This window comes from Balaenoptera acutorostrata, chromosome 8, assembly GCF_949987535.1.
Source record: "Balaenoptera acutorostrata chromosome 8, mBalAcu1.1, whole genome shotgun sequence".
Taxonomy (NCBI): domain Eukaryota; kingdom Metazoa; phylum Chordata; class Mammalia; order Artiodactyla; family Balaenopteridae; genus Balaenoptera; species Balaenoptera acutorostrata.
The window spans coordinates 28,088,903-28,233,081 of record NC_080071.1 but is presented as its reverse complement, the minus strand read 5'-3'; positions in this window follow the sequence as shown (position 1 = coordinate 28,233,081).

Here is a 144,179-nt window from a genome sequence, read left to right as displayed (position 1 = left end):
ATGTGCCTAATCCTCCTCTGTGTCCCTGTAATACCTAATACATTCCCAAGGTCATAGCAGAAACTCATCAGGTATTTGTTGAGTTCAGTACCGCACTAGACAGTTAGGAAGACAGCATATTTTCTTACACTTCATCCTTGCACAGTTACATTATCAGGGACAAACCTCCAAGTCTTCAGCCTCTTACTGCTCAAACCAAAACATTGCTCCTTTATTTTAGATGGGTGGCTGATATCAGCAGGATCATAATCACAACCCTCTGAGCCAAACATCAGGAGGTTAATAGAAGCTGCTGTTGGAGAGAAAAACATCCTGTTGTTCTTTGTCTCCAAAATTTCCCAGCAGGCATAAGGATCTCCTACAAGATGAAGAGCTGGAAAGAAGGTCTCCACTTGCAAAACAATTATCTCATAACCATACTTTGTTACCCGCAGTGGTTTGATGAATGGGCTGATAGAAGAGAGTACTCCTAAGTATGGTTTTATTTGCTTGTCAGCTCTAAAAACACTATGTCCTCAATGATACCAATGACAGAAGAAAATAGTTCTACCCCCTGTGGCCATGAGCTTTTTCAGCTCTTACTTCAACTGTTAAATAAACCTTTTTGAGATAATGAACATTTTTCTAGGTTAGAGGTGTAGAAACAGCTAGTGCACTACTTATTCCATAGAACATTCAATGTGATAATGGAGTTTTTTCTATTAAAACAACAGCACCCATAAGTCATGGGGGTGTTAACGTACAACATAGAGAATACAGTCAATAATATTGTAATAACTTTGTATGATGACAGACGGTAATTAGACTTGTGACTATTTCAAAATGTATATAAATATTGAGTCACTATGATGTATACCTGAAACTAATGTAATATCGTATTATAATTATTATCGTCAATTATACTTCAATTTAAAAAAATACTACCAACTTTGCCAATTATTCTTAACTGGTGGGTTTTCCTGTTCTCACAAAGCAAACCTACACACCTTCACCTGAAAAACTCTAGAGTGTTTTGAGATTCTCCCATTTAGCTTTGCTAAAGATGCAAAATGAAAGACATGAAATTGGTTAATATCTGTGAGAGGGAGACAGATGATGGCCAAAAAAACACGAAGAGCAGAAAAGATAAAAGAGAAAAAAGTCATGGCTACCCATCATCATTCATGTTGTCCCATCCACAAAGCTCAGGGTTTCTTTATATCATTCTAATCCTTCTGAATCTGTTTACTCAACTTAAATCTTAGATTGTTTACTCAATAGGTTAGATGTTCCTTAAAAAAACAGCCTCAGTGGCCTTACTCTTTATAAACTCAAGGAGCTGCTCAGTTTGTGTTAGAGTTATCTAGTGTTTTGAGGTTCTAGGACCCTCTCCGTTTACTCTTAAACGTCGTATCCAAAACAACTGTCATCTGCTACACACATCCCGAACTCAAGCCAAATCAGACTGTATGTATGCCATTTTCCATCCTTGCTCTTCACGTGGACAAGTCATCCATCAGGGTTAGTGTTACTATCTAGGCTTTGCTGCCCTCTGCTGGCCTTCTAGGAACCAGCTACTTTTTAAACAGGAAAAATTGAGAGGTTAACTCACTTGTTAGATCTTGGATTCTAACTAAAAGAAAGACACAAATTTATACAGTCTGATATTAAAAATAAGCATTAAAAGCCAAAACTTAAAAACAAGGAAAAAAAAAAAACAAAACCAACAAAATTTTATTCTTCCTTTAGCATAAGTAGAATTCTGTAATCTGCGTTTAATAACTAAATTTATCTTGCTAAAACATGGTAGTTTGCAATAGCAAGAGTGAGGTGCAGTTCTGATACGTTTTGTATACTAATGTTTACTTGGCAATGCACATGTTTCTCAAACATTAAAACAAATATAAAAAGTTACTTCCTGTTCCTATATCTGCAAATTTTTATCCCCTCTTTCCTCACAGTGCTAAATTCTGGGAATAATAAAACAGGGTAGATATTGTATACTCATGACATTTTCCAAAATGTATTCACACATTACATTTATTTCTAAACATAACATTGCAGTAAAATTGCTATAATTAAGTTGTTTTTAATCCTTGTAGAACCCTATAGGATTTGGGCACACAACCAACAATTTTTTTATTTGATATTCCACATATAAACAAGGTAAAATACTTCCTATTTTATAGTTTTGTTATTGTCCAGAACATTCTTCCTAAAGTTTAAGAATCACAATTATGAAATATCACTAGATGAATTTCCCTATACTCCATGCTACTTAAGTGATTAGAATCGAACATATATTTCTACAACTCCTTTTTACATGAAGAATACACAATTTTATGGTAGAAAATCTAGCATTCTCTAAAAGGATTGATTTTTAGTCACCTTAATACACTGAACTGTTTGAGGTAAAAAAAGAGACTAAGTTATAAAATTCCTAACAGATTGAGTTATCAAATGAGGGAAAATTATTTCCATCATGTGCAGCTTACAAAAGGAATTTCTTTGAAAAGTCCAATAGTTTGGGACTGATACTACATGCACAGAAGCAGCTGTTTATGTGTTTTGTACATCAGCTTAGAAGTGTGATTATAAGTGAGAATGAGGTTCATGATCGCTTTCCCTAGGAGAGGCCAATATGGAAAGAAAACATCACTATTAGCATCACCACCATCGTTCTAATTACCATTTATTGAGCATATTCTATATGTCAAATAGAGGACTCAAATACTTTCCCTTTACAACTTCATTTAAGTCTCATAACAATATTACTGGGCAGTTATTATCACCTCCATTTTACAGATGAGAAATGTATGGCTCAGAAAATCTAGGCTCCTTGCCCCAAACCACACCTTAAGAGTCAGGGCAGGGCAGGGTTTCCAACCCAAAGCTGACTCTTGAGGTTCATGTGTTTCTCAATTAAGTGATAGCTCTATACATTACAAATGTCTTGTTTTTACCAATACAAAATATCAAATATTGAAAAGAAGTTTAATCATTAATACTTTAAAAAGACTCCTTTTTTCTTTGTGTGTGTGTATGTATGTGTCTAAATCTTGAAGAGTGAGCACATAAAAGGTCAAGTTTGATAATTAATCTTAATTGTACTATTCCTATGCACTTTACCAAATAGCTCTAATAAATATGAAAAGCCTTTTGTTGCTTTGGAAACAAAAAGCTGTCTGAGCAACAACCAGAGCCATCCTTCAGTTCAGCTGAGCCACTCAATTCGAAATATCTTTGATCCTTAAAGGCCACATTTTTGCAGTCATTAATTCTATGTAAAAAGAAGTCAGTCGTGAAGAGACTTCTCAAAAGCCTGAAATATGAATCCTCTTGCTAAAAAAAGGTCGCTATTTAGGATTTGTTTGAAAAATCTACTCTCTTTTGAAAAAAAGGTTTAAAACAAACTTAACCACACTATATACACACATTCAAATTAAGTTCTTGCATTTTTCTTCTGGATAAAGCAAGCACATAACATATAATAAGAAGCATCAGCTGGAGCCCAAATCTATAAAATCATACGTTCTCTGAGATTTCCTGAAAAAAAGGAATAACACTGTTCTTTATTGTTATGTCAAGGAAAAAAAAATTATAAAAAGTTTACTTGATGGGACCTGAACTTCTGCTGAGAATTTATTAAGTCTGAAAATGTGATTAAAAGCAAAGCGGGCTTTCCACTGCAGCTTGTCTAGGAAGGCATCTTCCAAGTGCGTGGGATGCCTTCTCTTTGCTCTGGTAAACACTATGAAGCATTGATCTACATTGTAGCTAATCAAGATGCTTTGCTTCACCTCCCTTTGTCAGCATACAAAAGTTTATGTCAGGAAAGCTGAGGTAATCAATCCTAAGGGGAAAAAATGGATCAGGAAGAGAATATCATGAATAAATACTTTATTGGACTATTTAAATTCACTGTTTTTAACATTGCCATATCTGCAAAGGCAACATTTCCCCCATCCTGCTTTACAGTAATTGATTTTTAATTACAAAACAACTATGATTAAATCAATTCATCATCCAAAATTGTGTTTTACTATCCATTCCATCACTGTTTAATCTACTAATTACCAGTTTCCCATGGACTTTAATTGACCAAAGTTTTTCTTTGTCCCCATTAACTTCAGCTCACCAAGGTTACCATCTGCTTATTATTCACTTAAAAAAATCATTTCTAAACCATGAATCATGTTGAGGGAGAAAATGATGGCTGAAATGTATCTTTTTGGAAGATACAAAGGGATGACAATAACCCTTACCTATAATGACAAAGTGTTGCTTCATAAAATATCAGACTTTGGATAGAAATAACCTCTAGCCTTATGCTAATAATGAATGCTAACTTTTATTTAGTGCTCACTGTAGTTTCTAACAGGCTCTCTGCTAAGCACTACACATGAATAGATACAATCCTCACAAGAATATTATGAAACAAGCACTACTAAGAGCAAAGTTATGAAAGATATTTTAAATCACCTTCTAATAAAAGACAATGCCAGGACTTGAGTCTAATATGGGTGACTCCAGAGTTGTTTAATCACTCTATTCCTCTACTGTAGACAATTATTACAAGATTCTCCCTTATAACTGCGTATTCTTAGTGGATGGATTAGTGTTTTGTCTAGAATAGGCTCTGTGTGTGTGTGTGTGTGTGTGTGTGTGTGTGTTTAAAGGATTTCTATAGTTCATCTTCATTACATATAAGACTCCACCATTTCTATAAAATCTTATTCATTTTTAAAGTGCATATTTTCTAATTTGCCAATTGACTTTAAAAACTGATTGCACTGACAGAATGATACGTACAAATTCATCTGTGAAGGACCATACTTTATTCAGGCCAGTTAGGTGGCAAACCATAGAAATCCAACTTAAACCTTTTGCAAAGCAAAGGAAACCATAAACAAGACCAAAAGACAACCCTCAGAATGGGAGAAAATATTTGCAAATGAAGCAACTGACAAAGGATTAATCTCCAAGATTTACAAGCAGCTCATGCAGCTCAATAACAAAAAAGCAAACAACCCAATCCAAAAATGGGCAGAAGACCTAAATAGACATTTCTCCAAAGAAGATATACAGATTGCCAACAAACACATGAAAGAATGCTCAACATCATTAATCATTAGAGAAATGCAAATCAAAACTACAATGAGATATCATTTCACATCGCTCAGAATGGCCATCATCAAAAAATCTAGAAACAATAAATGCTGGAGAGGGTGTGGAGAAAAGGGAACACTCTTGCACTGTTGGTGGGAATGTAAATTGATACAGCCACTATGGAGAACAGTATGGAGGTTCCTTAACAAACTAAAAATAGAACTACCATATGACCCAGCAATCCCACTACTGGGCATATACCCTGAGAAAACCATAATTCAAAAAGAGTCATGTACCAAAATGTTCATTGCAGCTCCATTTACAATAGCCAGGACATGGAAGCAACCTAAATTCCATCATCAGATGAATGGATAAAGAAGATGTGGCACATATATACAATGGAATATTACTCAGCCATAAAAAGAAACGAAATGGAGTTATTTGTAGTGAGGTGGATGGAGTTAGAATCTGTCATACAGAGTGAAGTAAGTCAGAAAGAGAAAAACAAATACAGTATGCTAACACATATATATGGACTCTAAGGGAAAAAAAAAAAGGTCATGAAGAACCTAGTGGCAAGACGAGAATAAAGACACAGACCTACTAGAGAATGGACTTGAGGATATGGGGAGGGGGAAGGGTAAGATGTGACAAAGTGAGAGAGAGGCATGGACATATATACACTACCAAACGTAAAATAGATAGCTAGTGGGAAGCAACCGCATAGCACAGGGAGATCAGCTCTGTGCTTTGTGACCACCTAGAGGGGTGGGATAGGGAGGGTGGGAGGGAGGGAGATGCAAGAGGGAAGAGATATGGGAACATATGTATATGTATAACTGATTCACTTTGTTATAAAGCAGAAACTAACACACCATTGTAAAGCAATTATACTCCAATAAAGATGTTAAAAAAAAAAACTATCACTATTTGTAGATAACATGATACTATACATAGAAAATCCTAATGACACCACCAGAAAAAAAAAAAGAAAGAAGGGGAATACATTGATGTACAAAACCAAACCGCAGGAATCACAGAGACAGAGTGGAAGACAACCAGAAATTTAAACTCTGTAAGTTTCCTCTCAACATCTGCCATCATTTCTCTAGTTTCTCTTGTCTGAGACTACCTTCTCGATGCAGTAGGATGGGCTGTTAGAACCTCTGAGACCCAAAGCTTACATCTTTGTTACCAGAGAAAAAGAAACTCTTCACCAACCGCACTAAGTTTAAAAATCCTGGGAGACACACCTCACTGGTCCAGTGTGGGCCCTCCCCAACCCAGGAGGACAGAGTGATAAGATCAGTTAGGTTTGAGTCATTGCCCACTGCCATTGCTCAGGAGGCAAACTGGATTCACAGGCACTGGACTTAAAATAAGAAATATGCTTAATTTGTTTTCAATTTTTAAAACATTATATAAATTTGCTATGGTCTTCATCATGCTATCATTTGTACTCAGACTTAAATGGTTTTTAACTGTCCTTGTGTCTCTATATTACTTCTTGAAGTGGCAAAGTCTTATATGGGAGCCTCTGATTGGCTAGCACAGGTCATATGTTTTCATGTTAGTATTGAAGGGAAGAGGGAAGATCTACCATTAGGAATTTCACAGTGGGATATGTGAACTATTGGCCAATAATTCTATATAATGATATATTGTCTTGAAATAGGGGTTTGCACGATGAAGGGTAAATAAATGAACAAATGTTAACTGCTTCATGTGATTAAGCATATTTCATTCATCACTAACCTTAGTTTTTCAGTATTTTCAACTTATTTTTTTGATATTAGGTTAAAAACATATGTACAATTAATTACAATTGATCTAATACATTCTGATGGCTGGCATAACAAGCAACCCTTACTGTGTGATCCTAGTATAACTGAATCTGTTTGGGTGAATTCCCTGTGTCAAACAATAACACACATTTACAATAGGGTAATTAGTAGTGACTGCTTTCACAGGCAAAAAGTTTTTTATCTTTTTCATGGAGAATTACAAAAAATAACTTGCAAGACTAGTGTTGTTACTCTTGAGCTCTGCAAAGAGATAGTGGCTACAAAAAGACATCTTAGTTGGAGTAGACAGAAGATTATAAAGAGACAGACGATTATAACGAGACCATTGTTTCAGGGTGCATGAGGAGAGGGGATTCAGAGCACCGCCTAAACGAGCCCCAGAGACGGGCGTGAGCTGTGGCTATCAGCGTGGACACCAGAGACGGGCATGAAATGCTAAGGCTGCTGCTGCAGCCACCAAGAAGCCTGTGTGCAAGCACAGGTCACTAACCACACCTCCCCTTCTGGAACCTGTGCAGCCCGCCACTGCCAGGGTCCCGTGATCCAGGGACAACTTCCCCGGGAGAACATGCGCGCGCCTCAGGCTGGTGCAATGTCACGCTGGCCTCTGCCGCCACAGGCTCACCCCACATTCCATACCCCTCCCTCCCCCCGGACTGAGTGAGCCAGAGCCCCAGAATCAGCTGCTTCTTTAACCCCATCCTGTCTGAGCGAAGAATAGACGCCCTCAGGCGACCTACATGCAGAGGAGGGTCCAAATCCAAAGCTGAACCCCGGGAGCTGTGCAAACAAAGAAGAGAAAGGGCAATTTCTCCCATCAGCCTCAGGAGCAGCGGATTAAATCTCCACAATCAACTTGATGTACTCTGCATCTGTGGAATACCCGAATAGACAACGAATCATGCCAAAATTGAGGTGGTGGACTTTGGGAGCAACTGTACACTTGGGTTTGCTTTCTGCACCTAATTTGTTTCTGGTTTTATATTTATCTTAGTTAGTAATTACAGTTTATTATCATTGGTAGATTTGTTTATTGATTTCGTTGCTCTCTTCTTTTTTATATATATAGATATATGTATATTTTTCCTTTTCCTCTTTTTGTGAGTGTGTATGTGTATGCTTCTTTGTGTGATTCTGTCTGTATAGCTCTGCTTTTACAATTTGTCCTAGGGTTCTGTCTGTCCTTTTATTTATTTTTTTTGGTACAGTTTTTAGCATTTGTTATCATTGGTGGATTTCTTTTTTGGTTTGGTTACACTCCTCTCTTTCTTTTTTTTCTTTTTTTTATTACTTTTTAATTTTTTTATTTTTAATAATTTTTTATTTTTATTTTAATAACTTTATTTTATTTTTTCTTTCTTTCTTTCTTTTTCTCTCCATTTTCTTCTAAGCCGTGTGGCTGACAGGGTCTTGGTGCTCTGGCCGGGTGTCAGGCCTGTGCCTCTGAGGTGGGAGAGCTGAGTTCAGGACATTGGTCTACCAGAGACCTCCCGGCTCCATGTAATATCAAATGGCGAAAGCTCTCCCAGAGATCTCATCTCAACGCTAAGACCCAGCTCCACGCAACGACCAGCAAGCTCCAGTGCTGGACACCCTATGCCAAACAACTAGCAAGACAGGAACACAACCCCACCCATTAGCAGAGAGGCTGCCTAAAATCTTAATAAGGTCACAGACACCCCACAACACACCACTGAATGTGTTGCTGCCCACCACAAAGACAAGATCCAGCCTCGTCCACCAGAACACAGGCACCAGTAGCCTCCACCAGGAAGCCTACAAAACCCCCTGAACCAACCTTACCCACTGGGGGCAGACACCAAAAACAACGGAAACTATGAACCTTCAGCCTGCAAAAAGGAGACCTGAAACACAGTAAGTTAAGCAAAATGAGAAGACAGAGAAACACACAGCAGTTGAAGGAGCAAGGTAAAAACACACTAGACCAAACAAATGCAGAGGAAATAGGCACTCTACCTGAAAAAGAATTCAGAGTAATGATAGTAAAGATGATCCAGAATCTTGGAAAAAGAATGGAGAAAATACAAGAAATGTTTAACAAGGACGTGGAAGAACTAAAGAGCAAAAAAACAATGATGAACAATACAATAAATAAAATTTAAAATTCTCTAGCAGGAAACAATAGCAGAATACCTGAGGCAGAAGATAAATGAGCTGGAAGATAAAATAGTGGAAATAACTACCTCAGGGAAGAATTAAAAAAAAGAATGAAAAGAATTGAGGACAGTCTCAGAGACTTCTGGGACAACATTAAATGCACCAACATTCGAATTATAGGGGTCCCAGAAGAAGAGAAAAAGAAAGGCTCTGAGAAAATATTTGAACAGACTATAGTTGAAAACTTCCCTAATATGGGAAAGGAAATAGTCAATCAAGTCCAGGAGGCGCAGAGTCCCATACAGGGTAAATCCAAGGTAAAACACGCCAAGCCACATACCAATCAAACTACCAAAAATTAAATACAAAGAAAAAATATTAAAAGCAACAAGAGAAAAAGAACAAATAACATACAAGGGAATCCCCATAAGGTTAACAGCTGATCTTTCAGCAGAAACTCTGCAAGCCAGAAGGGAGTGGCAGGACATATTTAAAGTGTTGAAAGGGAAAAACCTACAACCAAGATTACTCTACCCAGCAAGGATCTCATTCAGATTAGATGGAGAAATTAAAACCTTTACCTTAGACAAGCAAAAGCTAAGACAATTCAGGACCACAAAACCAGCTTTACAACAAATGCTAAAGGAACTTCTCTAGGCAGGAAACACAAGAGAAGGAAAAGACCTACAATAACAAACCCAAAACAATTAAGAAAATGGTAATAGGAATATACATATTGATAATTACCTTAGAAGTAAAAGGATTAAATGTTCCCACCAAAAGACATAGATTGGCTGAATGGATACAAAAACAAGACCCATATATATGCTGTCTACAAGAGACCCACTTCAGACCTAGGGACACATACAGACTGAAAGTGAGGGGATGGAAAAAGATACTCTATGCAAATGGAAATCAAAAGAAACCTGCAGTAGCAATACTCATATCAGACAAAATACACTTTAAAATAAAGACTATTACAAGAGACAAAGAAGGACACTACATAATGATCAAGGGATCAATCCAAGAAGAAGATATAACAGTTGTAAATATTTATGCACCCAACATAGGAGCACCTCAGTACATAAGGAAAATGTTAACAGCCATAAAAGGGGAAACTGACAGTAAAACAATCATAATAGGGGACTTTAACACCCCACTTTCACCAATGGACAGATCATCCAAAATGAAAATAAATAAGGAAACACAAGCTTTAAATGACACATTAAAAAAGATGGTCCTTATTGATATTTATAGAACATTCCATCCAAAAACAACAGAATACACTTTCTTCACAAGTGCTCATGGAACAGTCTCCAGGATAGATCATATCTTGGGTCACAAATCAAGCCTTGGTAAATTTAAGAAAATTGAAATAATATCAAGTATCTTTTCTGACCACAACGCTATGAGACTAGATATCAATTACAGGAAAAAATCTGTAAAAACTACAAACACATGGAGCCTAAACAATACGTTACTAAATAACCAAGAGGTCACTGAAGAAATCAAAGAAGAAATTTTAAAAATACATAGAAACAAATGACAATGAAAACACGACAACCCAAAACCTATGGGATGCAGCAAAAGCAGTTCTAAGAGGGAAGTTTATATCAATACAATCCTACCTTAAGAAACAAGAAAAATCTCAAATAAACAACCTAACCTTACACCTAAAGCAATTAGAGAAAGAAGAACAAAAAAAAACCCCCCAAAGTTAGCAGAAGAAAAGAAATCATAAAGATCAGATCAGAAATAAATGAAAAAGAAATGAAGGAAATGATAGCAAAGATCAATAAAACTAAAAACTGGTTCGTTGAGAAGATAAACAAAATTGATAAACATTAGCCAGACTCATCAAGAAAAAAAGGGGGAAGACTCAAATCAATAGAATTAGAAATGAAAAGGGAGAAGTAACAAATGACACTACAGAAATACAAAGGATCATGAGAGATAACTACAAGCAACTCTATGCCAATAAAATGGACAACCTGCAAGAAATGGACAAATTCTTAAAAAAGCACAACCTTCAGAGACTGAACCAGGAAGAAATAGAAAATATAAACAGACCAATCACAAGCACTGAAATTGAGACTGTGATTAAAAATCTTCCAACAAACTAAAGCCCAGGACCAGATGGCTTCACAGGCGAATTTTATCAAATATTTAGAGAATAGCTAACACCTATTCTTCTCAAACTTCTCTAAAATATAGCAGAAGGAGAAACACTCCCAAACTCATTCTACGAGGCCACCATCACCCAATACCAAAACCAGAAAAAGATGTCACAAAAAAAGAAAACTACAGGCCAATATCACTGATGATCATACATGCAAAAATCCTCAACAAAATACTAGCAAACAGAATCCAACAACACATTAAAAGGATCATACACCATGATCAAGTGGGGTTTATCCCAGGAATGCAAGGATTCTTCAATACATGCAAATCAATCAATGTGATACACCATATTAACAAATTGAAGGAGAAAAACCATATGATCATCTCAATAGATGCAGAAAAAACTTTTGACAAAATTCAACACCCATTTACGATAAAAACCCTCCAGAAAGTAGGCACAGAGCGAACCTACCTCAACATAATAAAGGCCATATGTGACAAACCTACAGCCAACATCGTTCCCAATGGTGAAAAACTGAAATCATTTCCACTAAGATCAGGAACAAGACAAGGTTATCCACTCTCACCACTATTATTCAACATAGTTTTGGAAGATTTAGCCACAGCAATCAGAGAAGAAAAAGAAATAAAATGAATCCAAACTGGAAAAGAAGAAGTAAAGCTGTCACTGTTTGCAGATGACATGATACTATACATAGAGAATTCTAGAGATGCTACCAGAAAACTACTAGAGCTAATCAATGAATTTGGTAAAGTAGCAGGATACCAAATTAATGCACAGAAATCTCTTGCATTCCTATACACTAATGATGAAAATTCCAAAAGAGAAATTAAGGAAACACTTCCATTTACCATTGCAACAAAACGAATAAAATACCTAGGAATAAACCTCCCTAAGGAGACAAAAGACCTGTATGCAGAAAACTATAAGGCACTGATGAAAGCAATTAAAGATGATACAAACCATGTTCTTGGATTGGAAGAATCAACATTGTGAAAATGACTCTATTACCCAAAGCAATCTACAGATTCAATGCAATCCCTATCAAACTACCAATGGCATTTCTCACAGAACTAGAACAAAAAATTTCACAATTTGTATGGAAACACAAAAGACCCCGAATAGCCAAAGCTATCTTGAGAAAGAAAAACGGAGCTGGAGGAATCAGGCTCCCTGACTTCAGACTATACTACAAAGCTACAGTAATCAAGACAGTGTGGTACTGGCACAAAAACAAATATAGATCAGTGGAACAGGATAGAAAGCTCAGAGATTAAACCCACGCACATATGGTCACCTTATGTTTGATAAAGGAGGCAAGAGTATACAACGGAGAAAAGACAGCCTCTTCAATAAGTGGTGCTGGGAAAACTGGACAGATACATGTAAAGGAATGAAATTAGAACACTCCCTAACACCATACACAAAAATAAACTCAAAATGGATTAAAGACCTAAATGTAAGGCCAGCTACCATCAAACTCTTAGAGGAAAATATAGGCAGAACACTCTATGACATAAATCACAGCAAGATCCTTTTTGACCCACCTCCTAGAGAAATGGAAATAAGAACACAAATAAACAAATGGGACCTAATGAAACTTAAAAGCTTTTGCACAGCAAAGGAAACTATAAACAAGATGAAAAGACAACCCTCAGGATGGGAGAAAATATTTGCAAATGAAGCAACTGACAAAGGATTAACCTCCAAAATTTACAAGCAGCTCATGCAGCTCAATATCAAAAAACAAGCAACCCAATCCAAAAATGGGCAGAAGATCTAAATACACATTTCTCCAGAGAAGATATACAGGTTGCCAACAAACACATGAAAGGATGCTCAACATCACTAATCGTTAGAGAAATGCAAATCAAAACTACAATGAGGTATCACCTCACACCAGTCAGAATGGCCATCATCAAAAAATCTACAAACAATAAATGCTGGCGAGGGTGTGGGGAAAAGGGACCTCTCTTGCACTGTTGGTGGGAATGTAAATTGATACAGCCACTATGGAGAACAGCATGGAGTTCCTTAAAAAACTCAAAATAGAACTACCATAGGACCCAACAAGCCCACTATGGGACATATACCCTGAGAAAACCATAATTCAAGATGTGTCATGTACCACAATGTTCATTGCAGCTCTATTTACAATAGCCAGGACATGGAAGCAACCTAAGTGTCCGTTGACAGATGAATGGATAAAGAAAATGTGGCTCATATATACAATGGAATATTATTCAGCCATAAAAAGAAACGAAATTCAGTTATTTGTAGTGAGGTGGATGGACCTAATGTCTGTCATACAGAGTGAAGTAAGACAGAAAGAGAAAAACAAATACCATATGCTAACACATATATATGGAATATTTTTTTAAAAAATGGTTCTGAGGAACCTCAGGGCAGAACAGTAATAAATATGCAGACATAGAGAATGGACTTGAGGACTCAGGGAGGAGGAAGGGTAAGCCAGGACGAAGCGAGAGAGTGGCATGGGCATATATACACTACCAAATATAAAATAGATAGCTAGTGGGAAGCAGCCACATAGCACAGGGAGATCAGCTCGGTGCTTTGTGACCACCTAGAGGGGTGGGATAGGGAGGGTGGGAGGGAGGGAGACACAAGAGGGAAGAGATATGGGGACATATGTATATGTATAACTGATTCACTTTGTTATAAAGCAGAAACTAACACACCATTGTAAAGCAGTTATACTCCAATAAAGATGTTAAAAAAAAAAAGGAAATATGTCAGATGGAAACATGTGTACTATGTACAACAGACATATATATTAACTTATTTTTATATATGAGCTATAATATATATAGGGATTTTATATACATGTGCTCTGATATATATATATATGAGAGATGAGAAATATATATCAGATTTTATAGCTTTATAATTATAACTTAAGACATAAACATATCTTAAATTCACATGTGTGACTGAGTATAAATTATATACAATATATACCTCTATATGTAATATACATTTTTAAAAATTCTTCTTCAGTGTTACTGTGACAAGCAATCTTGTCTCCCGTATACCAGAAAATCCAAGAAATAGGGACATAGGTTCACAAAAGGAATTCTCTGTCTTTCTTTTTATACTGAGGGTTGTTAAATATGCTACGAGAGAAAAGTGACTTTCTCCTGGGAAGGGAGCTAACTTCTAAACATGTGAAACTGTAATGTAAAGATTAGTATTATATGGTGATCCAAATTTATTCAAAATATTAATGAGACGATTTTTCAATTAACTCTAGTAATAATGACAATATTCTTGCTATTAAAGTTTCTAATACATTTGATTCATAAGATTGAATTTATAAGAAACGCATTTACATATGGCTTGCAGAAGAAAACTTACATCTATAATGTGGATCTATATAGCATAGTAATTCATTGGCTAAATAATATTTTAAATTTCTCTTCTTCTCTGACTTTAAGTTTCACATATATAGGTATTCTTAAGTGTCCTCATTCATTTCTTCATTCTTTTATTCCATCACTCATTCATTCAATACTGAGTATCTATTATATACCAATACATTAGGTAAAGGAGGAGGAGGAGGACGAGGAGGGAGGGGGATGGGAACAAAGACATAGAGGCACAAGGGGAAGAAGTAGACTGAAAAGACTTCCCATCCTCAAGGAGCTTGTAGCAATCCCTTAGTGCCTCTCTCCCCTTCTCTCTCTGTCCTGTGTTAGCTTTCTCCAATCTCACACCTTTGCTTTGTATGCAGATCATCCCTAAGACTATCTCCCCAGTCTCGAAGTTTCTCTGAGCTCTTGTCTACCTTTCTCAAGGCCTAAACCACTCCCACCGAATGGCCCCATCAACTTCTTAAATTTGCCCATGATAGAGCATCTTCATCTTTTCCTCCACTTCTATGTCTCCTCTGATCTCACTTGTATCATTAATTCTCTCATTTACCTAGGTTCTGAATCTAAGATTTGTCAATGATTTTTCACTTTTTCTTTCCTCTTATAATGAATAGTTGCCACACAGTAACTATTCTACTCCTACAATATTTCATATTAGTTTCTTCTTAACTTCCCCCACTTCCATTACCCTAAATTTAAACCCTCATTTCTCTTGCCTGGATTATTTGAACACCTTCATAACTGGTTTCTCACTTCTCTTGACCTTCACTTTGATCCAGTATACAACTTGCCAGATATTTTCCCCAAAACATTACTTTAATATTTTGGTAAATTTCATTACGTTGCCTCTAAAATCTCCAGTGCCCTAGCTTACAGGGACATGTGATGATTAACATTAGATAATGCACATAAAGTGCTTAGTGTGGTGCTTACCACATAGTAAATACTCCATTCTAATTAACTATTTTTATATGTCATTGCCTGCAAAAATAAGAAGTGTCAAATTATTCAACTCTCCATCCAGCCATTCTTTTAGAATATCTGTATTGCACAACAATTAAGAGCTCTGCACCAGACTGCCTAGATTCAAATCCTCTGGATTCCAAAATGTTACCCTTGAGTAAATTGCCTAAACTCTTTGTGCTTCCATATCTTTTTTTTTTTTTTACTATGTTTATTCTTTTTTTTAATGATATTTTATTTATTTATTTATTTGGCTGCGTTGGGTCTTCATTGCTGCGTGTGGGCTTTCTCTAGTTGCAGCGAGCAGGGGCTACTCTTCGTTGTGGTGCACGGGCTTCTCACTGCGGTGGCTTCTCTTGTTGCGAAGCATGGGCTCTAGGCACGTGGGCTTCAGTAGTTGTGGCTCGTGGGCTCTAGAGCACAGGCTCAGTAGTTGTGGCGCACTGGCTTAGTTGCTCTGCGGCATGTGGGATCTTTCCGGACCAGGGCTCGAACCCGTGTCCCCTGTATTGGCAGGCGGATTCTTAACCACTGCGCCACCAGTGTGCTTCCACATCTTGATCTACATAATTGTGATGACAATATTAGTGTCTCCTTTGGAGTGTTATTATAATGATTAAATAATTGATGCATACAAAGCAAGTATAGGACAAATATTAAATATTCAGTTAATGTTAGATATTATTCATAGCTATTCAAAGCCTCCCATGATCCTTCTCCAACTTATCCAACAAGCTTTATCTCTCACTCTTACTGTTCATAAACTCTGTTTCATCTTATCTGATTCAGTTTCTATTTTTTGTATATACCCTCTTCTGCTTTTCCACTGGTGTGTTCAAGCTCTTTCTTAGACTGTCTTTGGTCCTATCCCTTCTAAATGAATATTACTGAAAACCACACCTTCTCCATATTTATTATCTAAAATATCTTTCACATAGGAATTTAATAAGTACTTTAGAAAAATGCATCACTATTGTCAAACCCTCATGTATTTCAGTATGCCACTCTGTTTGTTCATGGTGCTTCTAAACACTTGAATCTTGAATTGATTTATAGGTGGGAATAATCAGATGCCAAGATGAATGTATAATCTATCACTTGCCCTCTTTGGAACAATTTATTTATCATTTGTTTATGAATAAATTATAGCATTTATTTATGAGTCAGGTAAATGATTATTCTGCTCATAAAAAAGACTCAGTCTGGGTTAATTTTTGCTTGAACTTTTCTTATAAGAATTTCAGTCTTCTCCTTGATTTATTAGACTCACCAAACCTGCTTTTCAAGTTGGGTGTGTCAATTTATAAGCAATAGAGGTGGTCTGTGTTTTGGTTTAGATTGGTTTGTGTGTGTGTGTTTCTTCCTTTTCTTTCTTTTGCAAAGTTATAGGGTGGATTTTTATGTAATTTCTTCAAATGTTCAAGGTGCTTGTGGTTAAAAACGAGAGAGAGACAGAAAGAGAGAGAAAGAGAGAGAGATCTCTTCTAGGTTCCCTATACCTAGTTATATTGTTTTCCTAGGGCTGCCATAACAAAGTATCACAAACAGGGTGGCTTAAGACAACACAAAAGCATTCCTTCACAGTTCTTGAGGATAGAAGCCTATAATCAACATGTCAGCAGAGCCATGCTTCCTCTGAAGCATGTAGGGAAAAATCTTTCCTTGCCTCTTAGCTTGTAGCGATGGCTGTCAACCTTTGGCATTCCTTGGTTTGCAGTTACCTCACCCTACTCTCTGCCTCTGTCATCACATGGCATTCGCCCTGCGTGTCTGTGTCTTCACATGGTATCTTCCTCTTCTTAAAAGAACACCAGGCATACTGGATTAGGACCCACACTAAAGACCTCAACCTGATTACATCTTTCAAAACCCTATTCCCAAGTAAGATCACATTTACAGGTAGTAGGGTTAGAAATTCAACGTATCTTTTGGGGTGGGGGGACACAATTCAAAGCATAACACATGAAGGGGTCCAGAACATGCCACTGTGGGATAAAAATTATTTTAAACTGAAGGGCATTTGAGTTCCTGAAATCCCTTGTCTGCCTAAAAGCAGAGCCTCCTAGAAGAACTCAGAAGGAACTCCTCATAAATCCCCTCCCAGGAAGCAATTCTAATCCTCTAATCCTCTCTAAGATGAGAAGGGGGCACCACACCCAAATAGACATTATCTCAAAACCATCATATCTCTCATCTATTCCCCTAAGGGCTTATTTATCTTTCCTAAAAGTCATTTGTTTTCCTGTAAGTGCCCTTCTCCCCATCCCTGTCACCTATTAAGATGATATATAAGCCCCATATTCTAACCACCACTTTGAATCACATTTCTTTATGAACTTCCATATATATGGATATGGTTAAATCTGTTTTCCCTTCCTAACCTGTCTTTTGTTAATTTAATTTGCAGGCCCCCTAAGATAGAACCCAAGAGGGAAGAGGAAAAGTTTTTCTATTGACATACTGGTAAACTCAATTTATGCTTAATGACGAGCTACCTGGAATTTTTCCTTGGTCTTATGACCTTGGAGTTGAAGGGTTACTAAGAGGTCCAATGTCTAAATAAAAACCTTTCAACACTGCTAGAAATGCCTTTTCCCTACTCACCTGCCCCTATCTTGCTCCAGGACATCTCTAAAGCTAAGAACACGGCAGTGTGGTAGTACCAACATCTATTCTACATAATGTTGAGATGAGTCTGGTAAAAAGTGGAGGTTATCTGGTAGTTCTGAAAAGATTAGACATTTCTGGTATGTACCAAGTGAACAGAACACTGCAGGAAACAGACGATAAATGTACTCCACAAAATCTGGGAATACTATACAGTCACTTAGCAGTAAAAGGGCTGTGCATGGTTAGTTCAGGCACACTGATTATCCTTGTACATGAATTAAACCTAATTTCTTTCATCTCTATCCTAAAATCTTTCCAAGGAAGTAAGAAAATTCTTTTTAGGTATTCAGATTCACCATTACTCCTTCAGAATAATCTAGCACCAGCTGGGATCCCAGAATAGCTCTTCAAAACTAATGACCACTTCTGGTAAGATTCCTTGGAAAAGCCTCAGGGTACTTAGAGGCAACAAATCTGTCTGCTGGTCTTTATATTAAGCTGGTAGGAGATGTAAAAGGAGGCGAAAAGAAGAAAGTCATGGTATGTCAGTGGCATACAGAGATCACTCCCAACCACTATTTTTTGTCATGTTACTAATATGGATTTAATCAATCTAAGAACATATCCCACTAAAACCATAACAGATCAGGTGCATTTGACCTCCAAAAATGAACATAGCTATAAATAAACATCAGTCCTTCTAGATTCTATTTTATTAAGATTTAGAAGCTTAAATTCAAACAAAGTCCATCTGGTTCAGTGTCATCTGTGAACTTAAAACCAAAGAAGGATGCATTCTAAGCATCCACCCAGTGATGAGATACACTGATTTCCACCAGAGACAGCCTGAGTGCATCCTCAGGTGGATGTTGTCATTGTATTTGAGACTATTTTTTGCATTCAGTGTGTCAGGAGCCTTGGCAGTATGGTGAAGAATAACTGTTTTCTATACATTTTATCATATTCTTTGTCTCAACAAATTCACCTTGACAATGTTCTCTACCTCTAACTTCCAATACAGAACACAGCCTCCTATAGAAGCAGTCAGTGAACTAATTATCCATTTGTGTTTAAATACTACATCACTATATGCCACAGAATGGGCATCAGGCAGGGCCACACTGCATTATTGTACTTCTCAGATTCTTTCCTCAGTGCTGGAAATATGTATCCTTAAGCTTGAAAAAAAGCAGATTTAGAGTATGGCACTTTGTAAAATCATAATAGAGAAAACAATTGGATCCCTGAATTTAATCTCAGTCTTCCTTGTTCCATTGTGTATCCTTGTTTAGAGCCACTTAATGTTGCTTCATTGATTTACCTTAAATAAATGCACTACTATTTTTCCTAGAAATTATCTGAAGTTGCATCTTCATTGAGATTCTCAAGTGAAATCTCTAGAACAAGAAATATTAAGTGAATTAATTTCATTCTTATGGTAGGGGAAATCATTATTGAGAGGAAAACACCTCAGAGCAAGAAAGCCTCTGATTTATTGAGTCAATTACTTATTGTTTCTGCTGGCTGCTTAACATGCATTGTTTTTCATAGCTCTTACTGCATGTCAAAGGATAGTTATGTTTTGCCTGCATTTGAAGGACAAGGAGATTGAGGCACACCGACATAGAAAAGTTCAATGTTTTGCCCAAACTTACACAAGTAAGAAATAGCAAAACTTGGGTTGAACCCAGGTATGTTAGACTTCAAACCTTGATTTTGCTATGATGCCTCATAAAGCAATGGTTCCCAAAGCTCCTTGGCTGTGAAAAAATCTTCAGATTTTCAGGTTTGACCCAAGTCATACACCCGCTGGATAAAAAATCCACAGTATGGAACTTGGAAATCTGCATTTTAAAAAATCTCCTGGTCAGTTTTAGGGTCCACTGTTTTGAAGGACATAAAAGATAGTGTGGTTATACACAACACTGTAATTATTTTACTATTAAATACTATCTGAATATTTAAAGAGTTATGGTTTTAAGGAAATTTGATTTCTATTACAAAACATTAATCTATATCAAGAAAGCAAAGATAGGTAACCTGATTTATGATGGTTGCTAAGGAAATGATTCCATATATATTACAAAATTAGCAGTCAGATGTTGATTGTTTTAGAGAGAAGGAATTGTTTTAGTCTCCTTTATACAACATAAGCAAATCAACAAATATCTTGATTAACTACTAGTGACAGTTATTGTGCTATTATATAATTCATGATCTATAAACCTGTGTTGAAGTCCATAAAATAAAAACTAAGTTTCCACTACTTGTTTGCAGCATAGTTCACTTCATGACTAACAGAACTCAGTAATTCAACTGCAAATGATGTATGAAAGTGGTCTCCTATACCTATACAATGTCTATGGAAACCACTAGTAGTAGTGGTTGATATATGTTATAATAGGACCCTCATTTAGAACCCAATCTTCCTCAAGTTATGACAGTCTCCCTAGGATGTAAAATAATCCATCATCTTCTATTGTCATGCCAAGTTAATAGAAACTTAGCAAGAGATAGCTCCTAATTTTTGCAATCCCATTAGGGTAAAATCTATATTAAATCTAATGACCTTTTGCTTTGAAGAATAAACAATTATTTATGTAGTTTCCCCTGATCTTTTGGATGTTACATAACAACTTAAAAAAAAAAAGTTTTGTGCCCTTGTCTCTTAAATAAAAGAGTATTCTTGTTAACTTGTTATAGATGCTTTAAGGAATCCTTATTTAAACTGATCATAAATTCATATCATTAAGCTATATCTTAACACCAACTGAATGAGAACCAGAAATCCCTACAAATTGTTGTTATATATATTTGTGGCATTTGTCTCTCCTTGATGATTTACTTTGTAAACTTTACCATCTCTATTTAGACATCACGTTTATATATTTTTTTCTGAATCATTTGACACCATGGCAATATGGAATGGTGGTAAAGAATGTGGCTTCATATTCAATATAGTTTTGGAAGTTCTAGCTATGGCAATCAGAGAAGAAAAAGAAATAAAAGGAATCCAAATTGGGAAAGAAGAAGTTAAAGTGTCACTGTTTGCAGATGACATGATACTATACATAGAAAATCCTAAAGATGCTACCAGAAAACCACTAGAGTTTATCAATGAATTTGGTAAAGTTGCAGGTTACAAAATTAATACACAGAAATCTGTTGCATTTTCTTACTAACAATGAAAGATCAGAAAGAGAAATTCAAGAAACAATCCTATTTACCATGGCATCAAAAAGAATAAAATACCTAGGAATAAACTTACCTAAGCAGACAAAAAACCTGTACTCTGAAAACTATAAGACAATGATGAAAGAAATAGAAGACAACACAAACAGATGGAAAGATATACCATGTTCTTAGATTGAAAGAATAAATATTGTCAAAAGGACTGAATCTGTGGATTACCCAAGGCAATCTACAGATTCAGTGCAATCCCTATCAAATTACTGATGGCATTTTCCAGACTATACTACAAAGCTATAGTCACCAAAACAGTATGGTACTGGCACAAAAATAGAAATATAGATCCACGGAACAGGACAGAAAGCCCAGAGATAAACCCACACACCTATGGTCAATTCATCTATGACAAAGGAGGCAAGACTATACAATGGTGGAAAGACAGTCTCTTCAATAAATGGTGCTGGGAAAACTGGACAGCTACATGTAAAAAAATGAAATTAGAACATTCTTTAACACAATACACAAAAATAAGCTCAAAATGGATTAAATACCTAAATGTGAGACTGGACACTATAAAACTATTAGAGGAAAACATAGGCAGAACACTCTCTGACATAAATCGCACCAATATCTTTTTTGATCCATCTCCCAGAGTAATGGAAATAAAAACAAAAATAAACAAATTAGACCACATTAAACTCAGAAGCTTTTGCACAGCAAAGGAAACCATAAACAAAATGAAAAGACAACCCACAGATTGGGAGAAAATATTTGCAAATGATGTGATCGACAAGGGATTAGTCTCCAAAATGTACAAATAGCTCATGCAGCTTAATATCATCAAAACAAACAACCAAATCAAAACATGGGTAGAAAACCTAAATAGACATTTCTCCAAAGAAGACATACAGATGGCCAAAAGGCACATGAAAAGATGTTCAACATTGCTAATTATTAGAGAAATGCAAATCAAAGCTACAATGAGATATCACCTCATACCAGTCAGAATGGCCATCATCAAAATATCCACAAACAACAAATGCTGGAGAGGGTGTGGAGAGAAGGGAACCCTCTTGCACTGTTGGTAGAAATGTAAATTGATACAGCCACTATGGAGAACATTATGGAGGTTCCTTAAAAAACTAAAAATAGAACTACCATATGACCCAGCAATCCCACTACTGGGCACACATCTGGAGAAAAACATGGTCTGAAAGGATACATGCACCCTGACGTTCACTGCAGCACTGTTTACAAGAGCCAAGACATGGAAGCAACCTAAATGTCCATCGACAGAGGAATGGATTAAGAAGATGTCGTACCTACATACAATGGAATATTACTCAGCCATTAAAAAAGAATGAAATAATGCCATTTGCAGCAACATGGATGGACCTAGAGATTGTCACACTGAGTGAAGTAAGTCACACAGAGAAAGAGAAATATCGTATGATACTGCTTATATGCGGAATCTAAAAAAAAATGATATGAATGCACTTATGTACAAAACAGAAACAGACTCACAGACTTTGAAAACAAACTTATGGCTACCAGCAGGGAAGGGTGGGGGAAGGGATAGTTAGGGAGTTTGGGATTGACATGTACACACTGCTGTATTTAAAATGGATAACCAACAAGGACTTACTGTATAACACAGGGAACTCTGCTCAATATTATGTAACAACCTAAATGGGAAAAGAATTTGAAAAAGAATAGATACATGTATATGCATAACTGAATCACTTTGCTGTAAACCTGAAAACTATCACAACGTTGTTAATCAACTATACTCCAATATAAAATAAAAAGTTAAAAAAAAAAAAGAATGTGGCTTCATAATTGAGGATTAAAATCTGAGCTATACTCTCTACAAATATTAGATAACTTGCTTAAATTACATACATTGATTTTCTCATATGTAAAATGGAAACACATAGTAACTATGTTAAAGGGTAGTTGTGAGTACTAAATTAGGAACACATGAAGTGTTTAGAATAGGGTCTGGCACATGGATAAGCCTTCAATAGTCAATAAAAATTGTCTATAAAAAGGTATAAACTTTCATTATAAACTTTGGGTTCTTTTCTAATTTAGAGCACATAAGAGAAGATTTAAGTTTACATTAGTTTAGCCATAAAAAAGAATAAAATTTTTCCATTTGCAACAACATGGATGAACTTGGAGGATATTATGCTAAGTGAAATAAGACAAAGAAAGACAAACACTGTATTAAATCACATATATGTGGAATCTAAAAAATAAAACAGACTAGTGAATATAACAAAACAAGAAACAGACACACATATAACAAACTAGCTTCTACCAGTGGGGAGAAGGAAGGGGCAAAGGGAAAAATAGGGGTAGGCAATTAAGAGGTACAAACTACTATGTATAAAATAAATAAGCTACAAGGATATACTGCATAACACAGGGAATATAGCCAGTATTTTATAATAACTCTAATAAAACATGTCTTTTTAAGATTGTGAATCACTATGGTGTACACCTGAAACATATAATATTGTACATAAACTATACCTCAATTTAAAAATTACATTAATTGACCTAAACCTAAAGGATTTTATTTATTTGTCTAGGACATAGCTTATTCTTTTGATTTTGAATTAAAAATGTTTCTGTTGCAAGGCTGTAGGGTATCCTTTCAATTTTTTTATTTTACAATTATTTATCCCCTTTTTATACTTCACTCAATCCCCAAACTGTTCCCACAAGTAGATCCCATATCAGAGAGAACTAAGTTTTTGGAAGGACATGGTAACAATTATAAACAACTGATGTTTATATAACATATAACAATGGACAAAATGTTTTCCCATAACTTTTCTTGCTTTTGATGCTTAGAGATCTTTATTTCCTTTGTTTTAAAAATGAGGAATCTAAAGTTAATAAAGATTAAGTGAAGGTGTTATTAAAATCTGTCTTTTTTGACTCTTATGATCTTACCTCTTCATTTTGCTTTTGGGGGGATCAATTAGCATTTTTACCAGCCAGGTGCCTTAGTTCATTTACAATTGCTCTTTTTCCCTTTAAAAATCAATACATAGAACTCCTGTTTCTAGTAATGGTGAATTAACATATAATAGACAACTGACCTGCTAAAAAAGAAAACTAAAAAAAGCTGAATAAAATTTTAAACTAAACAAACAAAATTGGTTTAAAAACATCAGAGAGCTACCAAGGCATCAAGGACCCAAGGACCCAAAATCCAAGGAAACAAAACATAGAGGTGAACACAATATTTGAGACATTGTTTCACCTATTCATAGCTGGTGGCTGAGTGGTTAAGAAGGGTGATGAAGGAGCTTAGAAGGTTACTAGAGTTTCTGGCAGTCTTACAATGCTGGGAGAGACAAAATTTGTAGTTCACAGCCACAAAAGAGGTGGGCCACTGGTAAACACAAAAGGTTTTCAGTTTGAACCCTAATGATTAAGAGTAAGGGTAAACTGGAAATAAACCTGTAGATTTGTCCTTATAAAGATTGAAACCTAGTTGTAAATCAGTAGAATCCCTGACTGAATTAGGAATCATCCGCTACTCCAACTCCCTGCCCAAAGCAGAAATGATCCTCTTTGTAGAAAGATGACACTTTTGAATCCGGATAATTACATCACTGTCATGTCTTAAGCTCTAGGAATTTTTTGTGATATAAGGTTACTGGGATTAATTTAAAGAAGACTTCAAAAACTGTCTTAATGCTTATTCTAGAAGTATTCATGTAGTATTATGAATACCCCTAGACGGAGCAAAAATATAGGTAGCTCTTTCAGAACAAATGAATAAAGTCAACTGTTGTTCGGATAGGCAAGGGTTTAGTGATTAGAGAAGATCCTGAGATACATGGGGATACCTGCTCTTCCATTTTGAAGTATTCTTATCGTCACAGCTTTCATAATAGGCCACATAAAGAGTCCCAAGGCAAGTATACCATCCCCAAAAGAAAGCTTAGAAAGCTTTCTAACAGTTGACCTTCTCATTGTCAAAGCTTCTTGATATGGAAGGTTTTCTTCTTAAGTTAATACTGAGTTAACCCAGATAAAATAATAGCAAGAAGCAGCCACCATCCCCAAGGACTGGAGGAGATAAAAGAAAAAGAGGTGAAGCTACAAGACATCAAAGGAGAATCCCACACAGCTAATCCCAAGAGTTCTAAGGAGCCAGAGCTTCTGAGCTGCTGCTGGTAACTCCGAGGAGACCCTGCAGAGCTGGATGAAGGAAGCTGGAGGCTAGAACAACTGTGGCCACAAAAATAATGTTGGTATCAACAGGACAACAGAAAAAAAAAAAGTATCTTTTCCCTTCCTCTCTCCTTCCAATATATCTCTAATTTTTCCGCTTCTTGAATCCAATAGAAAAGCAGCTGACAAGGGAGTGTGGATATTGCAGTTTGGAGAATCCCAGCCCTGGCATCAAAGAACAGAATACAGGTGAGTAGAACTGGAGCTGAGAAAAAAAAAAAAAAGATAACTAGTACACAAATCAATATAAATAAGGAGAGCTGGCTTTTTTCACAGTGTGTTTACCACATACAAAGAAACACACAGAAACCAAGTTCACCTGCATGGACTGTACGTGGTTCTAGCTTCTGGCATAGTCCTCTCTGGTTGCTGGCTCAGTAAACCAGTAGGTAAACTTATTTGAATTAATCTAACAGCTTATGATCAAAGAATGGAGGCAAAGAGCATGGACACCCAAGGAGTATATCCGTGTCATATTTGAATTGATCCTTTATTATTGAAAATAAGTACAAGAAAAAAAATGAGGTAAATAAAACATAACCAAACAAGGAGATGAACATAGCATACAAGAAATGGAAGAATAATAATTTGGAGAAAAATATTTACTACAGGGGGAAAATACTCCAGCAGAATCTGCTGTGTCCTTCGAAAAATTTTAAATGAATGGTAATGAAAAAAATCAGAAGTCATAGAGGAGTTAACAGATTAACTGAAAATATAACTCTTTGAGAGGCATTTGAAATGCTTCCAGGGCTAGTAGAGTAAGAATAAACTGCAAACTTCATCTTTTTATGTGACAGTAAACTTTCAACAGGTTACCAAAACCCTTGTTACAATAGGTATCTCTTTTTTGTTGTTTGTTTTTTAAAAAATTAATTATTTATTTAATAGATCTTTATTGGAGTAAAATTGCTTCACAATACCATGTTAATTTCTGTTGCACAACAAAGCAAATCAGCCATACGCATACACATGTCCCCATATCCCCTCCGTCTTGAGCCTCCCTCCCATCCTCTCTATCCCACCCCTCTAGGTCATCGCAAAGCACCGAGCCCATCTCCCTGTGCTATGCTGCTGCTTCCCACCAGCCAACTATGTTACATTCGGTAGTGTATATATGTCGATGCTACTCTCACTTTGCCCCAGCTTCACCCTCCCACCCCATGTCATCAAGTCCATTCTCTATGTCTACCTCTTTATTCCTGCCCTGCAACTAGGTTCATCAGTATAATTTTTTTTTTTTAGATTGCATATATATGTGTTAGCATACGGCATTTGTTTTTCTCTTTATGATTTACTTCACTCTGTATGCCAGACTCTAGGTCCATCCACCTCACCACAAATAACTCAATTTCATTTCTTTTTATGGCTGAGTAATATTCCATTGTATATATGTGCCACATCTTCTTTATCCATTCATCTGTCAATGGATGCTTAGGTTGCTTCCATGTCCTGGCTATTGTAAATAGAGCTGCAATGAACATTGTGGTACATGACTCTTTTTGAATTATGGTTTTCTCAGGGTATATGCCTAGCAGTGGGATTGTTGGGTGTTTTTAAGGAACCTCCATACTGTTTTCCATAGTGGTTGTATCAATTTACATTCCCACCAACAGTGTAGGAGGGTTCCCTTTTCACCACACCCTTTCCAGCATTTATTGTTTCTAGTTTTTTTGATAATGGCCATTCTGACTGGCGTGAGGCGATACCTCATTGTAGTTTTGATTTACATTTCTCTAATAATTAGTGATGTAGAGCATCTTTTCATGTGCTTCCTGGCCATCTGTATATCTTCCTTGGTGAAATGTCTATTTAGGTTTTTTGCCCATTCCTTAATTGGATTGTTTGTTTTTTTGATATTGAGCTCCATGAGCTCTTTGTATATTTTGGAGATTAATCCTTTGTCTGTTGTTTCATTTGCAAATATTTTCTCCCCTTCTGAGGGTTGTCTTTTTGTCTTCTTTATGGTTTCCTTTGCTGTTCAAAAGCTTTTAAGTTTAATTAAGCCCCATTTGTTTATTTTTGTTTTTATTTCCATTACTCTAGGAGGTGGGTCAAAAAAGATCTTGCTATGGTTTATGTCAGAGAGTGTTTTTCCTACGTTTTCCTATAAAAGTTTTATAGTGTCTGGCCTTACATTTAAGTCTTTAATCCATTTTGAGTTTCTTTTTGTGTATGGTGTTAGGGAGTGTTCTAATTTCATTCTTTTACATGTAGCTGTCTAGTTTTCCCAGCACCACTTCTTGAAGAGGCTGTCTTCTCCACTGTATGTTCTTGCCTCCTTTATCATAAATTAGGTGACCATATATGCGTGGGTTTACCTCTGGGCATTCTATCTTGTACCATTGATCTATATTTCTGTTTTTGTGCCAGTACCATACTATCTTGATTACTGTAGCTTTGTGGTAAAGTTTGAAGTCTGGAAGCCTGGTTCCTCCAGCTCCGTTTTTCTTTCTCAAGATTGCTTTGGCTATTCGGGGTCTTTTGTGTTTCCATACAAATTGTAAGATTTTTTGTTCTAATTCTGTGAAGAATACCATTGGTAGTTTGATAGGGATTGCATTGAATCTGTAGATTGCTTTGGGTAGTATACTTATATTCACAATATTGGTTCTTCCAATCCAGGAACATGGTATATTTCTCCATCTGTTTATGTCATCTTTGATTTCTTTCATCAGTGTTTTATAGTTTTCTGAGTACAAGTTTTTCACCTCCTTAGGCAGGTTTATTCCTAGGTATTTTATTCTTTTTGTTGCAATGGTAAATGGGAGTGTTTCTTTAATTTCTCTTTCTGATTTTTCGTTGTGGGTGTATAGGAATGCCAGAGATTTCTGTGCATTAATTTGGTATTCTGCAACCTTACCAAATTTATTCATTAGTTCTAGTAGTTTTCTGGTGGCATCTTTAGGATTTTCTATGTATAGTATCATGTCATTGGCAAATAGTGACAGTTTTACTTCTTCTTTTCCAATTTGTGTTCCTTTTATTTCTTTTACTTCTCTGATTGTTATGGCTAGGACTTCCAAAATTATGTTGAATAAGAGTGGTGACAGTGGACATCCTTGTCTTGCTCCTGATCCTAGTGGAAATGCTTGCAGTTTTTCACCGTTGAGTATGATGCTCACTGTGGGTTTGTCATATATGGCCTTTATTATGTGGAGGTAGGTTCCCTCTATTCCCATTTTCTGGAGAGTTTTTTTATCATAAATGGGTGTTGAATTTTGTCAAAAGCTTTTTCTGCATCTATTGAGATGACCATATGGTTTTCATTCCTTAATTTGTTAATGTGGTGTATCACATTGATTGATTTGCATTTATTGATGAATCCTTGTGTCCCTGGGATAAATCCCACTTGATCATGGTGTATGATCCTTTTAATGTGCTGCTGGATTCTGTTTGCTAGTATTTTGTTCAGGATTTTTGCATCTATGTTCATCAGTCATATTGGTCTATAATTTTCTTTTTTTGTGACATCTTTTTCTGGCTTTGGTATCAGGGTAATGGTGGTTTTCTAGAATGAATTTGGGAGTGTTTCTCCCTCTGCAATTTTTTGGAAGAGTTTGAGAAGGATCAATGTTAGCTCTTCTCTAAATGTTTGACAGAATTCACCTGTGAAGCCATCTGGTCCTGGACTTTTTGTTTGTTGGATGATTTTTAACTATGGTTTCAGTGTCATTACTTGTGATAGGTCTGTTTATATATTCTAATTCTTCCTGGTTCAGTCTTGGAAAATTGTACCTTTCCCAGAATTTGTCCATTTATTCGTGGTTGTCCATTTTATTGGCATATAGTTGTTTGTAGTAGTCTTTTATAATCCTTTGTATTTCTGCAGTGTCAGTTCTGATTTTTCCTTTTTCATTTCTAATTTTATTGATTTGCATCCTCTCCCTTTTTTTCTTGATGAGTCTGGCTAAGGGTTTATCAATTTTGTTTATCTTCTCAAAGAACCAGCTTTCAGTTTTATTTATCTTTGCTATTGTTTTCTTTGTTTCTATTTCATTTATTTCTGCTCTGATCTTTATGATTTCTTTCCTTCTACTGACTTTGGGATTTCTTTGTTCTTCTTTCTCTAGTTGTTTTAAGTGTAGGGTTAGATTGTTTATTTGAGATTTTTCTTGTTTCTTGAGGTGAGATTGAATTGCTATAAACTTCCCTCTTAGAACTGCTTTTGCTGCATCCCATAGGTTTTGGGTCATCGTGTTTTAGTTGTCATTTGTTTCTATGTATTTTTTTATTTCTTTTCTGATTTCTTCAGTGATCTCTTGGTTATTTAGTAGCGTACTGTTTAGCCTCCATATATTTGTGTATTTTACAGTTTTTTTCCTGTAATTGATTTCCAATCTCATAGCGTTGTGGTCAGAAAAGATGCTTGATACGATTTTGATTTTCTTAAATGTACCAAGGCTTGATTTGTGACCCAAGATGTGATCTATCCTGGAGGGTGTTCCATGTGCACTTTTTGAGAAGAAAGTGTATTCTGCCACTTTTGGGTGGAATGTTCTATAAATATCAATTAGATCTATCTAGTCTATTGTGCCACTTAAAGCTTGTGTTTCCTTATTTATTTTCATTTTGGATGATCTGTCCATTGGTGTAAGTGGGCTGTTAAAGTCACCTACTATTATTCTGTTACTGTCGATTTCTCCTTTCATGGTTCTTAGCATTTGCCTTACGTATTGAGTTGCTCCTATGTTGGGTGCACAAACATTTATAATTGTTATTTCTTCTTCTTGGATTGATCCTTTGATCATTATGTAGTGTCCCTCCTTATCTCTTGTAACAGTCTTTATTTAAAAGTTTATCTGATACAAGTATTGCTACTCCAGCTTTCTTTTGATTTCCATTTGCATGGAATATCTTTTTCCATCCCTTCACTTTCAGTCTGTATGTGTCCCTAGGTCTGAAGTGGGTCTCTTGTAGACAGCATATAAATGGGTCTTGTTTTTGTATCCATTCAGCCAGTCTGTGTCTTTTGGTTGGGGCATTTGTCCATTTACATTCAAGGTTATTATCGATATGTATGTTCCTATTACCATTTTCTTAATTGTTTTGGGTTTGTTTTTTTGGGTCTTTTTCTTCTCTTGTGTTTCCCCCTTAGAGAAGTTTCTTTAGGATTTATTGTAAAGCTGGTTTGGTGGTGCTGAATTCTCTAAGCTTTTGTTTGTCTGAAAAGCTTTTGACTTCTCCATAGAATCTGAATGAGATCCTTGCTGGGTAGAGTAATCTTGGTTGCTCTTTCATCACTTTAAGTATATCCTGCCACTACCTTCTGACCTGCAGAGTTTCCGCTGAAAAATCAGCTGATAATCTTATGGGGATTCCTTTGTATGTTAATTTTTGTTTTTCCCTTGCTGCTCTTAATATTTTTTCTTTGAATTTAATTTGTGTTAGTTTGATTAATATGTGTCTTTCTGTGCTTTTCCTAGGGTTTATCCTGTATGGGACTCTCTATTCTTCCTGGACTTGGGTGACTATTTCCTTTCCCATGTTAGGGAAGTTTTCCACTATAATCTCTTCAAATATTTTCTTAGATCCTTTCTTTTTCTCTTCTTCTTCTGGGACCCCTATAATTCGAATGTTGGTGCGTTTAGTGTTGTCCCAGAGGTCTCTGATATTTTCTTCAATTCTTTTCATTCTTTTTTCTTTATTATGCTCCTCAGCACTTACTTCCACCATTTTGCCTTCCAGCTCAGTTATTCATTCTTCTGCCTCAGTTATTGTTATTGATTCCTTCGTGTGTATTTTTTTTTCAGTTAAACAGAGATGAACAACACAATGTTCTTTAGTTTTTCTAGATCTTTGTTAAAAATTTCTTGTATTTTCTCAATCTGTGCTTCCATTCTATTTCTGAGATTCTGGATCATCTTTACTATCATTACTCTGAATTCTTTTTCAGGTAGGGTGCCTATTTCCTCTTCATTTATTTGGTCTTGTAGGTTTTTACCTCGCTCCTTCACCTGCGACATATTTTTTTGCTGTCTCATTTTTTTTTTTTTTAAGAGTGGGATTGTGTTCCTGTTTTATTGGTTGTTTGGCCTGAGGCTTCCAACACTGGAGTTTGTAGGCTATTGGGTAGAGCTGCGTCTTGGTGCTGAGATGAGGAACTCTGTGAGACCTCACTCCGATGAATATTCCCTGAGGTCTGAGGTATAGATGAATCAACAACCAGAAGGTACATCAGTACCACAATAGTAAAAAAGAGAAGGAACAAAAGGAAAAAAAAAAGGGGGGGTAGGGAATGGAAAGGCCTTGGCTGTGGAAGTGGGGTCTAAGCAAGGGTGAGGTTTAGGTGGTGGGCGGGGCCAATGCTCAGGACCCACAGGGCTGGAAAAGGCCCTGGGGCTGTGGGGGGTGAGGCTTAGGCTCAAGGAACAGAAGGGCCCCACACGTGCCCCCCACCCCAGTCTCAGAGGGCAGGGGACCTCACTTGGGAGCCTATCAGTCTTCCTGGGCTCGAGTGGGTGTGGCAAATGCCCTGCTCTCCTGTCCTGCTTCTCCTGCAGGGCCCCTCCTCCCTGCCTCCCCTGATCTCCCCAGCCTCCCTCATATGCCCCCAAGGACCCACGCATCCTGGATGGGGCTTGGAGGGCAGGGGATCAGCCTGGGAGCTCAGCAGGTTCCCTGGGCCTGAATGGGCAGGGCAATCGCTCTCTGCTCCTCTCCCAGGCCTCCTGGAGAGCCTCTCCTGCCTGCTGCTCCTGTTCTCCCCTCAGCCGCCTTCCTATGCCCCCAAGAACCCATGTGACCTGGAGGGGGCTTTGGAGAGCAAGGGATCGGCCTGGGAGTTCAGCAGGCTCCCCAGCCCGAGTGGGCCAGGCAATCACCCTCTGCTCCTCTCCTGCTCTTCCAAGAGAGTCCCTCCCACCTGCCTCTCCTGATCTCCCTGGCCTCAGGGGTGCTGATCTTGTCTGGCCTCTACTCCTCCTCCCCTCTTTGTCCCCCTACTTCCTACCAGTTCACTTTGGGGTTCCTCCTGTCTCCTTGGGGGTTAGAGTCCCCCACTAGTGGCTGGCAGGCGCCCTAATTGTGGGGAGATGCTAACTCCGTGTCTTCACAATAGGTATCTCTTTACACAGAAAACAAAAGAGAACCATATTCTAGAAATTATCTAATTTACTCCAAACTACTGGGCTACAAGTCATTTTTTTAGCACAACGATTTGTTAAGAGTATCTTTTATTGTTTTTGTTCAATTTAAAATTTAGATAAAGAATAAGTCTGTATTCTTAAAAAGAAGTAGTTTGAGGAAAAAAGAAGCAAATATTAGGTAATAATAAAATTAGCTAATGTTTACTGAGAGACAGTTCTAAACCTTCATATGTGTTAACTCATTTAACTCTGACAACAACAGTGCGTTGTAGGTGCTACCGATATTCTCATTTTACAGATAGTGAAACTGAGGCACACAAATTACTTAAGCAATGAGCATACTCATTTATATCACATTTCAAGTAAGGAGCCGAGTCAAGATTTGAACCAAAGCAATCTGATCCTGGAAAGACAGGCACTAGCCAATAGGGATATCAATTTGAGTTTTCCAGACTCTAACTGTATTGTTAAAATTCATTTCTCTATTGTCCTTCCTTTTTTCATCTAATAATCCAATAATTGTCCATGCTATACATACAGTCAAATATATATAGATCCTCATTTTATGTCTATGTACCATAAATACATGTTTTTGACTATATATGTTTTTGACTCATTGACTCGAAAGAAAAAATTCAAAATCTTCTATTTGTATTGATAGAAAAGTGTTTATCTAACAATTCCAATCATGGCAAGTATGCCATAATCAATGAGAAGCAATTAGAAAAGCACAATCCAAAGGCATCCCAGCCTTCAGAACATCAATAGACCCCTCTCCTGTGGAGCTATTTAATGTTGATTTTTCAAATTAGATGGAACACAAAAATAGAGTGATAGTTCAGGTTATTTTTTTAATGACAGGATACATTTTTATTTTCTAAGAAACCATTTCTAGAGACTGAGTATTCCTTATCATTAAAAACATAGCTCGGTGTTGACACAGAAACTTAAATTCAGAGCAGATCAAAACATGTTCTAAATAGGCCCTTACCATACATTATTAATGGATAAGACAAAGAAAGTTGACATATTTCCATCACTTGGCAAGCCTGGCACAAGCAGACTATCAGTAAATACTGGCAAACAAATAGACAAGTAAAGCTGACAACTATTTTTGACTTTTTCATACTCTCTTAAACATTTTTCAGAAATAAAATTACGACAGTCAGAAAAGATTGAAATATATGACTTCCTTTTGACATTTATGAGAGTAAGAATTCCTCTTCGTTAAAAATAAAAATTAGCCAGAAAACTCAAGTGCTAAATAATAAATGAAATAATAATAGAAATAATTTTTAAAAATCACAGAGTGGCATATAGGTTAAAAAAGGAAAAAGTACTTACTTTCTAGAATTATTTTGTATTCTAGGTATCTAAGTAAAAAGCTTAAAAATATATACATTTTTAGTATAGTATAGTATATAAAAAGCTTAAAAATATATACATTTTTAGTATAGCAGAAAGGACCAGAGTTGGCATCTCAGTCAAAGATGAAAACTACATGAAATTGTTTTAGAAAACAAATTCAGGAAAGTGGGACCAAAAGGAGAAGCTTCCTCTTATCACACAGCATTTAGCCTCAGGGAATCCAGGAAGTTAAAGTGCCCTTCTAGAACATGAAGAGACTCAGGAGCTGTTCTGACTGACAGGGTACAAACGTCAGGAGAGTGGAGATGTGGAGGCAATTCAGTCAAGAGTTTGAGGAAGAAACACACCGTAGATAAATGTTTGGGTCTATAGAAAAATGAAACAGAGAGAACATGCATTCGATCTGTGCACCCTCTACTCCCCCACTTCCTTAGTGGGAATCTCAGAAAATACGATCAGTTGTTAGACTAGATGAGAATAAAGGGAAGACACACACACACACAGGGCAACTGGAGGCAATAAGGGAGACAAAAAGTATTTAGTACTCCCAACTATCAAAATTTACTGAGAAAGGCATACAAAACCTAGATTTTCAGAGTGGAAGAGGATGCTGCAGTTCATTTTGTTCAGCTCCTTCGTTTACAGGTGAGGTACAACAGGCTCAGGGTTTACATGACTAGTTCACGTTCATGCAGTAATTTTAGAGAGGAAAACAAGAAATAAATGCAGGTTTTAACTACTATTCTTGTATTAATATTTTTCTTTTTAAAAATCAATCTTGGATTTACCACTGTATTCATAAGGGTTCTCCAGAGAAAGAGTTCTCTCTCTCTCTCTCTCTCTCTCTCTCTATATATATATATATATATATTGCCTATATATATATATAGAGAGAGAGAGAGAGAGAGAGAGGAAGGTAGGAAGGAAGGGAGAAAACAGCAGAGAGAAAGAAAGAGGCGCTTTATTATAGGAACTGGCTCACGCAATTATGGAAGCCAAGAAGTCATACAATCTGCTGTCTGTAAACTGGAGAACCAGGAGAACCAGTGGTTAATTCAGCTCTCATCTAAAGACCTGAGAACCAGGGGTGCCAATGGTGTTAAGTTCAAGTCCAAGACCTGAGACTTGGGGCCGATGGTATAAGTCTGGTCTGAATCAGAGGCCTGATAAGCAGGAGCGCATGTCCGAGGACAGGGGAAGATGTGCGTCTAAACTCAAGCAGAGAAAGAGAATTTGTACTTCCTCTGCCTTTTTGTTTTTTTCAAGTCCCCAGCAGATTGAATGATGGCCACCCACATTGGTGAAAGCAATCTCCTTTACTCAGTCTACCAGTTTAGATGATAATCTCTTCCTGAGACACCCTCCCAGACACACCTAGAAACAACATTTCTATCCAGGCATTCCTTAGCATATTCAAGTTGACACAAGTCATTAACCATCACAACCACCAAATTCTCCTTTTAATTTATAATATGCAAATAACTAAACCATCTGTCCCACCTGTTCTAGAACTTTCTCTCATAACACATCCATTCATTAAAATGACTGAATCATAATGTGAACAGTTCAAATATTCCGGGAAATGTAAATAAAACACAACAAAAAAGTGGGCTATTCAAAGTAGCTTTGAGTGTAGTTTCCTGTACATTCCCTTCCAAAACGAAAAGATGAATTTAAATCGTCTTCATTATAAAATACTTTTGTGGGAGGAACATCCACTCACATTATAGAAAAGCAGCCATGACATAAAATCACTGGACACACTCATAGTCCAAAATGAGTTATAAGAATTGTGGGGACATAGAAGGAAAGGGTACATAAAAATAGAGAAGTCATCAAAAGATTCAGGGGAGCTTTCTGGAGAAGAATCATGTTTCACCTAGGAGAGAGCCTATCAGAATCTTCAGAGTGGATTGTAAAAAGGGACTGGCTAATTCAGCTTGAAAAAGTTCTCTAAGTGAATCCAGTGTGCCCAAATTGGACGGCAGCCACTGTTGGGGTGGAGGACTATCTTCTTGACTTTGACAGACATTCAAAGTTCACATTGCATCAAACTACACAAAGGCCCGTAGAGAAGGGATCTAAAGTGTCAGATACCATGTTAGACCCTCTACATCATTAATTCATTTAACCTCCTTTTATCCACTTCTCACCAAAAACTCAGAAATATTAAGCAAACCTCATTTAGACAAGTCACTCATTTGCTCTACCTTAAATGCCTTCCACGGTAGTATAGCTTAAGAATATTTCATTTTTGTTGTCATGAAAGATGAGAATGACATCTTCCTTAAAATGTATTTTCACAAGTTGCTTACTACAGTTAAACCAGTAATTAGTGAAATACAAGTGTACATTTCTCTAACATCACATCACAGACACAGAAGTCCTATATAATTCCTTAAAAGTGACGGACTAGCCCCCAAAGTGTCCTGATAGCTATAATTCAAGAAACTCCAATGACACAAATTGTATAAAACCCATAAGTTACTCATAGTAATAGTCCTGTGGTACTGCTGACAGAGCTTTCACACAGAGGAACAGCCTCTGTGTGTGGTTTCAAAACTCTTTTACATGCTTTATTAAAGTTAGTAAGAGGGGGAAAAAAAGACAAAGCACAGCACGAAAGAGTTCTGTACCACTGCAACTCAGCCAGGGTTAATTAGAATGCTCTCCCTTGGTCCTCTGAGGCGTCAGGTTGTGACAAACTGAATGCATCCCAAGCAACAAGCACCAAATATTAATATGCCCTTTGCACAGGGCTTAGTTTTAAATGAAGCAACCACAATCAGGTGTTTGCTGCAAATCACCCACCTATAAATGTTATCAACATTGCAACCTGCTTGACACATCTTGTCATTGTGCTTACAACCTAAAGAAAATAAAACATAAAATGAAAACATTTTCTTGTCAGAGTCAGGCTACAGTCATGAATTTTATTCTTCACCATTGAGGGTTTTTGTTTTGTTTTGTTTTTGTTTGTGCAGATTATTTTCCACAGGAGGTTGTCAGTAGCTGACTCTCCACAGGCTTTATTGACATGTAGAGAACAAGAGCATTTTAAACCAGAGTTATTTCAATAGCTATAAACAATTTAAAAGACACTATAAAGATGTGATGGCATTATTGGAATCAAAATACTCAATAGAGTACACAAAAGGAAATGGAATCCTTAGCAGCTTGATGTTCCTAAAGAGAATTACCCATTCTTTTGGAAAAGGATTTCCAAAAGTGAACAGATAGTTCTGTAAGGAGTGTTTCTAAGAGACTTGCTATGCAGGAGGCAGATCAAATAGTTTAAAATACAGAAAGACACCATTTAAATTCTGGGATCAAGAGTAACCTTAAATATTTATAAGAACATTTTGTATCATTCATTATTTAATGGATAAATGTGTGTCAAACCTCTTCTTTAACAGCCTTTAAATTTAAAAAATAAAACTACTTTATCGAGACAAAGTCTCACCTGAATAATGAAATGTTGAACTATTCAGGCAACTCTCCATCACTGCCTTAGATGTCATTCTGCAGGTAGTGGGCAAATACAGAATAATGGAAGAAAAGCCCAGCAGGTGGAGTAGAGAATTGGAGAGGACGGTTGCAGACTGCTGTCCAAGCAGCAGTGGGGGACACACAGCAGACATCTAGGAAGAGAAGCAAAACCCAGGGGAAAGGACTTGGGAAACAAAACAGCAGAAGTTAAGGCAGCTGAGTGGGGAACTCCAAGGGGATGCAGACACAGAGGAGAGTGCGGGTTCGTTGGTGGTGTTTTTTTAACTGATCATCTGTGGCTGAGGGCCCTGTCCAAAATTTTATATATACATATGTATGTATGTGTGTATGTATGTATACACCTTTTTCCTTTTTTGTAGCGAGAAGTGAGGCAGAAAATCACCTTGGAATCACTGAAAACAGTCCCTCTGGAAGGGGTTGTGCGGGCCCCTTGAAATAACTCAGGAAGGACAAATCATGTGCAACCACACCAGCTTCTGAGAAGAGCGGGTGTACAGTAAGGTACAATCATTTCCTCAGAAGTTATCCAAGGCCTAGAAACCCTTGAAGGAGGAAGGAGGACAGCGATTCTGGGTGTGTAAAATGGCTTATTAGAGAACCAGTCCTTGTTTCTGGTCAGGCTCGGCTGGTCCTTCGGAGGCTTTCTATGGGAACCGACACTGAGCAATGCAGTTTTGGGAGAGCAAGGCTGGTGCAGGCCTAGTCACTTTTAACACCGAGGACATGAAATCACCCTGCCCCACAGGACAATGGGGCCTGTGCCCTTCTGAACCAGGGTGTGTGGGGCTGTTACTGCCAAACTGGACCAGCATTATCTCTCAGACCTTAGTCTGACATGATGCAATAAAAATAGAATAAAAAAGAAATACCAGTGTATTGCAAGATACAGTGTAAGAATTGTTTCTTGAAACTTCTGTATTATTTCATACACACACACACACACACACACACACACACACACACACACACCCTGTGCATGGATCATCAAAAAGTATGAAAAATGCTGCTCTGCTTTTTATACCAAAAAGTGGAATTGCTGGGTCATACGGGGTGGTTGTGTTTGAATATTGTATTCTAAAATGATGAATTAGACAAATGTTTTAAAGAGATAGGTTAACTTCTCAGAATAATTCTCTCATTTCTGACACATTAATTCTGTGGCTGACAACGAACTTGTAATAAGTGCTAATAATGCGTTCTTAATATTTTAATAATGCTAAGAGAGTGGCCCACTATTATATGATAATTCCACAGGACATATAATGCTGGACAATCAAATCACACATATACAATGTAAGCTTTAGAAGGAAGATACTAAGATATAAAAACATATGTAATAATTCTAAACTAAAAATAGAGAAGTCCTACCAACATACACAGGAAGCCAAATCTGAAGAGGGGTGAAGATGTGACTCACTCTCAAATAAGTAACCAGGTCCCAGGTCTCAACAAAGAATCTATTTGTTGATAATCCAGATACTGTAACTTGCATGGGCCTGAGACAATGTTTTTTCCTTTTTGGTCTGAAAAGATTATTCCAACACGTGAAATATATTAGAAAATTCCTGCTCTGAAGCCATAAGACAATATCAAAATAAGTATTTCCATAACCCTAAAGAAAGTATAAATAAAGACCAAGTATAGAAATAGTAAGTACTAAACATGTTACCAAGATTTCAAATAGATCAAGTATGAGTACATTAATGTTTGGTAATCATTGTATTTATGTATGTTTTGCCTGCTGTTTAAAAGGTTTGAAACATTGAATGGATCAGTTTTAAACAAGCAGTAATTAGTTTTAGTAGTTCAAAGTAATTTAAATGATTAAATGATTCCATGTTTAAACGATTAAGAAAATTTTCAAAATTTTATGAAATAAAGATGTTTTATAAATTGAGTGTTAAGCTATATACACACAGATGCAGTACATCATCAATGTACAGTCCCTTATGTTAAAGAGAAAATTAAGAAATACTACCAGTTTATATTTTTACATCTAATTTAATGTTTTTCAAATTAAAAAAGGAATGTAGGGCTTCCCTGGTGGCGCAGTGGTTAAGAATCCGCCTGCCAATGCAGGGGACACAGGTTCGAGTCCTGGTCTGGGAAGATCCCACCTGCTGCGGAGCAACTAAGCCTGTGCACCACAACTACTGAGCCTGTGCTCTAGAGTCCACAAGCCACAACTACTGAGCCCGTGTGCCACAACTACTGAAGCCCGCGTGCCTAGAGGCCATGCTCCGCAACAAAGAGAAGCCACCGCAATGAGAAGCCTGCGCACTGCAACGAAGAGTAGTCCCTGCTCTCCGCAACTAGAGAAAGCCCGCATGCAGGAACGAAGACACAGTGTAGCCAAAAATAAAAAATAAATAAATAAAATAAAAAGGAATGTATGCATTAAGTCAAGTGAAAAAAATCAGAGTTGGGTTGACCAAGAGTTTATCAGCTCATCCCAAACCACCCACCAAATCCTACTTGCCCTGGATAATCTATGAGCAGCTTGGTACATGCATTTTCACAACCTCTTCCTTGCTTATCCAAACACATAACTAAATATACACCCCTGCACAGGTTTGTTTTCAGAATTGACTCATACTATATACTAAATACCTTGATCTGTAATTTGTCTTTTCATGTTTCATTTTAAATAGCTATTTCCATGTATCAGTAGATATATACCAAGCATTCATTTAAAACATAAGCTTTCCTGGTTACACTCGTGTGGGCACGCACATGAACTTTTATTTAAGTGGAATGATGCCATCATGGTACTTCTTTTTTAGGTTGGAGGTATTTTTTCCTGTTTTTTGTTTGTTTGTTTTTGCTTTTTCCACTGCTCTCTTCCCTTGATTCCAATTACTCTTCTCTACCTTCCATCCACCCCATGGTGACACATATTAATAGCCTGATATAGATCATAAAATGACATGATGCTTTGAAAGTGCTAGAGAGAGGTGGAATTGCAATGAGGTACAAGGTATTATAAAAACATACTGCGATTATTAATAGATTTTAATTATAACAATTTATTAAAAATGTATAATAGATCTTATAAATTAAAGCTATGGAATTTGTTAAAATAATCTGAACTATAAAATAGTAATTAAAAATATATTCCCTATATTATTTTTTAAAAATCAGGCCTGTAAAAACCACCTGAGTAAAAGTGTTTTCTAAGCTTGAGATGCAAAAACTTAAACTGCTATTAGAGAGATGCCAAACTGCACCTGTTTCCAGAGGGAGAAAGGCAGTTTACTTTCAGTTCTTAGCTTAGCAGGCACAGAGAGAGAATACCAGGATTTGTGCCTCTGGCCGCTCAAGTTTGGAAATCTGACCTCAGTTTGGAAGCTAAGTTTTTGAAACTACTAGCACATCACCTCATTTTAAAGCCACATGGGGCCTAAGAGATCCTCTAGTTCAACTGTTTTTTTTTTAAGATGGGGAAATTAAGGTCCAGAGAGGTTAAAACAGCTTGCCTAAGGTTTCATAGCTAATTAAAAGCAATGCTGGGGCTCAGATTGAGGTCTCTGCTTTCAGCGCACAAATTTTTGTTTTTTCTACATTTTCTTTATAACACTGAGTCAAAATCTCAGTGACAATGAAAAACATTTAAGAATCTGCCCACAATTCTGTAGTCCCTTAGGAGTGAAGATTTCCTTCAGGCCTGTGGTTGATAATGACAGAAGCCTTTGGAGATGTCATGAATACCAGCTAGCTCCACTACTGGGAGAGCAGGTGATGGCTGCTGTGTCAGCTCCTGGTAATCTAGATCCTTGAATGGTGAGTCAATGACAGCCCCCAATCCTGCACCCCACTATTCCTGAAAGTTTGTAAAAGTTACTACATTAAATTTTTTTAGCTTCAAATGTAAGTTCATCACACTCCTTTGAGTTTCTGAAGTCAACATATGGAGAGTCAGCATGTAGTCAGCACATAGAAACCTGTGCATGCAAACGTACACATAAACATACACAGAAAGATGCCAGTTTTTTATACATTAATTTCACTTTTTATACTTCGATCCATTGCAGAATGGTCTATACCAAAATTAGTAGCATGAATTTTTTTTCTATTTCAAAAAATAAAGATATAAGAGTTTTAGCCAACTATATGATTAGAGAGAACAATTCCCAAACAAGAATGTCCTCACTTCTGTCACCAATTACAAGTATTCATCCTTACAGGGAAAGGATACAGATTAAAATCAGCAAAGGGAAAAAATATGTAGGGCAGAGCTCAGTACCAAATGTGGAGCTTCTGCTGTCCTCTCCTCATGGAGTCATGGACATGTTTCCTTCCTGGCACAGATGTGTGACAATACTCACAGCATATTGCCAACCAGGGAAGCTCACCTAAGCTTCAGTGATCAGAGGTTCATTATGTAGGCCTGACTGATTGCCCATTTGGTTAATCTCAGTCTGCAGATCCTCTGGAGGTCTACTGACACTGTGTGACCCAAAGTCTCCACTCTAAATCACACTGTTGGTCTTTCTGATGTAGCCAATCTCCACCTTATGACTCCAGGGCCCCAAGGCAAACAAAGACACTCCCATCAGGCATGACATCCCAAGGGCTTAGAGATTACCTTCCAGAAGCCCAGGGCAGAGGCCAGACCTCTTTTCTGGGCAAGGTTTAACTCTTTGTTGCACAGAACTTCTTCTGTTGATGATCCTCTAAGGAAAAGCTAATTTCAGAACTCTCAATGCCTTGCCCATCAGAGGCAGTTTCTGTTTATTTGTATGATTACAGACTAAAATTTGTGTAGAAAAACTTAAGGGGAAAAACACCTTTCTTTGTCCTTCAAAAGAGAAAGGATTTTTATGTTGATGTGATATGGCCCTATTAGACAATTTGATTCCCATAATCCCACTCAGAGATGTCAAAGAAAGAAGACATTCTGATGCGAAAGCTGAGGGGGTCACTATGTAAAAGACTAAAACAAAAACTGGAAATGTCCAAGTTTCACAAATACTGTTATTTATAATAAGTAAAAGTACAAGTACATTTTGGAAATAATAAAAGTTGAAAATGTCTGTTTTCTAGAGAGTAAGGAGGGATGAAGAACAAACAGTGACTGGAAGATTGATATTTTTCTCTCCTGCAGCCAAAATAGCTAATACTGATCTGTAGACAAAGGAGACAACAGCATGTTGCCTAAGATCGTAGCCATATCCTTATCTCTATGTTGTCTCTGGAACAGTAGTGCACATTAGAACAAATATTACATTTTTAAGAAAATATAACAATGCTATTTTCTTTGGTCCATAGATGGATATACATAAAAGAAAAAAACATTACTGGAACTATTTTCTCTTTTGTGTAAATTTTCATCGAGGACTTTGTAATAACATAGTCAACAGAATTTGATATGCCCTTGGATGTGAGGAAACACAAGAATTAGAAAGGTAACACCAAATAGAAAAGAAAAATTGTTATTATGCAAAATATTTGAACAGTGACAATTTCTCTAATATATTTTTCAAATGATTATTACATTGTTCTCCAAGGAGATTCAGAGAACTTGTTCAGAAAATGTCCTCCAAATGTATCCCTAAAGCTATAAAAAAGATGCCAAAATTACATGCAGCTCACCCAGCAATATGACATTTTAATTAAGAATACATTTTTAGAACTTGGAAGAAAAATACATAATGTCACAGCGCACTTGAAGAAGGCTAGCTACCTATATAATACCATAGATCCAGCACACAGCAATAGAAAATTTTGTTTCTTAATGACTATGTGTTAGAGAGAGCTGATCTGATTCAGTTCTAAGAATAATTCTCAAAATAAATGAGAAGCATAGATTATTTTTTAATTTAATTTTGAATACTAATGGTATCTTAGTCATATTAAAGGATCAAAGTGTCAGCGAAGTGTTTTGCTTTCAATTAAATCTTTAGGGTCTGTCCCTCACTTAGGACTGACAGATAAAAAGCACAATGTACAGTTTTCTTTGTTGCATTCTGTTTTTTTAACCAGAATGTTAATCCACTAAAGGGAGTAGGAAAAAGGAGAAGGAGAAAGCAAAGTGGCTTTATCAGCTGATAGTGAGGCTTGTCTATCTCCAAGATAGACACAAACCCACCCAATGCAGGCCCAAACCCACATTTCTCTTCAAGTATACTGGACTCTTTGACCAGATTTCCATTAATTCTTATGTATCCCCAGACCTACTTAATTTCTTATTTCCCAGCTTTGACCTAACAGCTCATTTTTTTCTGAAATATTCAACTCTCTTGCTCAACCAAAAATTATATAGAATGGAAAGATGTGTTGCTGTTTTTGTTGTTCTTAAGACTTAAACTTTAAGTCTCTGTAGTAAGAATCTTCCTGTTCGCATATTCACTCCTTATTTGAGGACAGGCAGGGTCATTTAGAGCACAGAGCATAGGATTCAGATTCAAATCCCCGTCCAATATTTATTGTTTTAATCCTGAAAATTAATGTAAATTCTCAGAGTCTCCATGTTCTCCTTTCTAAAGTAAGGATACTAATAACTTCCTTGCAAACTCACAGTGAGGATTAAACAAAACAACATACACCTCCTATTTGTTATAATGTTCTTATACTAGAATGAAAGGCACAGCTTAAGGTATAACAACCTGGAAGAAAATCTGTTCTGTTTCTTGAGTAAGATGCTTTCTAGATTCAGACATAATTCCAGTGGATACTGGATCAGGAGACAAATATGAATGGTCAATACTTGCCTGCCCTCAGAATTGCCCTTTCCCTTTGTCCACTAAGCCTTTGATACAAACTACTATTCATGGTTCCTGCTTTCCACAGACTACATTTTTTTTCTGAACTCTCTCCTCAGAGCTCTACAGAGATCCTATTCAAGCTACATCACCTCAGCCCTGCTCTGCTATGTCTGAATTTGAGTACTGGAAAGTGTTCTTTCCTTTGGAAGCACAGTGGCCTCCTGTAAATAGGCCTCTAGTTTTCCTGCCTCGTCAGTTTATCAGGTGTATCTTGACATGTCAAAATCTCTAAAACACAACCTAAGTTTTATATTACTGTCATTTGTCTTAAACGCCTTTCTCAACGATGTGATCAGTGTCAGAACTGTTTTCTCACTTTATTTTTATCTCCAACTTTATCTAATAAACTTCTTTGCCTAATACAGGTTCTTCATAACCGTTCTTAGAAAAACAAAGTGGTAATCAACCTCTAACACTTGAACACGCCTTCAGCTTACTCTTATTTAGCACGTCCCAGACCCTTGCTATCTCATGTTTTAGATCCATGGCTCCTAATCTGAATTTTGTCTCTCATTTGAGTCCCAATAGTTCATATTACTCTTACACAAAGGCACCCTAGGAGCTTAATCTCAGATTTGAGGGACTTGGTCAATATCATTGACTGATAAGATGAAGGCAACCTGGAGTGCCATAGAGCCCACAAAGGTAGAATTACCTGAGACAAACTAGGAATTCCTTTGAGGAGGGTGTTAGTGCAAGTCACCATTCAGGGGCAGTGGTACTACATGACCCAGGAAGGTTCCAACACCAATGACTCCTTCCCTGGAGCCAACAGATACTTCCTAGAGAAGGAGATTTCTGGAGGACCTCAACCCACTCACAGCATCTAGAAGTCCTGCTGCACCTGTGACTCTGGAGTCTGAACTCCTGCTCTTGATTCTTTAATCAATGTTATCACCAGTGATATGATGTAGATATAATTCATATGGTTAATATATAGAGTTTTCTTTTTAAAAGCAGAATACTTAGAAGTTAAGCCTATTTCCAACACAAAAGTCAATCTCTCTTAGAAGCTGCCTTTGAAGAAACTGCTCCTCTCTGCCATTCATATCCCTCTGCAATGAGACACTCTCTTTTACCTTTACCCACAGCTTCTTCACTTGATCAATCCCAGTTTGATTCTACCTCCTACAAGTCAATAACCATAGGCATATCCTTCTATTACCTTTGATTTCCAAATAATTATTGCTATAAGGCAAAGACTATAAGGAACTTACAATTCAAATTGATTCTTTCCTTCTTTTTCTGTTCTACTTAGGGTGAGGAGAAAAAAATATACAAAAGGTATTAAATACAAATGTTTATTAGTATTATTTTCCATTTAAAATTATATTTGTGCTCCAATCAAATTATGATTAAAGCAACAGAGGAAGAATTACTTTCACTTTTACTTTAAAACCAAGGCAAACAGATCTTTTCATTATGAAATGCAGTATTGACAATGCTTGTTAAAATGAAATCAGCTGCCTTTGAATTTTATGAATAATATGAATATCTCTAATCAAAATAAACTGTAAGTTTAAGAATCTTCATAAAATAGTGTTTAATAGTAATTAAATTTAAATTAGATATATAAAAGATATAAGGATAATTTATAGATTAACTTTGGATCTCAAAATATAAATATGCTCTATGTTAAAAATTCAGGTTATTAAATACTTGAATTTTAAGTTTTCAAATTACTATTTGGATCCAAACACATTTACTTGTCACGGTAAACACCATCAAGCCAAAATTTAACATCCTTTCATGATTAAAAATTCTCAACAAAGTGGACATAGAAGGAACATACCTCAACATAATAAAGGTCATATACAACAAACCAACAGCTAACGTCATGCTTAACACTGAAAGGGTGAAAGCTTTTCCTTTAAGATCATAAACAAGACAAGGGTGACCAGTCTCACCACTTCCATTCAATATAGTACTGGAAGCCCTAGCCAGAGCAATTAGGCATGAAATAAAAGGCATCCAAATTGGAAAGGAAGAAGTAAAATTGTCTCTGTTAGCAGATGGCATGATCTTATATAGAGAAAATTCTAAAGACTCCACCAAAAAATGGTTAAAACTAATCAATGAATTTAATAAAGTTGCAGGATACAGAATCAACATACAGATTTCAGTTGCATTTCTATACACTAACAATGAACCATGTGAAAAAAAGTTTGAAAAAATTCCTTTACAATAGTATCAAAAACAATAACATTCTTAGGAATAAATTTAACCAAGGTGGTAAAAGATCTCAATACTGAAAACTGTAAGACACTACGGAAAGAAATTAAAGAAGACACAAATAAATGGAAAGATATCCCATGTTCAGATTGAAAGACTTAATATTGTTAAAATGTACCTATTACTCAATGCAATCTAAAGATGCAATGCAATTCCTATCAAAATTCCAATGGCATTTTTTCACAGAATTAGAACAAACAATCCTAAAATTTGTATGGTACCACAGAAGACCCTGAACAGCCAAAACAATCTTGGGAAAGAGCGAAGTAGATGGCATCACACGTCCTGATTACAAACTATGTTACAAAGTTATATTAATCAAAACAGTATGGTACTAACATAAAGATAGATACACAGACCAATGGAACAGAATCAAGAGCCCAGAAATAAACCCACACATGTATGGTCAACTAATATTTGACAATTGTGGCTAAAAGAAAAAGAATGTCAGCCATAAATTTTTATTCCATTAAAACTATACTTAAAAAATAAAAGAAAGGCTTCCCTGGTGGCGCAGTGGTTGAGAATCTGCCTGCTAATGCAGGGGACACGGGTTCGAGCCCTGGTCTGGGAAGATCCCACATGCCACGGAGTAGCTGGGCCCGTGAGCCACAATTGCTGAGCCTGCGCGTCTGGAGCCTGTGCCCCGCAACGGGAGGGGCCGCGATAGAGAAAGGCCCGCGCACCGCGATGAAGAGCGGTCCCCGCACCGCGATGAAGAGTGGCCCCCGCTTGCCGCAACTGGAGAAAGCCCTCGCACGAACCGAAGACCCAACACAGCCAAAGATAAATAAATAAATAAATAAATAAAAATAATAAAATAAATAAATAAATAAATAAATAAATAAATAAAAGAAATAAAGACATTCCTGGATTTAAAAAACAAAACAAAACCTAGAAAATCTGATGGTAGCAGAACTGTCTTACAAGAAATTCTAAAGGAAGTTCTTCAGGCTAAAATGAAAGGACACTAGACAGTAACTAGAATCTACACAAAGAATAAAGAACATCAGTAAAGTTAACTCCACAAATAAATATAAAAGACAATACATATGCATTTTGTTTATAATCCATTTCTTCCTTTGTCTGATTTAAAATACAAGTGAATAAAGCAATAATTTAAAAATTTGTGTTGAAGGGCTTGTAATGTTTAAAGATGTAATTTGTATGACAATAATAGCCCAAAGAAGAAGAGAGAGAATGGAGCTAAGTTTCTGTATCATTTAGAAATTGAGTTGGTATAAATTCAAATTAGATTATCTTGAGTTAAGATGTTAATTTTAATCCCCAGGGCAACCACACAGAAAACTGAAATAAATATACAGAGAGAGAGAAATGAAAAGAAACATGGGAATTAAATGGTAGATTATAAAATAACTATATGAAACACAAAAAAAGCAATAATGGAATAAAAAGGGAAAAAAGATAAAAACATTCAGAAAATAAGGATCAAATTGGTAGACATAAAATCTACATCATTAGTAATTACATTAAGAATAAATAGATTTTTTTAAAAAATCTCCAATCAAAAGAAGAGATTGGCAGAATGAATAAAAACATGATCCAAATATATGTTGCATATATATGTATATATATGATGCAAACAGTTATATATATACACATATATCTCATGCAAACAATAAAAAAAGAAATAGTGACTATTTAAATATCAAACAAAATGAACTTTAAGACAAAAATTTTTATTAAGGACAAAAAAGAACATTTTATAATGATAATAGGATCAATAAATCAGGAAGATATAACAGATAAAAACGTATGTACCTAACAACAAAACACCAAAATACATGAAGCCAAAACTGAAAAAACTGAAAATTGATAATTAAAAATAATAGCTGGAGTTGTCAATAGTCCACTTTCAATAATAAGTAGAACAATTAGAGAGATCAAGAATAGAAGAGTCAAACAACACTATAAACTAGACCAAACAGACATATGTAGAATATTTTGATCAACAATGGCAAAATGCACATTTTTCACATGTGCATATGGAATATTCCCCAGGATATACCATATGTTAGGCTATAAAAGAAGTTTCAATAAATTTAAAGTAATTTAAATCACAAATTATTTTGTTCAACCACTATGGAATTAAACTAGAAATTAAATACTGATATGGGCTAAGAAGTTCACAAATATGATAAAATTAACAAAGCATTTGAAAATAACATATCAGTTAGAGAATATATTACAATGTTAATTAGAAAATGCTTTGAGATGAGTGAAAACAAACCAAAATATCAAACTTATGGTAGACACATACGGTAGACAGCTATACCAAGAGTGAAAGTAAAACTCATAGTTTTAAATGCTTATATTAAAAGAGAATGATCTCAAAGCAATTACCTAACTTTCTACCTTAAGAAATTAGAAAAGAGCAGACTAAATCCAAAGCAAGCAGAAGGAAGGAAATAAAGTTTAGGGTGGAAATAAATGAAATATAGACTAAAACGAGAATGGTAGAAAATATTTTCAAATCATATATCTGATGAAGACATATATTCTGAATATATAATGAAACTCTGCAAATCTATAGTGAAGAGACAATAACTAAATCTTAAAATGGAGCAAATAATTTCAGTAAATATTTCTCCACAGATGATATACAAATGATCAGTAACTACATGAAAAGATGCTCAGAATCATTAGTTGTCGTTAGAGAAATGCAAATCAAAACCACAATGACACACCATCCCCTTCTACCAAGATGTCTAAAATAAAAATGTCAGACAGTAACAAATATTGGTGAGAATGTGTAGAAATGTGAACCTTCATTCTTTGCCAGTAGAAATATAAAATAGTACAGCCACTTTGGAAAACATTTTAGCACTTTCTCAAAATATTAAAGTAACCATATGATCCAGCAATTACACTCCGAGGTATATATCCAAAGGAAACTAAAGCATATGTCTGCACAAAAAGTTATACACAAATGATCATAACAGCATTATTCATAATGGTCAAAAAGAAGAAAAAAACAAATGTTCAACTGATGAGTGCATAAATAAAATGTAATATATACATATCATTTGATAATAAAAAGAAGTGAAATACTGATATATACTACGATAAAGATGAACCTTGAAAATATATTAAGTCTGAGAAACAGTCACAAAAAGTACCACATGTTGTATGAATCTATTTATATGAAATGTCCAGAATAGAAAATCCTTAGATATGGAAAGTAGATTAGTGGTTTCCAGGTACTGGGGAGAGAGGGAAATGTGAAGTGACAGGCAGGCGGAAAATGAGTGATTTATTTGGGAGGGTGCTGAAAATGTTCTAAAATTAGGTAATTGAAATGATGCAGAACTCTGTGAATATATCAAATAACCCACTGAATTTCATACTTTTAAAGGGTGAATTTTAAGGTATGTGAATTACCTCAATAAAGTTATTCTAAAAGGTAAATTGACAAATAGAATACAGAAGTATATATGAAAGGACAATATCTTTTGACCAAGTAGATTTTATCCTAGGGTTATCATCTTTGCAAGTCCAGAACCTCAATTTTATCGGTATACTCAGGTCTGACGGAGTTTTTACTTTAACACCCTTGAGATACATTCACAAAAGAGAATACATAAAACCATAGCATTAATTTATTATCTAAGGCCAGGGAGAAATCCATTCCTAAGTATTTACCCAAGAAACATGAAAATTTACATTAACACAAAAACTTGATTGTGAATGTCCACAGCAACTTTGCCTATAATCACCTATAGGTGATTTGCCTATAAAAACTAGAAACCTCCCAAATATCCTTCAGTAAATGAACACATATACAGAAAATAGTACGCCCCCATATGAGATACTACTCAACAATAAAAAGAAACAAACTGCTAATACACATTACAAAATGAATGAACCTGAAACACACTATGATGTAAAAGTAGTTATTAGACCCTAAAAGCAATATACTGTATGTTTTCATTTACATGGCATTCTGGAAAAGGCAAAGTTAAGGGAAAGGAAACTGGCCACCAGTAGCTAGGGGTGGGGGCAGTGAGTACAACAGAGTAAAAGTGAAATATTTGGAGCTATATAACTGTTTTTTATCTTGATTGTGGTGATGGTTATATACTTGTATGTGTCAAAATTCAGAGAACTTTACATTAAAAGGGATGAATTTTACTATGTGTAAACTATACAAAAATCAATAAATGGATTAGATATATAGATACAGAGAGAGAGAGAGAAAGAGAGAGGGTAAGATAGATTGGATGGATGGAAGATGGATGGATTGGTGAACCGATGAATGGACAGATAAAAGAGTTTTCCAGGCTTGTTCCCTTTTTCCATGTATCCTATATCAATATATATCTTGTTGTTATTTGTAAAAGACACTAACAAGTGCAATCAATATATCCCTATGTCCCTATATTCCTAATTGCATTCATCTCCTATCAAAAGACAAGTATCTCTGAGGAGAGCAGCACTGCACCTATACTTCTCAAGAGTAGATACCATTAGGGAGAATGGAAAGAATTTAAGAGTATGGTACCTGAGGGGGCTGCGTGGTATCACCTTCAATAAATAGAGGAAGCTATAGAGCAAAGACATACATGGATGCATTGTGACCCTCTATGAAAACTTGCTTTTTCTAACATAAGTACCTATATGATGCTCTACCCTGGGGATTGGAGAGAAGGAGCTGAGGTATTACTATTTATCTTCTCTATGCCGGACTTCTTTTTGTGGATATCATTTATGCCTCTCCTCATTCATATTTTTAGAACATCCTTCCTAATCAATAATTTGTAGCCACAACCTAAAATTAATACCAACTGCCTGTCTTATCTTCAGATGCGGGCTAGCACAAGGTATTTATCTGTCTCATTCTCCAACTCCACGTACCAAAAATAATCTCCATACCTGAAAGGAACAAAAGGAATGTATAAGGCCTAATAACTAATAAGGAAAGGAATGTCATTTCCAGGAAGCTCTGCAAAGCAGTGGAAAGTAAAATAAAATTTAAATAAAGATAACTTCAAAATAACAACATTCTTTTAAAGAGTCACTTGGAGGAGACTGTAGGATGAAGGCTCATTTATCATCCCCATATTCATTAGCTTATGAAATATTATGGTATTAAAAAGGCCCACTGTCTCTCATAGATATAAAGCCAGAAATCAATTTTTGAATCATGAGAAGTAATGGTAAGTACTAGCAATGAGGCACTTTGCAAGTCTTTAAGCTTCTTTTTACCCATTTTTAATGGCAAGGGGAAAGAAGGGTATTTTGGATCAAAATAACATTTTTATTTAGAGTGATTTAGAATGAGATTTCCAATCTATAGTGTCTAGGAATGCTTTTAGTCTTTAGGTAGGAAGAGTTTTCTTTTAAGCAGATGAGCTGGTCTTAAGCAAAATGTGAAAGCTGAAAGTAGTTATTTTTGCCCTGATCCAAAGTATGTACACCTTTTAAGATTACTTCCTTGAGAAGGGCTACAGTATGAAACTTAGTCAAAATCAAATAGAACAATTTTCCCAAGGAATAAAAACTTTCTAGTCAATTTGGTTTTCAAAAAGTAGTAATTTTGGTATAACATTTCCAAATATATCTTTTGTAACTTTTACATATCTTTATAATACAATTTTCAATTTAAGTTCTTTTTCTTTCATTCTTTATATTTCTGAATCATTTTTAGGCTTTTTTTTTTTTAACCATTCCTATATTATGAAGAGTAGGAAAAGCACTGTATACAAAAGTAATGATGCAATAAAGTACTTATTGGGTTTAAGTGAAAAAAGCCTGTTACAAATCACTAATTCAGAGATTAAAATATTAAATTTCCCCAATTTTTATTGTGGTAAAATGCTGTAAGATAAAATTTACCACCTAGACCATTTTTAAGTATACAATTCAGTACTATTAAATACATTCATAAGGTTGTGCAACCATCACTACCACCCATCTCCATAACTCTTTTCATCTTGCAAAACAAAGTCTATATGCTAAGCAGTAACTCCCATTCTACTCTGCCCCTAGTCCCTGGAAATCACCATTCTACTTTTGGTCTCTATGATTTTGACTACTCTACGTACCTCATTTAAGTGGGGTCATACATTATTTTTCTTTTTGTGACTCATTTATTTCACTTAGCATAATGTCCTCAAGTTTCATCCAATGCTGCAACATATGTTAGAATTTCCTTCCTTTTTAAGGCTAAATAATATACCATTGTACGTATATACCACATTTTGCTTAACCATTCATTGATGGACACTTAGATTGCTTCCACATTTTAGCTATTGCAGATAATGTTGCTATGAACATGAATATACAAATATCTCTTTGAGATTCTGTTTTCAGTTATTTTGGATACATACCCAGAAGTGGAATCGCTGGATCATATTCCATTTTTACTTTCTTGAGGAACCACCATACTTTTTTCCTCAGCAGCTGTGCCATTTTACATTCCTACCAACAGTGCACAAGGTTTCCAATTTCTCCACATCCTCGCCAGCACGTATTTTCTCTTTCTTTGATAGTAGCCATCTTAATGGATATAATTGGTATCTCCTTGTACTGTTGATTTGAATTTTCCTAATGGTTAGTGATGTTAAGCATTTTTTCATGTCCTTGTTGGCCATTTGTATACCTTCTTTGGAGAAAGTCCATTCAAGTCCATTGGCCATTTTTGAGTAGGGCTATTTGTTTTATTATTATTGAGATTTAGGTATTCTCTATATAATTCTGCATATTAATCCCTTATCAGATATATGATTTGCAAATATTTTCTCCCATTCTGTGGGTTGTCTTTTATTCTATCGATATTGCCTTTTGATGCACAATTTTTAATTTTCATGAAGTCCAATTTGTCTATTTTTTCCTTTGTTTCCTGTGCCTTTGGTATCATATCCAAGAAATTACTGCCAAATTCAATGCTGTTAAATTTTTGCCCTATGTTTTCTTCTGAGTTTTATAATTTTAGGTCTTACATTTAGGTCTTTGATTCATTTTGAGTCAATTTTTGTATATGGTGTTAGGTAAAGATCCAAATTCATTCCTTTGCTTTTGGATATTCAGTTTTCCCAGGACCATTTGTTGAAAAGACTGCCCTTTTCACATTGAATAGTCTTGGCAACTGTGTCAAAAATTGTTTGACCAAATATGCAAGATTTTATTTCTGGGCTCTCTATTCTATTCCATTGGTCTATATGCCCATTTTCATGCCAGTACCACACTGCTTTGATCACCATAGCTTTGTATTAAGTTCTGAAATCAGGAAGTGTGAGTCCTCCAGCTTTGTTTTTCTTTTTAAACTGTTTTGGCCAGTAGGATTCTTTTTTTTTTTTTTTTTTTCCACACACACACACTGTATTTTATTTTTACAAGATATAAATAGACTGACACCAAGCATTGTACATGGATGACCACAACAAAAGCAACAATGATTGCAATTACCAAACATGAAACACAGTTATACTATGTCATAATATTGACATTCAGTCCAGTAATCCTCCACTGTAACAGCTCCTTTACTTTGCAGTGAAAATTGATTTGTATATTCTTTTCCTCTGAGTCCTTGTGGGATTTTTTTTTTTTTAATTCAGACAGAAAGTCACAAAAATTATACTCATCCTCATCAGTTCACTCAGTCCCATGTAATTAATTTCTTTTTTTTTTCATCTTGATCTTTTGTTAGCACTTTTATGAGTTCATCAGTTTTTCATTAGAGTTCTGAAAATGCTTATTCATTCAGTTCAGCAGTACAGTCAGTTACCAGAAACCTGTACTTGTCAGAGTCTTTTCCATGAATTTCTTGAAGATGAAACCCTTTTATAGGAACATATTTGCAAAATCATCAGAGTACACCCAGAACTGTCTGTAAATGACAAAAGACTTAAAAATGACCATGGTTAAAGATTTGATGAAAGTTCATAATAATGCAGTTGACAAGAAAATTAGTTATTTCTGAGATATACATTTTAAAGTAATAACTAGGATTATTACTTATAACATTATACCAGAACATATAAGATTTTTAGACGTTTCCTGTAATGTCTGAAACATTTATATTAACATATTTCCATACATATTTCCATACAAATACAAATATAAGATTTTTAGAAATTTCATGTAATGTCTGAAACATTTATATTAACATATTTCCATACATATTTCCATACAAATACAAATATAAGATTTTTAGAAATTTCATGTAATGTCTGAAACATTTATATTAACATATTTCCATACATATTTCCATACAAATACAAATATAAGATTTTTAGAAATTTCATGTAATGTCTGAAACATTTATATTAACATATTTCCATACATATTTCCATACAAATACAAATATAAGATTTTTAGAAATTTCATGTAATGTCTGAAACATTTATATTAACATATTTCCATACATATTTCCATACAAATACAAATATAAGATTTTTAGAAATTTCATGTAATGTCTGAAACATTTATATTAACATATTTCCATACAAATACAAATATAAGATTTTTAGAAATTTCATGTAATGTCTGAAACATTTATATTAACATATTTCCATACAAATAACCCAATGAAAGTTTAGTATTAGTTGTTTTGTTTGTTTTTTTATACTGCAGGTTCTTATTAGGCATCAGTTTTATACACATCAGTGTATACATGTCAATCCCAATCGCCCAATTCAGCACACCACCATCCCCACCTCATCGCAGTTTTCCCCCCTTGGTGTCCATATGTCCATTCTCTACATCTGTGTCTCAACTTCTGCCCTGCAATCTGGCTCATCTGTACCATTTTTCTAGGCTCCACATACATGCATTAATATACGATATTTGTTTTTCTCTTTCTGACTTACTTCACTCTGTATGACAGTCTCTAGATCCATCCACTTCTCAACAAATGGCTCAATTTCGTTCCTATTTATGGCTGAGTAATATTCCATTGTATATATGTACCACAACTTCTTTATCCATTCGTCTGTTGATGGGCATTTAGGTTGCTTCCATGACCTGGCTATTGTAAATAGTGCTGCAATGAACATTCGGGTGCACGTGTCTTTTTGAATTACGGTTTTCTCTGGGTATATGCCCAGTAGTGGGATTGCTGGGTCATATGGTAATTCTATTTTTAGTTTTTTAAGGAACCTCCATATTGTTCTCCATAGTGGCTGTATCAATTTACATTTCCACCAACAGTGCAAGAGGGTTCCCTTTTCTCCACACCCTCTCCAGCATTTGTTGTTTGTAGATTTTCTGATGATGCCCATTCTAACAGGAGTGAGGTGATACCTCATTGTAGTTTTGATTTGCATTTCTCTAATAATTAGTGATGTTGAGCATCTTTTCATGTGCTTCGTGGCCGTCTGTATGTCTTCTTTGGAGAAATGTCTATTTAGGTCTTCTGCCCATTTTTGGATTGGGGTGTTTGTTTCTTTGATATTGAGCTGAATGAGCTGTTTATATATTTTGGAGATTAATCCTTTGTCCGTTGATTCATTTGCAAATATTTTCTCCCATTCTGAGGGTTGTCTTTTCGTCTTGTTTATGGTTTCCTTTGCTGTGCAAAAGCTTTTAAGTTTCATTAGGTCCCACTTGTTTATTTCTGTTTTTATTTCCATTACTCTAGGAGGTGGATCGAAAAAGATCTTGCTGTGATTTATGTCAAAGAGTGTTCTTCCTATGTTTTCCTCTAAGAGTTTTATAGTGTCCAGTCTTACATTTAGGTCTCTAATCCATTTTGAGTTTATTTTTGTGTATGGTGTTAGGGAGTATTCTAATTTCATTCTTTTACATGTGGCTGTCCAGTTTTCCCAGCACCACTTATTGAAGAGACTGTCTTTTCTCCATTGTATATCTTTGCCTCCTTTGTCATAGATTAGTTGACCATAGGTGCGTGGGTTAATCTCTGGGCTTTCTATCTTGTTCCATTGATCTATGTTTCTGTTTTGGTGCCAGTACCATATTGTCTTGATGACTGTAGCTTTGTAGTATAGTCTGAAGTCAGGGAGTCTGATTCCTCCAGCTCCATTTTTTTGCCTCAAGACTGCTTTGGCTATTCGGGGTCTTTTGTGTCTCCATACAAATTTTAAGATGATTTGTTCTAGCTCCGTAAAAAATGCCATTGGTAATTTGATAGGGATTGCATTGAATCTGTAGATTGCTTTGGGTAGTATACTCATTTTCACAATGTTGATTCTTCCAATCCAAGAACATGGTATATCTCTCCATCTGTTGGTATCATCTTTAATTTCTTTCATCAGTGTCTTATAGTTTTCTGCATACAGGTCTTTTGTCTCCCTAGGTAGGTTTATTCCTAGATATTTTATTCTTTTTGTTGCAATGGTAAATGGGAGTGTTTCCATAATTTCTCTTTCAGATTTTTCATCATTAGTGTATAGGAATGCAAGAGATTTCTGTGCATTCATTTTGTATCCTGCAACGTTACCATATTCATTAATTAGCTCTAGCAGTTTTCTGGTGGCAGTTTTAGGATTCTCTATGTATAGTATCATGTCATCCGCAAACAGTGACAGTTTTACTTCTTCTTTTCCAATTTGTATTCCTTTTATTTCTTTTTCTTCTCTGATTGCCGTGGCTAGGACTTCCAGAACTATGTTGAATAATAGTGGTGAGAGTGGACATCCTTGTCTCGTTCCTGATCTTAGAGGAAATGCTTTCAGTTTTTCACCATTGAGAATGATGTTTGCTGTGGGTTTGTCATATATGGCCTTTATTATGTTGAGGTAGGTTCCCTCTATGCCCACTTTCTGGAGAGTTTTTATCAGAAATGGGTGTTGAATTTTGTCAAAAGCTTTTTCTGCATCTATTGAGATGATCATATGGTTTTTCTTCTTCAATTTGTTAATATGGTGTATCACATTGATTGATTTGCGTATATTGAAGAATCCTTGCATCCCTGGGATAAATCCCACTTGATCGTGGTGTATGATCCTTTTAATGTGTTGTTGGATTCTGTTTGCTAGTATTTTGTTGAGGATTTTTGCATCTATATTCATCAGTGATATTGGTCTGTAATTTTCTTTTTTTGTAGTGTCTTTGTCTGGTTTGGTATCAGGGTGATGGTGGCCTCATAGAATGAGTTTGGGAGAGTTCCTTCCTCTGCAATTTTTTGGAAGAGTTTGAGAAGGATGGGTGTTAGCTCTTCTCTAAATGTTTGATAGAATTCACCTGTGAAGCCATCTGGTCCTGGACTTTTGTTTGTTGGAAGATTTTTAATCACAGTTTCAATTTCATTACTTGTGATTGGTCTGTTGATATTTTCTGTTTCTTCCTGATTCAGTCTTGGAAGGTTATACCTTTCTAAGAATTTGTCCATTTCTTCCAGGTTGTCCATTTTATTGGCATAAAGTTGCTTGTAGTAGTCTCTTAGGATGTTTTGTATTTCTGTGGTGTCTGTTGTAACTTCTCCTTTTTCATTTCTGATTTTATTGATTTCAGTCCTCTCCCTCTTTTTCTTGATGAGTCTGGCTAATGGCTTATCAATTTTGTTTATCTTCTCAAAGAACCAACTTTTAGTTTTATTGATCTTTGCTATTGTTTTCTTTGTTTCTATTTCATTTATTTCTGCTCTGATCTTTATGATTTCTTTCCTTCTGCTAACTTTGGGTTTTGTTTGTTCTTCTTTCTCTAGTTTCTTTAGGTGTAAGGTTAGATTGTTTACTTGAGATTTTTCTTGTTTCTTTAGGTAGGCTTGTATAGCTATAAACTTCCCTCTTAGAACCGCTTTTGCTGCATCCCATAGGTTTTGGGTCGTCGTGTTTTCATTGTCATTTGTCTCTAGGTATTTTTTTATTTCCTGTTTGATTTCTTCAGTGATCTCTTGGTTATTTAGTAACGTATTGTTTAGCCTCCATGTGTTTGTCTTTTTTACGTTTTTTTCCCTGTAATTCATTTCTAATCTCATAGCGTTGTGGTCAGAAAAGATGCTTGATATGATTTCAATTTTCTTAAATTTACTGAGGCTTGATTTGTGACCCAAGATGTGATCTATCCTGGAGAATGTTCCGTGTGCACTTGAGAAGAACGTGTAATCTGCCGTTTTTGGATGGAATGTCCTATATATATCAATTAAATCTATCTGGTCTATTGTGTCATTTAAAGCTTCTGTTTCCTTATTTATTTTCATTTTGGATGATCTGTCCATTGGCGTAAGTGAGGTGTTAAAGTCCCCCACTATTATTGTGTTACTGTCGATTTCCTCTTTTATAGCTGTTAGCAGTTGCCTTATGTATTGAGGTGCTCCTATGTTGGGTGCATATATATTTATAATTGTTATATCTTCTTCTTGGATTGATCCCTGGATCATTATGTAGTGTCCTTCCTTGTCTCTTGTAACATTCTTTATTTTAAAGTCTATTTTATCTGATATGAGTATAGCTACTCCAGCTTTCTTTTGATTTCCATTTGCATGGAATATCTTTTTCCATCCCCTCACTTTCAGTCTGTATGTGTCCCTAGGTCTGAAGTGGGTCTCTTGTAGACAGCATATATATGGGTCTTGTTTTTGTATCCATTCAGCCAGTCTATGTCTTTTGGTTGGGGCCTTTAATCCATTCACGTTTAAGGTAATTATCGATATGTATGTTCCTATGACCATTTTCTTAATTGTTTTGGGTTTGTTTTTGTAGGTCCTTTTCTTCTCTTGTGTTTCCCACTTAGAGAAGTTCCTTTAGCATTTGTTGTAGAGCTGGTTTGGTGGTGCTGAATTCTCTTAGCTTTTGCTTGTCTGTAAAGCTTTTGATTTCTCCATCAAATCTAAATGAGATCCTTGCTGGGTAGAGTAATCTTGGTTGTAGGTTCTTCCCTTTCATCACTTTAAGTATATCATGCCACTCCCTTCTGGCTTGCAGAGTTTCTGCTGAGAAATCAGCTGTTAACCTTATGGGGGTTCCCTTGTATGTTATTTGTCGTTTTTCCCTTGCTGCTTTCAGTAATTTTTCTTTGTCTTTAATTTTTGCCACTTTGATTACTATGTGTCTCGGCGTGTTTCTCCTTGGGTTTATTCTGTATGGGACTCTCTGCGCTTCCTGGACTTGGGTGGCTATTTCCTTTCCCATGTTAGGGAAGTTTTCGACTATAATCTCTTCAAATATTTTCTCTGGTCCTTTCTCTCTCTCTTCTCCTTCTGGGACCCCTATAATGCGAATGTTGTTGCGTTTAATGTTGTCCCAGAGGTCTCTTAGGCTGTCTTCATTTCTTTTCATTCTTTTTTCTTTAGTCTGTTCCGCAGCAGTGAATTCCACCATTCTGTCTTCCAGGTCACTTATCCGTTCTTCTGCCTCAGTTATTCTGCTATTGATTCCTTCTAGTGTAGTTTTCATTTCAGTTATTGTATTGGTCATCTCTGTTTGTTTGTTCTTTAATTCTTCTAGGTCTTTGTTAATCATTTCTTGCATCTTCTCAATCTTTGCCTCCATTCTTATTCCGAGGTCCTGGATCATCTTCACTATCATTATTCTGAATTCTTTTTCTGGAAGGTTGCCTATCTCCACTTCATTTAGTTGTTTTTCTGGGGTTTTTTCTTGTTCCTTCATCTGGTACATAGCCCTCTGCCTTTTCATCTTCTCTGTCTTTCTGTAACTGTGGTTTTTGGTCCACAGGCTGCAGGATTGTAGTTTTTCTTGCTTCTGTTGTCTGCCCTCTGGTGGTTGAGGCTAAGAGGGTTGATGGGAGGCTCTGGTGGTGGGTAGAGCTGACTGTTGCTGTGGCGGTCAGAGCTCAGTAAAACCTTAATCCACTTGACTGTTGATGGGTGGGGCTGGGTTCCCTCCCTGTTGGTTGTTTTGCCTGAGGCAACCCAACACTGGAGCCTACCCGTGCTCTTTGGTGGGATTAATGGCAGACTCTGGGAGGGCTCACGCCAAGGAGAACTTCCCAGGACCTCTGCTGCCAGTGTCCTTATCCCCACGGTGAAACAGAGCCACCACTTGTCTCTGCAGGAGACCCCCCAACACCAGCAGGTACGTCTGGTTCAGTCTCCCCCAGGGTCACTGCTCCTTCCCCTGGGTCCCGATGCACACATTACTTTGTGTGTGCCCTCCAAGAGTGGGGTCTCTGTTTCCCCCAGTCCTGTCACAGTCCTGCAATCAATTCCCACTAGACTTCAAAGTCTGATTCTCTAGGAATTCCTCCTCCCGTTGCCGGACCCCCAGGTTGGGAAGCCTGACGTGGGGCTCAGAACCTTCACTCCAGTGGGTGGACTTCTGTGGTATAAGTGTTCGCCAGTCTGTGAGTCACCCACCCAGCAGTTATGGGATTTGATTTTACTCTGATTGCGCCCCTCCTACCGTCTCACTGTGGCTTCTCCTCTGTCCTTGGACGTGGGGTATCCTCCTTGGTGAAGTCCAGGGTCTTCCTGTCAATGATTGTCCAGCAGCCAGTTGTGATTCTGGTGCTCTCGCAAGAGGGAGTGAGAGCACGTCCTTCTACTCCGCCATCTTGGTTAATCTCCAGTAGGATTCTCTTGAGATTCCTTATGTATTTTGAGATTTTTTTTCTATTTCTGGAAATATTAGTATGATAGAGACTGCATTAAATCTGTAGATCCCCTTGGGTAGTTTGAATATCTTAACAATATTAAGTCTTCCAATATATGAACATGGATGTATTTCCATTTATTAATGTCTTTAAATTCATTCAGCAATGTTTTATAGTTTTAAAGTAGTGTACATGTCTTTCATCTCCTTGGTTAAGTTAATCCCTTAGTATTTTATTCTTTTTGATGCTATTGTAAATGGAATTGTTTTCATAATTTCCTTTTCAGATTTGTCATTGTTACTGTATAGAAATTCAGCTAATTTATGTGTGTTGAGTTTGTATCTTGCTACTTTGATAAATTAATTTATTAATTCTAACAGATTTTTTGTGCATTCTTTAGGGTTTTCTACATATAAAATCCTATCATCTGTGAACAGAGGTAATTTTATTTCTTCCTTTCCAATTTAGATGCACTTATTTTTCTTGCCTAATTGATCTGGCAAAAACTTTAAGTACTATGTTTAATAGAAGTATTGAAAGCAAGTATCCTTGCATTTACAGTAGTTTTGTGATGGAGACTTTAGAGTTTTCTATATATAGTATCATGTCACCTGCAAATAGTGACAGTTACTTCTACACTTCCAATTTATATGTCTTTTATTTCTTTTTCTTGTCTGATTTCTGTGGCTAGGACATCCAATACTATGTTAAATAGAAGTGGCAAAAGCGGGCATCCTTGTCTTATTCCTGATTTTAGGGGAAAAGCTTTCAGCTTTTCGTCATTGATTATGTTAGCTGTGGGTTTGTCTAAAACGGCCTTTATTATGTTGATATGTTCCTCTATACCCATTTTGATCAGAGTTTTTATCATAAATGGGTATTGAATTTTGTCAAATGTTTTTTCTGTGTCTATTGAGATGATCATGTGATTTTTATCTTTCCTTTTGTTAATGTGGTGTGTTACACTGATTAATTTGTGGATACTGAACCATACTTGCATCCCTGAAATTAATCCCACTGAATCATGGTGTATGATCCTTCTTATACATTGTTAAATTTAGTTTGCTAACATTTTGTTGAGAATTTTTGCATCTATATTCATCAGAAATATTGGCCTGTAATTTTAGCTTTTTGTAATGTCTTTGTCTGGGTTTGGTATCAGGGTAATGGTGGCTTCATAGAATGAATTTGGGAGTGTTCCCTCCTCATCAGTTTTTTGGAATAGTTTGAGAAGGAAAGGTATTGGCTCTTCTTTATATATTTGATAGAATACCCCTGTGAAGCTGCCTGGTCCTGGACTTTTATTTGTTGTGAGTTTTTATTTATTACTGATTCAATTTCACTACTAGTAACTCATCTGCTCAGATTATCCATCTCTTCCTTATCCAGTTTTGGAAGATTGTTTCTTCCAAAGGAATTCATTCATTTCTTCTAGATTGTCCACTTTGTTGGCTTATAACTGTTCATAGTACTCTTATGATTTTTTGTATCTCTGTTATATCAGCTGTAATTTCTGCTCTCTCATTTCTTATTTTGTTTATTTGGGCCCTCTCTCCTTCTCGATGAGCCTGGCTAAAGGCTCATCAATTTATCTTTTCAAAACACCAGATCTTGGTTTCTGTGATCTTTTCTATTGTTTTTTGGTCTCTATTTTATTTATTTCCACTATGATTTTTACTTCCTTCCTTCTACTGACTTGGGGCTTTGTATGCTCTTCTTTTGCTAATTCCTTTACACGGTAGGTTAGGTTATTTATTTGACATTTCTTTTAATTGAGTTGGCCTGTATCACTATAAACTCTGTCTTAGAATTGCCTTTGCTATGTCTTAAATTTTGGAAAGTTGTGTTTTCATCTTCGTTTATCTCAGGGTATTTTCTGATTTTCTCTTTAACATCTTCATTAACCCATTGTTTTTGTAGTAACAGTGTTTAGTCTCCATGTATTTGTTGGGGGTTTTTATTTATTTATTGAACTATAGTTGATTTACAATATTGTGTTAGTTTCAGGTGTACAGCAAAATGATTCAGAGATATGTACTTTTTCAGATTCTTTTCCATTATAGGTTATTACAAGATATTGAATACAGCTTCCTGTGCTATATATTAAGTCCTTGTTGTTTATCCACATGTTTGTGCTTTTCCCATTTTTTTCCTGTAATTGACTTCTAGTTTTATACTATTGTGGTTGGAAAAGATGCTTGATATAATTTCTATCTTCTTAAATTTGATGAGGCATGTTTTGTGGCCTAGCATGTGATCTATCCTGGAGAACGTTCCATGTGCACTTGAAAAGAATGTGTATTCTGTTGTTTTGGGATGGAATGTCCTGTAGATATCTATTAAATCCAGTTGGTCTAATGTGTCATTTAGTGCCACTGTTCTCATTAATTTTCTGACTGGCTGATATGTCCACTGATGTAAATGGGGTGTTAAAGTTCCCTACTATTATTGTATTATTATCAATTTTTCCCTTTATGTCTATTAATATTTGCTTTATATATTTAGGTGCTCCTACATTAGGTCCATGTATGTTAACAAATGTTATACTGTCTTCTTGTATTGATCCTTTTAACATTATATAATGCCCTTCTTAGTCTTTTTGTTATAGACTTTGTTTTAAAATCTACATCGTCTGATATGAGTATTGCTACCCCAGCTTTCTTGTCATTTCCCTTTGCATTGAGTATCTTTTTCCATCCTCTTACTTTCAGTCTGTGTGGCTTCAGCTCTGAAGTGAGTCTCTTGTAGGCAGCATATGGATGGGTCTTATTTCAGTCCAATCAGCCACCCTATGTCTTTTGACTGGAGCATTTAATCCATTCACTTTTCAAGTAATTATTAAATAAGAATGTACTTAGTGCCATTTTATTACTTGTTTTCTGGTCGTTTTGTAGTTCTTTGTTGTTCTTTTCTTCAGTCTCTTCCTTTGTGGTTTGATTATTTTCTTTAGTGTTATGCCTTTTTTCCTTTATCTCTCTTTGTGTATCTATTGGAGTTTTTTGATTTGTGGTTACGATGGAGTTCATATATGTTCACCTATACCTGTATCTACTTGTTTTAAACTGATAGTCCTTTATGTTCAAACAGATTTTAAAAGATCTACAGTTTTTACTCCTCTCACGTTTTGTGTTTGTCATTTTTTACATCTTCATGTCTATCCTGTACCTATTTGTTGTAGCTATAGTTGACTTTACAAATTTTGTCTTTTAATCTTTGTTCTAGCTTATTTAAATGGCCGATCCACACCTTTTACTACATATATATCTTTACTAGTGGGATTTATCCTTTCCTATAAATTCTTACTTCTTGTTGTAGCCTTTTCTTTTCCACTTAACAAAAACCCTTTAACACTTCTTGTAAGGCCAGTTTAGTATTAATGAACTCTTAGTTTTTGCTTGTCTGAGAAGTTCTTTATCTCTTCTTCAATTCCGAGTGATAACCTTGCTGGGTAGAGCATTCTAGGCTATGGATTTTTCCCTTTCAGTAATTTAAATATATCATGCCACTCCCTTCTGTCCTGCAAAGTTTCTGCAGAAAAATAAGCTGATAGACTTATAAGGGTTCCATTGTATGTGAGTCTTTGTTTTTGTCTTGCTGCCTTTAAAATTCTCTATGTTAACTTTAACCATTTTAATTATGATATGTCTTGGTGTGGGTCTCTTTGGGGTCATCTTGTTTGGCACTCTGTTTCCTGTACATAGAAATCTGTTTCCTTCAACTTCAGGAAGTTTTCAGCCATAATTTTATCAAATACATTTAAGCCTTTTTTTCTCTTCTTCTGAGACTCCCTATTATGTGAATGTTAGTACACTTGATGTTGTTTTAGAGGTCCCTTAAACTATCCTCATTTTTTTTTTTTAATTTTGGATTTTTTTTGCTTTCTTTGTTTTTGTTTTTGCTGTTCTGATTGGGTGATTTCCATTATTCTATCTTCCTTATCACTCACGCATTCTTCTGTATCACCTAGTCTGCTGGTATTTCCTTCTAGTATGTTTCTCTTTTCAGTTATTTTATTCTTCAGCTCTAACTGGCTCCTCTTCATATTTTTCTAATTTCTTGTTAAAATTCTCACTGTGTTTATATTTTTTCCCAAGTTCAGTTAGCATTCTTATTACTAATGCTTTGAACTCTTTATCTGGTAAATAATTTATCTGTTTCATAAGGGGGGTTTCCAGGGGTATTTTTCTTTTTCTTTTGTTTGAAACATATACCTCTGTCTTCTCATTCTGTTTACCTTTCTGTCTCTATGATGTTGGGTGAAACAGTTACCTATCTCGGTCTTGATGGGCGTGTCCCTGTGTGGGAACATCCCTATGCAGTCTGCATGTGCCCAGTGGCTTTGATGGGAGAGCTGGGTCAGAAGTGAGCATGGGTCACATCTCCTGAGGTGTTCTGGCAGCTACCACCTTGGTGGGAGGTAAGGCTGGGGATGAAGGGGCGAAAGCCCGAGCCAGGTGTGAGCCAAGGTTCTCCTGTGCTCATTGCAGTCGCTGCCCTATAAGGGTCAGGACCCAATGTGGTAGAGCAGAAGCCCTGAAGTTTGGGTCAGAGCTGGTTTTATTCTCTCTAATATGTGCACTCCCCCAGCAATGGTACCTCCACCTTAGTGGAGAACAGTGCCAGATCAAGAGGGGCTAGAGCTGACACCTGGTGTGGGCTGGGGTGCATGCTAGGACAGTCCCAGCAAACCAGTCAGAAGTCCAGGCAGTTTCCAATCTGCTGCCTCCATGCACACACTGGCAGTTACCACCCTTGCCCATTCAAGGCCGGGTCTGAACCAGTTCTGCTTCCTCCAAGTGCACGCAGCACTACCACTACCTCTGCCCCAGTGGAAAGCAGCACTGGTGCAAAAGGGGCAGGAGCAGGTGCTCAGTGCAGGCCAGGGTGCATGCTGGGATGGTTCTGGCAAGCTGGTCAGAGTCCCAGGCAGTTTCAATCTGCTCTCTCCATATATGTGCACTGGTAATGGTTGCCTTTGCCCTCTAGGTGTAGGCTGGCTCCATCCCCTGCAAGTGCACACTATCCTTGGCAACAGCAGATTTCTCCTTAGTAGAGAACAGTGCCAGGGCAAGAAGGGCTGGAGCAGCCTGGGGTGCACACTGGGGCACTCGTGGGAAACCAGCCACAGCCCTGGGCAGTTTCAATCTGCTTCCTCCACCTTGTTCCCAGGAATAAACAATGGTGTGTACTCGCTGTTCATGAGTAGAGTCTCAGTTTCTTACAACCCTCCAGTAAGTTCCACTGGTTTTCAAACCAGCTATGGAGACCTGTCTTCTCAGTGTCAGACCCCAGAGCTCAGGTGCCCAGTATGTGTCCCGAACCCCTGACTCCCCAGGGAGGATCCCTAAGCCTGTGATATCCCCTTCGTCTTCTGTGTCCCTTGCTAGGGCACAGGTCCTGGCCTGATTGTTTCTCCTCCCTTCCCACCCAACTCCATGTGGGTCTTTATAGCCTTGGTTGTAGAAGAGCCTTTCTGCCAGTCTCCAGGTTTTCAGCATTCACGGGGCGGGGGTGGGGGGGGGTAAGCTCAATGTCCTCCTACCCTGCCATCTTGATCTCCCTATTCCCAGATCTAGTTTGAGCCTGTACATTTCCCTGAGCATGTATGGTTGCTGTCTGATTTTCCTCATGTATGCAGTTGCTTTTTAATGCCCTAGTCTTTAATGTCTAGCTCCCAAAGGTGGAAAAAAGAGAAAAATCAACGTGGGGAGAAAAAAATGTTGGCCCTTTAATTACCCTGGAAATCACTTCAGCCTGAGTGGGAGGGGCTCACAACAATGGCAGGAGATGTAATATCAATTGCCATCACCCTATTTGCACCTCTGTGATCAGAAGCAGGACTCAGAGATCAGAGTACAGATCCCCAATATTTGAAGGACACTGTCATTTTTGCCCACCCTGGCTTCTGCCACCTGTATGCAGGTTGCTCCAGGAACATATGCCGAGCCGCATGCTGTGAAGCTGGGGACAGGTAGCTTCCACTGTGCCAAGAGTTAAATTAACCAAAATTAACCACAATTTAGCATTGACAACTATTTGAAAAAATAATGACTGAAAAATTCAGATTTGAAGACCTGAAGATAAACATCCAAGAAGCTCAATGAAATCTAGGTGAGATATACTCAGAGTACATTGTTTTCTTGACTTTCTCCACATCTTCCTCTAGTTCTTTAAGCATCTTTAAGACAGTTGTTTTAAAGTCTTTGTCTAATTGATCTTCCATCAGGTCTTTTTCAGTGACAGTTTCTGTTGATTTATTTTTTCCTCTGAATGGGCCATACTTTCCTATTTCCCCTGGAAGTTGCAAGCCTTCAATTGACTCCAGAGTTCTAAAATATTTATATCAGGCAGATTTTGCCAATGTAGTTGTTGTCTAGGTGGGGAGACAGATTTTCCTGGTGCTTCCTACTCTGTGATCTTTCCATAATCCTGTGGCATAACATTTTTATTAAATCAATTGATTCAAAACACTTCATCTTCAAAGCTTTTTCTTTTTTATCACATCCATGAAACCTTCTTAGCAAACATCAATTCATCCTTCCTATATGTGTCATTAATTTGAAGCTGCTTCCCAACAGCCTAAGTTTTACTCTACCTATACAAAGGTTTTCTAAAGAAATTGGAATACAGCATCTGTAAGCCAGCCACAAGTTTGACCAAAGCGTCCTTATAAAAACTACCAAAGTGGAGCAACAAAGAGAAAAACAAGACTCTATTTGGAACTTCTAGCAGAAAGGTCAGTCTGAAAGTGAGACTGTCCTACCCTCTAAAAGTCATCACAGGTTTGATACATTGCAGGCATTCAAGCTGATCAAAAGAAGCAAACAAGATGCCTGTGCAAGGTAAGTTTTCCATTCCCCATTTTCTGAAGTAGATTGCCTAGATCAGGAATGAAACTCTTCAGGTTCATGTATAGCAAAGAAAAAGGACAGGTTCGATAAATCCAGGAGAGTATACCTCAAGGTTTAGAGTTTAGCAAGACAATTAGATATTTTATACCTAATATATTTATATTTATATCTCTATATATTTAAGAGGGGCTTGCAACTCCGAGTGGTGGTTATAAAAGTAACTTCAAGCTTCTAGAATTATTGCTGCGCTCCTATGCCTCATAGATTCTTTCTGTACAATCTCCTCTTTGCCAAAGTACAGCCTCAGAAACATGCCTTATAACTCCAGAAGCATACCATGTCATGTCATTCTGAAATCATTGGGTCCAAAGATGGGAATCCACCATACACTCTAACTTTTGGCTCTCAATTCAGAGAACCTTAATTGGCATGAGTGACTGAGCAGCCACTCTTCCAGGCAGGAGACAGACACAAGTGCAGTCAAATTATCCTATTGGACTTCTTTTGTTTCTGTTCCCACATTTCATCAGTGGGGAAAGATGATGAATCTGGTATATAAAGTTTCTGGAATCGATTCCTTCCATGTTGAAACTCCTGGGCTTTAAGCCTCCTAGTGACTCATAGCTCAAGAGAACTTCAAAATCACCTGGGAAACATTTTTTAATGCCAATGCATGGAGTACAGCCCACACATTCTGATTTAATTGATCTACAGAAGGGCCCTGGTTTTTATGTTTTTGAAAGCACTTCAGAAGATTCTAATGTGTAACCATTCTTAACTTCTGTTGTAGAGATTCTAAAACATTAATATACAGTAAAATCATCTAAGGAGCTTATTAAAATGCAGATTTTAATTCAGTAGTTTTGAGACAGGGCCTGAAATTTTACATTTCTAAAAAGCTCCCAGGTCATACTGATGCTACCCTTCTATAGACCACATTCTGAATTGCGAGATTCTAGAGCTACTTTTTCTACAAATTGATATGACAACACCCAGGTATATTATCCTTCTAAGTCACATATAGTGAACTCTTGTCTGTATTTTTTGCAGACTGATGGGAGGGAGGATGTAGTGGTGATTAACAATGGTGAAGTTATAACAAGCACATAGACATGCTCATCCATCTATCAAATCTAAGTCATTGCTGATTGCCACCCCTGTAACACCACTACCACCTACGCCCTGCAAGAAAGGTATAGTTTTGGGGACTGAGCCTCCCAAAAGATTCTGATCAAGAGGTCAAGTGGGTAAAGCACTAGGATCCCCAGCTGTACTTTAACCAAAGCAGATTTCTGGAATACTAACTTCTTCAGCTCAGCTACAGTCAATCATACCATTCAGCTCCACTCTTCCCTGTTGTCATTCTAAACTATCATGTATTTTTACATTTTATAAGGAGAGACTAAGATACAAATGGAAGTGAGATTAGAGAATGGAGAGAATTTGTCAAACTGAATTATATGTAGTATGAAAATCTACAGAACAGATTGATAAAGCTCTGTTCATCAGGGGCCCTGCTAGGGCTTTTAGGGTGTCTGTATGTGTATATGTGAGTAATAGCCTGAAGACCAATATTCATAGCAATGGGATTTGACCTTAAATTCATTGCTCACTGGACATGTATACTAAAAAATTTAACTTGACAACAAATTTTATTAGATGCATTTGATGCCAGAACTGTTTAGGGCACTGACATAATGCATCAGTTTAAGTTAAAATAATAATTACATTTTCTACCCATTTTTATACAGGTAAAATGTTTCTATTTTGCTATTCTCCCACTTTATATCCTAGAATTAAATGACCTATTTTGGGGGGTTATTAAAATAGAGATGATATGACCATCCATTTGTCTTGGTATATTTTCTTTAATAATGAAAAATCAATGGAGATTTTCAATAAAAATATTCACAAAACTTGTCCTAAAGAATATATAGTCAAATTTTGAAAGACTCTTCAAAAAGTATTAAAGTTTGTTAAATCAATCTATTTAGAGTTGCTAACTAGTTATTGCTTACATATTTGTATCTCAGATTCTGGATTCATGTACTTTTCTTTCAGACTTTATATCCTATTTAATCCAATAATAAAATCCAATCATTAAATGCCTAGGCTTGATAAGAATATGTATGTATTTTTATGCTTTGGGCTTGTCTGCTCTTGTACATCTGCCTCTCCATAAGCACATACTGAAACCTACTGGAAGAATCTGAAACACATATAAAACAATAACTGATGTCATTCTAAACCAGCCAACAGCCATCCAACCTTCCAACACAAGGGGGCCCAGACCAAATCAGCAACGCACACAGATAACCAGAGAAATATAAATGAGCCCAGCTAAGACCAGAAGAGATGCACAGTTGATATGAAGACTCAAGAATTTTGGACTTGTTATACAGTGATTATTATAGCAAGAGAAAACTGGGACAGTGGACAAAAGTGAAAACGAACCACTCATATGCTGATGACTCAAATCCATAGCTTTAAATCCATCTCTCTAGTTTACTTATTTCCCTTGAACATAGGACTCATAAATAATACTGCCTATTTTTATGTTGATAATAATAAGAACAGCAGAATCTGCTGAGCACCTATTATATGCCATGCACTGGTATGCATTTCGTATGAAATATTTCATTTAATGTTTATAACAATTGTTTATATATGGAGAACTGAGGTTTATATAAGGGAAGTATGCTCTAGCTAGTAAATGGTAGATCTAGTACTCAAACCCAGGAATTCAGCTTCACAGTCTGTGTTCTTACCCACTAGGCTTTTCTCTCCCTTATGGTCATAGCTATTAACCAGAATGTACTGAGACAGCTCAAAGTAAACACGTACAACATGGTTGGGCTCTATTCCCTCTTCAGTCATCAACAAATCTGTTTTTCCTGCTATAATTTTTCTTACTAGTAAAAATCTAAAGTAAAAGTAGGGTCATATCCTAGAGAACTCTCTCACCCTGCTTGCCTCCATATCAGTTAGTAACAAGGTCCTGTTTATTTTAACTCCTAAGTATCTCAGCTATTTCTTCTCCTTTTCAACATGCCTGTTGTTACTGCCCTGGACTACAACCTCACCATTTATTATAAGACCTTCTGGCTAATAATTCTGCCTCCAATCTGACCTCTTCCCTATTCTCTACTCTCATACTAGAATAAGCTTTCTAAAATCCAACCCCCACCCTTTCTGCTTAAGATTCTCCAGTCCTCAGCATGATCTATAAGCCCCTTCATGATCTGGTCTGTACCATGCTTTCAGTCATACACGTATCCATGTTCTCGTAAAGAACCTCACCTTCAGCCATCCTGAACTACTTCAGTTCCCTGAATATACTATGCTTTGTCACAGCTCCATTTCTTTAAATTCATGGATCCCCTCTATTTGCAACCTCTTTTCTCTACCCTGCTAATTATCTTGTACTTATTCTTCAAGACTACTCATGCTTCATTTCCTCTTAGAAGCCTTCCTGGAAATAAATCTACCACCACCCAAACTCTACCATACCATTTCTGCAGAGGATTAGGAAAGCCGAGATTGTACATGTCTCTATTATGGTTCTTATCACACTGTATAGTCATTTGTGGTTGTCTTGTCTGTCTCTCTATACCAGACTGAGAGCTCCTGAGTGCAAACACACACCTTGTTCATCATGGTGTTCTCAACATCTGACACATGGCAGATATTCAATGAATACAATCTGGATGAAAGAATGAATAAATGCATGAAGCATCTTCTTTATTTTCCTACTCAGTCTAGGAACAAAATTCATTGGTTAATGAAATTTTAGGAAGGAGTTCTTAAAAGGAATAAGGAAGCATTTAAATAAGAATGGTAACTAAATGCAAAGGAAGGGTCTAATGAAATCTCACCTTATCACTCTCTAAGGTGGTAACTCCCTGAACACAAAATACCTCTGAACAATTCTGATGCTAGATCAAGAATTTATGACAACCATATATATTATTCTTTGTAAGTCCAAAAAGAACCATAATATTAAATATACCCTTGTATGACAAATATGTAATTATTATATTTCTCTTATCTACAAAATATTCCTTGCAACAATATAGTATTCTTCCCCTCCATATGGAGACACATACAAACTTTGATTATGTTTTGTTTACTGAATAATCAGTCTCATTTAAAAGCGCATGGAACATAACAAACAACACTTTGTTTTATTAGGAAACAAAAGCAACTAAACAATCATCTTGAAAGTCTTTGAAGAAAAAGGGATTACAGTTAACGCTTTATTCTGGCATAACAATATTCTATAACACAAAACTAAAATATTCAAATAAGGCTTTCACTGTGAGCCTTCCCCAGGTGTGGGCTCTTCAGAAGCTTTGCCCACTATGGAGAATACAATCCAGCCACTTCTTTATGAGAAAAACTAAGTATCACATGCATTTAGTCCAAATAGTCATTTCACTATTATATTCTGTAAAATAGTTTATTGAAATCAATTAATATGAGAGAATGAAGCAATTATCTAACGATATTTTCTGGAAAATAAAGCAGATTTTAGGAGAATATTTACTATATACATATAGTAAATATATATATATACACATATATATGTATATACACACACACACAAAAATATATACTGTATTGTGTCCTAAACATGGATAGATAATGCTTTTTTGCTTCATTTATACCACCTACTGCAGTTCTTTCAATCCTATAAATTAGGTCAAAGAGGGTCTATAGTAAGACCCTATTTAGCCACACTGTAGTGACTAAAAAGCAATAAAATAGTTGAATTCCAAAGCGAAGGCAGTGTTACATTTGTCACAGGTTACACGTGTCTTATCAGTGGTTTTCAAGGCCTTAAGAGTAATAAGTTAATTTTATGCACTAAGGTAGGACCAACAGGAAAGATTTTTAAAAAGAACATACCACTGTGTACCCTTCAAATTGTACTCTGTAGGCCTGCTTTAATTAAGGCCAACTCTGTACATAAAAATCACTGAAGTTCACATGCTATTTATCTTGGGTTCACCAAGTAACCAATATTGAGTAAAAATATTCAAAAAAGCACATAAAAAAATGTCACTTATAGAAAAAGTTATCTTATAATGTGTCTTTGTTTTTGAGTATACATACATACTTTCTAGACCCATAATTTTGGACGATTAATAATCTAAATAACTCCAAAGTTACAAAGGAATGAGTTTAATTGTTACATGAGATCAATGTTATCAGCACCTGACTGGCATCCAGTATATTTCCTCCTATACTTAGGAAACACACTACTGTAATCCTTATGTGTATACTAGGACACTCCAGTGTTCTAGTGGGATTCTTCCATAAATTCACTATATCATGATCTGAGTGCTAGTCAGATCTTACTGCTTTATATTTGACAAAGTATGATAATGCTTCAGTTGATCAAATAAATCAGATTTGGATGTCGTCACCTATAGGGAAAAAACAGCTGTCTACACTTTATGAGAGTTGAGTGTCCTAGACATAATATTCATTTCTGAGATTGTATCAATATTTTAGAAAATTAAAATCTACTACTCCAGATTTATTAAACACATTCAATGTTTTGATTCAACTCATGTGTCACATACCAGTGTGGAATTGTTAGAGCCATGAGTAATCTATGGAGTGACTAATGAAACAGGCTGAATATTAAATCAGCAAGATATGTACTTTGTCATGTTAGAAAAAGCTTTTACTTGTTAGGGAAACTTATTCAAAATGAGTATTTTTAGGTCCTTCTCCTGGCATGTTTAATTTCTTAGATCTGGGGTATATCCTCCGAGGCCAAACTAGCACCAATCTGTGAATCAGCATTGGGGAAAACACTGATATAAAATGTGCTGATCAAGGCTGTAGAGATAGTCAGGAGCCAGGATATGAAAGTCTTGGTAGACTGGTTATGATGATTAATTTTATGTGTAAACTTCTTAGTACAGTGCCTGGCATACAGTAAATGCTCAATAAATGTTAAATATTGTTGCTCTTCTTTTCATTTAAAGTCAAAATTTATATTTTAATTAAATCTCCATAACAAAGTGAAATGGAGTACGCTGAATTTTATCAACTAATTTTCCATATAGTGTATTTTTTCTTTGGACTGGGGGTAGGCAGGCAAATTTCAGTCAGTTTAGTCTGTTATGTGTATGAGAACAATCTGGGACCTCTATATTTAACCAGATGTCCTTTCATTTACATAGAATTTCCCATAAAATATGTGCACAGGACTAAGTTCTACTAACTGGATCACATTCCTAGCATGAAGCACAGGAGAGTGAAAGAAAATGGATTTTGGAATATTTTGCACTTTTTTTCAAAAATCCCAGCTCTGGCATTTGAGAGCTGTATGACCTTAATCTTTCTGAAACTCAGTTTCCTCATTTTTATACATACCTCAAACAACTGTTAGGTGAATTTAATTATTCTGCATATAAATCATGTGTCTGAAATATATAGTATGCATTAAAGGTTAGTTCTCTTTATCTTTGCTCCTTTTCTTAATACCTAATATAAGCCAGTAAATTAGAATTTGTTCAGTTTTCAGTGAAATTTTTTCACGTATATCTGCACCAAAACATCAAGTAATTTAAAGTTTCTATTTTAAAACACTTTATTTTATACCCTTAACACACATCTTCAAAACTGAGTGTTATCTTACAGTTTCATGTTTATGTCACTGGAAGTTGTGTCTGAGTGAAGCTGGCAGATTCAGATGCATTTGGAACATATATTCTAGTACACTGAAAACCTAGAATATAAATTAAGAAAGGAAACCTATTTTGTATTAAGATGTGAAGAATGTGGGGATTTTAAAGGATGGCAGATACATCCATGGTTAAGAATGAGGGCTCTAAAATCAAACTTCCTGTGGTTAAGTCTGAACTCTTCCACTATTGTCTGTAGCTTTGGGCAAGGTACTCTTCCTCTCCGAGCCCCAGTTCAGGGAAAATGATAATAATTACCTTATAGGATAAGAATTAAGTGAGATAATGCAATGGAACACTCAATAAATTAATTATAGTGATACTCTCAGCATAACAATATCCTTGTTTTAGTTACAAAAATATAAATGCTAGCGTCACAAAAATACAGTTTGAATTCTCTCATAACACTGGACACTACCCTTCTAGGATAAGCTTTCTCAGTCCTTCTCCACACATCATCAGAAGAACTTCCTCCCCACATAATTACCCCTTGCTCCCTCCCCAGCCTTCTTCCTAGCGCTTTACCATGCCCCCTTTAGAAGAACTGTTCCATCGTAAATCAATCCTCACACTTCCAAGTATTCACAGAAGGCTTTGCCTTAAATAAAACTTGTTTTTCCTGCTGTAGCTTTTTGGAGAATTTGTTCTATCAACCATCTCTCTATATTTCAGGCATCAAGACTATTATTCTTCCACTTTGATAGAGAAACCCCTATTTTTTCAAGGTTCATAGTATCCACCCTCTATCCAACCTACCATGTGCAGACCTCCTAGCACATGGCCTTGCTATTTAAGGTGTTTAACACCAGGCCTCCAATTCTTCTGTCTTTACAGGATCATCTAAGGCCAGATGTAAATCACTCAGCAATTTGATCATTGATACTCTTCTCCCTCTTATCTCAAAAGTTTCCACCTGTCTTCTACCATAGGAACCTACTCTCATGGTCACATTCTGGACCTCACCATTCATCCAACAAGCATGCATTAAGGACCACCTACATGCCAAGCACTTCTGAGTATACAGCAATGATCCAAACTGACAAAAACTCCTGCTCTCCTGGAACTTGCTTTTACCAAGGGCTACTCCAACCACAATGTTCTCACATCCTTTCCCAAGTATACCTGTTTGCTGTCTTCTCTGATATCTCTGAATATTTAATAAGGCCTTAATTTTCTTCCAGGCTAATGCCTCACCATGGCTTTACTTTCTTCTTTAGCTTCTATATGGTATCAAGGCTTTGATCATTGTCTCGTTATCTTATCAATGTTCCTTGTCCCTGGACCACTTCTAATCCACTAATTCACTACTTTAGTTCAATTTAAGTACATGATTCCTTTGCCACAGGCTGCAGGGTCAGGCTAGGGGGAAAAAAAAATCACAGACCCAAGCCTACCATTGCAAAATTAGTGTCCAGTTTCAGATAGGGTTTCAATGGAGCGGGGCAGATGATTTTTTATTCATATTTTTAGGTCCTTAAGGTATTATTAACTTCATCATTTTACTCAAAGACCCTGTAAATCCTTAAAACTCTTATCTCTGAACCAATGGCCCTTCTTACTATTTTGCAAGAATATGAAATCACTCAACAGTAAGTTTGCTACTTGCAATTATCCATACCTGCGTCCACTTATATTTCCTTCATTCACTCAACAACTATTTATTAAGAGCTTACCATGTTTCAAGATCTATTCTACGACCTTAGGATACATCAGAGGATAAAATGAAAAAGATGTGTGTCCTCATGTAACTTACATCTAGCAAGGAAAATGGACCATAAGCAATGACCATGATTTATTATACACACACACACACACACACACCATTGCTTATTGATTACACTACCTGTAAATATTTCCAAAATTAAAAATTATCTTGCAATAGCAGTGTAAAATAATAATGAAGAAATTCCACATAACTACATCTGGGGAATTTAAGGTAACGTATTTTTTAACTTTTTTTAAATTGAAACATACTTGATTTACAATATCATGTTAGTTTCAGGTGTACAGCACAGCAATTCAGTTTATATACATATATTTCAGTTCTATATATACATAAGAATATATATATATATATTCTTCAGATTCTCTTCCCTTATAGGTTATTACAAAATATTTAGTAGAGTTGCCTGTGCTATACAGTAGGTCCTTGTTGGTTATCTATTTTATATATAGTTGTATGGATATGTTAATCCTAACATACTAATTTATCCTTCCCCCCACCCCCTTTTTCCCCTTTGGTAACCATAAGTTTGTTTTCTATGTCTGTGAGTCTCTTTCTGTTTTGGAAATAAGTTCATTTGTACCTTTTTTTTTTTTCCAGATTCCACATATAAGATATATGATATTTATCTATCTGGCTTACTTTACCTTCATCATTATGGGGAATGGATTATTTATTATATGTAATCTACCCTCCTGGACAGAATAACATTGTTTTTTCTCAATGAACAAAAGAAACATTTGAATCATCCTATTATCTCAACCTTCTTTGGGATTCAAGAGCAACTTAAATCTAAAGTCACAAATCCCTAACAACTACATTGGAATTATCCTGTGAGTCAGAAAGAGTCATGCGCCTCACTTTTGGGCAATACTCATAGTGTAATAATTTCTACCTTCAGTTAGAGAATATTCCTCAAGTGTACAACAGAGTAGGAAGAAAATGAGGATGAACAGCACCATACAGTTTCCTCAGCAACCTAGGTACTCTTTGAGAAATGGCACAAACAAGAAGTCTTTTATGAGCAGTACAATCCTGGTAGTGTAGATTTTTCTGGATATAAGACCCTTAAGTTCTTGTTATGCCAACAGCCTTCTTCTGAATAAGAGTCTGAAAGTGATTTTGTACACTTACGTTGCAGTGCTTTGTACCGTTTTATCCTGTCCCCTTGGTATAACAAATTAGGTCAGGGCATGATGCATAAACTAAATCAGTTATCTATGGGATCACCAGTGACCCCAGAGAGCCTGTATAAAAGCTCTGTCTAAAGCCAACCCAGAAAGATAGTCTCTTAGGGATTTCAAGTGTAAAAGATGATGATAGAAATAAGATAGAGACATAAATACAGAGACAAAGATAGAGGTAAGTGATGGGGTGGGGGGTGAAGAGAGATAGAAAGAGAAAGACCAAAGGGTGCTATTTGGTAGTGGCAGGAAAAGGCGAATGAGTGATAGGGAACATTTTCTTGATAGAGTGTAGAGGGCTAGAAGAGGAAGAAGGAGATCTTTGCTGCTAAAGGGTCAATAAGACTACTGGGCCATTAGAGTTGTTTGTACCCCCAAACCCATTCTAATGCTCCAGGAGGAGCATATATCTGGCTGAGCTACATTCTCTGCAACCCTCCATTGACAAAACAATAAGAGCCAAACAAAACCCCAGCTCTATCCAGTAGCTATGCTTTAGATAAATATATGCTAGGAACCACATTGGGGCTTTCCAAACTTAGGTCTGAAGCAAAACAGTGGGAGAGAATAAGAACATTCCATGCACCTTAAATATTAAGAAATACCTATCCTAAATACTTGGGCCCCATTCAAAGATGAAAAAACAAAGTAGAAAACAAAGAACCTATGAAAATAACATCACAGTATAAAGGAAAGGAAGCAGGTATTTGAAGATTCAAAGGACAACCCCATATCTAAAAATCTATATAGATACAGATATTTTTTAACCAAAACCAAATTCTCAGGTTGTGATAAATATGAAATTAAATTGTTTGCAGTTGCGTTCAGCTAAGTAAGCATGATGGTGTGCCCTTTAAGGCAGAATCTTTCTTTCAATTTTTCTTGTTATCATTGGTTATTATTAGTAAAAGAAACTGCCATTTAAAATTTACCACTGTATCTAGTGTTCCAAAGAATAAGTCAACTTGAAACAGACAACCTTTATTAAATTATTTGGGCTCTTCATGGGCCTCCCATCTCAGAACACAGCTCACTCTCACCTAATGAGCTTCACTTGTCCCTCAAAACTCTCCTATGAGTGAAAAGTGCTTATATTAATTTTTGAAATCCATTAATTTTAATGGAAATTATTATGATGCATTCTATCTCAACCCAAGATACCAAAATAATTTCTAGTTAGAAAAATATATTAAATGAAAAAAATATAAATTGCAAGTAAATAAACACAATTGAAAGTAAATAAACACTATATACAATATGTTTTTTTTCCCCTCATTAAAAAGTACAATATGTTTTTAAAGAGATATTTGCTAAAGAAAAGAGTCTTGATAGAAGATGGTGGGTGATACAAGGGGTTGCGAGGAAATCATCATTTGTAGGTGAATTATTCTTTTTGTGCCATATTCTTCACAAATGTTTAACTTTTTTAGGGCTCATGATTGCTTTGTACTCAAACGTCACTTAAAAATTAAGGTATTGAACAGAACAAACAACTTTTGAGCCAAATTAAGGCTAAACAAGATGGTGCTTTGAAATACACATAGGGCATGTGCGTTCAGCAAATAGATGATCACAGAAGATGCTACCCTTCTATCCCTCCTGCTTGACATAGTTATGCAAAGCCAAACACGGTGGGTACACAATTCAAATTTGTCCTACATATTATTCTCTGAATAAAAACCATGTGCCAAGTAAGTTGTTAAGTGTGCCTGTCTGAAACTATAATAAAAAAAAATCATATTTCGTGTCACATTTATTAAAGTGTAGTGCTGTGAGAAAAAGTCATTATGTTAAATCAGTGGCAAAAAGCCATTAATCTAACAGTTTTATGTGCCCTGAGTCTATAAAATTCAATGTTCTTACCTTGGTCTCAACTCATGTACATTATCTGGCCCTGCATACTTCTCCATCCTCATTTGTATCACTCTTCCTCTTACTCACTCTCTCCAGCAGCCCTGACTTCCTTTTTGTTCTTCCAATATGCCAACCATGTTTGTCAAGTGTTTGCAGTGGCTGTTATCTCTGCTGAAAATGCTCTGTACTGCACGTATTAGCATGGCTTATTCTTTACCTCATTATCTATCTTCATTGACAGAATGCAAACTCCTTGAAGACAAAAAGTTTTTATCACTGCTCTGGCACACAGTAAATGCTAAACAAATATCTGATGTTGTTGAACAAGTGAACAAGTGACATGTCTCTATAAAGATATTAAGCAAAACAGCAGTCATTGCCCTAGAAGAAGGGTGTAATATGGTAAGTTTTTTGCACGTTGGTTTTGTTTTGCTTGAAGGTAACCACACTGCCCATACCACCTTGAATAACAGTGTTTGAGAATAGCTGGGAAGATGTGAGCAAATCTAAACAAGTAATCAAGGAGCTTTAAAAATGTACAAACCTCAGAAATAACATAAATCATTCACAAATATTTTTTTATATTCCTATGAAGATCACTTGGCTTTCAAAAAACTCTCTACTGAGAATTGCTTTTGCTGCATTAAGTCATCATAAAATTACAAAGAAACCAATACTCTTGTATTTTTGTAAATAGGCCAATTTAAAAAATACATTTTAAAGTTGTATTTTTGGAAATCTATTGCTCGTTAAAATATTCACTTGCCTTTCATTAAATATTAAAATATTTCATTTGTATTCTGCGATTGTAGTGACTAAACTATAATAACATTTGTATAACTATACTACATGCTTATTTCTATGTTATCCATGTATTGGGTTGGCCAAAAACTTGGTTCAGGTTTTTCCATAACATCTTACCAAAAAACCCAAACGAACTTTTTACTCATTTTATCTTCACGATCACACTGCAGCAGGAAGTACAGCTACCATATCCCTATTTCGCATACACAGAAACTAAAACTACAAGAGATTATGCAATTTAATAATGGGAACAAGCCAGGAGTAGAAGATATACACATGACTTCTGGGCCACTGCTCACTCTTCCATTCCTAAATCCATTCCTTAAAATGCTCTTAGAAAATCAGTGGTATTTCCAGCAAAGAATTATAAAGCTTGAAGCTAGTAATCATATCCTCATTAGAGAACCCATTTTTACCTTATCAGGCTCTGTGGCCACAGCCTTACCCCTTACAGCTTTTCAAAGCGATCCCTTGTAAATTGCTTGTTTGCTCTGTATTTCTTCCAGTGTAAGAGGTATTATCAGCAACTCCATGCACGCATCATATAACGTGAAACTGCAGAGCTCAGTATGTCTCTAGGTAGCTACAACTGAAATGAGGAAAATCCACCAGTAGAAACAAACTGAAATAGTCTTCTCATTCTATGAAATTTTTTTCTTTTTACAAATACAATGTTCTCTAATATGGTATAGCCCAGAAAGTGTGGATTTTTAAAATTACTCATCATACTAGCAGGTCTGGCTTCCACAGAAAGTCCGAGTTAAACTTTACAGGATTATTCACTTCAATCAGGGTGGATCATGAATCTCATATTCTATGCTTTATTTACACATAAAAAAATTGCCAATGCTGTCAATAAGAAAGAATAGTAGCCAGAGCTCTGCACAAGATTTTTTTTTTTATTGTGTGGAATATCAAATTCAAACCCTGGTATATGTATCTGATGGTAAGTTTGTGTTTATATTTTCTACACTAAAACTAAATTGAATGTATTTTAACATGTCAATTTAATATCTGCAGAAATTTTGTAAGCAAGGTGATATCTAAGCCAGAGAACTCCCCTGGAATTTGACAGAAGTATTTAGGCTATTCTCAAGCTACTGGTAAAACTAATTTCTTAGCCTCTATGGGTGACCCTGCCTTGCCTACGTTGTACTCTATGATAATAAGCTTTAACTGCCACATAGGAGTATTTGGGAGGATTGAATATCATCTTAACACATTTAAATTATTAGAGGATGTTCCTGGCACATAGTAGGCACTTAAAAATATTAGCTTTTCTTCAAATTGTGCAATACTGAATTCCCAACAGGATACAGTATTTATCTACCTTTCCTTCAGAAATAATGGATAATTATATTAAATAAACATTTATATCTTATAATTATCTTCTCTGTATCTCCTAATTCCTTTAGGAACCCCAGTTTTTTAATTTCAGTGATCATCACTTCCCTGAGCTTCACGTATTTGTATATTCAACTTTCAACCAACATCTCTACTTGGTATCTACTAGATATCTCAGTGTTAACATGACTCCAACGGAATTCTTAATTTCTTTACATCTTCTGCTCCTTCCCCAAGTCTCTTCTCAGTCAATGACATCCACCTGGTTACTCAACCTGAAAACACAGGAGTCATCCTTGATTCCTCTTTTTAATCTAGAGACCACATTGCATCTATCGGCAGGTATCAGGTATTCTTGGCTCTACTTTCAAAATTTATCCCAAATGTGGTATCCTCTCCACTGGCATCATCTAGTCTAAACCACCATCTGTCACTTTGAATATAGCTAAAACCTCAGTAATGTTTTCCCTCATTCTTCCTCAACTCCATACAGTTTGTTTCCTCACAAAAGAGACTCCATGTTTTTGTTAAATGAAAAGCAGAAGTTTACATATTCACTATAATAACTACATCACAATAAATGGACTAGGATAAAATAAGTCAAAATGTGCATAATAGGTGTTATTTTTCCTAGATTGTTTTATTTTCCAAAGTTTTCACAATAATTTTATATTAACTTTATAATTAGAAAAATATTTTAGGAAAATTTTAATTAAAATCAAACTTAAAAAATGTATGAAAACAATTTGATCCTTTTTGTAGCTCTTGAAAGCACATGAGAATACTATACTGTTTCTATTATTTATTGTATTTGAGTCAATTAATTTTTATTAATTTTTATGCTTCTATGTATACAGCTCTACATTGACAATAATGGACATAAATGTAGATAATGGTATTTCTCTAACCTCAAGACATTTTAAAAGAACCACTAAAAAAAATACATCTATCTTTCATTCTATGTTAATTTTACAGATATTACTGTGTTGTGGTGATGAAGATTTATAAATTCTCCAATGATTTGGGTTCAAATTATTCTTAGACCTATTATCTGCATTAAATGCATAAGGTTATCTTCATGAATTATAGATATGACCTAATTCTTTTGGGGACTTATTCTATATAAATATGAATACTCCTCCAAAATGTCATGTATCTTGAAACTTTCCTTCTACCTCCTTTATTATTTTTATCCTTGCTAGATCTTTTCCATTAACACTGAGCTGCAGCTATTACATTTTTTTTTTTCTGTACTAGGAAGGGTTAAATTTCTATAATTTTAAAATTCTTGTGATATGCTCAGTCTTACAAAATTTAATCTTATGTACACATCCATATTCCAAATCTATAAGCATAACTACAAAATGATGACATTTAAGGAACAGCTGCATTGATATTAACAGTGCTGCTTGATATTTATACGTAAGATTATTTAAGGGGACTGGAAGTGTCATTCATATTCATATGCTAAGGCACAACTTGCCCTTCTAAAAAAATTAGTCTATTGTTCCTTTGTATTACAAGTCATCTTGTAATTACAGCACCCTACTAACATGAGCTTTTGCACTATTTGAAAAGGTTTCTAACTATTATCTTGGGAATGTTCTGTACTGAACGGTTGTATCCTTGACATTTTGCAAAGTAGATTTGTAAAATGGTGATTTCAATGTAGATTACTTGAAATTATGGTTCTTAGTAAGTTTTAAAATCTACATTTATAAATAAAGTTAACAAATGCATAAGGCAAATACTATCTATTTGTCACAGATATAGTGTCCCACTTGGGAAGTAAGATGTTGTTGTTTATGTAGATACCAGCGATTATTTTCACATTAACAATTTAAACTGAGTTTAATCAAATATGATATATGCTTATTATTAGAAAGTAATCCAGTCATGCAGGAGTCTCTGCAAGCTATAAAGTGTTAGCCCCACCTTCTAATTCTTTTGTAGTTCTATTTTTTACATTTATATCTTTAATCCATTTGTGTCTTTAATTTTTTTTTTTTTTTTTTTTTGGTATGGTGTGAGGCAGAGATATAAATTTACAGCATTCCAAATTCATAGTCTATCTGGCAATACTGTTGTTTGATTGTGGTCCTTTTCCTGGATGCAACTCCCTCCCTCTGATTTTCAGTAAAATGAATCCAGGTTTCCAGTCCTTGCATGGCACACCGTACTGCACACCACGCTGGGCTATTTACTTCCTTAGGGTTATTTATGACAGACTCACAGGCTATTTCTTCTGCTCTCTTGGCTTGCAATAGCTTTTAATCAGCTCACTGTTCTAGCACATCTTGTTTTTGCTGATGCCATAACATTTTAGATGTTCAACAGAGGGGTCAGTAATGAAATGTGATTAAATTGCTTCCTGCTCCACCCTCTACCATTTATTTTCTGAATCACAAAGATACAGAGGGAGGAAAATGATGTGGTAGAAAAAAAATCAGTTTTGAAGTTCTGCTATTTAAGTTATTTTCTTATTGATGAACTTCCCTGGACAGGTTGCTCTAAATTAGCAGGTTTTAGATATTTTTCTATCAAAATAGGTATTTTACTTTTTATGGACAATATCCATCCAATTTCCTTCATGTTAAATGTAAACCTCCCCCCTTTTCTCTGTCATCCAAAGAAATATGGAAATGAGCGAGAATTATGTTATCACTAGATTAACCTTGAAATTGCTATAATTTAATGAAACTAATTTATTGATAAATTCACGTACCCAATTATTTATTAAAAATTACCTGTTACAGATTATTTGTCAATTTGTCTAGATGATCTCCAAGGTCCCTTTATCTCTAATATTAAAGATTCTATAAAACACATCCGTCTTAGCCATATGATAATAAAAAGTAGCTATTCTCTGAAGGTTGCTTAGGCTTAAGCTGTTAAACTAGTTACACTACTTAGGTTAACTTAGTCCATGAAAAGTGAGTGGTGCTATCCTAGTCAGGATCCTCATTACTCTGATCCCATACAAATGATATTAAATTTTCTGTTGATCAGTTGGTTGATACCAGAAGCCTGTTCATCTACAGCATAATGCAAATTCAAAGAAACATATCAAAAAAAAAAAAAAAATGAAGACCTCCTTTGGGTTCCTGAAAGGAAAAAACATTCAGGTACAAGGTCCTCTTATAAAAACCGTAAAGTTATTTTACTGTCCTTTGCCTTAATGGGCAAGCATATAGCTGTGCAGCATAATCTTACCTATGTGTGAGTTTGTAATGTGAACAGGATCATGCATAAAGATAGAAATTAATCTTTTTTCCTCACAATCATTCATAACCAACTGCTGAATATACATCTTTCATTTTCTTATGCTCAGCATCCCCAGAAGAAAGCAAGCTTTGGAGTTGTAATAATTAAAAACACTGTCTTTTCTCTAGGTATCTTTCATAGAAACCATTCACTATTTTGATGGGCAGATATTATGTTCCAGTCAAGAGGCAGAAAACTTGTAGAAAGGTTTACACATTGTCTAAGTTCCAGACACATTGAGAACCCATTAGAATTTTAGTATATAGCTTCAGGTTTCCCTTGAAAGCTTGATCCTTTCAATAAAAAAGCAATGATGAGCCTTTCCTCTTTCAACAGGTCTTTCAGTTATAAAAGCATCAACTTCAAGAACTAGGCATTAATATTGCTAATGAATGGCTATTATGGTTAAGTTTCCAATTCAGTTAAAACTTATATAACACTGGTCTTTTCTCTGCCCTCTCATGTGACCACTGAGTCGTTATTCTTTGTAGTACCTTTCATCTGCAATAATTCAACTCTTTCACCTCTCCTTTTAGACTCTCCACCTCATTTATGATTCTATCTCTGAATAGATTTATCCTCCTTTGGTACTATATCTTAATTTCTTTCTTTCTCTTCATATATCAGATCTTGCTATTGACAGTCCTGCTTTATTCACTGAATGTTATCTTTATATGCTACTTGAGCTACATGTGTTGTTTTTTTAATTTAACAACTCATTCAGTTGCTGTGAAGCTGGTCCCTAAATGGTACAGTACTTGAAAAATATTTTTTCATTCAATATTGAACAAAAACTAATTAAAGTCTATTTTTATAACACTGACAAATGTTAAGAATATTTAGCTATTAATCCTGATGTGGACAATACCTCCTAGCTTTTAATGCTTCAGGAAAAACTCCAATTTTCATAATTAAAACAGTACATTTTACAGATGAATTACAATAGAAAACAGCATGAAAATTTCTAAAGGTGCCTGTACATCTAATTACAAAAAACACAACTATTCACTGTTAAACATTAGAACTTGTTGTCATGACAAAAATCAGTGGCTACAAAGTACTTAGTGTCTTACGATTTGGTCTCATTTCTCATAATTCTCTAGGAAACAGTTTCTGATAGCTCTTATAATGACTACATTTATTATCTCAGTACAAATTAACCCAGATAATGTCACAATTCTTAAGATATATTAACACACTGTAACCAAAGCAAACAGCTATAAATTTAACTTTGTCTCTTTGTAAATCATTTCTATATTCACTTGAAAACTAACAGTACTCAACACAAAGGAAAAATTAAAAAATTTTCATATGTAATGCGAAAAATTTAGTTGTACAGTCCCTTGTCTAATGAGTGCATGTGTCCAGTTATAGAGTCATTAATACCACCATTCTCTTTCATGGAAAAAGATGAATCTATGTAGTCACCATCATCATAATCTTCACTTGGAAATATCTAGAAGGCAGATTAAGAAAAATGTGCACTGAACTGGAACTCAAGACAACTAGTTTTTAATCTGAGCTCTGCTAATAAATACCTACATGACATTCAAAAAAAATCTTGGTATATATGGACCAGTTTTCCAGAATGTACAATAAGTAATCCAGGGAGATTGTGCATGTGGCCAAGGTGGCTCCCTCTGGGGAGTGATTTCAGTGACTTTACACTGTGGAGAAATGCACTCCAGTAAAATATTCTAGCCAACTACAGTAGGCAGAATAATGTCCCCCCACAGATGGCCATATCCTGAAAACTGTGACTATGTTAGGTTATAGTGCAAAAAGGCATTAAGTCTGCAGATAGAATTAAGGTTGCTAATCAGTTGGATCTGAGATGGGAGAGTCTTATATTATCCAGGTGGACCAAATGTAATAAGGGTCCTTATAACATGGAAGAGGGAGGCAGTAAAGTTAGCATTAGAGTGACAGAGCATGAGAAAGGCTTGCTAGCTATTGTTGGCTTTCAACATACAAGAGGACCACAAGTCAAAAACTATGGGCCAAATCTAGAAACTAAAAAAGGCTAGGAAATAGATTCTCCTCTTGAGCCTCCAGAAGGAACTCAGCCAAACTGTCATCCTGATTTTAACCCAGGGAAAATCATTTGACTTCTGACCTCCAAAAAGTTTGATAATAAATTTGTTTTAATCCACCAAGTTTGTGATGATTTATTATAGAGCAATAAGAAATAAATACATCATCATTAAATAAATAGCAGCATAACAAATACTGAAGATGGAAAAGGAAAGTCAGTTTCCAAATTACTACAATGTATTAATAAAATGTCCACTTTTCAGAAAAAATTAGAATATATGCAAAGAAATAGAAAAATGTGACCCATACACAGGAAAAACAGTGGGCAACAGAAACTGTGAGAGGCCCCAGATGTCACATTTAATTGACATAGGCTTCAAAGAAGCTATTATAAACATGTTAAAAGAACTAAAAGGAACCACTTAAGAAAAGGAAGATATGAAGACAATATCACAAATAGAGACTAAAAAATCAAATGGAAATACTGCAGTTGAAAAGTAGAGTAACCCAAAGGGGGGGGGGGGGGAAAGTCACATAAAGAGATCAATAGTTTATTTGAATTGGCAGAAGAAAGAATCAAGAAACAAAGACAGATCAATAGAGGTTATACAATATGAAGAATAGAGAAAAAGGTTGTAGAAATGAACAAAGCCTCAGAGAAATATGGGACACCATTAAATGCACCAACATATACATAATGGAATGTACTAGCAGGAGAGTAAAGAGAAAAAGCAGGAAAAAAATTTAGAAAATTAGTAACTGAAAATGCCTCAATTTGATGAAAAACATTCATCTAAATATCCAAGAAGATCACTAAACTCCAAGTACTCGTTTTATGTTGATTTTAGCCTATCAACAGTGATGCTATCAACTAGGGTTGCCTGGGGGCACTCACCTGGGCCCGTACTACCTGTGATGAGGCCCCACAGCCATTTCCCTGACTAGAGCCAATGTTGTGACTGGACCAGCCCTTGTGGTTTCTATGATTGCAAGATGTACCTCAGGAACAAACAGCAGGGAACTTTGGAAGAAAAAAAAAAGGTTTATTACTCTCAGGTCCCAAAGGATACCGGGCACACCTGGAGCCACACCTGGGGCCACACAGTGAGGTCCCAGGTAGAGAGAAAAAGAGAGCACAGAATTGGGGTTCTGCCTTTATTGGGATTGATGGTGGAGTGCTGAGGGGTTTGTAGGTTTGCTTTGTTGGTAATTTTACAACATAAGAATGGGAATTAAATTGCATGAAGGCAAACACAGGGTGTTTGGTCAGTTATCCAGGTCACCCACGGCTTTCTAAATGGGGAACTTTGAGTGGGGCAGCCTGGTGCTTTACTTAGTTGTGTAGAAAGAAATTATGTTTATTCAAAAACGAATGTCTTTGAAATGAATGCCTCAGTGATCAAAAGCTTAATGTCAAGCACTGACATTATAATCAAAAAAGCTAAATGTCAGATTACACTACAGTAATATAAACACAAAGAACCACATCCAGACACATCATACAAAATATGCTGAAGGACAAAGTCAAGAGAAAGTTTTGATAGCACAAGAGAAAAATCACTTGTCAGATACAAAGAAACCCAAATATGGTTAACAGCTGACTTGTAATCAGTAACAGTGGATGTCAGAAGACAGTGGAAAACATTCAAAGTACTTAAGAAAAACTGTCAACCAAGAATCTAATAGCCAACAAAACAATTTTCAAAAAAGAAGGTGAAATAAAGACATTTACAAAACAAAAAACTGAAATAAAGGAAAATCTTAAGACTGAAAGCAAGTGACACTGAGATTAATTCAAATCCACATGAAAAACCAAAGAGTACCAGTAAAGGTAATTATGTAATTATAAAAGACAATTATAAATGAATATTTCTTCTCTTATTTTAAAAAGTTTATAAAACAATTCGTTTATAATTGTATTCTTGGAACTATAATATGTAGAAATGTAATGAATTTTTACAATAGCACAAAGAAGGTAGGTGGGAGGAACACTGTATTAGAGTAAATAAATTACACCATATGGTAATATGAATCTACAGGGACAAATGAAGAAAACCCAAAATGGAAAATAGTTTAATACAACAAACTATGAATATATATTTCGTTTTCCTTCTTATCTCAGTTTTCTTAATTGACAAAATTATATAGAGTAGTAAAATTATACAAAGTAGTAAATAAAATAATGTATTGTTAGGTAATATACAGATGTTATATGTGTAACAGCAAAACAAGGGGAAGAGGGAATAGAGCTATATAGGAACAACATTTCTATGTATCACTAGAATTAAGTTAGTATAAACATAGTAGATTTTATAAGATATATGATAAGCCCTAGTGCAACAAATAATTTTTTAAAATATAGTAAAAAATCACTAAAGAAACTTAAATGTTGTACTGAAAAATATTCAATATTTTATACATTAGTAAAGGAGGAAGAAAAAAATGACATGAGGCCTATATAAAATGGTAAAATGAGATTTAAATCCAGTACAGGCAATAATAATATTAAAGGAATGAACAATCTAATCAAAAGGAAGAGATTGCAAGACTAGATTTTAGAAAATGATCCAAATACTGCTGTTTACAGGAGACATACTTTAGATTCAAATGTAATAAAAGTACATACAGTGAAAGGGCAATGTCATACAAATAGCAACCATAAGAAAGATTCAGTGGCTATACTCATATTAGGCAAAATATACTTTAAAACAGAAAATATTACTGGAGATAGAGAACATTTTATAATAAAAAACAAAGAGGCCAAACCACCTGGAAAATCTAACAGTTATAAACATTTACAGACCTAACAAAATCCCACACACATAAAGCAAAAACTGACAGAATTAAATGGAGAAACAGACAATTCAAAATAATTGGAGAGTTCAAGAGTCTTCTTTCAATAATCTGTAACCAACTATGCAAAAGATCAAAGAAATAGAAAACTTGAACACTAATCAACTAGACCTAACAGATATCCATAGAACACTCCACTACACGTTTTTCTCAAGTGCTCATGGAACATTATCCAGGATAGGTCACATGATAGGCCATAAAAACAACCTTCAATGAATTTAAAAGAGTTGAGATCATACAAAGTAAGTGCTCCAACAGGGAGGGTGAAACTAGAAACCAGTAATAGAAAAATTTGAGAAATTAACATAAGTAAAAAAACTTTTAAATACACCTGTATGGCAAATGAATCAAGTAAAAATCATAAGAGAAATTAGAAAATATGAGGTGAATTAAAATGAAGACACATTATATTACAGAATGCAGCTAAAGCAGTGCTTAATGGGAAATTTATAGCTATAAATGCCAACATTAAAAAACATGAAATATCTCAAAACAGTAACCTAACTTGCCATATTAAGACACTGGAAAAATGAAAGCAAATTAAATCCAAAGTAAAAAGAACAAAAGAAATAAATATTAGAGTATAGAGATTAGAAAAGCAAGAAAGAAAATCAAAACCAAAAGTTGGTTCTTTGAAAAGAATTTTTAATTACAAAGCTTTAGCTGGACCAAACAAAAAAAGAGAAAAGATTCAAATTACTAAAGTCAAGAATGAAAGAAGATGCATTACTACTGATGTTACAAAAATAAAAAAGAATTTAAAGGGGATACAATTCTATGCCAAGATATTAGACAACCTAGAAGTAATGGACAAATTCCTAGACAGACACAAACTTCTAAAATGGAAACAGGAAGAACACACCCAAAAATCTGAATGGACCTATAACAATTAGAGTTTGAATTTGTAGTTTAAAAACTCTACAAAGATAGGCACAGGCCCAGATGACGTCACTATGGAATTCTACCATTTAAAGATTATCAATTAATTCTTTACAAAGACTTCCAAAATAAAAGAAGGAAGACTTCGTAATTCATTCTGAAGCCAGTATTAACCTGATACCAAAGCCACATAGTCATCACAAGTAAACTATATACCAATATGTTTTATCAATAGACACACAAAATTCAACACAAGCAAGTTGAACCCAACAACATACAAAAAGGATTATACATCATGAATAAAAGGGTTTTGTCCCAAGAATGCAAAGTCGAATTAATATCCAAAAGCCAATTAACATAATATAGGGTAAATGATAAAAAACACATGATCATTTCAATATATGCAGAAACAGCATTTGACAAAAACCAACACAACTTCATGATAAAAACCAACTAGGAATAGAACTTACCTAATCTGATAGGGAATCTGTGGATTTAAAAAAAATTTGAAACCATACTTAATGGTTAAAGACTGAACGCTTTCCCCCTAAAATCAAGAAAAATAAAGGGACGTCTACTTTGCCACTTTTATTCAACATGATGCTAGAGGTTCTAGCCAGGTCAATAAGGCAAGAGAAAAAACAAAACAAAAACAAAGGAATATTCATTGCAAAGAAATAAAATTATTTGCAGATAACATGTTCTCATATACAGAAAATCCTAAGGAACATCCCCCCGCAAAAAAAAACTAGTAGAATAATTGAGTTCAAAAAAATTTCACAACGTGAGGTTGATATACCAAAAACCTATATTTCTGTACATTACCAATGAACAATCTGAAAAGAAAACTTACAATAGCATCAAAAATAAAGAATTTAAAAGAACTGCAAAACTTATGCTCTGAAGACTATAAAACATCGCAAGAAATTAGAAGATATGTAAACTACTAATAAATACATGAAAAGATCTTCAACATCATTAGCCATTAGAGAAAGCATATCAAAACTACGAGATACCACTGTCCAGCTAGTAGTATGGTTATAAGAAAGATAATAACTAGTGCTCCTGAGGGTATGAAGGATTCGGAACGCTCAGACACAGCTAGTGGCAATGTAAAATAGTGCAACATCCTTGGAAAACAGTCTGGCAGTTCCTAAAAGATTAAACAGAGTTACCATATTACCCTGCAATTCCACTCCTAGGTATATACCGAAGAAAAATGAAAACACTTCACACAAAAACTTGTGTTCTAATGTTCATAATAGTGTTATTCACAATTGTCCAAGAGTGCAAGCAACCCAAACGCCCATCAACTGAAATGTACACAAGAAAGCAGTATATCCATACAATAGAATATTATTTAGCAATTAATAAACATGAAGTACTGACACATGCTACAACATGAATGAATCTTGAAAACATTATGCTAAGTGAAAGAAGCCAGTCACAAAAGACCATATTCTGCATGTTATATTTATATGAAACTTCCAGAATTGAAAAAATTATAGATAGAGAAAACAGGTTAGTAGTTGCCTAGGGCTGCAGGATTTAGGGTGAAATGGGAAATGACTGCTAATGGGTATGGAATTTCTTTTTGCAGTAATGAAAATGTTCTCAAATTGATGTAGTAATGGTTGCATGACTGAATATACTAAAAACTTTTGAAAAACTTAAGAAGAAATTTTGGTAAAAAGTTTATGGACAAAGTAGTGTATCTTATATTTAAATGTGAGCCTTTTTTTTTACAGCTATTTATGAAGAGGCAATTTTATGAAAAGTGTTACTCCTTTTCCAAATAAGACAAATTATGATAATTGTTCTTGGCAAATGTTACCATTTCAAGAATCAAGCTGAATTATTACAATTCTTCAAAATCAGGATTCTAAGTTGACTATTAGTCTTTTTCTATAGCTAATAGATTTTTCCTGACATAATTGAGTTGATTTCCTGTACTTCAAAAGGTATATTGCAGTACATAAAGAATGAATAATGCTGATTTTAAAATCTCTTGGTTTTGGTATAAGGCTAAATGATTTTAAGAACAGCTCTTCACTGGCTTTGTTAAAGTGATTTTTCTTTACTGCTTTTCACCTCCCCTAAGTAGCATAAACCTCTGCCTGAAGATTCTAAGTGACATGATGAGCAAGATTGACAAATATGGTATAAATGTAAATCCAGCGTTTAATATTGCATCTGAAATACAATACAAAAAAAAATTTTTTTTTTTACAGTAGCTACAAAACAGCAAATGTCTTACCATTAAAAGCCATGTGGTTATTTTGTTTTTAATTCCCACGTATGGAACCCACAAGGTATGTAAAAACTTCAAGTTGTGTGTCAAGAATTCCCAGAATAGACTGGCAACTTGGTTATAATGTCAGTTCACATTTTCAAGCACCAGTGACTACTCACCCACCTTCAGAAGTCTCCTAAACTCTTAAAATCCACTCATGGTCATTAATTTAGACCAAAGTAACCAGAATACACGTGTTCTGGTATATAGTGGCTCTCCTTATTGACCTTCCTAGACCCTGGGGAGCCCTAAATATGCTGGATACACAACAGGTTAGGCATTTTCAGGGATTTTTAAGTCAACTGTAGAGTTAGAGACTAAGACAAAACACTTTAGGGGTAGGTCTTAAAATTTAGTGACCCAGAGAAACCAGATAACTTACCCACATATTCCATGAACTAGTTTCACTGCACTCTTGCCTTCTTAAGCAAATGGCTCTATGCAGTGCACAGCCTACACAACCATATATGGTGGTGCTGGCTGTGTGGTCACAGAAAGGGAGCATGGTAGGGCAAGAGTTTCTTTAAATATTGGCCCCACCATTTTAATCTGAAAATACCAACTCCACTGAGAAACAATTAGTACTTCCGTATTCAGAATCTTGCCTTTGCTATCTAAGTAGAACTAACATTTAGAGACTATCACATATATGTCAAAGGATGCGCTGTTGTGGCTGAAGTGCATAAACTTCGGCCTGAACTCTATTAGTCACTTCCAAACAAGAACTTTCCACTTAGCGAAGTAAAGACAACTAATAGTAATAAAACAATGAATAAATAACTAATTAAAATGAATAACAAAACATGTCATAAAGCCCTATGGTATTCTCAAATAAAAGGATGAAAGGACTTCTACAATTTTTACCTTTAATATTATTAATGATAATGTTTATATCTTATTTTACATCTGAAGATGATTTGGCTAATATTTTTAATACATTACTCTAGTTGGAACTGAAAATATGAAATTGTTTGCATTTCTTAGTTTAGGTATCTGTACTGGAATAGCAAGTTGAAAAGGGTCAAGAGACTTATTCAGAGGCAAGAAAATGAAGCAAAATTAGACTTTCACATAAAATATGGATATCAACTATTTGTGAACTCACTCATTCATTCAACAAATAGTCACTCAGTTCCTACCAGGCACTGTGTTGGGAAGTGAAAATATAATGATTGAAAAAAAATCAGATACAGCCTCCCCTGTTGAGGCACTTATGCTTAAATGGAGGAGGAGAGATATTCATAGTTGAAATAAGCTTCAGATTCCTCCACTATACTTGATACACCATAACAAAAAGGTGATGTGGCCAGTCTTATAATTCCATGTACCTCTAGTGCTTATAAGAGTGTCTGTCACATGGTCAAAGCTCAATAAACATTGGATAAATGAATCAATATAGAAATATTAAGCTCCGTGGAGAGATATGGGCTGGAAAAACGAATTTTGGAAGAATTGCCTCTAGGCAAATTGCCTATAGAGAATACAGCCTTAAAAAAAAAAAAAAAAGAGAGAGCTGAGGGCTGAATCTTGAGGAATTCTAGCATTTAATAGATGGGTAAAGGAGGAGAAACCTGGAAAGGAAAGAAAGGAATTGCCTCCAGAGGGTATGGATGATGACTAAGCTAGCGCTCTGGCAATCAAAGGAAGACAAAGTCTCAAAAAAGAGTGATCATTAGTATTGATTGTTGCTGGTTAAGACCAAGTAAGATGAGGACTGAACAAAGTATCCACTGTATTTAGAGGTAAAGTAGTTATTAACATATTTTCTAAAAGTTTAATAGAGTGATGGGGTGGGTTTTTAGTGAGTTGTAAAGGTAGGGAAAGGTGAGTACATGACATCAGCGTTCGGTTAAGAATGGAGGGGAGAGATGATGCAATAGCTTGGGTCAAAGTAATATATAGATTTCAAATGCTAATAGAAGAGATAAATTTCTGAGAATATGAAGGCAATAAGATACAAAGCACATTCATTTATTCAAAAAATATTTGAGATGCAAATCTGCCCCAATACTTGGGATATGTGAGTGAACAAACAAAATGAAAAGCAAACATTAGAAAAGCTCCCTTTCCTCATGTAACTTACATTATAAAAAGTAACAGATTACTCTTGGAGATAAGGGCATGCTCTATTATAATGGTAGTAATGAAAAAGAAAGGTTGGAAGAAGAGTTATAGACACCTGGAGCCATTCAGTCAGAAGACTGAGTTATGTTACATTAATTAGCAAACAGGACGAAAACCCATGGTTTAACATTATGAAGATTCATTTCTCATTCAAGCAAAGGCAGAACAACAGTTAACATTCATGAGTTAATTTACAATTCTTATGGCATCTCTCTTAACACAGTGCTTCACGGTTCATGTAAGCAGAGGAAAAGAGTATGGAGAATCATAATTTTAAGTGCCACCACTCCTACTTTATTGACAGAAGCAAGTCAAACGGCTTTAAGTTCAACAGATAATATTTTATATGTCCAGGAGTCGGAAGAGATCTAGAAATACTGGCAAGCACCAGTAACGTTTATCAAGTAAGTTCTAGTTCTCCTCTGTCTTGATCCGTCCCTCCACATATCCTATCATCTATGTATCCGAGGCCAGAGTTTGTCAATTCACATTAGAGTCAACTTGAGACTTAAGAAAAAAAAAAAAATCAGTCTATGGATTCACTCCCAGAGAGTCTGATTTAATTTTTCTTGAATAGAGCACCTGTGACTCAGAGTCACTTTCTTGAAGTATATTCCCGAATTTTCTAGGTGGGTATTAACAACATTTACAGCAGAATTCTAGTCACTTGGTTTATAATGACAGTATTTTTACCTCTGTATTATAAATTATGTGTGACACATCAACCATAGGTTGTTAAACAAAGCAATGGAACTACTTTATGCAATTAAAAAATATTAATAATAAGAAAAAAGAATTTTCATTCTTATCATTCCATAAAGCCACTTCCTTAAAATTAAACTACAGTTGTATTTCCTTCCAATCACTTCTTATCTTCCTTCACTGATGCTAATGGAAATGGTGTTCTTTTGATGTTCAAATTTTGGCTCATGTGTCATGTACACCTACAGATTAATGTTCTTATTGATTGTATCAACATACTGCTATTCCCAACACATATTTAAATAGCAAATTTATCCTTATGTTTGTTATTTTCTTTATGATACTATGATTTTAATTTTCCATCATTTGCTCTGGAAACAATATTGTATTTTATATTTATTTGCCATCAATTTTTTAAACATTAAACACAATTAGAGTTAACTTTACTTGCAAATGTAATGAGATTTGAGGCATCTGACAAATTTGCCTTTTTTCCCAAAGTCTCTCCCTTAAATCCTTGCTATACTATCACATATCCCGTCATTAAAGGGTTACACCATTTTGAAAATAACTTTGTACCTCTCCTGTTAAAATGCATACGCCTATGGAAAGGACACAACCCTTAAGGTGTAGCAGTTATTAGCCCTTGTATGAGGATTAATTTGTCAACTGTCACCTTAGAAAGTGGAGTGCAATCCCCAGTCTTCTGTCATAGAAGAGGTAAAGTTTAATGAGAGCAAGTCTTTTAGAGAGATAGGAAGTACTAAACGTTACTGCCAAGAGAGGGCATAGTGATGGCAACCTCAAGTCAAGGAGCCTGGGTCACCAGAAACCCCTTGTAGTCCCAGGGTGTCTAGACAAGGAGAGAGATGCAGAAAATGTGTCATGAAATGCCCTGAGAAGGCAGAGATAGGATATGTAAAAGGTTGTAAAAAGTTTGTCTATATTCCAGTTTTGCTTACTTTCAAATTCTCCTTTAGATAACACCACTAAGTGGAAAAATGGGAAAAAAATCTAGCGTGGAAAAATGACTGACCACTCTTTTGCTTTCATTGTAAACACCCTCCATGAGAAGAGTCAGTGCAGTGTGCTAGAATGAGCTAATTTGAGTCACATGGGCCTGGGTTCAACTATTCCAGCACAGGTATTAAGTGGCTATGTGAAATTAGACAAGTTACTAAACTTCCTTTGTTTCCTCATCTGAAAGCTCAGAAAATTGAATGTAAAACAATGGAAACATAATGCTCAGTAAAAGGTGGCTTATTTTAATTTACTATCAACAGCAAGGTATGTACTCTGAATTAAAACATAGCTTTGCAATCTCATACGTAAAGTGAGAAAGACAACATGAACTCTAAGGATATATACAACGCTCAAATTCTGGGACTCTTTTCACCAATTCTTATAAGAGTGTATACAAGGGTGGATATACACTGTCTTACGTTGTTAATAATTATGTGAATATGGCTACATATCCAGAAGTAGATATAAGATAAAGGTAGACTCCTGAGATAGAACATGTGACTTCCTTTAGATCTTAAACAGAAACTATGTTTATTAATTGCCCCATCCCTCCATGTTTCCTAAGAAATAATGGAGAGTATTTCATTAAATGCCCTTAAATGTCTCTTAATGTCTACATAGAATTTTATGAAATGAGATCTAAATGCCTTCTCTCATCTAAAAACACATGAAACAACTACAGAAAATGTCATTTTAAATTTTAACTTTTATTTTTTACTTGCAGGTAACTTGACTAGAGTCAATATAAACTGTGTACCACATACTGTGTCAAATTTACTGACTGAAATGCGGTTGTCTTTTCCTTTATTTTTACTGCTTATAGCCACATATTTCCTACACACCTTATTTCTTTTTCAAATCCAGCAGTATTCTGTTCTGAAATATACTAAAATCATTTCATCATTAAGTGTGTCTTAAACTTTATTATAAGTTTGTTTTTTTAGATACAGTTGATAGCATCAGTGATAAAATTCTCTGAAACACTTTATGGAAAGTGGACTTTACTGGGAATGATCTAGTACAAGGTAAAAACCATCTGGTGACCCTCTAATAGATAAGAGATCTTATGCTATATATTAATTATGCTCCCCACCTTAATTGGAGTTACCAAAAATAAGTTTAAAAACACAAGAGATATTTCACCCTCTACAGAAACATGATCCTGTGTTTGGGAGCCACTTTATATTTTGCCACTTTCTTCTATGAAGAGTCAAGTTAATTGAAACTAATCTGTTCACTAAAAACATTGAGAAACCCTGGGAAGTGGGCAAAGTACCCCCAAGATTTTAATTCAGACACATAACATTTGGTAAACCTCCTTCATTTCACAAAAGGTTAAACATCTGCCAACGTCTGTTCATAGCAGCAGTCTATAGTGTACCATGACCCAGAACCTAGCTAATGGGGGGAATGTTACCTCAGTGCTATGCTAACTGCTTCAAGAAGAAATGTGGTTGTAGCTTCCTCCGTGCCTTAGAATTTAACTCAGCCATAGGATTTGTTGTTCTCGCATTTAAATCTCAGCAAAAATCACAGGCAATGGCCAAGAAAAGAGAAAATGCCAAGGTAAAAAAAATAAAATAAAAAATCAGTATTTTAATATGCAGTACAGTTATGTACATTTTAGAATAAATGTTGGAAAGATTTCACTGACTTTTTTTTAAAAGATTTTTTTTTTGATGTGGAACATTTTTAAAGTCTTTATTGAACTTGTCACAGTATTGCTTCTGTTTTGTGTTTTGGTTTTTTGGCTGTGAGGCATGTGGGATCACATTCAATATTTTTTTATTATACTAAAAGCCAATGATGACATTAGAATATGTCACTCAAGTTGTGAGGTTTTGAAAAGGCTAGGACTCAGTAAGACACTGTAGACTGTATTATGTACATAACGCTTTTAACCATTTCCTGTGACTTAGAATTGTAGAGAGAAGGGAGGAAAAAAAGCAATGTTATTTTAATGGGAATTTTCAGAAATAGAATAAGTGGTATTATGATACGTTTATATTTCAGATCCTAATATAGCAATTGTTTTTAAGAAATGCCTTACTATGTATTTGTGTTTAGCCGAGTAGGATGAGAACATTTAAAATTTTGATTTATTGTTCAGTTTTATTTATAACTCTTTTGAAGAAAAAGATTTTTCTAGTATTCATAATGATAAACTGTAATTTCTATCTTACCAACTGCATTTTTGCAGTTCTCAAATCTTACCACCTTCTCATGATGACCATTTTATTTTGGACAGATGATTTACAGATCAGACAAGAGTTCTATAAAACAAGGCCAAGTCAGCTTAAGAATATGTAGCACATATATTTCAGTGAGATAAGAGGGCATGTTAAGAGAAGAAACAAAAGATTGTCAAAGAAGTAAGAGGTTGGGAATAATCTCTGAGTTAATAAATACATTCAGATTAAAAGAGATACAGAGATAAATAGACAATAGTTTTTTTTTTTTAAAGACGTTTTTTTTAAAGGAATTCCTTTATTTTTATTATTTATTTATTTATTTATTTATTTTTGGCTGTGTTGGGTCTTCGTTTCTGTGCGAGGGCTTTCTCTAGTTGCGGCAAGCGGGGGCCACTCTTCATCGCGGTGCGCGGGCCTCTCACTATCGCGGCCTCTCTTGTTGCGGAGCACAGGCTCCAGACGCGCAGTCTCAGTAGTTGTGGCTCACGGGCCCAGTTGCTCCTTGGCATGTGGGATCTTCCCAGACCAGGGCTCGAACCCGTGTCCCCTGCATTAGCAGGCACATTCTCAACCACTGCGCCACCAGGGAAGCCCTAGACAATAGTTCTTAACCTTTGAAGAATTTACAATCCCTTTACAAAATATATAAGGTGCTATGGGGAACAAGAAGGAAAAAGTACTGAAATATAACTGGGAAAGTGACTGTAAAGCAATTTGTATTATATAGAGTTGAGTGAGAAAAGAAAATCTTTGTGGAAAGTTGGGGGGGGGGGTGGTAAGAATGTCCAAAATAGAGTTTAAGGCTGAAGATTTGTCACCTAGGATAAGTTGACAACATTTTCAAAATTAAAAAGCAATCACGTTGATAGTTCAATAAGGAGTTCTAGATAACCAAGGAAAACCTATGTGTTATTGATATTTTTCTTAAGTTTAATTTTACAGAGATGTAGTACTTGATTTCCTCATCCCAAAGGTGCAGCAATCCAAACATACAATCTTAAAAATTGGTCTACTCTGCTGGGACCCATGTTTTGTAACATTATCCCAAGGCTATGCAGGATAACAATGTAACCGAGCAGGAGCTATGAGGCCTTCCCAGCAATAAACCCCCACCCATGTCCTCTGCCTGCCTTTTGTCTGTAGAAAAACTTTAGTCAAAGAATAAATTTAATCAGAAATGAGTAAACACAGAAAGAAAGGAAGACAGTCAAGCAAGACAAAATACTTTAGCCATTAAACAAAGTCAAGGACCTTTAGTTCTTCCTCAAGGACTATAGATAATATTCTGAGCCATGTCCTTTGAGCCGTTTTGCAGATACTGAAAACCTCACCAGGTGGAAGAAGTTAACTCTATGCTGCTCACAAGCACGTAGCCGCCAGACCGGTTGGAACCAGAAGGTTGATGATGCTGACTCCCAGTTACCTCACCACCAACCAATCAGAAGAATGTCCACGAGCTGACCACACCCTTCTCCTTAAACACTGTAAGACTCCTTACTATCCCCTGGCGGGGGAGGGGGGCGGACACAGTTTTCAGGGCATTAGCCTGCCGTGGCCCCCTTTGCCTGGCAAAGCAATAAAGCTATTCTTTTCTACTATACTTCACCCAAAACTGTCTCCACGTTTCTATTTGGCTCAGGTGAACAGAGACCGAGTTTCAGCAATAATCCCCAAGGAAACCCACACCCACCAGTTTAAAAGCCAGCAGACCACTGAATGACAATGAAGTGAATCCATTAATTAAAAAGAACAGATGCTTTCTAGTCCTACACCCAGAATCATATAGTAAAGTAACATTTTGTATCCAAAAGTCTTACTAACATTCAAGACCAAACCACCTTTTAAGTGTGCTAATATCAGAAAACCTGTTAATAGAAACCTATATATCCTATTGATCTGGGGGTCAGACTCTAGAACACCAGTTTTTTTTTTTTCTTTGATTTTACTTTGCACTTTAACTTAAAATAAAAGCTTGTGCAGTCTTCACTTGGTAACCACTAAAATAAGTGGTTTTACATACTGGAGGAATCTCAGTTTATACATTTACCTCTCTCTCTAAAGGCCTATTAAACAGATCAAAACCTAACTACAGAAGCCAAGTTACCCCCACTCACTGGGGGAGGGGAAAGAAGCACAAATGCCTTAACCTCATCTTATTCATACTTTGTCTTTTCTCAGATCATTTACTCAAAACCAGACTAAGATGTCAGAGGCCTTAGCAGCTGAAATTATGATGGTCCACAAGAACATATGAACTATTGTACCATAACATACAAAATTATTAACTAAGGAATAATAATTATTTAATAACCCTATTGTTCTTATTTCTCCCTTTCTTTTGTATATTTTAACTTTGCTTCTTCCTGGACCTCTATCCAGGTACCTCACTTCAGAGCATGATAGACTAGTTAGAAATGAGGAAGAGAACGGATGAAGGGAAAGCAAAGGAAAGGAGAGGAAAGAAAGAAGAAAAGGGGATCACAATGATCAATTAGGAATATATGCTACAGCAAGATGTTTTAAGTTTGTTCCTTTATACTAAAATACAACTAAATTGAGTCAGTAATTTTGCTGTTGCTGCTTTTGTTTCACTTTTTGGTGCCTGGTTGATGGGTTCTTATTGCTTTCACATTAGCTAATTGGCCTTGTTAACCATGCCTGCCCTTCATTTAGTCTACTCATTCTCTACAGTGATTTTCAAGGTGTGATCCTCAGACTAGGAGTATCTCTATCACCTGGGAGCTTGTTAGAAATGCAAATTCTCCTAGACTTAGAAACTCTAGGGGCGGGGGGGGGGGGGGGGGGGATGTTCTGTGCCATGATCAGGTTTTAACAATCTCTCCAGGAGACTGATACATGCTGAATTTTGAGAACCACTGCTCTCTATACATCTGTTTTTCTAAAGCACATTTCTTCTCACCATGCTCTTATTCTTCTGCTTAAAATACTTCAACATTTTCTATTTCATCTTCAAAACACAGTCCAGACTCATTTTAACATAAAACCCATCGTGTGGCCTGATTCATATACTTCTCCTCTACCCTCACCTCCTACCAACACAGCATGCCAGCCACACTGAAATTCACTTACTTCCTCTTGTTACCTATGCATATTGTTGTTTCTGATTATTGGATAACCCTACATATCCTTTTAGATCCAGAACATTTCTAGTTACTCTTCAAGTTTCCCCTCAGTCATCACCTTCTGCATTCAGTTTTCCCTTAGCCATCCACCATAATGTTTACCCCAACAAGGCATGTTTAAGCATTTCTCTCTTCACTGTGTTATCACTCTAGCACTCTATACATGTACTTCTACTTCTTGCTTTTCTAGACATATTTTTAAATTTGTCTCTTGAATAGGAACAGAATAGGTCAGCCCAAAATATGCCATTTTGGCATATTGATTATTCTGAATTAAAGTCACCTGACAAACAGTAAAAAAGGACACTCTGACACTCAAACTCTTTCCACCCCCCAAAAGCAGGAAATAAAATCTTTCACGTGAAAAGTGACCCATACTGTATCAGGAAGGTGGAAGGCATCCTAACACCAGAAATAGGGAATTTAGGGCAAAGAAGACTATAAATAAACCTTATTAACTTCTTCACTAATTTACAATCCCAAACCCAGCCTCTGTCTTGTCAGTTCTTCACAGATGTATTGTTTGTATAAAAGATCTAAGAGTTTCCTGCTTTGGTCACTTCTTTGAGTCTCATTTTTATGGGGCTCCCATACATACAAAATTGGTTTTTCTCCTATTGATGTATTTTATGTCAATTTAATTACTAGACCAGCCAAAGAACCGAGAAGGCAAGAAAGGAAGATTTTTCCTCCCTAACACTTTTAGATAGAAAGATCTTAGGGGAAATGAAATTTAACTAATGATGTCCTGCTCATTCTTGCATTCCACCTGCCTGGCACATGTAGGTTTAAAAACTGCTTCCATTAATGAATTATAGCTACGACAGTCTGGTGATCCAAGCATCACTTATTGTATAATCTGAACTTTCCACAACACAGTTACGAACCAGAAGGGAACGAGCTTTCAGATTATTTGTTGATTTGTTTGGGGTATCTAAAGAGAAACTAAAAACACGCTTGCAAAAAAAAAAAAAATACATAGATGTTTTGGGTTAAAAATAATGGAATAACCAACCTTTAAATTGCCATCTGAACATGCAATTATGTAAGGGGCCGAGAGTGAAGCAGAATCAGGAAACCACAGTGCTAAGTAGGTTCAGAATTTGTGGCTAAGGGCTTTTGCTAATCTTACTTCTAGAGAACAAAGGTAAGACCCTGAGCTAGAACAACATAAGACATTGGAATTGAGAACTCTGAATAAAACAGGGATTGTAAAAGACAACACACTCAAAGAAAGGACTAGAGGGGCTTCCCCGGTGGCGCAGTAGTTAAGAATGTGCCTGCCAACACAGGGGACACGGATTCGATCCCTGTTCCGGGAAGATCCCACATCGCGGAGCAACTAAGCCCGTTCACCACAAGTGCTGAGCCTGTGCTCAGAGCTCGCGAGCCACAACTACTGAAGCCTGTGTGCCTAGAGCCCATGCTCCGCAACGAGAAGCCACAGCAATGAGAAGCCCACGAACCGCAACAGAGTAGTCCCTGCTCGCCGCAAGTAGAGAAAGCCCATGCACAGCAACGGGGACCCAACGCAGCCAGAAATAAAAATAGATAAATTTATAAAAAAAAAAAAAAAAGGACTAGAAAACATGTTATGGCCAAGAAAAACTTTAAAAAATCTTGTCTGTCTCATCTTAGAGTGAAAAAAAAAGTCTCAAGAATTTGTAACAACAGGCTTCATTCACATACATTTATAGTGTGAAAGTATAGTATTAGTGTTGTCAGGAAAGCCACAAAGCAAAAAACTAATGAAAAGTAATCACGTCTTACGATTTCAGTTCTGATATGTCAAGAGCTTGGAAGTCACCATGGAACAATCTGAATGTCGACATTCTTCTTAGATCCATCAGAGATTCTAGGTCACAGGGCCAATTGCTGCCTTGAAAGCTGGAGAGATAGGTGAATATAAAGAATCACAGCTGAGATCAGTTTACCAGCTGGAACCTGTACGAACCCTTAAATCATAATTGACTAATACTAGAGGCTGAGTGTGGACTAGATTAAAGATTAAAAATTCCTGGGAGCCTAGTCTTGGGGGAGCCCTCACACTTTCATGGGTTTTACCATCAAGAAACTCCAGTTCTTATGGTGAAGATTGGAGACAACTTTACTTGTGCTTCAGACAGGCCTATTTTGAAATAGGCTCAGCATTGTCCATCAAAGAGACCTGCCTCAACGGAAACTACTTTACCAGAGCCTTATCTGATCTGGGAGAAGGGCAATTCAGTTAGACAATTTCATACCCCTCTAGCCTTCCTAGTTCACTTAAGAGGAAGAGAAGTCTAAGAAAAGCTTCTGAAAAAATCAGTCCAGGAACTTAGGCCCACAAAATTTTAAAAATATATATATTATATATATATACATGTATATATATATATATATATATATATATATATATATATAGTTATTTAATCCTAAGATTATAGAATGCTTCCCATTCCCATTGGAGTATGTCCCTCTCATTTCTTTTATACTCCATACTAGTTTTATTCCCATTCTTTTTTTCCCTCTCTGATTTAGCTTGTATATTTTTCTATTGACCTGTCTTGAGGTCATTAATTCTACCTTCCACTGTGTTGAATCAGTCAATTCAGATACTGTCTTTTCAGTTCCAGAAAGCCCTTTTTTTGTATAGATTTGAATTCTCTGGGTAAGTTAAACATCTTTTAATGCATTTTGTCCATATATTAATCTATTTTAATTAACATTCATAATAGTTGTTTTAATGTCTTTGTCCTGCTAAGTCCAATGTATGCACCATCTGTCAGTCTAACTCTATTGCCTGTTTCTTCAAGATTTTTAAGTACATTTTTCTGTCAATTTGCATAGCTTGTGATTTTTATTTTACATTAAATATTGTGCATGGAAAAAAAAACTACAGAGGTTTCAGGTGATGTTATTTTCCCCCAAAGAGGGTTTCCTCTTGGTTCTGATGGGCAGATAGGGTGAGGTGCTGATTCCATCCATTCAATTAGGGATTGAACAAGGTGGGGAGCTAGGGTTCATTTTTAGGAGATTTAATGTACTTCTGGCTCTTCCTTAGTCCTTTGATATGCCCTACCAAAAGCTTTTAATTTATAGTCTAGGAAGTCTGTTGCCTCAGACCTAAAAGACAGTGGGATGTTTAGTTTTGCATATCAGAGGTTTTGAGCATACCTCTTTAGGTTCTTGCTACATACAGCTTCAATTAAATATGCCACACCATACTTTGTGGGTAAAACCAGCCATGTATTTTACCCTCTCTATGGCTCCACATAGAGAGGCCATGGCCTGTCTAGATTCTCATCCATTATACCAACTAGACTGTTCTTCAAAATCTCTGTCGGCTTATCTTCCCTTTAGTACAGTCCCTAAGCAAAAACTAAGGTAATCTGCGGTTTAAACTCAGAACTGGAAAATGCCCCCAAGAAAGTAAATAGTTGGCTGTTGTCATCTCACCAAAGGAAAGCTCTTTCCTCTCTGAAACTTTAGTTCAAGTCTTTTTTGTTTCCACAGCTATCCTATATGCTTTAAACACTACTGTTATAGTTTATCTCAGTTTTCTAGTCATGGCAGCAGGAACACTGGCTTCCTCTGTGTTGGGCTGCACCCCGCAGGCCTGCAAGCCTTGTAGATGCCCAGCCTCAAGACCAAAAAGCCCAAAGACAGTGCCATAGATGTCAATGGTTTACTGGATAGGGGAATCTTACATGTCCGAAGCAAAGGTCCTGGAGTGAAACCTGACCATGTACGGAAACATGGCAACACTCTTCACTACTCCAGAGAGAAGGAGGCTACCATTTGTAGGGGTAGTTGATGTCAGGTTGCTTCAGTTACCAGGGAAACCAGCCGCTGGGGAACGTCCCTCAAAGCCCCTCAGGTTAATCACCATCAGGGCAGATGTTTCCCTCTAATAAACTAACGGGTGAAGCCATTCTGGCCTAAGGATTAGAACAATCACCAGCTGGGGCAGTGAGCAAGCATGCTGGCAGTTACTGATTAAGCTTTATAATTAAGAGGATTGGATAGTCATGTGAGTGAAGCAGGGACTGGTCAACCAGGGGATGTACAGAGAGCAAGAGAGCACCATCTTGAATGGCCTGATCATACCCTGTGACCTACAAATTCTACTCTCTGTCATTTATATTTTAATTTTACATTCAGGGTGTTTTGTCATTCAGAAATAAAAAAGAATTTGTAGTCAAATTTGCTGATTACTTATGGGCTTTGTTTGCATTACCTTTTAAAAGTAGCCTATTTTTCACAGTATTACATTTTTTTGGTTAGTTTCTCAAAACAATTAATATATTAAAATCCTTAAGTGATTTAATCCATCTAGAATTTTATGCATTATGTATTTGTATATTGTTTATTGTGTATTGTTCAATTTTCTGAAATGATATAGAAACATTTTCCATAATCCTTTCTTTGTAAAATGCTATCTTCCTCAAACTAGTTCTTATCAGTCAGGCTCTCTAAACCAGGTTTCAGGATCTAATCTCTATAATCAGATGTAAAATCTAGATAATAATAGTTCCTAACTCACTGGTTTTATTTGAATTAAATAAGAGAAATGCATGTACTTAAATGCAGTACTTAAAACAACAAATGCTCAATAAGTGATAGCTATCATCATGTTTTTGTTGGTGATGCAATTATGTCATCTCTTCAACTGTTGGAATGCACACTAAAGTCAGGAATCATGTCTTACGTGAACTCTTTTAATCTACTTGATTACTTAGACAACATTACCAGTAGTATTTGTTCATTAAACATTCATTGTTTGATTTCTATAATGTCTTATATATACTTGGCTTCCTTATGGAATTTTATTATTTTTTTGAACTGTATTCATTTTGGAATTTTATTTACCTTCTTCTCTCACAACAGAGGAAGGTGTTCTGATATTTTTCCTTACTTGCAAAAGAATGTAAGTTGTTCACAAAACATGAGCATTACAGATTTACTTGGGAAAATAGGTTTAGCATTGAAATGACATCTAAAATCAATACAAAATGATGACATACCACAATAATAATAATAATTTGAAATGAGAATGAAGGATATTACATATTAAAGTAGATAAAGGTATTCTGGTTTCTCCAAAGACATGTATCAGCAAAATGTATCAGAGAATGAAAATTTCAAATATTCTCATCTGTATAGTAAACCCCAAAATTATATATCCTAGCTGTAAGTTTTGTATATAACATATAAACTGTATATTAATATCATTTTATGTATCTACTAATATCATTTATGGCCATACTTTACCTTCAAATCATTTATCAACTATTCTGAAGTAAATATGTGTCCTCATTTGTTTAATACCTTTTCCAATTGACTAGATATGATAAAAGTCAATATATAGCTTCCTCATATTTTTGTATCCCCAGTAACTTCCACACCTCCATGGCTCAGCACAAAGCCAGCATTCATAATAATAATAAAGACTTGCTGAATGAAGGCGTGAGCTATTGAACTGAAAATGCATTCATTCAGATGGGATTTAACTAATTTTGGAAAACATGGAATATCTTTAGTGGGATAGGCTTGTCTTAACTTCCTAAACACGTTTGTGCTCGTTAGCAAAAAACAACCCAGTCTGACCATATGTGGCATCAAATTTCTCTTTACAAACTGCATGTAATTAATGGAGTCATATTGATTCAGCACTGAATTCTCCAAATCACAAGGAAGGGTGGTGATATTCTTATTGAAGTTAAATGCCCCCCAGAGTCTGCTTCTCAAGCACTTAGGCTCCCATTTTCTCCCCTGCCCTCACTTTTCCTTTATTGAGGGTCCCACTATATGCCGAGATTCGGAGTAAAACAATAAGCAAAAGTAGGCATGGTTATGCCAATGGATAATGGGGAGAAGGAGAAAATACTAGGCAAATAGATATAATATTAAATGTGTATCATCACAAACTAAAAATTAGGCAAAGTTTTCCTGAGACAGTGACATTTGAGTTGAAATCCAAAAGGTGGAGGATGGAAAGTGTTCCAGGACACTTCCTGTGACAAGAGGGAAGATAACTTATTTGCAAGACTGGAAGGACACTGCTGGTGCTTTGTCCATATCCCCTGTGTCATTTCTGATCACCTCTCTCCTTCTTTCTGTGTTTGCTTCTAAAGTTCAGCATCGGTAGACTCTCTTCAGGGTACACCCTAACAGTACAGATATAGCTTTGCCATCAGCTATAGAGAAGTTCCTGACAGTTTATATCCCCTACCAGGTCCCCCTTAGACAATGAATGAGTGGTGTGATAGTAGTACCTGTATGTAACACCATTTACTAATACGTAGAATAATGGAATTATAAGAACAGGCCAAGTGTTGTAGTTTGGGGAAAAGCAATCATGGACATTTAATAACTGTAGGCTTTATATTTATAATTGTTTATTATGTACTAAGCACTGTGCTGACCCCCAAATTATTTCATTTGATTCATTCACTAGCCTGGTATAGTAATTACTATTATTTCCCCATTTTAAATGCAAAAATCAGAGATTAAAAAAACCTATTTGCCCAAAGATCACATAGATGGTCCATGAAGAAAATGGATTCAATTCTAGCCCTGACTCTAAAATCTGTGTGCTAAGCAATTGCCTCCCAAGTCCTGTAATGGCAGAAACTGAGGTTCTTACAAAAAACCCTCCCTATGACTTTGACCTCGAAAAAGTCCTTCCTGTGTCTTTTTGAAATATGAGTCTGGGCTTAAATTGGATCAGCCAGCTTTCTACGGCTTAGAATGCTCTGTTTTAAATTCTTTTCACTCTGAAGTATTCTTATCCAGAACTTTTAGAAGAAACATAATAAATCTTATTAAACTTATTTTGAGTCCTTTTCCAAAAAATACTTACATCGCAAAAATTGTTCAAGGGCTCTTCTAGGAAGATATCCTAGATAAATCAGGGCAGTTATATGGGATATAAAAAGAGCACAATGAATGAAGATATTGAGGATCTGGGAAATAATCCAGTCTCTTTAACAGCAGATTTAATAGTGCAACTTATCTTGGGATACTAAAAGCACTGTTTGAGATATAGATAGACAAACAGATAGATAGATAGATAGATATTTGTGTGAGGTTGAATGCCCTTGAAATTCTAAAATTTTACTTCATAATGAATTACTATATCCTTTGTATCCTTCACATTTGCTGATCAGAGTATCTGAAAGACCCTAAACATACGGCTCCATGCAATAAATTTTATAAGTTAGGATTTTCCTCTCTTTTTTTAGTTTATAAAAGAATGATATAATTGTTGTATATTACTCTTTTCACCCCCCGTTTTCTTCATGGCACCTATAACTGTTGTTCATTTCAACTGAATGCCTGTTTAAGACATCATGGATTAAGTTTCTGGAATTTACTTGCATATGATGTAATTTTTATTTCATGTAGATCAGCGGTCCCCAACCTTTTTGGCACCAGGGACCAGTTTCATGGAAGACAATTTTTCCACAGACCAGGGGGTGGGTGGGAGGATGGTTTCGGGATGATTCAAGTGCATTACATTTATTGTACACTTTATTTCTATTATTATTACATTGTAATATATAATGAAATAATTATACAACTCACCATAATGCAGAATCAGTGGGAGCCTTGAGCTTGTTTTCACTTGCCACTCACTGATAGGGTTTTGATATGAGTCTGAAAGCAACTGATTTATTATGGTCTCTGTGCAGTCAAATCTCTCTACTAATGATAATCTGTATTTGCAGCTGCTTCCCAGCGCTAGCATCACTGCCTCAGCTCCATCTCAGATCATCAGGCATTAGATTCTCATTAGGAGCGTGCAACCTAGGTCCCTAACATGTGCAGTTCACAGTAGGGTTTGCCCTCCTATGAGAATCCAATGCCTCTGCTGATTTGACAGGAGGCAGAGCTCAGGTGGTAATGTGAGCAATGGGGAGTGGCTGTAAATACAGATGAAGCTTTGCTAGCTCAACTGCTGCTCACCTCCTGCTGTGCAGCCAAGTTCCTAACAGGCCACGGACCAGTAGTGGTCTGTGGCCCAGGGTTGGGGACCCCTGATCTAGATCATTGCACTGTGAGGTAAAATGACAGACTGGGGTCTGTCAATTCATACAGATTTAAGTTTTTAAAGTATATGTATAAGTAAACTTTTGTTTTAAAGTAGTTTTAGATTTATAGAAAAGTTGTAATAACTGTATAGAGTTTCCATATATCCCTCATCCAGTTTCTCCTATTGTTAAGATCTTACATTACCATGGTACATTTATCACAACTAAGAAGCCAACATTGGTTCATTTCTATCAACTAAGCTCTACACTTCATTCAGATTTCAATAGTTTTTCCACTAATGTCCTTTTTCTATTCCAGGAACCAGTCCATAATGCCAGACTAAGTTTAGTCATCATGTCTCCTTAGTCTTATCTTGTCTGTGACCATTTTTCATTCTTTCCTTATTTTATAAGCCCTTTACAGTCTTGAGTTAAGGTATTTTGTAGAATGTTCCTCAAGTGAGTTTGTCTAATGCTTTTCTCATGATTCATTTGGAAATACTGATTTTGGGAAGGAAAACCACCGAGGTAAAATGCCATTCTCATATCACATCAAGGGTACATACCATCAATATGTCTTATCACTGATGATGATAACCTTGCACCTGGCCAAGCTAGAGTTTGTCATGTTTCTTCAAAGTAAAGTTACTTTCCCCCCTTTTCACATTATACTCTCTGGAAGCAAGTCACTAAGTACAGCCAATACTCAGCAAGGAGCAGAAATGAGGGGATTGAGCTCTATGTCCTACAAGTAGCCATATAAATTCTTTGAAATTCTTCTATAAGGAAGGTTTGTCTCTTCTCAACCACTTATTTATAATCTGATCATTTAGTTATATCAATATTATTCATGGATATTTATTTTATACTTTGACTTATAATCTGACACTATATTATTTATTTTATTGCTTAAGTTGTTCCAGCTCTAGTCATTAAGAACTCTTTCGGGTTGACTCCTGAGTCCCGCTGACATGCCCCCTAACCCATCCCCCATACCTTTTTTTTTGAGCACTTCCCTAATTTCTGGTAGAACAAGATGCTCTAGCTTTATCTTGTATTTGATGAATCAATCATTTCTCCAAGGAGTCCTGATTCCCTTTTTCAGAGAAAACCACAATCTGAGTACTTGGTGTGCTAACACTGCTTCTAGGCCCTCTGAGCTAGAAAATATATACATACATATCTGTAATTACAGTCCGCCCTCCATATACACGGGTTTCACATCCCGGAATTCAAACAGATGGCAGACTGTATTCATTGTACTACAGCCATTTTATATAAGGGACTTGAGTATTCATAAATTTTGGTATCTATGGGGGCTCCAGGAACCAATCCCTCATGGATACTAAGGGACAACTTCTATATCTGTACCTCTATATTAAGTTAAACATGAGTTCATACTGATGCCTCTAACTCTAATCTAGTTCCATATAATTCATTGTAGCCTGTGGCTTTCCCTTTCCAAGAGTGAGAAATTTGGCTATCACCGTCCACCTTACATGTACTAATTTGTTCAACCTCAGTATGCATATTCTTTCCCTTCTGAAATAAAACTTACCTTATTATTATAAAACCTCTTAGGATCTGACACTATTTTTTAGAACGGTACAAGATATTTGTTAAATAAATAAAAGAAATAGAAGCTGAAGTGTCCAAGTGCTCCAAACTTAATTCTGCCGGGTTATGAATTATTTTCCAAGATGAGCATTTGTTTGTGTTTTTCTAGAATGACTATTAAGGCAATCTCTCTAGTTAATAATACTGTTTTTGGCCAGTAGCTGCCAGTCCTCTAACAATTTGTGTTCCCCTTTCATAGAATAGACTGGTTTCTGGAAAAAGGTTGCCCCTTCAGGAACTACATTTTCAAGTCTCCATTTCTCCTGGGACTATATTCTTCCCCAAAATGTAAGAAGAAATGACATGTGCCACATCTAGGCTAAAAAGGATAAGAAACAGGTGGATGTTATGAACTCTCTCCTCCAGCTAGAAGAGAAGTATCCATAAACATACATGAATGGCAGCACAATAAAATGGATGGAGCCTGGATTTTTGAATTGCTTCATGCAAGGCTGCCCACTGAACACGTATTTTGGGATATAACATGAGAAATAAACTTCTAGAATGATAAACTACTAAATTTTAGGGTTTATTTGCATAGTAGCTGGTAATCTGTTAACAAATACACCAAATCAAAAGTAATATGAAAGCTCCTGTAGGATGTAAATATACTAGTAAGATCATATTTGTAGTTTGGACAAAAAAATGGAATTTTTAGAGCCGAATGAGACTTATGACGGAAATTTTGACCTGCTTAATGATGTCTGTATCCAAAAATTTTCCTATAATTGGTAGGAGCATAAAAAAGAATTCTAGGGCACTGAAAGCATGGTGACAGAGTTTGATTCCTGGGAACTGAAATGCTATTTATCTATCCAAGGTAAGGCAAGACCACAGTTTGTTAACACAGTCACTATGACTTAGGAATGAGGTACAGTATCCCAGTAAGAAGAGCCCAGGCAAAGTCTAGGCAGACAGATCCCTGAGCAATTTGATAGGACTTAGAGCAGAAATCACAGACCATTACAGAAAAAGAATAACCACCGGGAACAGGAACAGTGTGGCTTTAACAAATATGATGGAGGTGGAGTATGAGGCTGGAGTACAGTACTCTAAGAGCCATGTAGAGCATTTCTTCTCCTTCTAGCACTAGAGTAATAGCCCCAACTTACTTGTCCTTTAAAAAAATGGAAATTAATAATTAACTTTAAAAATGTGATACTGAAAAGCAGAAATAAAGCAATCATAAGCAGTGCACTCTTTCTTAGCTTCCCTACTCTCCCTAGGCATTCTTCCTCTGCTTTTGCATAAGCAATGACTGCTGCCCCTCAAACACTAAGTGGTAGGAACAAATTAGCAAAAAATATGTTGCAAGTATTAGCATCAAGAGAAGTCTGAGATCACCTATAGCCAAAAGCTCTAGTAGAGTTAGCACTGTAGAAATTTTTTTTTAATTAATCAAAGAAGCACTTAAAAAAAAAACTAGTTACAATTCCCTATATTTTTCTGTTATACGATAGTAGAACATGGAATTGTCAGCTGGGCAAAGAAAGCACAAGAGGGCAAGGTTACATCGTATATCCCATTGCAAACCACCTTCTTTTTATCCTTAACTGGAAACACATGGCAAGAATACCTGTTGATTTCTTCAGAACAAATGGCAAAGTGTATGGTGTGTTGAGATGGAGGTGGGGAAGTTGGAGTTTATAGGCCTAAATACGTTTCCAACCACTACAGCAAGTGAGTCCAAATACAACATATACTTTACATAGACCATTAATCTAATATTCCAAATTTCACGTTCTCAAAAAGATGCGCTTCTGATTTATTAATGGATTTGAAACTGAGAAAAGTAGAATCTACAGGATGAAGGATGTTAATAATCTTCAATGCTAAATAGAGCTGTGTTAGGAATGGACCCAAATGAATATACACTTAATCTTTGGGGGGCTGGTTTGAACTTCATTACATATAAATAACACAAAAAATAAAGAATAACATTTCAATTAATTATTTTACAGGCTAGCTTATGTTTTTAGCCATCTTTTCTTTTTGTTTGGAATAATATAAAATTTTGTGACCTTTATAGCAATCTGAGTCTGTAATGGGAATAAAATTATTGGCCACAACCCAATATTAAATATAAATTGAAACGTTATCAGTAAAGCTCAATTCTCAAAAAAAATATTGATCAAAAAAAAAATTGATCTATTTGCATCAAGAATATAAAGATGTATTTCCTTTATAGATTGGCATTAAGAATATATATGGTTATAGTGCACATTATCATGTTTGACTTTTATATCTCAAAACTTGAAAGTATTGAATAGAAATCGCACCCATTCCTCCCATTTATCTCATCTATAGCAGAGCTCCTTATTTTTTTTCCCTATAGATATCAGCTTTTTCTTCCTTTGTTCCCTCTGTGCCAGGAGAAGGCAAGCTCACCTCCAGCTGCTAAATTGGGTGCAACTGAACTGATAATAACTCCACCCTCCTTCATCAATGATTGGTTTAAGATTGGAAATGTGACCCAGTTTGGACCAATGGGATGTGGTAACAGGTTTTCTGGAAAACTATGACAATTATTCCTTTTATCTTCTGGAAATAATTCTTTAAATGACTTTTGTCCATTCTCTTTCACTGTCATGAATTAATCTGAAGCTTGGGACTGACTCCATGGTTTTAATAACAATCTCACTTTGAAACCAACACATGGAAAGAGGCAGAGCCAAAATACTTACTGAGGAAAAGAGTGAGAGACACTGAATTTACTGTTAGTTATTTTAGCCAACAATTAACATCAAGTTCATGAAAACAGTCTTATATTAGTTGTTCCTGAAGGCATCTAAATGATGGAGTGGAAGTAATTTTTCTAAGTATGACAGGGTTTTTCATAGAGGTATTTCTTTCCATTTTTGTTCTCTCAAGTATTTGGGAGATCAGAGAGACTACATCTTTTAAATTATTCTAGAGCTTGCTTTTGTCTTGTGGCTTTCCCTCTTACCACAGATAGATATCAAGACTAAGTGTATTCTTGATGCCAGAATGTGAAAAATTAATTTCTGTTGAAAATTGAACTTTGGACTTTTATATCTCAAACTTAAAAGAAGAAATTTTATCACTTCAGCAAGAGAAAATTTCTAATAGCTTTTTACCGCTTATGTTGATGTTCTCTAAACAGGTTCTTTGTAACCAAAAAGGTAATACGATTCTGTTTTTTCTTCCAGGTATTGTCATGAGTTTTATCTATATGTCACTTGAATTTGCAAACTCAAAGTGTGCTAAATATTATCTACACTGCATAGTGGAGTTCCTATTTATGAGAAGATGAAGTACTATCTGAAAACCAGTATATCATGGTTTATTTTGCTATTAATTTGACTTAATCTATCTAGCTGTCATGAGGTTATTGATATATTGTACGTGCTGAGACAGTCCTTTATTGGCTTCATCATACCTCAAATCTATGTACCACAGAAATCTAATTGTGCATTTCAAAACACAATATCTGTCTACTGAAATATTAAAATGCAAAATACTCTTCTAGGCACAGGGGAATAAGGAAGTTGATATATAGGAATGTGTATGCAGAAATGAGAATAAGACAAAGTTCTCACCAACAAAAAAGATAATAGATTAATGTGGATATGGAGGAAATTTGAGCAAAAAGATATTTCAAAATAAGGGACAAAACTGTGTTTGCTTTTAACTATTTTTGTTTGTGTTTAGTTGCATTTTAAAATTTGTTTTTGTATGGTTTAGTACAGAAGCAGCTAGTCAATGTTTTGAATAGTCAATGTTTTGAATAGAAAAATATATATTATGTCCATTTTAATTAATATCACATTGAAATGTTTAATAGCGGAGTGTCCTCCTGGTTTTCACATATAAATACTTCAAAGCTTCAGAATTAACTGTGGAAAAACAGAAAATAGGGGAATCTTTTTTAGTTGGTGTAATATTTTTGGCTTTAAAGAGATTTAATTATAATTACAAAAAAAGGGCTTTGTTAAATTTTCTCTTATTATATGAACTTCAACTCTCCCAGGTGATTCCTAAAACTCATTTTGAAGGAAGCATCAAGCAAGATATCATTTGTTTATTTTTACTTTAAACTGTATTGCTCTTAGCCAAGAATTTTCTCTTCCCAATTGCTAGAAAATTTTTGGTATTTTCTTTCACAAATGTTGCACATTGCAAATGCAATGTTTACATAAAATTATTGCTCTGGCTTTTATCAAAGAAAAGGCAGCAATATTTAGATTTGTTTGTAATTTCACAACAATAAAACCCATATATAAGTAGCAACTGTGTATATTTTAAGATTCTAGGACTACTCTTACTGGTTCATTAATTGTAGTTGGAAAAATGTAGCCTTCTTTGTGTTAAAGTAGTCTCACAGATGAAGCCAAATCTTTTCATACATCTGATGGTTTGCGGTTCTTTTAAATTTTGTTTATTACCTTGAGTATATTCATCAGTTTCATGATTTCTTGTTTTAATCACTGATTCATGTTCATTGTTGAAAGCATGAAGGTAAGTTAAGAAAGAAACATACAAAAATGAATTGGATTTTACAGTAAGTGAAAAGGGAGGCCACTGAAGTATTTTAATGAGGGTAACATGGTCTCAGTAACATTTTGAAAGGATTTCTCTGGATTATTTTATTTCGATTATTATATTTTCCCTGTCATCGAAAATAAACTCTAAATTGTAACGAATGGAAACAGGGAGACCAGTTGGGAGACGAGTGAAATAGTCCAAGTAGGAGATGATTATGAGAAGTGGCAGAGAGCAGGGAGTAGTCTGATTCTGGATATTTACAAGACAAGAATTCATTTCTCCCAAGATTTATTAACATTGAAAAAGAAGATTTTCTGGGTTTTGATTATACATGCAAGTTACAAATGCTTTAAAAAGTAAAAATCCAAATCCCCTCTTCCTACCAACTTTGATATTCTTAGAGGATGCACCATACTTATTCTGTGGCTCTTTTTTTGTTTCCTTTGGAACCCCAACATGGATGCGTACCCATGTTTTATTCTCACAGGATACAGTTAGGTCTGTCCTTTCCGTTAAAATAAAATATATTGCCAGTGCAACAAGACCAAAAAACGAAGAGAGAGAGAGAGAGAGGAGAAAGGAAGAAAGAAATTATAAATGAAGAAGTGAAAATGCCTTCATTTGCAGATCACCTAATTATTTTTGTAGCAAATCATATGGAATCTACAAGAAAGTTACAAGAATTGATAAGTGAATTTAGCAAAATTTTAAGATACAAGGTCAATATGTAGAAGTTATGTGTATTTCTATATACTAGCAACTAACAACAGAAAATTGAGATTATAAAATCAACACTACAATAGCATTGAAAATATGAAACATAGGAATCAATCTGACAAAAGATGTATAGATCTGTACACTAAAATCTGCAAAACATTGCTGAGAGAAATTAAGGGCAATATAAGTATATGAAGAGATATGCCATATCTATGAGTCGAAAATACTCAATATTGTTAACGTATAAATTCTCCCTTAATTGACCTATAGATTGAACCAACCCCAGTCAAAATCCCAGCAGACATTTTGGTAGAAATTTTCAAGCTGATTTTAAAATTAAAATGGAAATGCAAATAACCTAGAAAAACCAACTCTGAAAAAGAGGATTTTTAGGGCAGTGAAATAACTGTAATGGTGAATACATGTCACTATAAATTTGTCTAAACCCATAGAATGTACAATATCAAGAGTAAACCCTAATGTAGACGATGAACTCTGAGTGATAATGATGTGTCAGTGTACGTTCATCAATTGTAATAAATGTTCCATTCTTGTGGGCAGTGTTGTTAATGGGAGAGGATATGCATGTATTGGGGAAGGGGGGGCAAATGGGAAATCTCTGTACCTTCCACTCAATTTTCTCAGTAGAGAAAGTATAGTTTTTTTCAACGAATGGTACCGTTCCCGGTGAATTTAAGTTTCTTGCCTCGTCGTGGAAAGAATTCAGTTAAGAGAGTAAAGTGAGGATTTATTTAGGCAAGAATATACTCTCAGAGGGAGAGCGGCAGACAGGTGAGGAGCTGCCCTGGGTTTCTTTGGCAAGCTGGTTATGTGGGGCATACAAATGAAGGTGCGGAATATTCAGTGGGGAAGGAGGAGTTTGGGGGTCGTATTCCCAGATTTTCATCCCAGCTCCAACTTCCTGAGGCGAGGAGGGATTTTTGTTCTTATTTAGCTTAGATCAGAAGAGTCATGGCGTAGGTGCACGACGGGTACTTCTTTTCTGCAAGGATAATTCTCTTGTAATGAGAGCATAATGAGCAAGAGGTTACATTCAGAAGCAAGACATTCGACCTTTATCCACCTTTCTTTGTGTGCCTCCAGGACACTTATCACCGAAAATGTGTGGTCTCCTGTCAGTCTGGAGGTTCCTGCTTTTCTTTGTCTGCCCATGGACCCCCGCTGTTTACAAGATGCATGATTTCCTGCCACCTGGCCCCTGCCTGCATTTCTCTGCTCATATCTAGCTACCTGCCTGTTGTAACAGTACTGGAACAATAGAATATCCATATACAAAATGTCAAAGTTTGATCCATACTTTGCACCATACATAAAAACCAAGTCAAATGGATCATAACACATAAATGTAATACATAAAACAAAAACTTCTAGAAGAACATCTTTAATCATCAGGGTAATATACTCGAAACTAAAATGTTTAGTGTGATGTTAGCAAAACAGTGGAGTAGAACCTCCAAGCTCCTGTCCCCCAACAGATCAAAAAAGAACAGAAACAATTGGAACTAACTTTGTTAGAACTCTGGAGAACAATCAAAGGTTTACAGCAGGCAAGCAAATGCTAAATCAAGAAAAAACAACTTTAAATGGTAGGAAAACTTTGTGGTGCTTTTACTTGCCCTTGCCCAACCCCCTCCCTGGCTCAGCAGCAGTCTGGGACATGGAAGTCTTGCATTTCCAGTGTGAGATCTTAATCCCTGGTTGAGGTGGGAGCAAGCCAACCTGACTCTTCAATTACTGTGTATATCTGTTCTAACCTGTCAGGAGCTATCTGAAGGGCTGACACAAGGCACTAGCCTCTCTTTCATCTAAATCAGAACTCATTCAAGCCTGGAAAGTAGGGGAATTACTCAAAAACGTTCTAAAATGGACACACTCTGCAGCAAAAGATTACAGCTGAGACATACAATAGATAACCTGAGGCCTAGGAGGAAAAACAGGAGTTTCTTTGGGAAAGTAGGGCATTCAAAAGTAGACTAATATGAAGAAATTCAGAAAGTCTTGTGCATGCCCAGTGCAAGATGCATGCTCCAAAACATCTAAGTTTTTTTCTTGGGCCTTTACCTAGTCTCAGTGCAAGTCTGGCTAGGTGTTAAAGGAGCACTCTAGCACGGAACCAACCTGCAAAGACTGGGAGAGGTGGGAGGTTTTGTTTATTGTTTTAGCTCCTGGCATTCAAGGAATCTGTCAAAACAGTAGCTGAACACAAGCTAAGAACAGACTTCAGTGACCAAAACACACTAGGAATACAATCTCTGAAAATAGTAAAAATCATTAAACAAACAGATTATTACAGCTTTCAATAATCAAAAAAGCAGCAAACCCTGGGAAAAGTGGAGAATCTGATTTCCAGTGTTACTACATTATGATATTTAAATAGCTAGTTTAAAAAAAAAATCACAAGACGTACAAAGAAACAAGAGAGTATGGCCCACTCGAAGGAACAAAATGAAGTGAAAGAAACTATCCCTGAGGAAGCCAGAAACATTGGACTTAACAGTCACGGACTTTTAAACTATCTTAAATATGCTCTCACCAGCAGTGCTTTCAACGGCAATATTTCTACCAACAGTCTTGCCAACTACAGAATGTCACTCGCCATCCAGCTGTACAAGGATTAGGTCACTAACCACTACAGTCACTGACCTTTAACACGCCCTTAAAGGAGTTCAGGGCAGAGATCAGGAATGAGGCACTCTGTGCTCTGGGAAAAACTGGCAGAAGAGGCCTTCAGATAGATATTTTCAGGAAAAAATGTCATGAACCCGGTTTCTTGCATCTTCTCATGCCTAGCAAAGCACTAAAATCATTAACAGAGACATCTGCTCCTCATGACTAGCAACAACCTTCCACTGAGATGTGTGCTTGACTGCACATACTGCCTTTACCAAAATCATACATATACTGACCTCCCTCCCCTCTACCTCTTCAGAGCAGTTCCTCAGAGCTATTGGAGAGGCTGTCTCCTAGGCTGTAGCCCTCAGTAAGCTCCAAATAAAACTGAACTCACAGCTCTTATGTGGTGCATTTTTTTTTCAGTCAACAGTCTGTTATGATGGTTGAGGTAGTCTCAAAGCAACATAGGTCTCTCTACCATGTTCTCACTTCATTCTAAGTCCTCATGGACAGTGTTTAACATGCATAATTCTACTAACGTAGTTCAAGGCAATGCAGGCTTTTTTTTTTTTTTTTTACCATACTCTTTAAAATTATTCTAGCCATTGCCCAATGCCCAATTCCAAAGCCAACTTCCATTAGGTATTTGTTACAGCAATACCTGACTTCCAGGTACCAAAATCTGTATCAGTTTTTTATTACTGCTATAACAAGTTACCAAAAACTTAATGACTTAAAAAATAAAAATTTCTCTCTTACAGTTCCAGAGGTCAAAAGTCTAAAATCAAGGTGGTGGCAGGGCTGCATTTCTTCTGGAGACTTGAGAAAAATCCTTATTTTTTTTCCTCTTTTCCAGCTCCTAGAGCCCACCCTGGCTCCTGTCCCCTTCCTCTGTCTTCCAAATGCATACTATCAACCTCTGGTTTGGTTGACACGTCTCCTTTTTCTGACTTTGACCCTTTTGCTCCCTTTTATAAGATCCCTTGTAATTACACTGGTCCTTCCCATATAATCCAGGATAATTTCCCTATCTCAAGATCATTAACTTATATTTATAAAGTCCTTTTTGCCCTGTAAAGTAACATCCATACAAGGTCCAGGCATTAGGACATAGATGTCTTTTAAAGACAATTAATCAGCCTACCACAATTAGCCCTCAAGGAAATGCAAACCAAAACCACAATGAGATACAACTTCATACCCATTAGGATGCCTATCATTAAAAAGAGAGATAATAATAATGCTGACAAAAATATGGTGAAATTAGAACCCTTATACACTGTTAGTAGGAATGTAAAATGGTGCAGGCCTTTTGGACTATGGTCTGGCAGTTCCTCAAAAGGTTAAACATAAAGTCCCCATATAAACCAGCACTTTACTCCTACAGAAATGAAAATCTGTGTCCACAAAAAAACTTGTAAACATGTGTTCATAACAGCATTATTCATAATAGTCAAAAGGTAGAAACCACCCAAATGTCCATCAACTGATAAAAGAATTAAAAAAAATGTGCAGATCCATACAATAAGATATTATTCAGCAATAAAAGCAATGGAGTACTGATATATGCTATCATGTGAATGACTCTTGATAACATTATGCCAAGTAAAAGAGGCCAATCACAAAAGACCACATATTGTATGATTCCATGTGTATGACTGTCCAAAATAAACAAATTTATAAAGACAGAAGGCAAATTTGTGCTTGTCTAGGACTGGGCTGGGTGGAACGGGGAACTACGTACCAATGAGTGTAGGATTTCTTTGGGGGAGCATCAAAATGTTTAAATTTGGATTGTGGTGGTGGTTGTACAACCCTGTTAATATACTAAAAACCACGGAATTGTTCACTTTAAAATGGGTGAGTGCGTGGTATATGAATTTTATCTCAATAAGGCTTTTACAAAAATAATAAATTAAAAAGCCTTCATTAAGATGAACTATTTCAGGATTTTCCCACTCAATGGAGTAACATAAACAATGTGGTCTAATTAAATGGGGCGCAAACCTGAGTGCATCCCTTGGAAGATTCAGAAAAACACAGAGCCCTGAGCTTTTAATTTCACTGATGATAATTAGGCTAACTTAAAAGAAATCTATCATTTAAATAACCCTTTATTTCCTCCAAGATCAGCACAAGTTGCCATTCACCAACAACTGGTTAAATTAATATTAGTTTAATATTTTACTACTGCTATTGATATTCTGCTAGATGCATAAAAGAGTAATATATGATTAATATAAATACATACTGTTTTAAATTTCTAAGCAAATGAAAACTCATCATTAAAGGGCATGGCAATTAATGTCCTGTTATCTCATTTCAACTTTTCTTATTAATATTTCCAGTTGAAATTTTAGATTTAACTGAGATAATAAGATCTTTAAGTGGATATGCCAAGTATATAAATCACTCTGTAGTAACCCTAGTACAGGCATGGAAAAATCAGGATTATTACATTTTATTTTACATAAAAGGTATCTTCCTTTTCCCTATCTCTCATTTTGTGTCCTTCAGGAAGCTGTCTATTAGCAATAAAATGAAATCAAATTATTAGCTATTTATGTCTCTTCCTCCTCACGCTTATATATTGTTTCCATTGTTTCAACTCTATGTTCCTAAACAAATATCTAGTCTTTATGTCCAATTAAAACCTGCTATTACCTTACTCTATCCATTAACTCATTTAAAATACATTCAGCTTCCTTATAGTGTTATCAGGCACTCTTTTTTTCATACAACATGAAGAAGGCATGATCCCTTCCATAAAAGAACTAAAAGTCTAGTAAGAAATTGCTGTTTCAACAAGGAATTAAAGCAAACTGGTAAGTGTGTTCACATAGTGATATACATATAGTGCACCTGAAGAAGTGACTGCAGTCAGAGAAATGCAGGTTAGAGAAGGTTGTACACAATAGAAATTCTTGAGCCACGTCATGAAGAATGATAAAGAATTTGCCACTTTGCCAGAGAGAAATGGCACGGTATGTATCTCAAGCAGACAAAACAGCACAGATAAAGGCAAGGAAATATTGAATTTTATAAAACAGGTTTTTTTTAATTCTATTTTTTTAATAGAATTGAATTTTTACTTCTGCTTCCAAGAAGATAGAGTAGGAGTACTTTACCTATTGCTCCTTCTCTGTACACCTAAAATCCTTAAATTATGTATGAAATAAACAGAAAGACTATGAAAGGTGGGGAGAAGCCAGACTGGTTAGAGACCTTAGGACCTGAGGAATGACATGATAAGAAGTTTCCTGCGTTTTCTTTTTGCTTTATATACCCCAAACATGGAGTTGGAGAAGCCAGAAATCTGAAAATGGAAATGTGAGCAACCACGAAAACAAAAACAAACAAAACAGGAAAGGGACAGTAGAGCAAGACAAAAAATATTTAGAGAATAACACCAGCCAACACCAAAGAAAATGAGCCAGCTCTAGTCACGCCAAGACTTCTACCCTCATCAGACTGTCACAACCGTACCCCAATTCCACTACAGGAGATGTGCAGAGAAGGTTGATGCTTAGATCCCCGGTGGGCACTAATGAGCCCCTCAAAACTCCTGTAATGTCAGTGGAGACCTTGTAGGGAACCTGAGCTTCCACCCTCATCCAACATTAAACAGGATGTCTTCCTTTTCCTGTGACATGGTATAAAAGGAGGCCTAGTGGAGACATAGAAATTTTGCCACCCAGCATTAATAAAGCCCTCTGCCCCCCACCCTATATCAGTGGAGGCCAGATATAGAACAGTGAGGAGGTATATCTGCCCTTCCCCGGCAGGGTGGTATCAGCAGAGGCCCAGTGGGGTGCTGGAACGTCCACTCTCACCAAGAAGTAAGGAGGTGCCTCTCTCCCCCTTGAGTGTTAACAGAGGCTTAGTGGTGATCCTGGAATTTTATCCCCACTTGGCAATAATTAGTCAGTGTTTCCATTCTCTTCCGGAAGCAGTGTCAGAAGAAACAAGCTAAAAGAGAATATTTAAATAACAACCAATTTCTCATAATGCTCAAAATGTCCAGTTCCCAGGCAGAAATCACTTGTCATACCAAGAAGAAGGAAAATCTCAAATTGAATGAAAAATGATTATCAATGGATACAAACACTATCTGACAAAGATTTTAAAGTAGCCATAATGAGTTATTATGAATACATTTGAAACAAATAAAAAAACAAGGAATCTCTGAAAAGAAGTAAAAAGTCTCAGGAAAGAAATAAAAGATATAAAAAGAACCAAATGTAAATTTTAGAACTAAAAAATACAATAACCAAAATAGAAAATTCAGCTGAGGAGCTCAACAGGAGAATGGAGGGAAAAGAATAACGAATCAGTAAACATGAAGATAGAACAATAGTAACTACAAGATAGGAACAGAGAGAATATGAATAGACAGAAAATGAATATGGTCCTGAGGGACCATAAGAAGAGAGCTAACATCTATACCATCAGAGTCCCAGAAGGAGAAGAGAGGTAAAAGAAAATGGAACCAAAAGATACCCAAAGAGATGATGCCTGAAAACTTCCCAAATTTGTCAATAACATACACCTACAGATTCAAGAAGCTGAGCTAAACTCAAACAGGATAAACCCTAAGGAATTCAGGTCAAGAGATACCATAGTTAACCTTCTAAAAACTAAATCGCATATAGTGTGTTCTCCAACCATAAGGGATAAAACTAGACAAAAATAACAGAAAGATAACAGAAAAATATTCAAGCACTTGGAAACTAAACAACATACTTCTGCATAATCAAAGGATCAGAAAGGGCATCTCAAGGGAAATAAAATTACATTGAACTGAAAAAAAATGAAAATGCAACATACCAAAATGCATGAGATGTAGCTAAAGCAGTGCTGAGAGGGGAAGTCATAACACTAATGCTTATATTAAAAAAGAAGAAAAGCATCAAATCAATAGTCTAAGCTGTCACCTAAACAAACTAGGAAAAGAAAAGCAAAATAAATCCAAACCAAGTGGAAGGAAGTAAATCATTAAGATAAGAACATGTCAATGCAATTGAAAACATTAAAGAATATTAATAGAACCAAAAGCTGGCAAACCTCTAGCAATAATGACAAAGAAAAAAAAAGACAAATTATCAGTATTCAAAATGAGAGACTGTCACTGCAGTTGCTGCAGACATCAAAAGCACAATAAGGGAATACTATGAACAACTCCATACACATAAATTTGACAACCTAGAAGAAATAGACAAATTCCTCAAGAAACAGAAACTACCATAAGTCACCCAAGATGATATTGATCATTTCAATCGCCCAATAACTATTAAGAATATTCAATTTATAATTTTAAAAACCCCAAAAAAGAAATATCCAGGTTCAGATGAATTCACTAGAGAATTCTACCAAATTTTTAAAGAAGAATTAACCCCAGTTCTACACAGTCTCTTCCAGAATATAAAAGAGAGGGGAACACTTTTCAATTTTGTGACACTAGTATTACCCTAGCAGCAAAACCAGACAAATACAGTACAAAAAGATAAAAACACAGAGCAACATCCCTAATGAATGTAGATGCAAGATCCTTAACAAAATATTGCAAATAAAATTGAGCATATAGAAAAAGAATTAAATACCTTGACTAAAAGGGGTTTAATCTGGAGATGAAAGGCTGGCTCAATATTCAAAAATCATTCATGTAACCCACCATAATAATAGGCTAAAAAAAAATCACATGATCATAACAATTGATGCAGAAAATCAGCATCAATTTATGATAAAAACTCTCACAAAAGTAGGAATAAAAGGGAACTTTCTACAAACAGCCTACAGACAATATTATTTTTAATGGTGAAAGACTAAATGCTTTCCCTCTAAGCTTGATAACAGGGCAAGGATGTCTATTCTTAACACTTTTATTCAACATGGTATTAGAAGTTCTACCTAGAACAATAAGAAAGAAATGTTTTTTTAAAGGCATATAGATCAGAAATAAAGAAATAAAAGCATCCCTATCTGCAGATGTCATGATTGTCTATGTAGAATATCTCAAGGAATGTACCAAAAAAAAAAAAATCCTAGAAATAAAAAATGAGTTCAGGCACATCGCAGGATACAAGATAAGTGTAAAAATAATTGTAGTTCTATATACTAACAAGATTACCTCACAGACTTCCCAGGAGGTGAAGACAAGGAGACTGAGCAATGGATGTGCTTATGACTGTCCTCCCTTTGGGGAAAGACCTGCCACTGGATGCTGTTCCCTGACTCACAAAAGCACAAAGGAAAGCAAACAAGTGAAGTGAGAGGAGGAAAAGGAGAGGGAAATGGGACAAAAGCTTGCAGACAAGTGTCAGTTAGCAACTGACTCTAAGAGATGAATCCTCTGAGTAATCACAGAGAAACAAAGAGAGAGACAAGGCGGGGGGATCTGTATTAAGGAAGCTTGCTCTGTACTTTGAAATGCAAACTGAAAGAGAAAAAATAGTATTATTTATTTCACAGTAACTCCGACTTGAATCAATTCAAGATACAAAAGAGTTTGCCTACCTACCAATTATATCAATTTTAAATTGCATTAATTGCTATTTTTCTTTTATCCAGAAAATATGTATTGAATGTCTGTTATGTGCCAGAAAGTATTCTCGGTAGAGCATTGAACAAGACAGAGGAATTCTCCACACTCATGCAGCTTAAATTCTAGGTGGAAAGATATAACAAAAAGCTAAACAAACAAGCAAACTGAATATCAGATAGCATAAGTGCTATGAAGAGAAATAAAGCAGGTTAGGGGATGGAGGGTTACGTGGTAAGTTATTATTTTCATTGGGGTAGTCAGGAAAAATGACTTATCCTCAAATTAATGCGTGCCAACGGTAGGAAATTTTTTAACGAATAAAGACAAACAAAATGAAAAGCTGAAACTTTTTATTTTATGACCTAGGGATAGATAACCTGTGCTAATACTTCTCATATATATATATAATTTATATGTATATTTTATATATAAATTATATATATGTAAATTATATATATATAATTTTTAAACTGTGGTACACTGTTTTATTGTTTGAAACATTTGATATATGTTCCACCCATCTTCCAATAAGATGATTCTAGCTTTCCACTCACTGTCTTCTTACTTATAGTGCCTACCTAGAAGCAGAGATCACTTCCTTGCCTCACTGTCATCTTTGACCTAGTTTAGCCAATGAAATGTGAGCAGTAAAGATTTGTTCTGGTTCTGAGAAATGCTTGAAGAGACCTCACCTGTTTCTGTCAGCTCTTTTGTGCTATTCCTCTGCCATGAGGATGATAGATCCCAAATACAAGCTTATTTTTGTACTCTGGGTCTTGAGGTTAAAACCATCTTGAGTAGAGTCACAGAAAACAGTATTACTCATGGAAATTTTGTTAATGTAGCATGAAAACTAGAGAAAGCTGACTAACATATATGCATATATAATTTATTTCAGAAATGAAGTCATATAATACACATTGTTTTATTTAGTGAATTTTTCATTAAACAAAATAGGATGACTAGTGTATTCTTTTCTAATTATTTTCCCTATGTTTTAAATTACAAATGATACATGTACTTTACAAAAGTTTTAAAACTTAACAGAGATGGATGAAGTTAAAAGTGAAATTTTGTAATACACTTTCCCAAACCTTGACAAGCCCATCCAATCCCCCAGATAATTTTATTAACAATTTACAGCATATTCTTCTGTGAGTATATGAGCCTTTTTCCTATTTCACACATTCAGACACACTTATAAAATAGGATAGTAGCATCAGACATAATATTTTGGGAATTGTTTGCGTGTCTGTGTGTCGGTGTGTGTGCGTATTACTGATTGTGTCACAATCACTTTTGCAAATCAGTATGACTGTAAAAGATTTACCTCATTACTTTTAGCTGCATTCCATGGTCTGACTGTAACATAATTAATTATTTTATTTTTTATGTAAATGTAGGATATATCTAAATTTTGTGATTGCAAACAAATCTGAAAAAGGTATTTTTATGTATACTATTTACTAGTGTTAGAAGATAGTCCTACAAGTGGACAAGTACTATGTATTTTCTAAAATATTATTCTTTCTGCTTGCATATTATTCCATTGCATATGTAATTTATCAAAAATGCCATATAAATGATCATTTACTTTTATGGAGTTTCCCCCAGCATTTTACTAGTATGTACAAAACTACAATGAACATTCTTGTATTTTATTTACAATGAACATCTTAATTATTGGTATTTCATGAGTCTAATTTCAAGTGTCTGTTAACAGCAATGTAGAATTCTAGAACTGTGATCAGCACTGTGATAATTTTTTCTAGTAAGTTATTACCATTAGTATTGGATGAGAGTAGCCACTTCAGATACTCATTAACACTGGTTATTGCCATTCATTAATATACGATGAATATGATTTATCTATTTTTAGTTTTTGTCATTAGCATAATTATGCTATATTGTCTTTAAAATATAGGTTGTATACACATTGTGATGGTATCTATGTTCACCCGAGTGAAATAACTGTAGAAAAAGGACAGAGGGAGTATGTATTCTCATAGTGACCGGAACTGTAGTACACTTCTATGTGTCAACAGTGCATGTGGAGCACAAAACCTCAGCTACCCTTTGCTGAGTGTTTGGCATATTTTACATATTTTTTGTAGCTTTCTTGAGATACAATTGATGTATAATAAACTGTACATATTTAACTGTACATTTTGATAAGTTGTGACGTTTGTACAAACCCAAGTAACTATCACAATGACCAAAATAATAAACATTTCCATTATCTTCAAAGTTTCTTTTTGCCCTTTCATAATCCAACCTTCATCATATCTCCCACCCATTCCCCAGGAAAATATTTGCTTTCTATCACTCTAGATTCATTTCCAATTTCTAGAATTTTATATAAATTGAATAATGTACTATCCACTCTTTTTTGTCAGTTTATTTCATTCCTCTAAATTATTCTGAGACTCATTCAAATGGCTGGATGTACTAATTCTTGTTAATATGAGTATATCACAGTTTGTTTATCCATTCATTGATTAATGGACATTTGGGTTGTTTTCAGCTCTATTATTACCAATAAAGTTGCTATGAACACTCATGTACAAATATTTTTATGGTTGCATTTTTCATTTATTCAGAGTAAATATCTAATAGTTGGGTGGTATGGTACTCATGTGTAGCTTTTTTAAAAATTGCCAAACTGGTTTTCAGATTGCTTCATTTTACATTCCCACCAGTTGCCGTATCCTCTACTGCAGCCTTAGCTTTGGAGTCACCTTAACTTGTCATGGCAGCCCCACTGCTCATAAGTCGTGATTCTTACCATACAGGAATTAAGAGCCTCTTAAGAAAGAGAGACATCAAGGTCAGCTTCAGCCCAGCTAAAAAGATCTACCATGTTCATTTTATTATGACCATGCTTCAAGTTGGTACATACCAGGCAACTTTTGAGAGAGCCTTCTACCTGGGAACTGAAAGATCAACCTGGAATAGTGTGACCTGCCCTCAACTTATCTAACATTCCTAGATGCTACCCTCAACAGACAACGGAAACCTGGAGATGAAAATTCTGGAAACACAAGTCTGATGGCTTTTTGCTCTCCTCTCTTTCTCTTCTTTCCTTTCGCCAAATCACTCATAGGTGGGGAAATGAGCTATTCCATTGCACTTGACCCTGTCCTTCTAACATAACAAGAAGCCTTAAGGCTCTGCTGTATAAGAGGAAGCATTCTCCTTATTCCAAATCCCCAAACCAATTCTGATAGGACCCCCATCAGAGACAACCACTATCATGAATTTAGTGTTTGCTTCCTAATAATATTCTATACTTTAACATATACATATATATGCATACACATGAATAATACACTAAACAGATGTATGTGAGAATTTTTAAAATTTTTATTAAATTTCCAACATACACAAAGGTATAGAAGTTAGGTGTCCTTTTTCTGTTCTTTAAATAGTTACCAATAACTAATAACCATGTTTATATTAATATTTTAGTAATACGTTCTAAAGTAAATCACCACATCAATCCCCTTCCTGAAGAAAAGGACCTTAACAAGTTTAAACCTTTCTTTGAATTCCCACTTCCTATCCCAAATCATGTGAAGTATGCACGCAGTTGTTATTATTTTTAGAATCCTTTAAGGTTTTCAACATGTTTTAAGATATTTTGCTCACCTTTGTTTGTAGAATGCCACTCTTTATGCCTGGGGTTATTTTTTGTGTGTGTGGTTTAATCTTATACATGACAGTCTGTGGGGAGATTGAAGAACAAATACTTCAGAAACACATTCATTTTATTTAAGCTTCTGAAAGAGAATTAAAAATTCTGACCTATTGTTCCAAAAAATAGAAATCTTATTGGAACCTTCATGATGTGAGGTGAAAAGGATAGTTCTGATTAAAAAAATTTTCAAAACACATTTTAACTGTATTTTGGTTTTAATTTGACATTCAGTTAAATCTGAAATATTTACAATAAGTCTAATTAATGAACCAGTGGTATCGTAAAAACTAACCACACATTCTGACTTCCTATACTTTTCTAAATGTTTTGCGATGTTAACAAGCATAAAAGTTTACATTTATGTAAGCAATAAAAATGAAATGTAGAGAATTATCATGGATATTAAATGGCAAGAACAATAGCACAGGAAATTTGTTACTTTCCATCATGCAGAAAAATTTATTTGTCTTAAGACTCGTTTAACTTGATTAGTGGGAAGACAGGATTCTGCTTAACACCCTATGTTATAAATATTCTGAATGCCTAGCTTCTCTTAGCAGTGAAGGGAAATAATTCACAGCACGGTGCCTAGATAAACAGAAATGCTTTAGATCCTAGTGATGCATATCATAGCTTCCTTTTCATTTAAAGGTGATTCTGTGTTTAAAGGATACTAACTTTGCTGCCACTTTTCCTTCCTTTTTAAGAGAGGTCTTATTTTATTCTGTCTTGATAGTGGTAAGCTGTTTTGATTTGTGTGTGTGTGTGTGTGTGTGTGTGTGTGTGTGTGTGTGTGTGTGTGTGTGTAAAATACCTTAAAAATAGTTTGGACAAACAAACTTGAACTTCAGGTATGTAGAGGAACCTATTTCATCCCGTGTGTGGGTGGAGACATTGGTTCCATATCTTGGCTTGGTTTCAGCCCCTGACTTTAGAGAGGTTTCAGTCTTCTATCATTTGCCCAGTTTTGCTCTTGCTGCTCTGGTTTCTCAAACCTCTTTGGGGGTTCCTCTTCATGTCCCTGCCTTTTAAATATTGAGTCATCCCAGAGTCTCTCTTTGGTTCTTAATTCTACTCCATGTACACTCTGTGCCTTTATGATCTAATGAAATTTCACGGAATTAAATAGTGTCTACATTTTGATAACTTTCAAATGAATATCTCCAGCATGGATCACTTCCCCAGACTCTCAACGCATATATTCATCTTCCTACTTAATAACTTTAGGTAGATGTCTAACAAACATCTCAACCTTAACATTTCCAAATCTGAGCTCCTGCTTTTCCCCTCAAATCTGCTCCTCTTTCAATCTTCTACATCTCAGTATGGGAACTTCATTTTTTCAATTGTTCAAATAAAATAACATGGAGATATCCTCAAGTACTTTAGTTCTTACACAAATCCACACTGATGCCCCAGCAGGTCCTTTTGACTCTACCTTCAAACTGTATCCAGAAAAGACAACATCCTTCACCTTCTATCTGCCGCTCTATCTGTGACACCATTATCTTGGACCCAGATTATTGAAATAGTCTTCAAATTGACCTCCTTGCTTCACTTGATCTGTTCTCAACACAACCTTCATGACAATTATTTAAAAACATAAGTCACATCACACCATTCCTCTGCTTAAAGTCCCCCAGTGGTTTCCCATCTAATTCAGATTAAAAGCAAATGATTTATGCTGATTTGTACTTATAATCTAGTATCCCATTTTTACTCTGAAATTGTCCCCTACTACTTTCCTCCTTGATAATTCCTCTCATACCAATCTTTTGCTGTTTCTTAACCACACCAATGAACCTTCCACCGTAAGCCTCTGCCCTTCATTTTGCTTTTGCCTAGAAGGCTTCCTCCACCCGCAATATTCACATGGTCTATGCCCTTACTTTGTTTTTTCTTGATATTTCCTCAAATGTCACTTTCTCGGTAAAGCTTTTTCATTGCAACCTCCTGACTCTGATACTTCATAAGTGCCCTTTCCATGTATTATTCCTCTTTTGCACATATCCCTATCTAAAATACTACATATTTTACTTAATTCTCTGGTTTCATTTTTCTCTCCTCTGTTAAAATGTAATCACATAAGTGGGAGTTTTTGTTTGTTTTATTCATTTCTGTATCCCAGCACCTAGAATAGTGCTTGGCCAATAAGTAAATGAATGAATGAATAAATAAATAACATACAAAATGCTCAATAAATATTTATTGTGTTAAGGTATGATTTTGAAAAGATTTCCATTTGCAGTGGCAAAAAAGTTCTGGAACTAGATACTGGTAATGACTATACAACATTTTGAATGTATTTAATGCTACGTTATTGTACAGTACAAGATGGTTAAAATGGTAAATGTTATGTGTATTTTACCACAACTAACACAATGTATATCATAAAAAAACCATGACTCTTATATAAAATAACCATATGTCAAAAATATTACTCAACTCATTGATCAGTGAAACTGAACTGAAGAAGTTATAACTGGTTCAAAAAGCATTTCAGTATATATATATATATATATATATATATATATATATATACACACATACACACACATACAAATACATACATATATACACACACAATCAATAAATAAATGTCAGAATAAGGTTTCTAGATGAGATGCAAAATTGCTTAATAATCAACAGGATCCAAAAACTCATAACCTTTTAGGTTATATGTTCCATTAATCAGAATTTATTTGCATCTCTGTAGAAAGAAAATCTACAAGTTAGCCTCTCTCCTATAGAGCTGAATATTGTCCAGACAGCAAGGGTATTGACAACAACCCAGGATCCTTCATATGAAGTTCACACTCTTTAAAACATTATGTCAACTGCATTTTACCTAGAAAAACCTAAGGAAGATGGATCAATTCTTCTGGTTTGACATTTCCCCCATGTTAACCAGGGAAGGCTGTGTATCTCATCAGATTTGATAATAGTTTTGAGCTAATTAAGAAATATGGAGCATATCAACCAACCTAAATATTTCTAGCACCCCTCTTTTTATAAGACAAAACACCAAATTTATGATTTTCCAGGAGTTCTCTAGGTAATTTCAAAAATAATTTTAGTTGTGAAAAATATTGGGAAATTTTAATTTTACTTTTTAAAATTTGGGTTGAAACTTGAAAGTCAAAAATGAAGAGTTTATCAAAGAAGATTTGTAACTGGGTTATACTGGATTATGACTGACAGAGAAACAATAATCTATTACCTATTTAATTAAAGGAACGATAAAATATTTTATTTTACTGTCATAGAAGAGAGAGACATGATTTTCTGGAAACAGCACATTCACAAGCAAAGAAATAAGTGTTTTTAATAATTGAGGACATGATAAAGTCAACATAAAAACAAACAATTATACTGGAAAAATACAAAGCCTCTGCTAATGGACAAATTGTATAGAAGATAAAGAGTAACTCTGTACTATCCCGTGTTAAGACTCTAAGACAAATTTACATTTTAACAGAGAGAAAGCATTAACATGATATTTACATTAATATAATAATTGACAGTACAAGTTTAAACTCTTTTTTTAAAAAAAACAAGAAGTTGGGCTTCCCTGGTGGCGCAGCGGTTAAGAATCCGCCTGCTAATACAGGGGACATGGGTTTGAGCCCTGGTCCGGTAAGATCCCACATGCCGTGGAGCAACTAAGCCCATGCGCCACAACTACTGAGCCTGCGTGACACAACTACTGAAGCCCACATGCCTAGAGCCCGTGCTCCGCAGCAAGAGAAGCCACCACAATGAGAAGCCCGCCCACCACAAGGAAGAGTAGCCCCCGCTCACTGCAACTAGAGAAAGCCTGCGCACAACAACAAAGAGCCAACGCAACCAAAAATAAATAAATAAATAAAATAAATTTTTAAAAAAACAAAAAACAAGAAGTTATATTTCTGTCATTATTGTTCCTAGTATAATTTCACCCACCCGTGTTAACTGTAATTTTTCACCAAAGTAATTTCTATTCATAGAGAATACCGAGCGGCAGACAAGTGAAAACTTTCATATACAAGTATGTTAGCAGACAAGCAAAGCTTATAAGTACACATAACACAACGTTCTATAGACATACCTTCTTACAGTAGCAAAATTGATGAATACATTGATAAACATTATTCAACATTATTGCCATTCAATAGAGTATAAGACCAAGAAGCAAAAGTATATAATCTTAAATTTATCTTTAATACGTAGTCCATGTTTCAGGATTCAATCTTAAGTAATTATTATTTAGGTATGGAAAAATTATCCATTAATTACTTTTTTTAAATATTAGACAAAGATTTTAAATTACCAAAGAACTCAGCAGTTGTGTTCAAGCTAAGAAATGCAAAACAATAATCACTGTTATATACAAGCCTCCGTCAGTATTGTGATTCAATTTAATTGAACACAAATTTACATTTTTCATAAGCTTAAACATCAATAGAAATGCCAGCTTATTTGATCAGTAAGTCAGGAAAAGCAGTGCAGATTCACTTACTAGTCACTTACAAACCTAAATCTTATAAAAAATAATTTGTACCTTTGTATTATAGTTCACACTGATAAATCAGAGAAAAATAGATATAGCTTTTATTCTTAAATCAAAATTATAAATCAGAGTGATTTGCTAAAGATTCATTTTCATTTTGTGACTTAGATTCTTTAAATGTTTCTGAATTAACAATATCTGTAAGAAGGATTATTATTTTTGTGGGAGAGGGAACCACAACTTTTAAAGTATTAGAAGACAAGTTTATTTTCTGTGAATTTAAAAAATACATAATGTCTGTAAGTACTTATTTGTTCTTGAAAAATCAATCAAAATGGAACTCCATTAATTAAAGAGACATTATAATGTAACCTATTTACATCTGGCAAAGATAGGAAAATACTTCACACCTGTCAAACAGATGTAAATACTTTTAGGAATTACGGACACAGTAACATAAACACAGATATAAAGAGAACATATAGCTTCAGTTCTGCAACTTATGGCCATAGATCAAAAATAAAAAGAAGCACAAAACTCACCAGTTCAGAATCAAGGAGTTATTCTCCTTCCCAATAGGTATAAAATTTTAATTGTTTTAAGCTCACAAATAGACAAAGAAACAAAGACTGATGAATCAAGTTCTCTGCTATATATCACCCAACAGAGGACAGATCATCATCCATAGAACAGAGATCTCACCAAACAGTCAAACTACAGAGTCAAATTTCTATCCATTGCTACCACCAATGGGGAATCAATTATCAACTGTGAATGAACTAAAAACAGTAGAAACAAAACGAGAGAGACAAGTCAAAAAAGTTAAAACTCATTGCCACTTGAGATTTACTGTAGCATGTCAAGAAAAGATATGCCTGAATTTAAACAGCCTTGGGGTAATGTTTCCTACAATACAGTTTACTTGGCTCTGTCATGAGTCCACTTGGGCATCTCAATTAATGATCTCCAAAACAAAGGATAATTTTCAAAAGGTGAAAAACGTGATTCTCATACAATATAAAATGAACACATCAAAGATTTTTATTTGATCATTAGTTAATAAAAAAATCATTAAGCATTATGACTGTTTCACAGATCCTTTAAGAAGCTAGGTAAACACAAGGATTTAAACAAAGAAATGTTAGAATAAGATTTCTGTGTTACATATGAAACTTCTTAGATCCAACAGGTCCACAGATGATAATCTTTAGTCTTATCTGTTCTACTGACAGACATTATTTGTTTCTCTCCCAGACAAAAATCTGCAAGTTAACCTCTTATCCCTTCAGAATTGAAAAGAGCCTAGTCAATAGTAAAGTCCAGCACTACACTGAAAGAATACCAATAATCTTTGTTGACTATTTCGAGTTTGAAATAATTTTTTGGCAGTTATACAAATCAATTTCTGGATTTTATCGGGCCTCTATTTACTTACAGTAGCGCCAACTACCTGTATATTTACTGCTGGGTTGTCATTCACATAGCTTTAGCTCCTATTTAGTACTGTGAGTCCCAAGACCTTATGTAGAAGAAAAAAATCCCACAGGAGTTAAAGTATATTTGACACTCTATAGTGGTGAAACAGACTCACATCTTTTATAATATGGTCAGTTTATCAAACCATCAAAAAAGTTGTTTCCAAAGCCAATTAGGCTTGTATTTAGGAAATCCTGAGTAGTTTGTCTAGATTCACACATGGTTTTTTTCATCATTTGGATAATGGCAAAACAAAATGAATGTGCTAAAAAACTGCTTCACAAAACAGGTTAAAATAATAGTTACGAGTTCTGATATATTCAAGCTGTAGAATTTCATTTCTAGAGTAAATTTTTCCTGTAGTAATCTAACTTCAGGGATTTTGCTTAAATGACTATAGCTGCCATAAGATCTCAATGAAACCTTATGCAAGGATTAGATAAAATGAAAGAAATTATTCCAGATGATTACAGTTTTCAAATGGTCCATTCTTAGTATATATTTTCTTTATCACCATATCATTTATATTGATATTATCACTACATTACATGTTAATAATTTAGTTCAATTTATTGGACACTAATTACTTCTATTAATATTCTTAAGCCTAAATTTTGTTCTAACACCAGCAAATATTGAACATTATAATGCTTAAAGACCTCTTTCTATTCTGTGTAATGAATTTATCTTCATCCAATTTCCTCTTATCCTTGGTCTTAATGTGAATATCATAGGAAATTCTGATGTTTTTACCTTTGTTCTTGAAACAGTATGGAATTGTATGGGTATTTCCAACACACTGATTGCCACCTAATCCATAATATGTTTTCTCTTTCCAGTTAATAGGCTCTCACTCTACCTGGGGAATAAACTGAAAATACAACGTCAGGCCCCTGCTGTATCACTCCTTTTTGGATAGACACCCACACTTTATAACTTTCCTTATCCTTGTCAAAAACGTATCTGATTTTGGTTTCAGAGAACATGTTTTTCAGAAGATATGTTAACAGTTGCTAATATGTTTATTCATTGTCTTTTCAAAAAAACACTTATTTAAATAAAGGCCTCCTTTTGCCCAATGAAAAGGAATACCTCTCATAGACTTTCAGGTTTATTAGTGTCAGGGCTGCTGACACTAATTACCATTAACCGGGTGGTTTAAAAAAATAAATTACCATTAACCGGGTGGTTTAAAAAAACAGAAATTTATCCTCACAGTTCTGGACAGTAGGTATCAGAAGAACCACACTGTCTCTGAGGCTCTAAAGAAGATATTCCATGCCTTTCTTTTGCTTCTGGTGTTGCCAGCAATTCTTGGTGTTCCTTGACTTATTGATGTATCATTCTAAGCTCTGCTTCCATCATCACATGGCAGTCTCCCTGCGTGTCTTCTGTGTCTTTTCTCTTCTTCTTATACGGACACCAGTCGAATAGAATTAGGGCCCACCCTAATTCAGTGTGACCTTATCCTAACTTGATTACAGCTACAGTTATCCTAATTTCAAGTAAGATCACATTCACAGGTACCAGGGGTAGGACTTTGACACATATTTTGGGGGGACACAATTCAACCCACAATACTAGGTGTTGCACCACAATTTTCCAATTCTTCCCAGATGGTTACAGAGGCTCTAGTCAAAAACATTGGCAGGCATGCAGTTTAAGTCATCATCAACTGTACTATTCATGTTATAAGGTGATTATTTTTTCACATCCTTTTTGTGTGAATGTAGACATGCTTGGCTTTTGCTCTCAAAATTAAAGCCATAATGGTGAAGGAAAACTAAGGGAGTCATGCTGGTCTGCCTCATGCATCATCTGCAAAATTGGTAGCTCAATTCTGACTACACAATTTATGTTTTAGTGTTAGTAACTAGAAGCAGAATAAACATGGTTTGATTTGCAGTCAGCATGCTATGGTTGTGACATTAGAGCATTAGAAAAAATACTGTTGGGAAGCATAAACTAAGAAAATTTAATATGGAAGTCACTGATGCAGTCTTAGGAGAAACACTTTTTCAAACAATAGATGCATTTTATTGTTGCTTTTAACATTCACTACATTTTTCAGCAGTCTTTCCATATAAATATTAAAAATAACTTAAAGAGTAATTTATATGTAAATATATGTGTATTTGGGCTTCCCTTGTGGCGCAGTGGTTGAGAATCTGCCTGCCAATGCAGGGGACATGGGTTCGAGCCTTGGTCTGGGAAGATCCCACATGCCGCGGAGCAACTGGGCCCGTGAGCCACAACTACTGAGCCTGCGCGTCTGGAGCCTGTGCTCCGCAACAAGAGAGGCTGCGATAGTGAGAGGCCCGCGCACTGTGATGAAGAGTGGCCCCCACTTGCCGCAACTAGAGAAAGCCCTCGCACAGAAACGAAGACCCAACACAGCAAAAATAAATAAATAAATAAATTTATAAAGTTCCTACCAAAATTCTTTAAAAAAAAAATGTGTATTAATTTACCACATGATTGTAAAGCTATTAGATACTGTTTTTAAGGATATAGGAAAAATTAATTTGGGCCCGACTAATTCACATTTTTGATATTTTAGTAAGAGTTCAGCTTAATTTTACCTTTGCTTTATAAGAAAATAATTTGCTAAGCATATTTATTTTGTGAAGAAATTACCCTGCTTATGTGACAAATCGTATATATATTCCAAGTAGCCTGGAAACATTTACATATGAATAATTGATACACTAATTATAAATCATTCTTAAGTTGTTGGTTTAATCAAGTTTTCTTGACTAAAGTTCCACTACCACAAGTTTTCTAAATTCAGTGTACTTCAAGGCTGAATATAGCATGGTTGAGGGTGTTATAAAAAGACATTTCTATATAAGAGAAAGCTTTTAAATTCATAATTATACTTATTCAAATAAACCTGTCCTTTTTAAGACGAAGCAATTTAGAAAATAATGTTTATTTTATTACATGTTATTCCTGATTGCTAATTTGTTCACATTCTGAGATAGAGAGTAAAATTTGAGTGCATTGATATTAAGATTGATGGTTTCTGCAAAGGAATGAAAGATGGAACCTAGAATACCAGGGAGTTTTCCTTGCACAATGTGGAACCAAATTTGGTTTCATTTGTGATTATAAAACTAATCAAGTAATGGCACCAGACTGAATTCTTTTAGCACAATGAGGGTACTGAAGATGTATTATGTCTAACACCGCTCAACAGGATTTAGGAGACTGGGGAGTCTCACTGAATCTATTACAGAAATTTACAGAGGAAAAATCTTAAGACATTCTGATTTTGTACCATGAGTCCTCATGGAGTCAAAGAGCTTGTGATGATTATAGAGAATTCATTCACAAAATGGCAGGAGGAAAGCTGAGTTTGTGGTTCAGGTATTTCAGAGAGAAGCAGAGCAGATCACAGAACTAAGGCTCAGACAAATTCCACTGAATTTATGGTTGCTATTTCACGCAACCTTTGCCTATTTCCTCACCTGTGCATTCAGTATCTTCAAGCCTCAAGATCCATATTGGGCTTAAAAGACTTCAAACAATTTGGAGAAAATACCAACAACCAACACCACATTAGATTGGTCATGTATCAGCATGTCATTTTATGTCCACCTCACATAATTATATGCGGTCCATTTTAATGTGGTTATGTCACATATTCCTCAGATTACACATTAGGAAGTTGATTAAATGTCTATTAACTGTATTTTATTTTTCTTTATGCTTTTTTATTATTTTAATTTTTTTTTTTTTTTTACACAGCAGGTTCTTATTAGTTATCTATTTTATACATATTAGTGTATATATGTCAATCCCAATCTCCCAATTCATCCCACCAATACCACCCCCTCCAGGTTTCCCCCTTTGGGGGTCTATAAGTTTGTTCTCTACACCTGTGCCTCGATTGTTCCCTTGCAAACTGGTTCATCTGTACCATTTTTCTAGATTCCACATATATGTGCTAATATACGATATTTGTTTTTCTCCTTCTGACTTAGTTCATTCTGTATGACATTCTCTAGGTCCATTCACGTCTCTACAAATGACCCAGTTACGGTCCTTTTTATGGCTGTGTAATATTCCATTATATATATGTACCACATTTTCTTTATCCATTCGTCTATCGATGGGCATTTAGGTTGCTTCCATGACCTGGCTATTGTAAATAGTGCTGCAGTGAACATTGGGGTGCAGCAGGGTTTTTTTTTTTAACATCTTTATTAGAGCATAATTGCTTTACAATGGTGTGTTAGTTTCTGCCTTATAACAAATTGAATCAGCTATACGTATACATATATCTCCCTATCCCCTCCCTCTTGCATCTCTCTCCCACCCTCCCTATCCCACCCCTCTAGGTGGTCACAAAGCACCGAGCTGATCTTCCTGTGCTATGCAACTGCTTCCCACTAGCTATCTATTTTACATTTGGTAGTGTATATATGTCCATGCCACTCTCTCACTTGGTCCCAGCTTACCCTTCCCCCACCTGGGTCAAGTCCATATTCTACATCTGCATCTTTATTCCTGTCGGGTCCCTAGGTTCTTCAGAACCTTTTTCTTTTTTCTTAAGATTCCATATATATATGTGTTAGCATATGGTATTTGTTTTTCTCTTTCTGACTTACTTCACTCTGTATGACAGTCTCTAGATTCATCCACCTCTCTACAAATGACCCAATTTCGTTCCTTTTTATGGCTGAGTAATATTCAATTGTATATATGTGCCACATCTTCTTTAGCCATTCATCTGTTGATGGACACTTAGGTTGCTTCCATGTCCTGGCTACTATAAATAGAGCTGCAATGTACATTGTGGCACATGACTCTTTTTGAATTATGCTTTTCTCAGGGTATATGCCCAGTAGTGGGATTGCTGGGTCATATGGTAGTTCTATTTTTAGTTTTTTAAGGAACCTCCATACTGTTCTCCATAGTGGCTGTATCAATTTACATACCCACCAATAGTGTAAGAGGGTTCCCTTTTCTCCACACCCTCTCCAGCATTTATTGTTTGTAGACTTTTTGATGATGGCCATTCTGACCAGTGTGAGGTGATACCTCATTGTAGTTTTGATTTGCATTTCTCTAAGGATTAGTGATGTTCAGCATCCTGTCATGTGTTTGTTGGCAATCTGTATATCTTCTTTGCAGAAATGTCTATTTAGGTCTTCTGCCCATTTTTGGATTTGGTTGTTTGTTTTTTTAATATTGAACAGCATGAGCTGCATGTATATTTTGGAGATTAATCCTTTGTCAGTTGGTTCATTTGCAAATATTTTCTCCCATTCTGAGGGTTGTCTTTTTGTCTTCTTTATAGTTTCCTTTGCTGGGCAAAAGCTTTTAAGTTTCATTAGATCCCATTTGCTAATTTTTGTTTTTGGGTCAAAAGGGATCTTGCTGTGATTTATGTCATAGAGTGTTCTGCCTATGTTTTCCTCTAAGAGTTTTATAGTGTCTGGTCTTACATTTAGGTCTTTAATCCATTTTGAGTTTATTATTGTGTAAGGTGTTAGGGAGTGTTGTAATTTCATTCTTTTACATGTAGCTGTCCAGTTTTCCCAGCACCACTTCTTGAAGAGGCTGTCTTTTCTCCATTGTATATTCTTGCCTCCTTTATCAGAGATAAGGTAACCATACGTGCATGGGTTTATCTCTGGGCTTTCTATCCTGTTCCATTGATCTATATTTCTGTTTTTGTGCCAGTACCAGAGTGTCTTGATTACTGTAGCTTTGTAGTATAGTCCGAAGTCTGGGAGCCTGATTCCTCCAGCTCCATTTTTTTTCTCAAGATTGCTTTGGCTATTCAGGGACTTTTGTATTTCCATACAAATTGTGAAATTTTTTGTTCTAGTTCTGTGAAAAATGGCATTGGTGGTTTGATAGGGATTGCATTGAATCTGTAGATTGCTTTGGGCAGTAGAGTCCTTTTCACAATGTTCATTCTTCCAATCCAAGAACATGGTATATCTCTCCATCTGTTTGTATCATCTTTAATTTCTTTCATCAGTGTCTCATAGTTTTCTGCAAACAGGTCTTTTGTCTCCTTAGGTAGGTTTATTCCTAGGTACTTTATTCTTTTTGTTGCAATGGTAAAAGGGAGTGTGTCCTTAATTTCTCTTTCAGATTTTTCATCATTAGTTTATCAGAATGCAAGAGATTTCTGTGCATTAATTTGGTATCCTGCTACTTTAGCAAATTCATTGATTAGCTCTAGGAGTTTTCTGGTAGCATCTTTAGGATTCTCTATGTATAGTATCATGTCATCTGCAAAGAGTGACAGTTTTACTTCTTCTTTTCCAATTTGGATCCCTTTATTTTTCTTCTCTGATTGCTGTGGCTAAAACTTCCAAAACTATGTTGAATAATAGTGGTGAGAGTGGGCAACCTTGTCTTCTTCCTGATCTTAGTGGAAGTGGTTTCAGTTTTTCACCATTGAAAACGATGTTGGTTGTGGGTTGGTCATATATGGCCTTTATTATGTTGAGGTAAGTTCCCTCTATGCCTACTTTCTGGAGGGTTTTTATCATAAATGGGCGTGGAATTTTGTCAAAAGGTTTTTCTGCATCTATTGAGAAGATCATATGGTTTTTCTTCTTCAATTTGTTAATATGGTGTATCACATTGATTGATTTGCATATATTGAAGCATCCTTGCATTCCTGGGAGAAACCCCACTTGATCATGGGGTATTATCCTTTAAATGTGCTGTTGGGTTCTGTTTGCTGGTATTTTGTTGAGGATTTTTGCATCTACGTTCATCAGTGATATTGACCTGTAGTTTTCTTTTTTAGTGACATCTTTGTCTGGTTTTGGTATCAGGGTGATGGTGGGCTTGTAGAATGAGTTTGGGAGTGTTCCTCCCTCTGCTGTATTTTGGAATAGTTTCAGAAGGATAGGTGTTAGCTCTTCTCTAAATGTTTGATAGAATTTGCCTGTGAAGCCATCTGGTCCTGGGCTTTTGTTTGTTGGAAGATTTTTAGTCACAGTCTCAATTTCAGTGCTTGTGATTGGTCTGTTTATATTTTCTATTTCTTCCTGGTTCAGTTTCGGAGGGTTGTGCTTTTCTAAGAATTTGTCCATTTCTTCCAGGTTGTCCATTTTATTGGCATATACTTGCTTGTAGTAATCTCTCATGATTCTTTGTATTTCCGCACTGTCAGTTGTTACTTCTCTTTTTCATTTCTAATTCTATTGATTTGAGTCTTTTCCCTTTCTTTTTTTTGATGAGTCTGGCTAATGGTATATCAACTTTGCTCATCTTCTCAAAGAACCAGCTTTTAGTTTATTAATCTTTGCTATTGTCTCCTTTATTTCTTTTTTCATTTATTTCTACTCTGATCTTTATGATTTCTTTCCTTCTGCTAACTTTGGGGTTTTTTGTTCTTCTGTCTCTAATTGTGTTAGGTGTAAGGTTAGGTTGTTTGAAATTTTTCTTGTTTCTTGAGGTAGGATTGCATTGCTATAAACTTCCCTCTTAAAACTCCTTTTGCTGCATCCCATAGGTTTTGGGTTTTCATGTTTTCATTGTCATTTGTTTCTAGGTATTTTTTGATTTCCTCTTTGATTTCTTCAGTGATCTCTTGATTATTTTGTAGTGTATTGCTTAGCCTCCATGTATTTGTATTTTTTACAGATTTTTTCCCTGTTAATTTATTTCTAATCTCATAGCGTTGTGGGTAGAAAAGATGCTTGATATGATTTCAATTTTCTTATATTTACCAAGGCTTGATTTGTGACCCAAGATGTAATCTATCCTGGAGAATGTTCTATGTGCACTTGAAAAGAAAGTGTAATCTGCTGTTTTCGGATGGAATGTCCTATAAATATCAATTAAATCTATCTGGTCTATTGTGTCATTTAAAGATTGTGTTTCCTTATTAATTTTCTGTCTGGATGATCTGTCCGTTGGTGTAAGAGAGGTGTTAAAGTCCCCCACTATTATTGTGTTGCTGTCGATTTCCTCTTTTATAGCTGTTAGCATTTGCCTTATGTATTGAGGTGCTCCTATGTTGGGTACATATATATTTATAATTGTTATATCTTCTTGGATTGATCCCTTGATCATTATGTAATGTCCTTGTCTCTTGTAAGAGTCTTTATTCTACAGTGTATTTTGTCTGATATCAGTATTGCTATTACAGCTTTCTTTTGATTTTCATTTGCATGGAATATCTTTTTCCATCCCTTCACTTTCAGTCTGTATGTGTCCCTAGGTCTGAAGTCAGTCTCTGGTAGACAGCATATCTACGAGTCTTGCTTTTGTATCCATTCAGTGAGCCTGTGTCTTTTGGTTGGAGCATTTAATTCATACACATTTAAGGTAATTATTGATATGTATGCTCTATTACCATTTTCCTAACTGTTTTGTGTTTGTTTTTGTAGGCCATTTTCTTCTGTTGTGTTTCCCACTTAAAGAAGTTCCTTTAGCATTTTTTGTAGATCTGGTTTGGTGGTGCTGAATTCTTTTAATTTTTGCTTGTCTGTAAAGTTTTTGATTTCTCTGTCGAATCTGATAAGATCCTTGCTGGGT